The 124,602-nt window shown below is 46.8% G+C and overlaps 1 protein-coding gene across 1 annotated transcript; it reads left to right on the top strand.

Moving 5' to 3' along the window:
• The first annotated feature begins 15,198 nt into the window (after positions 1-15,198).
• On the top strand, positions 15,199-109,610 carry LOC143781258 (uncharacterized). The gene is made up of 2 exons (XM_077267754.1): positions 15,199-16,009; positions 103,809-109,610. Exon 2 carries the CDS (start codon positions 103,817-103,819, stop codon positions 105,965-105,967), a length of 2,151 nt encoding a protein of 716 aa, XP_077123869.1. The 5' UTR covers positions 15,199-16,009; positions 103,809-103,816; the 3' UTR covers positions 105,968-109,610.
• Positions 109,611-124,602: the final 14,992 nt, after the last annotated feature.

The raw sequence follows: 124,602 nt of genomic DNA, 5'->3' as shown, positions 1-124,602 counted from the left end.
TCCACTCTTGCTCCTGCCTCAGTAACCATAACAGTATTGCAGCTGCGTGAAACTCAGTCCCAGGCCTGGCCCGGAAGTGACTCACTCTGCGTATCCATGGTGACGGTCCCGACTCCTGGAGGTGAGTATTCCTGCATAAATGGGCCCCCCCGTCTCGCCAGGGCCCCGGCACTTGCCCGGGTACGCCGGGTGCTGACGCCGGCCCTGGGTGCGCGTCAGAGGCTGTGATGGCATTGAACCCCCTGTAGTCCACGCAAAACTGTGTGGTCCGATCCTTCTTTGGCACGTGACTTACAGGTGAGGCCCACGCGTTCTTTGACCATCGAATCACCCTCAGCTGTAACATCTCATCGATCTCCTGGCGCATAACCTGGTGCACCTCGTCGGAGATCCCTAGTGGGGCATGATTCCTGGTGTCCACCTCGTGGACCGCTAAGAAGACAAAAAAACTAGCACTCGACTATTGTGAAGGTTGATGGTGCAAGTAAACGGGCCCAATGGTCCCATCAATAGTAAACAATCACTGCACTCATCCAGTTCAAAAGAGTTGCTTCAGGTGAATAGTTTATTATAATATAGTGAAGAAGGTGAAACAACAGGCAATTTAGACAAGATAGTGGAACCTGTAGCATCTTCATAGACATAAGTCTCGGCTGACATGAATTCGGTCGGTGCTCAAAACTTAAATATATAATCGTAGAGAAGACAAGAAAGCTAGCACTCGACTATTGTGAAGGTGGAAGGTGCAAGTGAACGGAGCCAATGGTCCCATCAATAGTAAACAATTACTGCACTCATCCAGTTCAAAAGAGTTGCTTCAGGTGAATAGTTTATTAGAAAACAAGATAGTAGAACCTGTAACATCATCATAGACATAAGTCTCGGCTGACATGAATTCGGTCGGTGCTCAAAACTTAAATAGATAATCGTAGAGAAGCCAAAAAAGCTAGCACTCGACTATTGTGAAGGTTGACGGTGCAAGTGAACGGAGCCAAAGGTCCCATCAATAGTAGAGTAAACAATCACTGCACTCATCCAGTTCAAAAGTTACTTCAGTTGAATAGTTTATCAGAGACAAGATAGTAGAACCTGTCGTTTCACCTTTTTCACTATATTCTAATAAACTATTCACCTGAAGCAACTCTTTTGAACTGGATGAGTGCAGTGATTGTTTACTCTACTATTGTGGACCGCTAACACAGTCCTTCGAGGTTGGTTGGAGAACGCAGCCCGGAAGGGTTCCAGCATGGTCTGCAACTGCGACCGCTGAGGTTCGGTTAACAAGGCACTTACCTCCACGTCCTCGATGGACCCACCGTCCTTGGCTTGGGCCAGCATGTCCAGAAGGGGGTCTTCCTCCTCGTCTTCGGGCAGGCTGCAGACCAGTAAGACGTAAGCTTCTTGTTCATGATGAGCCTTCATCACGTTGAGGTGAAAGGCCTTTTGCCTACTCTGAGTGTGCTCAACCGTGACCATGTAGGTGACTGGGTTGAGCTGTTGGTGGACGACTTACGGGCCTTCCCAGGCTGCCTAAAGCTTATCCTTTGGTACGGAGACCAGCACACACACCTTTTGACTCACCTGGTAGGTCCGCTCCTGGGCATTCTGGTCATACCAGTGCTTCTGATCAGCCTGAGCCTGCGCCATGTTGTCATGCACCAACTGCGTCAAGGTCTGCATTTTGTCACGGAAGCGCATGGCATACTCCACTATGGACACTTCCCTCTGGCTCCTCTTTCCAGGATTCCTTTACCAACCCAAGGGGTACCTGGACTTGCCTGTTGTACAGGAGCTCGAAGGGGGAGAACCACGTCGAGGCCAGCGGAACCTCTTGGTAAGCGAATAGCAGGTGTGGGAGGTACTGCTCCCAGTCGCGTCCTTGGGTCTCAACCAGCATGCGCAGCATCTGTTTGAGGGTACCATTGAAGCGTTCACACAAGCCATTGGTCTGTGGGTGATACGCACTCGATACCAGACGCTTCACCTGCATTTTTTCTTACAGAGAGCCTCCATTAGGCGAGACATGAATTGGGTCTCTTGATCGGTAAGCATCTCCCTCGGAACGCCTACCCGTGAAAAGATGGCCAACAGTGCATCCGCCACCTTATCTTCTCTAGTTGAGGACAGAGCCACTGCCTCTGGGTACTGGGTAGCGTAGTCTACCACACTGACATATTGCTTTCCTTACCTGCTGGGGACGGCCAGCAGGCCCACAATGTCCACCGCGATCCTCTGGAAAGGCTCCTCTATCACTGGCAAAGGGATCAGGGGAGCCTTAAGAGTAGGCCCCGCCTTCCCCACTCTTTGACAGGTGATACAGGTGCGGCATTAGTTTGTCACATCTGTCCCCATCTTGGGCCAATAGAAGTGTTGAAACAGCCGGGCCTTAGTTTTGCTGATCCCCAAGTATGCAGCGATCGGGATCTCATGGGCAATCCGCAACAACTCACCCCTGAATTGGTGCGGGATGACCAGCTGTCTTTCCCTCAACCACTCCTTTTGCGATTTTCTGAGTACTGTCTCCCGGTACAACCTCCCTCGTTCCCAGAACATCGTCTCCTTATCAGTCACGGAGGTGGGCGTCTCAGCGAGGTGTCTCAAATTCTCCAGGCTCACATCTGAGTGCAGAGTGGCCTGGAACTCCTGGCTAGGGGAAGACAGAAGCGACATCAGGGTCCCTTCCCCGTGGGAACCCTCTGGGACCTGCTCTGGGTCCATTTCTGGTTCAGTTACGCCTGTGACTGAGGAGGGTCCAGAAGGTAGAACGTTATCTGCATTCTAGGCACTCTGACTGCGGGTGACAGCAGCTACATAGCCTGTCTCCCCGGGGATTTCCACCGACCCATCAGCTGGCGCTGCTATGGGTACTACCTCCCCATCCGCCCCCAACATTTCAGGAGCAGTGGTACTTATGGGGCACTGTCACGATAATGTAAAAATGTCATATTGTGAGCTTAGTTTCAGAAGGCTACTTGGCTTTCCAGACACGCTGTGGGCCATTCCAACCCCCCTCTACTCACTCTGCCTGCTGCCGGTGTGTGTAATTCAAAAACCCTCATTAGAATCACGGAAGTTTTATGGCGTTTAGCTGCAAATACCAGACTCTGTGAAAACTACTCATTCCCTCCTCCCAACCAAATCCAGCCAAAACTGGTATAGCCACTTCCAAACTGCAGGCATTTCTTTGTTCGATTAGAGGAATATATCGGGGCACTGAGCCAGGCTAGGGATATAAGAATTATATATTCCGGATGTCCATCGATAGATCACTCACTGAAAGCGCTAGCAGCTAAACGCAACGAGTACAAAGCGTGGATTTCTTCATAAGCGGCTCAGGTAATGGCTCCGTGTTTACACTTAAAATAATAGCCCCGATGTAGCGCACCTCATGATCCTGGTGTATTTTGTATATGAGATTCATACAGCGAGCTAGGCATAAAATTAGTTTTCACACTGCTAAGACAGGGGTGTCTCTAGCCTCTAAGTGGGGTCACCACAGGGGGAGGGCTTTGGTTTTAGACTAGGAAATAACTTAGTGAGACAGCATTCTTGTAGTGTCTTTTGTCCGGGGTCTAGCTGCTGGTCAGATGCATTATGCATCTGGATATATGGCTGTCCTTCCTCCCCCCAGCACATAGTCAGTCATGAGATCAGTTGCCATAATGAAATGTACGTGTTCTTTTCAAGTTTATTCTCATTTTATTTGTAACTGTAGTGTACACATGATTTTGTTTCATTTATAATATCTTTTTATACTTTGTAAACACTGCCTACCTTTTTTTTGGAGTAACATTTAAAACTACTAGCCTGTCTCTCCATGCTCTAAATGAACTTTCGCGTCCTCTGAAGTGAATTACGCTACTGATTTGGGTTGGCTCCAGACCCATTAATACTTGGTGGCAGCATACTTTGTTCTGTGCGCTTGGGAGGCTTTGTAGCGACAGCGGCGTTGATAATTATTGTTCCCGCTTGAGTGGGAGTAGTTATATTGCCCTCGCTGCAGGGTGCCCAATAGCCTGTACATAGCAGGCAGCCCTTCTGGCGACTAATTACCCTAGGTGCAGTACCCTGACTGACCTGAGAGTAAGAGGGGCGCCAGAGAGCTGCCAGTTCCAAACCGGAACTGGGAAGTGGGATATACAGTACAGAGCAAAAGTTTGGACACACCTTCTCATTTAAAGATTTTTCTGTATTTTCATGACTATGAAAATTGTACATTCACACTGAAGGCATCAAAACTATGAATTAACACATGTGGAATTATATACTTAATTTCAGTTGTTTCACACTTTTTTGTTATGTCTTATATTCTAGGTTCTTCAAAGTAGCCACCTTTTGCTTTGATGACTGCTTTGCACACTCTTGGCATTCTCTTGATGACAGGAGTGGGGAACAAGTAGCTTTACAGGATTTGTCACTGCAGTTTAAAAGCCACACCCTGCTCACACATTAGTATCAAGTTGTACAGTGTCTCTGCCATAGGCTTTGTTTGTGGTATGGGGGGAAAAAGTGGGGTCGAAGCTGCAGTGTGTGTGTCTGGAAAGCCATGTAACCTTCTGAAACTAAACTCACAATATGACATTTTTGGCATTATCGTGACAAGTCTATGTCCTGCTCTCTCCCGCACGTCTCTCTATGTTTGCTCTCTCCCGCATGTCTCTCTATGGCCTGCTCTCTCCCGCACGTCTATATACTGCTCTCTCCTGCATGTCTCTATCTCCTGCTCTCTCCAGCACGTCTCTCTATCTCCTGCTCTCTCCTGAATGTCTCTCTATCTCCTGCATGTCTCTCTCTCCTGCATGTCTCTATCTCCTGCTCTCTCCTCCATTTCTATCTCCTGCTCTTTCCTGTATGTCTCTCTATCTCCTGCTCTCACCTGCATGTCTATGTCCTGCTCTCTCCTGCATGTCTCTCTATCTCCTGTTTTCTCCTGCATGTCTCTCTATCTCCTGCTCTCTCCTGTATGTCTCTCTATCTCCTGCTCTCTCCTGTATGTCTCTCTATCGCCTGCATGTCTCTCTATCTCCTGCTTTCTCCTGAATGTCTCTATCTCCTGCATGTCTCTATCTCCTGCTCTCTCCAGCACGTCTCTCTATCTCCTGCTCTCTCCTGAATGTCTCTCTATCTCCTGCATGTCTCTCTCTCCTGCATGTCTCTATCTCCTGCTCTCTCCTCCATTTCTATCTCCTGCTCTTTCCTGTATGTCTCTCTATCTCCTGCTCTCACCTGCATGTCTATGTTCTGCTCTCTCCTGCATGTCTCTCTATCTCCTGTTTTCTCCTGCATGTCTCTCTATCTCCTGCTCTCTCCTGTATGTCTCTCTATCTCCTGCTCTCTCCTGCATGTCTCTCTCCTGCATGTCTCTATATCCTGCTCTCTCCTGCATGTCTCTCTATGTCCTGCTGCTCTCTCCTGCATGTCTCTCTATCTCCTCTTTTCTCCTGCATGTCTCTCTATCTCCTGCTCTCTCATGCATGTCTCTCTCTCCTGCATATGTCTCTATCTCCTGCTCTCTCCTGCATGTCTCTCTATCTCCTGCTTTCTCTTGAATGTCTCTATCTCCTGCATGTCTCTCTCCTGCATGTCTCTATATCCTGCTCTCTCCTGCATGTCTCTCTATCTCCTGTTTTCTCCTGCATGTCTCTATCTCCTGCTCTCTCCTGCATGTCTCTCTATCTCCTGCTATCTCCTGCATGTCTCTCTCCTGCATGTCTCTATATCCTGCTCTCTCCTGCATGTCTCTCTATGTCCTGCTGCTCTCTCCTGCATGTCTCTCTATCTCCTCTTTTCTCCTGCATGTCTCTCTATCTCCTGCTCTCTCATGCATGTCTCTCTCTCCTGCATATGTCTCTATCTCCTGCTCTCTCCTGCATGTCTCTCTATCTCCTGCTTTCTCCTGAATGTCTCTATCTCCTGCATGTCTCTCTCCTGCTCTCTCCTGCATGTCTCTATATCCTGCTCTCTCCTGCATGTCTCTCTATGTCCTGCTGCTCTCTCCTGCATGTCTCTCTATCTCCTGTTTTCTCCTGCATGTCTCTCTATCTCCTGTTTTCTCCTGCATGTCTCTCTATCTCGTTTTCTCCTGCATGTCTCTCTATCTCCTGCTCTCTCCTGCATGTCTCTCTCTCCTGCATATGTCTCTATCTCCTGCTCTCGCCTCCATTTCTATCTCCTGCTCTTTCCTGCATATCTCTTTATCTCCTGTATGTCTCTCTATCTTCTGCTCTCACCTGCATGTCTATGTCCTGCTCTCTCCTGCATGTCTCTCTATCTCCTGTTTTCTCCTGCATGTCTCTCTCCTGCTCTCTCCTGCATGTCTCTCTATCTCCTGCATGTCTCTATTTCCTGCTCTCTCCTGCATGTCTCTCTATCTCCTGCTCTCTCCTGCATGTCTCTCTCTCTCCTGCATGTCTCTATTTCCTGCTCTCTCCTGCATGTCTCTCTATCTCCTGCTCTCTCCTGCATGTCTCTCTATCTCCTGCTCTCTCCTGCATGTCTCTCTCTCTCCTGCATGTCTCTATTTCCTGCTCTCTCCTACATGTCTCTCTATCTCCTGCTTTCTCCTGAATGTCTCTCTCCAGCATGTCTCTCTCCTGCATGTCTCTCTATTTCCAGCTCTCTCCTCCATGTCTCTCTATCTCCTGCTTTCTCCTGAATGTCTCTCTCCAGCATGTCTCTCTCCTGCATGTCTCTCTATCTCCTGCATGTCTCTCTATTTCCTGCTCTCTCCTACATGTCTATCTCCTGCTTCCTCCTGAATGTCTCTCTCCTGCATGTCTCTCTATTTCCTGCTCTCTCCTCCATGTCTCTCTATCTCCTGCTCTCTCCTGCATGTCTCTATATCCTGCTCTTTCCTGAATGTCTCTCTCTCCTGCATGTCTCTCTCTCTCCTGCTCTCTCCTGCATCTAATATATAATTGCCTAGAATACTACTTCCTGCAATTTGTGCCAACTTCCGTGGCTTTGTCCGGAGCTAATGTCCGGAGCTAATGTCCGGAGCTAATGTCCGGAGATAAGTGACGTCACCAGTGTCCTACACCCAGGCAGAGCACAGTGGCCCCAGGCAGAGCACAGGGGCCCCAGGCAGAACATGGGGCCCCAGGCAGAGCACAGGGGCCCCAGGCAGAGCACAGGGGCCCCAGGCAGCATATGGGGCCCCAGGCAGAGCACAGGGGCCCCAGGCAGCATATGGGGCCCCAGGCAGAGCACAGTGGCCCCAGGCAGAGCACACACCAAATCGGAGGCCGAGGGGCCCCGCCAACCAAATCGGAGGCCGAGGGGCCCCGCCAACCAAATCGGAGGCAGAGGAGCCCCGCCCACCAAATCGAAGGCCGAGCGGCCCCGCCCACCAAAGCGGAGGCCGAGGGGCCCGGCCCCGCCCACCAAAGCGGAGGCCGAGGGGCCCCACCCACCACATCGGAGGCCGAGGGGCCCCGCCCACCAAATCGGAGGCCGAGGGTCCCCGCCCACTAAATCGGAGGCCGAGGGTCCCCGCCCACCAAATCGGAGGCCGAGGGTCCCCGCCCACCAAATTGGAGGCCGAGAGTCCCCGCCCACCAAATCGGAGGCCGAGGGGCCCCGCCCACAAAATCGGAGGCCGAGGGGCCCCGCCTACCAAATCGGAGGCCGAGGGTCCCCGCCCACCAAATCGGAGGCCGAGGGGCCCCGCCCACCAAATCGGAGGCCGAGGGTCCCCGCCCACCAAATCGGAGGCCGGGGGTCCCCGCCCTCCAAATCGAAGGCCGAGGGGCCCCGCCCACCACATCGGAGGCCGAGGGGCCCCGCCCACCAAATCGGAGGCCGAGGGGCCCCGCCCACCAAATCGGAGGCCGAGGGTCCACACCATCCAAATCGGAGGCCGAGGGGCCCCGCCCACCAAATTGGAGGCCGACGGGCCCAACCCACCAAAGCGGAGGCCGAAGGGTCCCGCCCACCAAATCGGAGGCCGAGGGTCCCCGCCCACCAAATCGGAGGCCGAGGGTCCCCGCCCACCAAATCGGAAGCCGAGGGTCCCCGCCCACCAAATTGGAGGCCGAGGGGCCCCGCCCACCAAAGCGGAGGCCGAGGGGCCTGGCCCCGCCCACCAAAGCGGAGGCCGAGGGGCCCCGCCCACCACATCGGAGGCCGAGGGGCCCCGCCCACCAAATCGGAGGCCGAGGGGCCTCGCCCACCAAATCGGAGGCCGAGGGTCCCCGCCCACCAAATCGGAGGCCGAGGGTCCCCGCCCACCAAATCGGAGGCCGAGGGTCCCCACCCACCAAATTGGAGGCCGAGGGTCCCCGCCCACCAAATCGGAGGCCGAGGGTCCCCGCCCACCAAATCGGAGGCCGAGGGGCCCCACCAACCAAATCGGAGGCCGAGGGGCCCCGCCCACCAAATCGGAGGCCGAGGGTCCCCGCCCACCAAATCGGAGGCCGAGGGGCCCCGCCAACCAAATCGGAGGCTGAGGGGCCCCGCCAACCAAATCGGAGACCGAGGAGCCCCGCCCACCAAATTGAAGGCCGAGCGGCCCTGCCCACCAAAGCGGAGGCTGAGGGGCCCGACCCCGCCCACCAAATCGGAGGCCGAGGGGCCCCGCCCACCACATCGGAGGCCGAGGGGCCCCGCCCACCAAATCGGAGGCCGAGGGTCCCCACCCACCAAATCGGAGGCCGAAGGTCCCCACCCACCAAATCGGAGGCCGAAGGTCCCCACCCACCAAATCGGAGGCCGAGGGTCCCCGCCCACCAAATCGGAGGCCGAGGGTCCCAGCCCACCAAATCGGAGGCCGAGGGTCCCCGCCCACCAAATCGGAGGCCGAGGGGCCCCGCCAACCAAATCGGAGGCCGAGGGTCCCTGCCCACCACATCGGAGGCCGATGGGCCCCGCCCACCAAATCGGAGGCCGAGGGTCCCCGCCCACCAAATCGGAGGCCGAGGGTCCCCGCCCACCAAATCGGAGGCTGAGGGTCCCCGCCCACCAAATCGGAGGCCGAGGGTCCACACCAACCAAATCGGAGGCCGAGGGGCCCCGCCCACCAAATCGAAGGCCGAGGGGCCCCGCCCACCAAAGCGGAGGCCGAGGGTCCCCACACACCAAATCGGAGGCAGAGGGACCCCGCCCACCAAATCGGAGGCCGAGGGGCCCCGCCCACCAAAGCGGAGGCCGAGGGTCCCCGACCACCAAATCGGAGGCCGAGGGTCCCCGCCCACCAAATCGGAGGCCGAGGGTCCCCGCCCACCAAATCGGAGGCCGAGGGTCCCCGCCCACCAAATCGGAGGCCGAGAGTCCCCGCCCACCAAATCGGAGGCCGAGGGGCCCCGCCAACCAAATCGGAGGCCGAGGGGCCCCACCAACCAAATCGGAGGCCGAGGAGCCCCGCCCACCAAATCGAAGGCCGAGTGGCCCCGCTCACCAAAGCGGAGGCCGAGGGGCCCGGCCCCACCCACCAAAGCGGAGGCCGAGGGGCCCCGCCCACCACATCGGAGGCCGAGGGGCCCCGCCCACCAAATCGGAGTCCGAGGGTCCCCGCCCACCAAATCGGAGGCCGAGGGTCCCCGCCCACCAAATTGGAGGCCGAGGGTCCCCGCCCACCAAATCGGAGGCCGAGGGTCCCCGCCCACCAAATCGGAGGCCGAGGGGCCCCACCAACCAAATCAGAGGCCGAGTGGCCCCGCCCACCAAATCGGAGGCCGAGGGTCCCTGCCCACCAAATCGGAGGCCGAGGGGCCCCGCCAACCAAATCGGAGGCCGAGGGGCCCCGCCCACCAAATCGGAGGCCGAGGGGCCCCACCCACCAAATCGGAGGCCGAGGGTCCCCGCCCACCAAATCGGAGGATAAGGGGCCCCGCCCACCAAATCGGAGGCCGAGGGGCCCCACCAACCAAATCGGAGGCCGAGGAGCCCCGCCCACCAAATCGAAGGCCGAGCGGCCCTGCCCACCAAAGCGGAGGCAGAGGGACCCCGCCCACCAAATCGGAGGCCGAGGGGCCCCGCCCACCAAAGCGGAGGCCGAGGGTCCCCGCCCACCAAATCGGAGGCCGAGGGTCCCCGCCCACCAAATCGGAGGCTGAGGGTCCCCGCCCACCAAATCAGAGGCCGGTCCCCGCCCACCAAATCGGAGGACGAGGGTCCCCACCCACCAAATCGGAGGACGAGGGGCCCCACCAACCAAATCGGAGGCCGAGGAGCCCCGCCCACCAAAAGTAAGTGCGGCCCCAAAAGTAAGTGCGCCCCCGGGTGCAAAAGTAAGTGCGCCCCCGGGTGCAAAAGTAAGTGCGCCCACGGGTGCAAAAGTAAGTGCGCCCCCGGGTGCAAAAGTAAGTGCGCCCCCGGGTGCAAAAGTAAGTGCGCCCCCGGGTGCAAAAGTAAGTGCGCCCCCGGGTGCAAAAGTAAGTGCGCCCCCGGGTGCAAAAGTAAGTGCGCCTCAGGGTGCAAAAGTAAGTGCGCCCCCGGGTGCAAAAGTAAGCGCGCCCCCGGCCCCGGGTGCAAAAGTAAGCACGCCCCCCAGTCCCGTGTGTGAAAAGTGCTGCTGTAAAGCTGGTAGCGCTGTTCAAGCACCATGTATTTCCTTCAGGAAATGCCCATCTAATATATAATTGCCTAGAATACTACTTCCTGCAATTTGTGCCAACTTCCGTGGCTTTGTCCGGAGCTAATGTCCGGAGCTAATGTCCGGAGCTAATGTCCGGAGATAAGTGACGTCACCAGTGTCCTACACCCAGGCAGAGCACAGGGGCCCCAGGCAGCATATGGGGCCCCAGGCAGAGCACAGTGGCCCCAGGCAGAGCACAGGGGCCCCAGGCAGCATATGGGGCCCCAGGCAGAGCACAGTGGTCCCAGGCAGAGCACAGGGGCCCCAGGCAGCCTATGGGGCCCCAGGCAGAGCACAGTGGCCCCAGGCAGAGCACAGGGGCCCCAGGCAGCATATGGGGCCCCAGGCAGAGCACAGGGGCCCCAGGCAGCATATGGGGCCCCAGGCAGAGCACAGGGGCCCCAGGCAGAACATGGGGCCCCAGGCAGAGCACAGGGGCCACAGGCAGAGCACAGGGGCCCCAGGCAGCATATGGGGCCCCAGGCAGAGCACAGGGGCCCCAGGCAGCATATGGGGCCCCAGGCAGAGCACAGGGGCCCCAGGCAGCATATGGGGCCCCAGGCAGAGCACAGTGGCCCCAGGCAGCATATGGGGCCCAAGGCAGAGCACAGGGGCCCCAGGCAGAACATGGGGCCCCAGGCAGAGCACAGTGGCCCCAGGCAGAACATGGGGCCCCAGGCAGAGCACAGTGGCCCCAGGCAGAGCACAGGGGCCCCAGGCAGAACATGGGGCCCCAGGCAGAGTACAGGGGCCCCAGGCAGAGCACAGGGGCCCCAGGCAGCATATGGGGCCCCAGGCAGAGCACAGGGGCCCCAGGCAGCATATGGGGCCCCAGGCAGAGCACAGGGGCCCCAGGCAGCATATGGGGCCCCAGGCAGAGCACAGTGGTCCCAGGCAGAGCACAGGGGCCCCAGGCAGCTTATGGGGCCCCAGGCAGAGCACAGTGGCCCCAGGCAGAGCATGGGACCCCAGGCAGAGCACAGTGGCCCCAGGCAGAGTACAGGGGCCCCAGGCAGAACATAGGGCCCCAGGCAGAGCACAGGGGCCCCAGGCAGCATATGGGGCCCCAGGCAGAGCACAGGGGCCCCAGGCAGAGCACAGGGGCCCCAGGCAGCCTATGGGGCCCCAGGCAGAGCACAGTGGCCCCAGGCAGAGCACAGTGGCCCCAGGCAGAACATGGGGCCCCAGGCAGAGCACAGGGGCCCCAGGCAGCATATGGGGCCCCAGGCAGAGTACAGGGGCCCCAGGCAGCATATGGGGCCCCAGGCAGAGCACAGGGGCCCCAGGCAGCATATGGGGCCCCAGGCAGAGCACAGTGGCCCCAGGCAGCATATGGGGCCCCAGGCAGAGCACAGGGTCCCCAGGCAGAACATGGGGCCCCAGGCAGAGCACAGTGGCCCCAGGCAGAACATGGGGCCCCAGGCAGAGCACAGTGGCCCCAGGCAGAGCACAGGGGCCCCAGGCAGAACATGGGGCCCCAGGCAGAGCACAGGGGCCCCAGGCAGAGCACAGGGGCCCCAGGCAGCATATGGGGCCCCAGGCAGAGCACAGGGGCCCCAGGCAGCATATGGGGCCCCAGGCAGAGCACAGGGGCCCCAGGCAGAACATGGGGCCCCAGGCAGAGCACAGGGGCCCCAGGCAGAGCACAGGGGCCCCAGGCAGAGCACAGGGGCCCCAGGCAGCATATGGGGCCCCAGGCAGAGCACAGGGGCCCCAGGCAGCATATGGGGCCCCAGGCAGAGCACAGGGGCCCCAGGCAGCATATGGGGCCCCAGGCAGAGCACAGTGGCCCCAGGCAGCATATGGGGCCCCAGGCAGAGCACAGGGGCCCCAGGCAGAACATGGGGCCCCAGGCAGAGCACAGTGGCCCCAGGCAGAACATGGGGCCCCAGGCAGAGCACAGTGGCCCCAGGCAGAACATGGGGCCCCAGGCAGAGCACAGTGGCCCCAGGCAGAGCACAGGGGCCCCAGGCAGAACATGGGGCCCCAGGCAGAGTACAGGGGCCCCAGGCAGAGCACAGGGGCCCCAGGCAGCATATGGGGCCCCAGGCAGAACATAGGGCCCCAGGCAGAGCACAGGGGCCCCAGGCAGCATATGGGGCCCCAGGCAGAGCACAGGGGCCCCAGGCAGAGCACAGGGGCCCCAGGCAGCCTATGGGGCCCCAGGCAGAGCACAGTGGCCCCAGGCAGAGCACAGGGGCCCCAGGCAGCCTATGGGGCCCCAGGCAGAGCACAGTGGCCCCAGGCAGAACATGGGGCCCCAGGCAGAGCACAGGGGCCCCAGGCAGCATATGGGGCCCCAGGCAGAGCACAGCGATATTTTGGACCATTGTGCGGTGTTTCAGACCCCCTGTGTGATGTCTGGGGCCCTGTTCTTAAGTATATTAAAGATTAAAGTAACGTATATTAAAGTATATTATAGATCAAATTTGACACGTTTATGAGCACCATTGAGTGATATACTCAAGAATAACATAATTTTTCAACATTTTATGGTTTCAAACTGTAAACACTCAGAGTTTTTTTTACTTCAACCAGAAAACCTTAACGGTTCATAAAAAACTTGACTGTTCAGGATATGATAAAAGTCATAGTATTCTGAATCTTTAACTTATAAAGATACCTTTACATGGGGTGATTATTGGTTCCAGAGAGGCTTTCGGCCGATAATCGTACACATGGCTGGTGACAGGACAATACAATATAAACGTTCAAAGGTAAACACTGATAACATTAAAATCTAATATATAATTGCCTAGAATACTACTTCCGGCAATTTGTGCCAACTTCCGTGGCTTTGTCCGGAGATAATGTCCGGAGATAAGTGACGTCACCAGCGTCCTACACCCGCTCAGGGTGGACAAGGATATATGCCTTCGTGGTGCGCCGCACTTTTCTGATTGGTTGCCGCCTGCCGCGAGCGACCAATCAGAAATGTGCCGTACTGTCAAGAATTGTCAAGAGCTGGTGAGTGCAGCCATTTTTTGTTCTTTCTTACTATTATTTATTAATTGTATTATTCTTACATTTGAATAAATAAAGTATATATGGATTCTAGACTCCCGATTCTTTAGAATCGGGCTGCCATCTAGTGTCTCTATCTCCTGCTCTCTCCTGCATGTCTCTCTCTCTCCTGCATGTCTCTATTTCCTGCTCTCTCCTGCATGTCTCTCTATCTCCTGCTCTCTCCTGCATGTCTCTATTTCCTGCTCTCTCCTGCATGTCTCTCTATCTCCTGCATGTCTCTCTCTCTCCTGCATGTCTCTATTTCCTGCTCTCTCCTGCATGTCTCTCTATCTCCTGCTTTCTCCTGAATGTCTCTCTCCAGCATGTCTCTCTCCTGCATGTCTCTCTATTTCCTGCTCTCTCCTCCATGTCTCTCTATCTCCTGCTCTCTCCTGCATGTCTCTCTCTCTCCTGCATGTCTCTATTTCCTGCTTTCTCCTGAATGTCTCTCTCCAGCATGTCTCTCTCCTGCATGTCTCTCTATTTCCTGCTCTCTCCTGCATGTCTCTCTATCTCCTGCTCTCTCCTGCATGTCTCTCTGCTGCATGTCTCTCTATCTCATGCTCTCCTTCATGTTTCTCTCTCTCCTGCATGTCTCTCTATCTCCTGCTCTTTCCTGAATGTCTCTCTCTCCTGCATGTCTCTATATCCTGCTCTCTCCTGCATGTCTCTCTCTCTCCTGCATGTCTCTATTTCCTGCTCTCTCCTGTATGTCTCTCTATCTCCTGCTCTCTCCTGCATGTCTCTCTATCTCCTGCTCTCTCCTGCATGTCTCTATTTCCTGCTCTCTCCTGCATGTCTCTCTATCTCCTGCTTTCTCCTGAATGTCTCTCTCCAGCATGTCTCTCTCCTGCATGTCTCTCTATTTCCTGCTCTCTCCTCCATGTCTCTCTATCTCCTGCTCTCTCCTGCATGTCTCTATATCCTGCTCTTTCCTGAATGTCTCTCTCTCCTGCATGTCTCTCTATCTCCTGCTCTCTCCTGCATGTCTCTCTATCTCCTGCTCTCTCCTGCATGTCTCTCTGCTGCATGTCTCTCTATCTCATGCTCTCCTTCATGTTTCTCTCTCTCCTGCATGTCTCTCTATCTCCTGCTCTCTCCTGCATGTCTCTGTGGTCTCTGATGTGTCTATCTCCTGCATGTCTCTCTCCTGCATGTCTCTCTATTTCCTGCTCTCTCCTCCATGTCTCTCTATCTCCTGCTCTCTCCTGCATGTCTCTATATCCTGCTCTTTCCTGAATGTCTCTCTCTCCTGCATGTCTCTCTATCTCCTGCTCTCTCCTGCATGTCTCTCTGCTGCATGTCTCTCTATATCCTGCTCTCTCCTGCATGTCTCTCTGCTGCATGTCTCTCTATCTCATGCTCTCCTTCATGTTTCTCTCTCTCCTGCATGTCTCTCTATCTCCTGCTCTCTCCTGCATGTCTCTCTGCTGCATGTCTCTCTATCTCATGCTCTCCTTCATGTTTCTCTCTCTCCTGCATGTCTCTCTATCTCCTGCTCTCTCCTGCATGTCTCTGTGGTCTCTGATGTGTCTATCTCCTGCATGTCTCTCTGTGCTGTCTCTTTCCTGCATGTCTCTGTCTCCTCCTCCTCTCCCTGCAGATTCTTCCCATCATGCAGTGCAGGGAGGCTGCTGAGCTGCAGGGTGAGTGTTGTCCTACCCAGAGTGCACAGAGACTGCAGACAATGCAGGGAGAGACCGACAGTGAGCAGAGACTGCAGAGACAGACAGTGAGCAGAGACTGCAGAGACAGACAGTGAGCAGAGACTGCAGAGACAGACAGTGAGCAGAGACTGCAGAGGGACAGACAGTGAGCAGAGATTGCAGAGGGACAGACAGTGAGCAGAGACTGCAGAGAGAAACAACGAGAAACAGCAGAAAGAGACTGGTAGTCTGTAGGGATAGACAGCCAATGAGAAGAGACTGCAGGGAGAGACAGTGAACTGAAATTGCAGTGAGAGACAGCTAGTGACCAGAGTGAAAGTATAGAGAAGCAGCCATTGACAAGAGACTGCAGGGAGCATCAGCCAGGAGCCAGAGATTGCATGAAGAGAAAGTGATGAGACACTGCAGGGAGTGACAGCTAGTCACCAGATAATTCTGAGAGAGACAGCTCGTGACCAGAGACTGAAAAGACAGAAAGGTTGGCAACAAGTGACAAAGAGACTGCAGGGAAAGACTGCAAGGAGAAAGAGGCAGCCAGTGATAATAGCCTGCAGGAAGAGACTGTCAGCTAGAGACCACACCCAGCAGGGAGTGACAGGCATCAAGTGACTAGAGAGTACGGGGTAAGTAAGCCACTTTTCAGAGACTGTAGAAAGAGAACAGTCAATGACCAGAAAGTGCAGGGAGAGTCAGGCATCAAGTGAGACAGAGTGCACTGCGAGACAACAGTCACTGCAAAGAGACAGCAGCGGGAAATAAACCGGTGAGTGTGTAACCTCCCTCATCATCCTCCACGCATGTAACTCTCTTCCCATCACTTTTCTATCAATCTCCTATCACTATTGTCTCTCTTTTTTTATCACTTTTGCCTTATTATTCTGCTTCCATCACTACTTCTGTCATTCTCCTTCTATTACTCTCCTCCATCACTATCCTCCCATCATTTTCCTTTCATCACTTTTCTCCCATTGGTCCTACCATCACTTTCCACATATCTTTCTCCTCCCATCACTCTCCTCCAGTCACTCTCATATCACTCCCCTCCCGTCACTCTCCTCCCATCACTCTCCACATATCATTCTCCTCACATCACTCTCCTCCCATCACTCTCCTCATATCAGTCTCCTCCCATCACTCTCCACATTTCATTTTCCTCAAATCACTCTCCTACCACAAGTCTTCTTTCATCACTGTCCAAATAGCATTCTCATCCCATCACTCTCCTCCTATCACTCTCCACATATCAATCTCATCCCATCACTCTCCTTCCGTCACTTTCCTCCGACCAATCTTCTCCCATCGATCTCCAAATATTCTCATCCCTCATTACTCATTCCCTCATTCTCATCCCATTACTCTCCACATAACATTCTCATCCCATCACTCTCCTCCCATCACGCTCGAAATAGCACTCTTCTCCCATCACTCCTTCCATCACTCTCCACATATCAATTTCCTACCACCACTCCTGTCAGTACTCTCCACATATTATTCTCTTCACACCACTCTCTTCCCATCACTCTCCTCCCATCACTCTCCACATATCATTCTCACATCACTCTCTTCCCATCACTCTCTTCCCATCACTCTCTTCCCATCACTCTCCTCCCGTCACTCTCCACATATCATTCTCCTCACATCACTCTCTTCCCATCACTCTCCTCCCATCATTCTCCACATATCATTCTCCTCACATCACTCTCTTCCCATCACTCTCCTCCCGTCACTCTCCTCCCATCACTCTCCACATATCATTCTCCTCACATCACTCTTCCCATCACTCTCCTTCCGTCAATCTCCTCCCGTCACTCTCCTCCCATCACTCTCCTCCCAGCGCTCTCCACATACCATTTTCATCCCATCACTCTACTCCCATCACTCTCCAAATAGCATTCTCATCCCATCACTCTCGTTCCATCACTCTACTTCTGTCACTCTTCTCCCATCACTCCCCAAATAGTATTCTCCTCCCGTCACTCTCCTCATATCAGTCTCCTCCTGTCACTCTCCTTCATTCACTCTCCTCATATCAGTCTCCTCCCATCACTCTCCACATTTCATCTTCCTCAAATCACTCTCCTACCACAAGTCTTCTCCCATCACTCTCCACATATCATTCTCCTCTCATCACTCTTCTCCTGTCACTCTCCACATATCATTCTCCTCTCATCACTCTTCTCCTGTCACTCTCCACATATCATTCTCCTCCCATCACTCTTCTCCTGTCACTCTTCACATACCATTCTTATCCCCTCTCCAAACAGTATTCTCTTCCAATTATTCTCCTCCTGTCACTCTCCACATAACATTCTCCTCCCATCCCTTCTCCCATCACTCTCCAAATAGTATTCTCCTCCCATCACTCTCCAAATAACATTCTCATCCCATCACTCTCCTTCCATCACTTTCCTCCCTTCACTCTTCTTACATCAATCTCCAAATAGCATTCTCATCCCATTACTCTCCTCCCAGCACTCTCCACATACCATTTTCATCCCATCACTCTCCAAATAGCATTCTCATCCCATCACTCTCTTCCCATCACACTCCAAATAGCATTCTACTCCCTCCTGTCACTCTTCTCCCATCACTCCTTCCATCACTCTCCACATAACATTCTCCTCCCATCACTCTCATTCCATCACTGTCTTCATATCATTCTTGTCATGTATAGGACATGGTTCATGTCCTGTTCTCTCAGGGTTAATGTTGTTGGCCTCTCTTTGGATTTGGGAGGGGTATTTATACTCACTCCAGACTAGGATTCCTTGTCAGCTATACTTTCGTTTAGTCTGTGTGTCTGACCCCTTGAGTGTGTGCTCAGTTTGCATTTGCTTGTTTGTTCTGCTGGTTTTCTGACCTTTGGATTCCTTTTCTGACTATCCCTCCTTCTCACCCATTGGTTACCTTGTTATCTCCTGTTTGATCACGTTTAACTACTCTCCAGTGTATATAGTCTCTTCTGCACCCCGGCATCTGGCGGCGCCCTCGACCACCTCCTTCCCTGTCACATGGTTCAGGTTCTGTTTGCTACCCGCTGAGTTCCCTGATGCTCTGCTCTCAGCTCTCCCTGCAGCAGTAATACCCGGGAGTCATGACAATTCTCCTCCCATCACTCTCCTTATATCATTCTGCTCCCATTACTCTCCACATATCATTTTTCTCTCGTCGCTCTCCTCCCATCACTGTCCTCCCGTCACTCTCATCCTATCACTCTCCACAAATTATTCTCCTATCACTCTCCACATATTCTCCTCCCATCACTCTCCATATATTCTCCTCCCATCACTCTCCACAGATCATTCTTCTGCCATCACGCTCCTCTCATCGTTCTCCCACCACTCTCCTCATATCATTCTCCTCCTATCACTGTCCAAATAACATTCTCCACCTATCACTCTTCTCCCATCACTCCTTCCATCACTCTCCACATATTCTCCTCCCATCACTCTCCACAGATCATTCTTCTGCCATCACGCTCCTCTCATTGTTCTCCTCCCACCACTCTCATCATTCTTCTCCCATCACTCTCCACATATCATTCTTCTCCCAACGCTCTCCACATATCATTCTCTTCCCATCACTCTTCACATATCATTCTTTTCACATCACTCTCCTTCTGTCACTCTCCTTCCATCACTCTCCAAATAGTATTCTCCTCCCATCACTCTCCTGTTACTCTTCTCCCATGACTCCTTTCATCACTCTCCGCCTATCAATCACCTCCCACCACTCCTGCCATCACTCTCCACATATTATTCTCCTCCCATCACTCTCCACATAACATTCTCCTCCTATCCCTTCTCCCATCACTCTCCTCCCATCACTCTCCTCGCATCACTCTCCTCATATCATTCTCCGCCCCTCACTCTCTTCATATCACTCTCCTCCCATCACTCTCCTCCCATCACTCTCCTCCCGTCACTCTCCTCCCGTCACTCTCCTCCCGTCATTCTCCTCCCATCACTTTCCAGATATCATTCTCCTCCCATCACTACTTCTGTCATTCTCCTTCTGTTACTATCCTCCATCACTCTCCTCCCTTCATTTTCCTTTTGTCACTCCCATTAGTCCTCCCATCGCTCTCCACATATCTTTCTCCTCCCGTCACTCTCCTCCCATCGCTCACTTCCCATCACTCTCCTCATATCATTCTCTCCACATATTCTCTTCCCGTCAATCTCCTCCCATCACTCTCCACATATCATTTTTCTCCCATCACTCTCCTCCAGTTACTCTCCTCCCATCACTCTCATCTTCTCACTCCACATATCGTTCTCCTGCCATCATGCTCATCTCACTGTTCTCCTCCCATCACTCTCCTCCCATTACTCTCCTCCTGTCACTCTCCTCTCATCACTCTCCTCCCATCACTCTCCACATATCATTTTTCTCCCATCACTCTCCTCCAGTTACTCTCCTCCCATCACTCTCATCTTCTCACTCCACATATCGTTCTCCTGCCATCATGCTCATCTCACTGTTCTCCTCCCATCACTCTCCTCCCATTACTCTCCTCCTGTCACTCTCCTCTCATCACTCTCCTCCCATCACTCTCCACATATCATTTTTCTCCCATCACTCTCCTCCAGTTACTCTCCTCCCATCACTCTCATCTTCTCACTCCACATATCGTTCTCCTGCCATCATGCTCATCTCACTGTTCTCCTCCCATCACTCTCCTCCCATTACTCTCCTCCTGTCACTCTCCTCTCATCACTCTCCTCTCATCACTCTCCACACATCATTCTTCTGCCATCACGCTCCTCTTCTTCTTCTGGGTTCATGGATCCTGTGTCTTTTTGCTGGCAGAGGTTGCCACTGGAGGAGACTGCCTTCGTTCTGAGGTTCAGCAGCAATGGCAGCGGCTGCAGGCTCCTATTGTGCGGACTCTGCGGCAGGCCGGTCCAGCATGAACCCAAAATGCCCTTCTAGACAGGTTTTCTGGGGGTAGGGACGTGTTTTGTATTTAAAGAAGCTTGTACATTGTATTTTAAACTTTGCCTTACTCCTCTGGAGATGAGGAGCAACGAGTGGGACTTGTGATTTCACCAGTCTCTACCGCAGGATTCTATGTGTCTCCAGTCTGTAGAAGGGTTTTTCTGGGCTTTAGCCCTTATAGCAGGACTGTGCACAGTAACCTGCAGTGTCAGGTTGGCGCCGTAATACTGATTAAAATGATACCTTGGTTGATGAAATCTGCCTTCTGGTTGTTTAATCTTTATTTTCAGTTCAGAGTTAATGATAGGCTCGTGCCCCCGGGGCGGCCTGGAGAGGGGTCTTCATAATGCAGACTGCTGACAGGTCGCTGATCCCTCAGTGACCTGCCCCTCAGGTTGCAGAATGAATACCTGTACATACTGAGGAAAAAAAAACCCTTCTGCCGGCCGTTGCCCCTGCGCTGTGTAGTTACTACATGTGGTTGAGCTTTTCCTGAGGAGTATAAAAAAAAAATAATAAAATGGCACCTCCGTGTTTGCGCAGTAGCATCTATCGATGTACATAGCTGTGATCCGATAGGTGCTATTGTGCCGGCGGCGCCATCTTGCTAGAGAAGAAAAAAAGTTCTCCAAGATGACACCACACCCCTGTGCAGTAGCAGCTCATAGTAATCGTATATATTTGTCATGTCGGACGCTGTTCAGACCAGGTCGTTCGACAGACAGCGGTAATTCCGCTTTTGACCACTATGTGCTCAATGGCGTCGGCTAGATTTTATCTAGCTGTTCCGGGGTTAATTTACCTGATCCTCGGATTGGAAGCTGGGTCACGCCCACTGCCTTTAAATAGTTCTCCTGAACATTGGGCGTCGCTGATTATAGCTTCTGTCTTGTGCGTTGTTATCTGGGTCTGGAGTGGTGAGCTAGTAGTTGGAGTATCGTTGCTGGTGGTGTATTTTCCTTTGTCTTATTTACTCCTTCCTATATTTGTATTTATTTTGCCCTGCGCATTTATAGTGTATTCCTGAGTGACTGTGGCGTGGTGTATATTTTCCGTTATGCTTGTCTGTTCTAACTGTGGGTATTGGTGTATGATCTTTTCACTGGGTGGTGGGTGGTGGTTTCAGCCTAGGGTTGAAACAGGAGACAGGGCGAGGGTCGAGGCCTAGACATGCACACCATCAGTGTAAACTCTAGGTAGAGGGTCAGTCAGGATTTCCCTAGTCTGAGGGAAATTGCAGGGGCCCGGGTTATTAGCTCTTGCCCACCTAGTCTCCCCGTGACATTATAATCGGCCTTTAAAACAAAAAAAAAGGGGGTTCCTTTTTTTTGTTTTGTCATGGATCCCATGACTTCCATAACCCACCAGTTGGAGGCGCTGTCCATACAGGTCACTGAGTTGAGGGGGGCAGTGCAGCAACAGGGACTAGCAGTATCTAATGTGCAAGCTGGAGCGACAGGTAGAGTTGCTGAGCCTAAGTTTCCTTTGCCTGAAAAATTTGCTGGGGAACGCAGTAAATTTGTTTCTTTTCGTGAAGCTTGCAAACTATATTTCCGTATGCGCCCGATCTCCTCAGGTAATGAGGCTCAGTGTGTGGCCCTGGTGTTGTCATTGATAAGCGGTGATCCCCAAGCATGGGCGTTTTCTTTGCCATCTGATTCTGCTGCATTTGACTCTGTGGAGAGTTTTTTTTCCTTTCTTGGAAACATTTACGATGAGCCACACAAAATGGCGCTAGCAGAATCTAAGATACGCACTATTCGCCAGGGGGAGCGAGTTGCAGAGGATTACTGTTCTGAATTTTGTCGCTGGGCGATCGATACACAGTGGAATGATCTAGCGCTGCGGAGTCAGCTTATTCATGGGGTTTCTGGAAGGGTTAAAAAAGCCCTTCTGATGTATGAGACTCCTACCTCTCTAGATTCCGCTGAGTCTGGTTGTCCGCATTGATCGCCGTTTGCGTCAGGGGGAGCATGAGACACCGCCTATGGGAGAGGGTTTAGGTTCACGTGTGGTTGCTGCAGGTGAGCCCGCGGAGCCTATGCAAATCGCAGGGGTGTCACATGTGAAGCGTCGAGCCCCTGAGCTCAGGAAGCAGGGAGCCTGTTTTTACTGCGGTAAGACTGGTCATTTTATTAACATCTGTCCTCTACTGTCTAAGAAAGACGCAACGGCGGAAAACTTCTAAGCTCAGAGGGTGTGGAGGAGACCAGTCTGAGCTTATGTATATCCTCCATGGTGGTTTCTCAATGCATGCTCCCTGCTAAGGTTTTTGTTGCTGGCAGTGAGCTGCTAATTACTGTGTTTGTGGATAGTGGTTCAGCCACAAATCTCATTGATGAGGAGTTTGCGCGCACAGCAGGTTTTAGGATTGAAAAACTGCCCCATCCTATCCGCGTGGTCACCATCAATGCTGCTCCTCTCTCACAGGGGGAGATTACTGAATTTGTGGCTGAGGTGAAACTCCACATTGGGGTTCTACATTCCGAGCAGGTTACATGTAAGGTGCTCAGGAATCTTCCTGCTCAGGTGGTTTTGGGTTTTCCATGGTTGTCTATGCACAACCCGGTAATTGACTGGAAAACTCAGGACATAATTCAGTGGAGCGAGTTCTGCCAGGAGAATAGCCTGGCCACATGTGTGTCTGCTGTGACTTCAAGCGTTCCGGAGTCACTTCTGTATTTTGTGGATGTTTTCTCTGAGAAGGGTTGTTCAGAGTTGCCACCACATCATCCCTATGACTGTACTATCAGGTTTAAACCAGGGGCCATACTGCCTAAAGCTAGGATGTTTAACATCTCCGGTCCGGAGAGACAAGCGTTAAAGGATTACATTGCTGAAAGTTTGAGCAAAGGGCACATCAGGCCTTCATCCTCGCCAGTGGCAGCAGGGTTCTTCTTCGTGAAGAAGAAAGATGGCGGATTATTCCCGTGTTTGGATTTCAGGGAATTGAACCAGATTACGATTCGTGATCCATACCCTATGCCACTAATACCAGATTTGTTCAACCAGGTGTCAGGTGCTAAGTGGTTTACCAAGCTTGACCTCAGGGGGGCGTACAACCTCATAAGAGTCCGTCAAGGTGATGAGTGGAAGACGGCTTTTAATACCCCTGAGGGTCATTTTTGAAAATTTGGTGATGCCGTTTGGGTTGATTAACGCACCTGCAGTGTTCCAACATTTCATCAATGATGTGTTCTCGCATGTTTTGGGGAAATTCGTTATCGTGTACCTAGATGACATTCGCATATATTCTTGCGACCGTGATACTCAATTAGATCATGTCAGGCAGGTGTTACAGCTTCTCAGAGAGAATAAGCTGTATGCTAAACTTGAGAAATGTGTATTTTCTGTTCAAGAGTTGCCTTTCTTGGGTTATATTGTGTCTGCTTCTGGGTTTAAAATGGACGCCGCTAAGGTGCAGGCGGTACTGCATTGGGAACGTCCTGATAACCTGAAAGCACTTCAGCGGTTCCTTGGGTTTTCTAACTACTATAGGAAATTTATCAAGGATTTTTCCATCATTGCTAAACCGCTAACTGACATGACTAAAAAGGGTACCAATTTCTCCGTTTGGCCTGAGGCTGCTGTGCGCGCATTTGAATTTCTTAAGAACAGTTTTGTTTCGGCCCCCATTCTTGTGCAGCCAGACGTGTCAAAGCCTTTTGTTGTGGAGGTCCATGCATCTGAAGTTGGTGTGGGGGCGGTGCTGTCACAAGACTCATCTTTGAGTGATTTGCGTCCATGCGCCTATTTCTCCAAGAAACTGTCGTCCGCTGAACGTAACTACGATATCGGCAACAGGGAGTTGTTGGCAATTAAGTTGGCCTTTGAGGAATGGCAACACTTCTTGGAGGGGTCGGTACATTAGTTAACTGTTATTACCGATCATAAGAATCTGCTGTATTTGGAGTCTGCCAAGCGTCTGTCCCCCAGGCAGGCTCGCTGGGCATTGTTTTTCACGCGGTTCAATTTTGTTGTCACTTATAGACCGGGGTCTAAAAACACTAAGGCAGATGCTCTGTCCAGGTGTTTTCCGGGGGGAGAACCTCGGGAGGATCCAGTACCCATCCTCCAAAAGGGTGTTGTGGTTTCGGCTCTCACTACCGAGGTTGAGGCTGAGATTGCCGAGGCTCAGGAGGAGGTACCATCTGAGCTTCCCATCAACAAATCTTTTGTACCGCTTCATCTCCGCTTAAAGGTTTTGGCGGAGCATCATGATGCTGTCCTGGCTGGCCACCCAGGGGTTAGAGGTACCTTGGAGTTGGTGTCACGTCGGTTTTGATGGCCCAAGATCCGACAGGACGTGGTCTCATACGTGTCAGCTGGTACCACGTGCGCTAGGGCTAAGACGCCCCGCTCCCGTCCTGTTGGCACACTACTTCCTCTTGAGGTACCTAGTAAGCCATGGACGGAAATCTCCATGGATTTCATCACTGATTTGCCCTCCTCAGCTGGGAACACGGTCATCTTGGTGATTGTTGATCGGTTTTCAAAAATGTCGCACTTTGTGTCTTTGCCTTTGTTGCCTAACGCTAAGACTCTGGCTCAGGTATTTGTGCAGGAGGTGGTCAGACTTCATGGGGTTCTGTCTGACATCGTGTCTGATAAGGGGTCTCAGTTTGTGGCAAAATTTTGGAAAGCATTTTGCTCACAGCTGGGGATCAAGTTGTCTCATTCTTCGGCGTTTCATCCTCAGTCAAATGGTCAGACTGAGCGTATGAACCAAAATTTGGAACAGTACTTACGCTGCTTTGTCTCTGATAACCAGGAGGAGTGGTCTACCTTTCTTCCTTTGGCTGAGTTTGCCATCAATAATCACCGCCAGGAGTCATCTGGGGAGTCTCCATTTTTTTGTGTTTACGGGCTACATCCTCAATTTTGTACTTTGAGTTAGAGGGGCTCTTCCGGCGTTCCGAAGGAGGACCAGTTAGGAGCACAATTGTCATCAGTCTGGAGGAGAGTTAAACAGTGCCTGTTGAGTGTGGGTGCTAGGTACAAACGTGTGGCTGACAGTAGGCGTGTGCCAGGTCCGGACCTGAGTGTGGATGACTGGGTGTGGTTATCCACAAAAAACATAAGACTCAAAATACCATCCCTTAAATTGGGTCCACGGTTTATTGGTCCATTTAGGGTCACCGCCGTCATTAACCCAGTAGCGTACCGATTGGAGCTTCCTACGGTGTATAAGATACACAACGTGTTCCACAGGTCTCTTTTAAAGAAGGTGGTGGGTTCTGTGGACGCGGCGCCTATGCCACCTCCAGTCTTGGTGGATGGTAATTTGGAATTTGAAGTCTCCAAGGTGGTTGACTCTCGTGTAGTGCGCCGCACTTTACAGTACTTGGTACACTGGCGTGGTTATGGGCCTGAGGAGAGGTCCTGGGTACCAGCCTCGCACATTCATGCGGATCGGCTGGTCAGGTTTTTTCACCGTTGCCATCCGGACAAGCCGGGTCCTATAAGCCGCGAGGGCCCTGGGGTCCCTCGTAGAAGGCGGGGTACTGTCATGTCGGACGCTGTTCAGACCAGGTCGTTCGACAGACAGCGGTAATTCCGCTTTTGACCACTATGTGCTCATTGGCGTCTGCTAGATTTTATCTAGCTGGTCCGGGGTTAATTTACCTTATGCTCGGATTGGAAGCTGGGCCATGCCTATTGCCTTTAAATAGTTCTCCTGAACATTGGGCGTCGCCGATTATAGCTTCTGTCTTGTGCGTTGTTATCTCGGTCTGGAGTGGTGAGCAAGTAGTTGGAGTATCGTTGCTGGTGGTGTATTTCCCTTTGTCTTATTTACTCCTTCCTATATTTGTATTTATTTTGCCCTGCGCATTTATAGTGTATTCCTGAGTGACTGCGGCGTGGTGTATATTTTCCGTTATCCTTGTCCTAACTGTGGGTATTGGTGTATGATCTTTTCACTGGGTGGTGGTTTCAGCCTAGGGTTGAAACAGGAGACAGGGCGAGGGTCGAGGCCTAGACATTCACACCTTCAGTGTAAACTCTAGGTAGAGGGTCAGTCAGGATTTCCCTAGTCTGAGGGAAATTGCAGGGGCCCGGGTTATTAGCTCTTGCCCACCTAGTCTCCCCGTGACAATATTATTAACATATGATAAACTCAAAACTGAAAATGTAGATTAAAAAACAACCAGAAGACGGATTTCATCACCAGGTATCAGTGTAATCAGTATAACGGCACCGACCTGACACTGCCTGTAGTCACTGAGCACAATCCTGATTACAGGTATCAGTGTAATCAGTATAACTGTACTGACCTGACACTGTCTGTAGTCACTGAGCACAATCCTCATCACAGGTATCACTGTAATCAGTATAACGGCATCGACCTAACACTGTCTGTAGTCACTGAGCACAATCCTCATCACAGGTATCAGTGTAATCAGTATAACGGTACCGACCTGACACTGTCTGTAGTCACTGAGCACAATCCTCATCACAGGTATCACTGTAATCAGTATAACGGCGCCGACCTGACACTGTAGTCACTGAGCACAATCCTGATCACAGGTTCCCTTTACTGATCCTGACCGTAACTGATCCTGACCGTAATTCCTTGCCTGAATCTCCTTCAGCAGCGGAATCGTTTAGTGGAGACTTATAGCTCTGAATTCCGTAGGTGGGCAACCGATACCAAATTGAATGACCCGGCTCTTAGGAGCCAATTTTGTCAAGGTCTTACTTACCAACGTTAAAAGATGCTTTGGCAGTGTATGAAACTCCGGAGTCATTGGAGGCTGCCATTTCATTAGCTATTCGGGTGGATAGACTCCTGCGGGATTGATAGGTAAGACCACCTTCTCCTGAGCCCTCTTTCTGGGACAATACCCCTGTGTTGGGGGGACGGTCTGGGGATGAACCTATACTTGTGGAGTTAGAGGAACCCATGCAGTTGGATACGTCTGCGCTGTATGTCTCTCCCGACATTCGCAAGAAAAATACTTTTTTTTTGTCGGAGGAAGGGACATTTTATTGGGGCCTGTCCTTTGATTAGCAAACAAAAATAGACTCTATTAACCCTTGGGAGCATGGATAAATAAGGGATATGTTCTTCAACCTGTAATTCTCGGTTTGTCCTGACAGCAGAGGTGGTGCTAGAGAGCAGGACTGAGAGAATTTCTGTGTTTGTAGACAGTGAAGCTGGAGTCAGTATGGTGGATGCTGAGTTTGCTAGAACTCATGGGTTTGCTCTACCTTAGCTAAGCACTTTCCTCTTTACGCCATCGACTCAGCACCACTAACCATTATGAGGTAATTTCTTGTTATGTCCTGGAGGGTCTCCACACTCCTATTGTTCTTGGGTTACCCTGGTTGGTGAAACATAATCCGATAGTGGATTGGCAATTCAGAGAGATTGTGGAGTGGGGAGATTACTGCCGTGATAACTGCTTAAACATTTCCCTGTCTGCAGTATCTACGCGGACCTCACCAGCCTTTTTGTCTGACTTTGAGAAGGTATTTTACTAGAAGATGTGTCAGGATTTGCCCCCTCATCGGGCATATGACTGTCTTAGGCTAGGTTCACATTGCGTTAGGGCAATCCGTTTAGCGCTAGCGCTAGCGGATTGCGCTAACGCAATGTTTATTTAGGGGCCGCGTTCAGGAATTGCGTTAACGTCCCCGCTCTCGCAGATCCCCGATCTGCGAGAGCGGGGAACGGACCTCGGGCGCGCCGCGGACGCTGCAAGCAGCGTCCGAGGCGCGTCACAGAAGAACGGCACATCACTAGCGCGAGCCGAAAAAGGCACGCGCTAGTGATGCGCTGCAGGCGAAATTTACATTGCTGTCAATGGGTGCGCTAACGCACCCGTTGCACGGCGTTAATTGTGACATTTTCGCCGTGCAACGCTGTCCGTTAGCGATCACCCACTAACGCAATGTGAACCTAGCCTTATTAACCTGACTCCTGGAGCTAAACTACCCAAGTCCAGACTGTACAATCTGTCCAGTCCTGAGAGACAAGCCATGAAGATTTTATTGCTGAGAGTCTTGAGAAGGCACATATCAGACCTTAATCTTCGTCCGTGGTGGCATGGTTCTTTTTCGTGAAGAAGAAAGATGGTGGTCTCCGTCTCTGTTTAGATTTCCGGGAATTGAATCAAATTACTATCCGATATCCATATCCTCTTCCTCTGATTCCAGATTTATTCAACCAGGTGGTGGGAGGTAAGGTATTCTCCAAGTTGGATTTAAGAGGGGCCTATAACCTGGTTAGAATCAGGGAAAGGGATGAATGGCGTTCAATACCCCTGAGGGACATTTCGAGAGTCTGGTTATGCCTTTCGGTCTGACCAATGCATCGGCGGTGTTCCAGCATTTCATAAATTATATTTTCCATCATTTGGTGGGCAGGTTTGTGGTGGTCTGTCTGGATTACAATTTGGTTTACTCACCGGATTTTGAGACACATCAGGGGCATGTGATACAGGTGCTGCAGATATTAAGGGATAACAAGCTTTATGCCAAACCAGAGAAATGTGTCTTCCAGGAGGTGCAGTTTTTGTGATACCTGTTGTCATTTTTGGGTTTTTGGATCGATCAGGAGAAGCGTCGAGCTGTACTTGACTGGGACCATCCGAGAATGTGAAGCCATTATACCATTTTCTGTGTTTCAGTCATTTTTACCAGAAGTTTGTTCAAAATTACTCGGTAATGGTGAAACCTGTTACTGACAAAACAAGGAAGGGGTCTGATTTTTCTTAATGGTCGGATGCGGCTCAACAGGCTTTTTCCTCCTTAAAGAGTTGTTTTGCCACGGCCTCTATACTCAGTCAACCTGTGCTGTCCTTGATTGGGACTGTCCCGAGAACCTGAAGGTCCTACGTTTCCTGGGCTTTACTAATTTTTACCGGAAATTCATCAGGAATAATTCAGTAATTGTGAAACCCTTTACTGACATGACAAAAAAAGTCTGATTTTTCTAAATGGTTGGATGCTGCTCAGCAGGCTTTTTTCTCTCTAAAGAACTGTTTCACCACGTCTCCTTTACTCAGTCAACCTGAAATTTTGCAGGCCTTTGTTGTGTAGGTTGATGCGTCAGAAGGGGGGTTGGGGCTGTGTTGTCTCAGGGTCCGTCCCCTAGTAAATGGCATCTGTGAGGAAACGGGATGTCGATGGGCGCCCAATTCTGCTAGCCGAAACCACATGGACCAGGGATCTTCCCGCCTAACGCCTGCTCTCCCGTTAAACGTGGGCATAACGATACTCAGGCAACACAAGGTTAGGGTAAAACAGTGTGGCAATACTTTATTGAACCTCAACACACAATAGCAAACAGAACAGTCCCAGCAATTACCCCCAAGATGGTGCACATTACAGGGTCCCACGCTTCCGCTGATTCGCCGGGATAATGGTAGATGTTACGTCAGAGTTCCCAGAGTCGCTATTCCACCTGTGATACACAGAGAAGACATATCGACAAGCTTAGGGAGATGACCGAGAGCAGTCCATAGAGTCCGTACAAGGTCCAAAGCCAGTTGACACAATGTCAGAGCTCCCTGGGTCGCTATTCCACCTGTGATACACACACAGAGAAGAGGTAATGACAAGCATAGGGAGATGACTAAGAACTGTCCATAGAGTCCATCCAAGGTCCAAAGCCAGTTAACACGGGAGTCACCACCTGGCTTATCCGACCATCTCCATTGAACCAGGCAACCAGTGGGTCCCAAACCTGGCTTTCTCCAAACATATCCATGGTTCAGAAATGGTCACTGGATCAGATTGTCTTTCCAACCGGAGCCTAAAACCATTAGGTTGTTTCCTATGGAATCATAGATCTGTGTCCCTCGTGATGGTGCCATGATGAATTGGCTGCAGTCCTGTATCTCGTCCATTGGGTGGCTTGCAGAATGTCCGGCTGGTAGCTCTGTGTGATGAGATCTGCTCTCTGAGTCTATTTATACCCGAGGCATGAAAGCTAATTTTAGAATTACCCAGTGTCCTTCAGTCCCCTTCACAGCCTTTCCCTATCTACCTTTAAAGTCAGCAAACTGGTTATAGAATAGAATACACAATTAGCATATCAGCACACAGTAAGCAAAGATAAACACACACTATGTGCAAGTCACTATTACAGACTTACACAGTATGTTAAATAGTATATTAGTTTGCAAGTCTGTCTGTGACCCACCAGACATAAGCACTTAAATCCACAAACCAATATACAGATAAAAAGTAAATTCTTCTTGGCTTGCAAAAACTTAGTCGTCTGGATAGTTAAGATACAATCTGATTTCTTTACAGCATCTGTGCACCTTCTTTTCCAAAACATTATCCTCGGCAGAGAGAAATTATGACGTGGGTAATAGGGAACTTTTGGCAACTAAATTGGTGTTTGAGGAATGGCGACATTGGTTGGAGGGGGCTATCCATCCTATTACTGTTATCACGGACCACAAGAACCTGTCATATCTTCAATTCGCTGGTCCCAGTTCTTTACTAGATTCAATTTTGTGGTCACTTTCCTTCCAGGAGTTAAAAACACCAAGGCGGATGCTTTGTCCTGGAGCTTCCCTGGTGGTGGTGACCATGAGGACCCTACCCCAATTTTGCAGAAGGGGGTGGTCGTCTCGGCCTTATACTCTGACCTGGAGGGTGAGGTGTTAGATGCTAAGGGGGACGCCCCTGACTCCTGCCCTTCGGGAATGTTATTTGTACCATTTGATTTGCACCGTAAAGTAATTAGGGAACAACATAACTCTGTGCTTGCTGGTCATCCAGGGGGTGAGACAACCGCAGACCTCCTTTCTCGTTGTTTTTGGTGGCCGGGGTTACATTGGGATGGGTTGAACAGATGTCTGCTTACAGTGTTTGCGTGCATTCTAAAGTATTGCATACCTGTCCGTCTGGAACTCTTCTTCCGCTACCTATTCATAGTAGGACATGGACACACTTGTCCATGGATTTTTATTACTGACTTACCGGTGTCTGCAGGCAAGACTGCGGTTCTGGTGGTTGTGGATAGGTTCAGTAAAATGGTGCATTTCATCGCTTTACCGGCACTTCCGAAAGCCAAGACTCTTGCTCCAGTGTTTATAAATGAGATCGTGATGCTTCATGAGATTCCCTCTGATGTGGTGTCAGATCAGGGGACCCAATTTGTTTCTAAGCTCTGGAAAGCGTTCTGTACTCGACTGGGGATGCAGCTGTCCTTTTCCTCTGCTTTCCATCCTCAGTCGACCAGGAATATTAAGTTGAAGCTTTTCGTCTTGAGTTATCCCAAACTCTTAAAATTCACAATGTGTTCCACAGGTCTCTTGCTCAAGAAGTATGTTGAATCTCTTGAGTCCTCTCCCCTGCCGTCCTGCCCAATCATTGTTGATCGTGTTTTGGAGTTCCAGATTTCAAGGATTGTTGATTCTTGTCCTCCCAGTCGTTCCCTGCAGTACTTGGTGCACTGGAGGGATTATGTTACCGAAGAGTGGATGTGGGTTTCAGCATTAGAGGTGAATGCCCCTAGACTGGTTCATTCATTCCATGCCTCTCATCCTGAGAAACTGGGTCCTGAGTGTCCGGAGGACACTGATAGAAGGAGGGGGTACTGTCATGGGTATGTCTGTTGTAACAGACAGCCATCCTGAATTTGGCTTGATTTTTGTATCTCTGTTGTGGAGCGATATCCTTCTCCCTTTAGGATCCAACGGTTACCTCCACCTCCTGCTGCTAATTAGACACCTGTACTGAAGGCTTATATTCATTCCGTGTCTGCAGCATGGTGCTGGTGTTAGCTCTTGCATGTCTCTGTCTAGCTGGATGTACTAACAGTCAGTTCCCTTTCAGAGGACTCTTGGAAGATTGCTGACATGACATCTCAGTTGTCTTCTCAAGCTGTGTTCCCCTCGTTCGTTTATCCTCTCTATCTTTAATTGTAGTGGGGACTGACCAGTGCTAACTTCATCCTCTCCCTAACCAGGGCCTATCGTTAGGGTCAGGCAGGGATTAGGTTCCTGCTCGTCGATAGGTGAAAAAACTATATAGGGACGTTTAGGGCAGTCAGGGTAATTTTAGATCTGGCCAGGGGTCTACACTCCCTACTTCCCTAGTGTTTTGGCTTCCCTCTCCATTTCTCCTTTGTTATGCACTTATCCGTCACCCAGCTTGACACCACCACTCTCCTCCCATCACTCTCCTCCTGTCAATCTCCTCATATCACTCTCCTCCTATCACTCTCCAAATAACATTCTCTGCTTATTACTCTGCTACCATCATTCCTCCCATCATTCTCCTAACATCATTCTCCTCCCATCACTTTCCACATATCATTCTACCCAGTCATTCTGCATATATCATTTTCCTACCATCACTCTCCACATATCATTCGCCTCCTGTTATGGACTGACCTGAGTTAGAGTAGTGATATTGCAACCCCTAGGGGTGGCACCAGCAGGAATCGTAGTCAGGATAAAGCCAGAAGTCGGTACACGGAGCAGCAGTAGAATCTTGAAGCTAAGCAGCAGGTGGAAAGAAGGTAAACTAAAGGCTGGGGGCTCAATAATCTCGCAATGAAGGAAGTGCAGTGCCAGATTAAAGTAGGGTGTTCAATCAGGAGATCAGGTTGAGCCAATCAGAAACTCGGGGTGGAGACAAACAGGAACTCAGGGTGCAGACAATCAGGAATAACAATAACACAGGTACTAGTATCTGGTTTAGCAAGGAACTGTCCATCGAGCTGAATAGCTCAGAGGGAAGAGCTGCCGACTGGTGCACAAGAGCTGCTGGGTTCGAGTCCTGACACCTCTCATCACTGTTCACATATCAATCTTCTCCCATCATTCTCCACATATCAATCTTCTCCCTTCACTCTCCTCCCATCACTCTGCACATATCATTCTCCTCCTATCACTCTCCATATAACATTCTCCGCCTATCACTCTGCTCCCATCACTCCTCCCACCACCCTCCACATATAATTCTCCTCCCATCACTCTCTAAAAAAAATTATTCTCCTATCGTTCCTCCCATCATTCTCCACATAGCGTTCTCCTCATATCATTCTCCTCCTATCCACTCTCCATATAACATTCTCCGCCTATCGCTTCTCCCATCATTCTCCACATATCATTCTCCTCCTATCACTCTCCACATAGCATTCTTCTCCCATCATTCTCCTCCTATCCACTCTCCATATAACATACTCTGCTCCCATCACTCCTCCCATCACTCTACATACTGTATCATTCTCCTCCCTGTTGTGAATTCTGCTCTTGGGTTCCCTCCGGTGGTTGTTGGTAGTAATGCTACCTGGGCAGGTGTCCCTGCTGATTGCAGCTCAGATATTTAGGTGTGCGGGATTCATTAGCCCTTGCCAGTTGTCCATTGTTCTTGGAGGTTTTGCATCTCTGTCTGGTTCCTCCTGCCCTGCTGCCAAATCAGCAAAGATAAGTGTCTGGTTTTGTTTCTGCAGCACACATGCTGTGTGCTTCACAATTCAGTGCTATTCAATGTTTTTTCTTGTCCAGCTTAGACTGTGTTTGGATATTTCAGTCTAGTTGGATTCTCAGGAGATGCAGATATACATTCCATGTCTTTAGTTAGATGGTGGAATTTTTGTATTATCTGCTGTGGATATTTTTAGGGTTTTAATACTGACCGCTTAGTATTCTGTCCTATCCTTTCCTATTTAGCTAGCGTGGCCTCTTTTGCTAAATCCTGATTTCTGCCTGCATGTGTCTTTCCTCTAATACTCACAGTCAATATTTGTGGAGGGCTGCCTATCCTTTGGGGTTCTGCTCTGAGGCAAGATAGAATTCCCATTTCCATCTATAGGGGTATTTAGTCCTCCGGCTGTGTCGAGGTGTCTAGGATGTGTTAGGTACATCCCACGGCTACTTCTAGTTGCGGTGACAGTTTAGGGTTTGCGGTCAGTACAGGTTCCACCTACTCCTGAGAAAGTCTCATGCGGCTCCAAGGTCACCGGATCATAACACCTCCCATCACTCTCCACATTTCATTTCCCTCGCATCACACTCCTCTCATCTTTCTCCTCCCACCACTCTTCTCCCGTCACTCTCTTCCCAGTCACTCTTCTCCTGTCACTCTTCTCCAATCACTGTCTTCCGATTATTTTCTTCCCATCACTCTCCCCATGTCTCTCCACCCATCATTCTCCTCCCATCAGTCTTCACCTATCACTCTCCTCAAATTACTCCCAAAAACATCTCTCCATCCTTCACTTTCCTACCATTCTTTATACTACGAGCAGTGAGATTATGGACCTCTCAACCCCATGATATTAAAGTGGTTGATTCACTAATAAAATATGAGGAGGCCTGGACACACTCCTCCGATCACTATACTCCAGTATCTCTCCTCCCTTCACTTTTCTCCTGTCACTCTCCTCCAGTCACTCTCCTCCAGTCACTCCTCTTGTTGCACTCCTCCCGTCAATATTCTCTAACTTGCCACCCTTCACTCTCCTCCCATCACTCTCCTCTCCTTCTGTCACTTTTCTCCACTTAGTCTTCTCCTATTACTTTCTTCTCTTCACTTTTTTCCTCTCTTCCCCGCTCAGTCTTATATCACTCTACTCTTGTCACTGTTCTATTACTCTCCTCCTCTCGCTCTTCTCCTATCACTCTTCTCATTTCACTTTCCTCTTTTCACTCTCCTCCCCTCACTTTCCTATTGTCACCCTTTTTCACTCACTCTTCTATCACTTTGCTCTCATCACTTTTCTCCTCTCACCCTTCTATCATTATACTGTCTTCACTGTTCATGTCTCACTTTTCTCCTCTCCTGTAACTCTTCTCCTCTCACTCTCCTCCCATCACTATCCTCCCATTATTCCTCTTCCATCACCCTCCTCCCGTTATTTTCCTCCCCTCACTCCTCCCATCATTCTCCACCCATTATTCTCCTCACATCGGTCTTCACTCTCATCTAATTACTTCCAAAAACATTACTCCCCTACCATCACTCTCCTTCCTTCACTTTCCTCCCATTCTTTATAATACGAGCAGTGAGATTATGGACCTCTCAACCCGATGATGTTAAAGTGGTTGATTCACTAATAAAATATGAGGAGGCCTGGACACACTCCTCCGATCACTATACTCCAGTATCTCTCCTCCCTTCACTTTTCTCCTGTCACTCTCCTCCAGTCACTCTCCTCCAGTCACTCTCCTCCAGTCACTCTCCTCCAGTCACTCCTCTTGTTGCACTCCTCCCGTCAATATTCTCTAACTTGCCACCCTTCACTCTCCTCCCATCACTCTCCTCTCCTTCTGTCACTTTTCTCCACTTAGTCTTCTCCTATTACTTTCTTCTCTTCACTTTTTTCATCTCTTCCCCGCTCAGTCTTATATCACTCTACTCTTGTCACTGTTCTATTACTCTCCTCCTCTCGCTCTTCTCCTATCACTCTTCTCATTTCACTTTCCTCTTTTCACTCTCCTCCCCTCACTTTCCTCTTGTCACCCTTCTTCACTCACTCTTCTATCACTTTGCTCCCATCACTTTTCTCCTCTCACCCTTCTATCATTATACTGTCTTCACTGTTCATGTCTCACTTTTCTCCTCTCCTGTAACTCTTCTCCTCTCACTCTCCTCCCATCACTATCCTCCCATTATTCCTCTTCCATCACCCTCCTCCCGTTATTTTCCTCCCCTCACTCCACCCATCATTCTCCTCCCATCGGTCTTCACTCTCATCTAATTACTTCCAAAAACATTACTCCCCTACCATCACTCTCCTTCCTTCACTTTCCTCCCATTCTTTATAATACGAGCAGTGAGATTATGGACCTCTCAACCCGATGATGTTAAAGTGGTTGATTCACTAATAAAGTAGAAGGACACAGAACTCCTATCACTATACTCCAATATCTCTCCTCCCATTCTCCTCCCTTCACCTTCCTCCCGTGACTCTTTTCCAGTCTGTCATGGGGATACCGTAACAGAGCGGGACCAGAAGATTGCAGCATTCGGTTTCATGAATTCGTGCACTGGATAGAAGTGCTTCAACATCTTATTAAACAGTGTCGTTTTTTTCCTTGCTGGCAGTGCAAGAATCTAAGCTTCAGTTAAAGCTCCTGGAGCTTTCCTACCTGGATTATCTCAGCTGTTCTGTGTTGGACACTCCCTTCTGCTATATATGCTCTCCTCTGGCACTTAGAAATTGCCAGTGTTTTTATTGCCTGGTTCTGGAGTTGGAGGTGTAATTCATGATGGGAGATGGCATTTTGAGATTTGTTCAGGAGATTATTACTTATTGTTTTGTTTGTGTGCTCATCCTCTCTAATTTGGTTTCTCCTTCTTTTACACCACTGTGTTCCACTCTGTGGTTTGGTGTTTGGATTTTGTGTTATTTATATTTTCATTTATCCCTGTCTGTCTTCCCTTGTTCGTCTGGTTAATGTTATCCTATATACTACGGCTTCTCACCTCCCTGCGTTGATATAAGAGCATAGCAAAGCACGTTAACATGGTGTCTCTGCCTTCAGGAGTAATCCAAGGGACAGGGATAGACTAGGGTGCCCCTTAATTCTAGGGATCTGGCTAGCTCCCACAGTCCCAAGGCATTGCATACAATGGGTATGGAAAGTATTCAGACCCCTTTACATTTTTCACTCTTTGTTTCATTGCGGCCATTTGGTAAATTCAATAAAGTTCATTTTTTCTCATTAATGTACACTCTGCACCCCATCTTGACTAAAAAAAAACAGAAATAAAGACATTTTTGCAAATTAATTAAAAAGGGAAAACTGAAATCTCACATGGCCATAAATCTTCAGACCCTTTGCACAGTATTGAGTAGAAGCACCCTTTTGAGCTAGTACAGCCATGAGTCTTCTTGGGAATGATGCCACAAGTTTTTCACCCCTGGATTTGGGGATCCTCGGCCATTCTTCCTTGCAGATCCTCTCCAGTTCTGTCAGGTTGGATGGTGAACGTTGGTGGATGCCATTTTCAGGTCTCTCCAGAGATGCTCCATTGGGTTTAGGTCATGGTCCTGGCTGGGTCGGTCAAGAATGGTCACAGAGTTGTTCTGAAGCCACTCCTTAGTTATTTTAGCTGTGTGCTTAGGGTCATTGTCTTGTTGGAAGGTGAACCTTCGGCCAAGTCTGAGGTCCAGAGCACTCTGGAAGATGTTTTCATCCAGGATATCTCTGTACTTGGACGCATTCATGTTTCCTTCAATGACAACCAGTCATCCTGTCCCTGCAGCTGAAAAACACCCCATAGCATGATGCTGCCACCACCATGCTTCACTGTTGGGATTGTATTTGCAGGTGATGAGCAGTGCCTGGTTTTCTCCACACATACCTCTTAGGCCTCTTTCACACTTGCGTCGTTTGGCATCCGTCGCAATCCGTCGTTTTGGGAAAAAGACGGATCCTGCAAATGTGCCCGCAGGATGCGTTTTTTTCCCCATAGACTTGTATTAGTGACGGATCGCGACGGATGGCCGCACGTCGCTTCCGTCGTGCAACGGATCCGTCGTGTTTTGGTGGACCGTCGGCACGAAAAACGTTCAAGTGAACTTTTTTTGTCCATCGCGTTCTCCATTTTCTACCACGCATTCGCGGCTGAAACTCCGCCCCCTCCTCCCTGGACTTCAGAATGGGCAGCGGATGCATTGAAAGACTGCATCCGCTGCCCACGTCGTGCACAAATTTCACAACGTGCGTCAGTACGTTGGCGCGACGCATAGTGACGGACCCGTACCGACGCAAGTGTGAAAGAGGCCTTAGAATTATCACCACAAAGGTCTATCTTCATCTCATCAGACCAGGGAATCTTATTTCTCATAGACTGGGAGTCCTTCATGTGTTTTTTAGCAAACTCTATGCGGCTTTCATACACTGTGTGCAGAATTATTCGGCAAGTTGTATTTTGATTACATGATCCTTTTTATCCATGTTGTCCTACTCCAAGCTGTTCAGGCTTGAGAGCCAACTACCAATTAAGTAAATCAGGTGATGTGCATCTCTGTAATGAGGAGGGGTGTTGTCTAATGACATCAACACCCTATATAAGGTGTGCTTAATTATTAGGCAACTCCCTTTCCTTTGGCAAAATGGGTCAGAAGAGAGATGTGACGGGCTCTGAAAAGTCCAAAATTGTGAGATGTCTTGCAGAGGGAAGCAGCAGTGTTGAAATTGCCAAACTTTTGGAGCGCGATCACCGAACAATCAAGTGTTTCATGGCAAATAGCCAACAGGGTCGCAAGAAGCGTGTTGGGCAAAAAAGGCGCAAAATAACTGCCCATGAATTGAGGAAAATCAAGCGTGAAGCTGCCAAGATGCCATTTGCCACCAGTGTTGCCATATTTCAGAACTGCAACCTTACTGGAGTAACAAAAAGCACAAGGTGTGCGATACTCAGGGACATGGCCAAGGTAAGGAAGGATGAAAAACGACCACCTCTGAACAAGAAACATAAGATAAAACGTCAAGACTGGGGCAAGAAATATCTTAAGACTGACTTTTCAAAGGTTTTATGGACTGATGAGATGAGAGTGACTCTTGATGGGCCAGATGGATGGGCCAGAGGCTGGATCAGTAAAGGGCAGAGAGCTCCACTCCGACTCAGACGCCAGCAAGCTGGAGGTGGGGGACTGGTATGGGCTGGGATCATCAAAGATGAACTTGTGGGACCTTTTCGGGTTGAGGATGGAGTGAAGCTCAACTCCCAGACCTTCTGTCAGTTTCTGGAAGACAACTTCTTCAAGCAGTGGTACAGGAAGAAGTCGGTATCGTTCTAGAAAAACATGATTTTCATGCAGGACAATGCTCCATCACAGGCCTCCAAGTACTCCACAGCGTGGCTGGCCAGTAAAGATCTCAAAGAAGAAAAAATAATGACATGGCCCATTGTTCCCCTGATCTGAACCCCATAGAGAACCTGTGGTCCCTCATAAAATGTGAGATCTACAGGGAGGGAAACAGTCCTCCTCTCAGAGCAGTGTCTGGAGGCTGTGGTGGCTGCTGCACGCAATGTTGGTCATAAACAGATCAAGCAGCTGACAGAATCTATGGATGGAGGCTGCTGAGTGTCATCATAAAGAATGGTGGCTATATCGGTCACTAATTTTTTGGGGTTTTGTTTTTGCATGTCAGAAATGTTTATTTCTAAATTTTGTGCAGTTGTATTAGTTTACCTGGTGAAAATAAACAAGTGAGATGGGAATATATTTGGTTTTTATTAAGTTGCCTAATAATTCTGCACAGTAAGGCTATGTTCACACTTTGCGTTTTTTGCTGCGGATCCGCAGCGGATTCGCCGCTGCCGATCCGCAGCAGTTTTCCATGCAGGGTACAGTACATTGTTACCCTATGGAAAACAAAAACAGCTGTGCCCACTTTGCGGAAAATCCCTTTAAAAACCGCGCGGATTTGCTGCGGAAAAAAAGAAGGAGCATGTCACTTCTTTCTGCGGATTCCGCAGCGGTTTTCAACATGCACCAATAGGAAAGTGCTGTTGAAAACCCGCAGAGGAATCTGCAGAAGAAACCGCAGGAAAATCCGCAGGGAAAACCGCAGCGGTTTTTCAATGCGGTTTTTCCAAATCTGCTGTGGAAAAATCCGCCGCAAAATCTGCAAAGTGTGAACATGCCCTAATAGTTACCTGCACAAACAGATATCCACCTAAGATAGCCAAATCTAAAAAAAAACCCACTCCAACTTCCAAAAATATTAAGCTTTGATATTTACGAGTCTTTTGGGTTGATTGAGAACATAGTTGTTGATCAATAATAAAAATAATCCTCTAAAATACAACTTGCCTAATAATTCTGCACACTGTATGTCTTGCACTGAGGAGAGGCTTCTGTCTGGCCACTCTGCCATAAAGTGTCAGGACTCTGAACATTTTTTACTACCTTTTGTGCATTACTGCCCTTTTCCAAGATGGCATCTTTGGTCTCATGGGCACTGTGTCTTCCTGCTATAAAACTCCACCCCAGCCTTCAGTCTGTGCTAGAGTATTCTGCCTTGCATCCAGCTCCTGACCTCTGGTGACTCCCAGGCTATATACCTGCTCCTGTGAACCTGTGTTGGAGATCCTGCTACTCTGCTCTGAGTTCCTGCTGCATACACAGGTTTCCAGTAATCCTCCTTCATCTGCTGCTCGTGTTTACTTCCATCTGCATTTGCTGGACATGTAAGCTGTTGCTGCTCTGCAAAAACCTGAGACTATTACCCAGGCCTCCCTGGTTGAGCTAAGATATGATTTGAACTGCCTTATAAGCATATCTGTGTTTTGGACTAAGACAAGGACTTATTCGTGTCAAGTATCCTCAAGAATAACTGTGCTTCATAGACTTTCTGCGTGATTGCATTTTCCTCTGAAGTTTCCTATAAACTGCTGAGCTGCATTTGATATTTGCACCAAGTGTTGTGGACTTGAGTTTCTCCCTGCACCTGTTTGAATCACCGTGTGATAATATAGACTTTACCACTTATAAAACCGTGTCCTGTAGTTGTCTTGTTCCACGCAAAGAGTCTCCTGAGTTATCCCCTATAATTATTACATAAAGGTCTGACTGGTGGAGGCTGCAGTGATAGTTGACTTTGTGGAAGTTTCTCCCATCTCCCTACTGCATCTCTGGAGCTCAGCCACAGTGTTCTTGGGGTTCTCCTTTACCTCACTCACCAAGACTCTTCTCCCACGATTGCTCAGTTTGGCTGGACGGCCAGGTCTAGGAAGACTTCTGGTGGTCCCAAACTTCTTCCATGTAAGGATTGTGGAGACCACTTTGCGCTTAGGAACCTTGAGTACTGCAGAAATTCTGTTGTAACCTTGGCCAGATCTGTGCTTTGCCACAATTCTGTCTCTGAGTTCCTTTGACCTCATGATTCTCATTTGGTCTGACATGCACTGTGAGCTGTGAGGTCTTATATTGTTAGCACCACGCCGGGTCACTGCTCTGAAAGGCAGGGTCGGCGGCGTGACTCTTCTCTCCCCCATGCTGCAGACGGTTCTTTCCTTCCGCATGCTCAGCATGCTTCCAGCCGTTCCTTTAGCCATGTCCTTAGCTCTCGCGCTTGGGCACTCCCACCTTCTTAAAGGGCCAGCATGTGCACTTGCTATTTTCTTCCCAGCCAATGGCTATGAAACACTATGCATATATTGCTTCCTCCCCACTGGGGAGGTGCCTGAGCAACTTTCCTGTTTCATTCTATATTCTGTAAGGTTGCATACCAGTGCAAGTCCTGTCTGCTGTACACTAAGTACAAATCCTGCCTGTGGTACTCCAAGTACAAATCCCGCTTGTTGCACTCTGAAGCAAATCCTGCCTGCTGCACTCTGAAGCAAATCCTGCCTGCTGCACTCTGAAGCAAATCCTGCCTGCTGCACTCTGAAGCAAATCCTGCCTGCTGCACTCTGAAGCAAATCCTGCCTGCTGCACTCTGAAGCAAATCCTGCCTGCTGCACTCTGAAGCAAATCCTGCCTGCTGCACTCTGAAGCAAATCCTGCCTGCTGCACTCTGAAGCAAATCCTGCCTGCTGCACTCTGAAGCAAATCCTGCCTGCTGCACTCTGAAGCAAATCCTGCCTGCTGCACTCTGAAGCAAATCCTGCCTGCTGCACTCTGAAGCAAATCCTGCCTGCTGCACTCTGAAGCAAATCCTGCCTGCTGCACTCTGAAGCAAATCCTGCCTGCTGCACTCTGAAGCAAATCCTGCCTGCTGCACTCTGAAGCAAATCCTGCCTGCTGCACTCTGAAGCAAATCCTGCCTGCTGCACTCTGAAGCAAATCCTGCCTGCTGCACTCTGAAGCAAATCCTGCCTGCTGCACTCTGATACAAAGTTGGTTAGCTGCACTCTGATACAAGCTCTGCCTGCTGCTCCATCCAGTCTGTCCTTCAGGTCCAGCTGCTGTGCGACTGTTGGTCTGTCCTGGAGTGGCACCTGGCGTTCATCGGGAGGCAAGTCTAACCTCACCATCAGAGGCTCTAGTGAATACTCAGGTGATTGCTTAGTCACGCCCCTCCAGGCTTTCCACGGTCTGTGGCACAGTGGTTCCACAAACCACGACCGTGACTTATATAGACAGGTGTGCGCCTTTCCAAATCAAGTCCTATCAGTGTAATTACACACAGCTGGACTCCAATGAAGGAGTAGAACCATCTCAAGGAGGATCACAAGGAAATGGACAGCATGGGACTTACATATGAGTGTCTGAGCAAAGGGTCTCAATACTTATGATCATGTGATGTTTCAGTTTTTCTTTTTTAATTTGCAAAAATTTCTACATTTCTGTTTTTTTCAGTCAAGATGGGGGGCAGAGTGTACATTAATGAGAAAAAAGTGAACTTTGTTTCATTGCAGCCATTTGGTAAATTCAAAAAAGAGTGAAAAATTTAAAGGGGTCTGAATGCTTTCCATACCCACTGTATCATTGTCACTCTCCTCCAGTTAATTCCTTCTTGCCACTCTCCTTCCATCACTCTTCTATCACTCCTCCTGTCACTATTCTCTAACTCTCCTACCATTCTGTCACTCTTCTATCACTCCTCCTATCACTCTCCTTCCATCACTCTTCTATCACTCCTCCTGTCACTATTCTCTAACTCTCCTACCATTCTGTCACTCTTCTATCACTCCTCCTATCACTCTCCTACCATCACTCTTCTATCACTCCTCCTGTCACTATTCTCTAACTCTCCTACCATTCTGTCACTCTTCTATCACTCCTCCTATCACTCTCCTTCCATCACTCTTCTATCACTCCTCCTGTCACTATTCTCTAACTCTCCTACCATTCTGTCACTCTTCTATCACTCCTCCTATCACTCTCCTTCCATCACTCTTCTATCACTCCTCCTGTCACTATTCTCTAACTCTCCTACCATTCTGTCACTCTTCTCTCAACCCTCCTCTGTCTCTCTCCTCCTGTCACTCTTCACCCCCTCGCTCCTCTTCCATCACTCTCCTCTCTGTGTCACTTCTCTCCTCCCACTCACATTTCGTAACTCCCCTCCTGTGACTCTCCTGACGTCACTCTTCTCTGTGTCTCTCCTGACGTCACTCTTCTCTGTGTCTCTCCTGACGTCACTCTTCAGCCCTCACTCCACTCTCGTCACTATTGTCCCCTCTCTTCGGCCATGGTCACACGTTCAGTATCCGGTCAGTATTTCCCATCAGAATGTTTTAGTCAAAACCAGAATTGGGTGAAAAATGCAGAAGTGGTGATGTGTTTCTATTATACTTTTCTTATGATTGTTCCATTCCTGATTTTGGCTTTCAAATACTGATGTAAAATACTGACCAAATACTGAATATGTGAACATGGCCTTCTCCTCTCACTCTCCTCCCAACACTCTTCTTCTACCCTCACTCATCTCCTTACTCTCCTCCCGTTACTCTTCTCCTATCACTCTCTTCCCATCAGTATCAGTATCCCATCAGTTTCCTTCCGTTACTCGCTTACCATCTCTCTCCTCTCATTCTGTCACTCTTCTCTCACTTTTTTCCACCACTCTTCTCCTCACTCTTCTCTGTGTCTCTCCTCCCATCACTTTCCTCTCATTGTGTCACTCTTCTTCTCCCACTCTCCTTTCATAACTCTTCTCCTGTGACTCTCCTTCAGTCACTCTTCTCTGTCTCTCTCCTCCCTTCACTTTTCTCCTTTCACTGTTATCCTCGCGCACTCTTCTCTCGCTCTCCTACCCAGTTCCGGCTACAGGTTTTTGAGGGCCCCGGGTGAAAGAGTCTCAGTGGCCCCTTTAGCACAGACCATGATTCATGATGCACAGCAGAGAAGTCTAGGTATAGTCCAATGCCAGATTTCACTTCTTACATGAGTGATAGCTATGGTAAATTCTATAGTACCATACAGCAGAGGGGCTTTATAGAAGTCAACCCCTTATATGCCAATTAAGCGAGATCAATGCGCGAGCCTTGCATTGCATCACCCGAAACGTCCTGTCCAAAGAACGGGCGGCTGTGCAGGGTGAAGTGATGTGAGGCTCTCGCACGTGGAACTCCGAGACCAACCTAATATATAGTAATGATTGGTCACTTAGTCACTTACTGGTCTGTTGTGGATTCTGTTTGTGGGCTCCCTCTGGTGGCTACTGGTGGTACTGGTTTACTTCTGTCTTTTATCTCCAGTGCACCTGTTCCCATCAGGAAATGGGAGTCTCCTATATAGTCTGGCTTCTCAGTCATTTACTTGCCGGCTATCAATGTTACCAGAGCTCCTCTGTTACTTGTTACCTGCTCCAAGTCTGCTGATTCAGATAAGTTGGATCATCTGTACTTTTGTGAAAGTTTTGTCCAGCGTTCATTTGGATCATTTGTACCTTTTGTCCAGCGTGCATTTATATGAATCTTGCTGCTGGAAGCTCTAGCGAACTGAAATGACCACTCCGGTGTCATGAGTTGATACCGGAGTTTAAAGTCATTTCAGGATGGTATTTTGTAGGGTTTTGAGTTGACCGCGAAGTCCACTTTTGTATTTTCTGCTATCTAGTCAGTGGGCCTCTCTTTGCTGAACCTGTATTCATACTACGTATGTGTTTTCTTCTTAACTAATCGTCATTATATGTTGGGGGCTACTATCACTTTGGGGTTTTCTCTGGAGGCAAGCCAAGTCTGTGTTTCCTCTACTAGGGGTAGCTAGATCTCCGGCTGGTGCGAGACGTCTAGGGATAAAACGCAGGCACGTTCCCCGGCTATTGGTAGTTGTGCTTGAGGTTCAGCATCGCGGTCAGCTTAGATTCCATCTTCCTAGAGCTAGTCCTGTTTTTGCCTATGTCCCTGCCATTGGGAACCATGACACTGGTCCACGTGTGTGTTCTGGAAAATAAGTCCTGATAGTGGCGTTTCTGCACTGTGTCACTCTTGGAGTAGGTGACCTGTAGATCCTGTGCCTTAGCAGATGGCTAACTCTGGTGAGCTAAGGTCCACAGGTCTCAGGGTATCAGTACCTGTCATATTAGAGGCAAATCAACATTATAGAATCCTTTTGTGTTTTCATTGGCTGTAAGCCATAAGCATCTACATTAACAGAAATAAACACGTGAAATAGATCACTCGGTGTGTAATGACTCTATAGTATGGAATTTCATTTTTTGTATTGAGAAACTGAAATAAATTTACTTTGATGATCTTCTAATTTTGTGAGCAGCACCTGTATTCATACAACTTGATGAATAGGCAGCATTTTATTTGTTTAGTATAATACACCTCATAGTCCTCCATATATTATAATGTTCACCACAGTCCTCCATATAGTGTAATACGCTCCTCAGTCCTCCATATAGTATAATACACTGCTCAGTCCTCCATATAGTATAATACACTGCTCAGTCCTCCATATAGTATAATACACTGCTCAGTCCTCCATATAGTATAATACACTGCTCAGTCCTCCATATAGTATAATACACTCCTCATAGTCCTCCATATATTAAAATACACTGCTCAGTACTCCATATAGTATAATACACTCTTCATAGTCCTCCATATAGTATAATGCACCACCATAGTCATCCATGTAGTACAATTCACTTCCCATTATATAATGCACCCCATAGTTCTTCATATAGTATAATGTATTCCCCATAGTCCTCAATACAATATAATGCAGCCCACATATAGTATAATGATACCACCTCACAGAGTATAATGCAGCCTCCCATAGACTATAATACAGCCCCTGCATATATAATATGTGGTAGCCCCCTCATAAAGTATAATGCAGCCTCCCATAGAATGTAATACAGCACCCCATAGAATGTAATACAGCCTCCTCATAGAATATAATACAGAACCCCATAGAATGTAATACAGCCCTCCATAGAATGTAATACTGCCCCCCATAGAATGTAATACAGCCCCCTATAGAATATAATACAGCCCCCCATAGAATATAATACAGCACAGCACCCCATAGAATGTAATACAGCCCCTCATATAATGTAATGTAATACAGCCCCCATAGAATGTAATGTAATACAGCCCCCCATAGAATATAATACAGCCCCCATAGAATATACAGCAGCACAGCCCCCCGTAGAATATAATACAGCCCCCCATAGAATGTAATGTAATACAGCCCCCATATAATGTAATGTAATACAGCCCACCATAGAATGTAATGTAATACAGCCCCCCCCATAAAATATAATACAACCTCCCATAGAATATAATACAACCCCCCATAGAATATAATGTAGCCCCCCCCAAGAATGGCCCCACAATCCAGTTATCACTCATTGATAGATTTGAAAAAAAATAAATAAATACTCTCCTCACCTCTCTCGTGCCCCGCGCTGCTCCTTGCTCGGCTCCGGTCTCAGCAGCTGCAGTCTGCCCGCCCGGCACACAGCAGGTACGCGATGATATGACGTCATCGTGCACCCGCAGAGTCAGAGGCAGAGCGGGGAATGATGGGAGAGGGGGCGTCATCTGACGCTCTCTCCTCCATCATTGCATTCAACTGGGTATAGTTGAATGTTGTGGCGCTGGCAAGGGGGTGAGTCGGCGCTGGCAGATGGGGTGAGTCGGTGCTGGCGGGGGGGTGAGTCGGTGCTGGAGGGGAGTGAGTCGCCTGTATCCCAGACAGCGTGAGTGGGCCCCCCCGTCTCGCCAGGGCCCTGGCACTTGCCTGGGTGCACCAGATGCTGACTCCGACCCTGCTCCTACCACTCCTGCAATGCAAGGACTTCTCATTATGTCCAGGAAACTTCAAAGAAAGTCTATTATGCCCAGAGAGAGAGAGACAGGAAAAGGTAATTAGGATCCAAGTGGATCAAAAGAAGATCTCACATCATTTACAATAGACCGCAGACGTTTCCGAGAGACAATATGGAATATCGGAATTTCTATCCATCCGATATTAATGCGAAGTATATTGTCGGCCCCGGGATAACTAGGCAATCATACACATATTTTCTCACAATCATAACCCCCACCAAAAGGCCATAAAGCCATAAGGGCCATATAATCACCAGGAGCGCAGCCATGTTTGGTCTCTAAGCGCAGCTAAAACCTCGATAGAAAAGATGACATCAGCCTTGGCCTTCTGTGCTCATGCTATGAGGAGTTATTACACAAATTGCGATTATAAACAGCAATAGCACAAAAAGAGGAAAAAATCCTCCAAAAATAAGTCCCTTTTTGTGCTATTGCTGTTTAGAGTTAGGACTCACAAGCGTACCTCCCAACTTTCGAGGAAGGGAAAGAGGGACAAAGTCAGCGGAGCGCAGTGCGCCGTGGCAAATTTTAGGCCACACCTCTGACCACATCCATTTCACAGCTAGTCACGCCCCAACCACACCCATTTAGCACTTCTGATCACAATTTTTCGTAAACAATAATTATAAACAAAAAAAAATATGGCCACACATGACGCTCCATACTGTATAATGGCCACACATGACGCTCCATACTGTATAATGGCCACACATGACGCTCCATACTGTATAATGGCCACACATGACGCTCCATACTGTATAATGGCCACACATGATGCTGCATACAGTGTACTGGCCCCACGTGATGCTCCATACAGTATAATGGGCCAACATGATGCTGCATACTGTATAATGGCCACACATGATGCTCCATACTGTATAATGGCTCCACATGATGCTCCATACTGTATATCGGCCACACAGTGCTCCATACTGTATAATGGCCACACAGTGCTCCATACTGTATAATGGCCACACATGATGCTCCTTACTGTATAATGGCCACATGATGCTCCATACTGTATAATGGCTACACATGATGCTCCATACTGTATAATGGCCACATTATGCTCCATACTGTATAATGGCCACACATGATGCTCCATACTGTATAATGGCTCCACATGATGCCCCATGCTGTATAATGGCCACACATGATGCTCCATACTGTATAATGGCCATTGGCCACATTATGCTCCATACTGTATAATAGCCCCACATGATGCTTCGTACTGTATAATGGCCACACATGATGCTGCATACTGTATAATGGCCACACATGATGCTCCATACTGTATAATGGCCACACATGATGCTCCTTACTGTATAATGGCTACACATGATGCTCCATACTGTATAATGGCCACACAGTGCCCCATACTGTATAATGGCCACACATAATGCTCCATACTGTATAATGGCCACATTATGCTCCATACTGTATAATGGCCCCAAATGATGCTGCGTACAGTGTACTGGCCCCACGTGATGCTCCATACAGTATAATGGGCCCACATGATGCTGCATACTGTATAATGGCCACACATGATGCTCCATACTGTATAATGGCTCCACATGATGCTCCATACTGTATATTGGCCACATAGTGCTCCATACTGTATAATGGCCACACAGTGCTCCATACTGTATAATGGCCACACATGATGCTCCATACTGTATAATGGCCACATGATGCTCCATACTGTATAATGGCCACATTATGCTCCATACAGTATAATGGCCACACATGATGCTCCATACTGTATAATGGCCATTGGCCACATTATGCTCCATACTGTATAATAGCCCCACATGATGCTTCGTACTGTATAATGGCCACACATGATGCTGCATACTGTATAATGGCCACACATGATGCTCCATACTGTATAATGGCCACACATGATGCTCCTTACTGTATAATGGCTCCACATGATGCTCCATACTGTATAATGGCCACACAGTGCCCCATACTGTATAATGGCCACACATAATGCTCCATACTGTATAATGGCCACATTATGCTCCATACTGTATAATGGCCCCAAATGATGCTGCGTACAGTGTACTGGCCCCACGTGATGCTCCATACAGTATAATGGGCCCACATGATGCTGCATACTGTATAATGGCCACACATGATGCTCCATACTGTATAATGGCTCCACATGATGCTCCATACTGTATATTGGCCACATAGTGCTCCATACTGTATAATGGCCACACAGTGCTCCATACTGTATAATGGCCACACATGATGCTCCATACTGTATAATGGCCACATGATGCTCCATACTGTATAATGGCCACATTATGCTCCATACAGTATAATGGCCACACATGATGCTCCATACTGTATATTGGCCACACAGTGCCCGATACTGTATAATGGCCACACATGATGCTCCATACTGTATAATGGCTCCACATGATGCTCCATACTGTATATTGGCCACACAGTGTTCCATACTGTATAATGGCCACACATGCTCCATACTGTATAATGGCCACACATGCTCCATACTGTATAATGGTCACACATGATGCCCCATACTGTATAATGGCCACATGATGCTCCATAGTGTATAATGGCCACACATGATACTCAATACTGTATAATGGCTACACAGTGCTCCATACTGTATAATGACCACAAAGTACTTCATACTGTATAATGGCCACACAGTGATTCATACTGTATAATGGCCACACATGATGCTCAATACTGTATCATGGCCACACAGTGCTCCATACTGTATAATGGCCACACATGATGCTCAATACTGTATAATGGTCATACATGATGCTTCATACTGTATAATGGCCACAAATGATGCTCAATACTGTAGAATGGCCACACATGATGCTCCGTACTTTATAATGGTCACACATGATGATCCATACTGTATAATGGCCACACATGATGCACAATACTGTATAATGGCCACACAGTGCCATATACTGTATAATGGCCACACATGATGCCCCATACTGTGTAATGGCCACATGATGCTCCATACTGTATAATGGCCACACATGATGCTCCATACTGTATAATGGCCACACATGATGCCCCATACTGAATAATGGCTCCACATGATGCTCCATACTGTATATTGGCCACACAGTGTTCCATACTGTATAATGGCCACACATGATGCTCCATACTGTATATTGGCCACACAGTGTTCCATACTGTATAATGACCACACATGATGCTCCATACTGTATAATGGCCACATGATGCTCCATACTGTATAATGGCCACACATGATGCTCCATACTGTATATTGGCCACACAGTGTTCCATACTGTATAATGACCACACATGATGCTCCATACTGTATAATGGCCACATGATGCTCCATACTGTATAATGGCCACACATGATACTCAATACTGTATAATGGCTACACAGTGCTCCATACTGTATAATGACCACAAAGAACTTCATACTGTATAATCGCCCCACGTGATGCACAATACTGTATAATGGCCACATAGTGCTCCATACTGTATAATGGCCACACAGTGATTCATAATGTATAATGGCCACACATGATGCTCAATACTGTATCATGGCCACACAGTGCTCCATACTGTATAATGGCCACACATGATGCTCAATACTGTATAATGGTCACACATGATGCTTCATACTGTATAATGGCCAAACATGATGCTCCATACTGTATAATGGCCACATTATGCTCCATACTGTATAATGGCCACACATGATGCTCCATACTGTATAATGGCTCCACATGATGCCCCATGCTGTATAATGGCCACACATGATGATCCATACTGTATAATGGCCATTGGCCACATTATGCTCCATACTGTATAATAGCCCCACATGATGCTTCGTACTGTATAATGGCCACACATGATGCTGCATACTGTATAATGGCCACACATGATGCTCCATACTGTATAATGGCCACACATGATGCTCCTTACTGTATAATGGCTCCACATGATGCTCCATACTGTATAATGGCCACACAGTGCCCCATACTGTATAATGGCCACACATAATGCTCCATACTGTATAATGGCCACATTATGCTCCATACTGTATAATGGCCCCAAATGATGCTGCGTACAGTGTACTGGCCCCACGTGATGCTCCATACAGTATAATGGGCCCACATGATGCTGCATACTGTATAATGGCCACACATGATGCTCCATACTGTATAATGGCTCCACATGATGCTCCATACTGTATATTGGCCACATAGTGCTCCATACTGTATAATGGCCACACAGTGCTCCATACTGTATAATGGCCACACATGATGCTCCATACTGTATAATGGCCACATGATGCTCCATACTGTATAATGGCCACATTATGCTCCATACTGTATAATGGCCACATTATGCTCCATACTGTATATTGGCCACACAGTGCCCAATACTGTATAATGGCCACACATGATGCTCCATACTGTATAATGGCTCCACATAATGCTCCATACTGTATATTGGCCACACAGTGTTCCATACTGTATAATGGTCACACATAATGCTCCATACTGTATAATGGCCACACATGATGCTCCATACTGTGTAATGGCCACACATGATGCCCCATACTGTATAATGGCAACATGATGCTCCATAGTGTATAATGGCCACACATGATACTCAATACTGTATAATGGCTACACAGTGCTCCATACTGTATAATGACCACAAAGTACTTCATACTGTATAATGGCCACACAGTGATTCAAACAGTATAATGGCCACACATGATGCTCAATACTGTATCATGGCTGTTGTGAAATTGGATTCTGGGCTCCCCCGGTGGCCACTTGTGGAATTTAACTTGTGTGCATCATCCCCTCTGTTCACCTGCTCCTATCAGGATGTGGGAGTCGCTATATAACCTTGCTCCTCTGTCAGTTTCATGCCGGTCAACAATGTAATCAGTAGCCTTTCTGTGCATGTTCCTGCTACTAGACAACTCCCAGCTAAGTTGGACTTTTGTCCTTGTGTGTTTTTGCATTTTGTTCCTGTTCACAGCTGCTGTTTCGTTACTGTGTCTGGAAAGCTCTTGTGAGCGGAAATTGCCACTCTGGTGTTATGAGTTAATGCTAGAGTCTTAAAGTAATTTCTGGATGGTGTTTTGATAGGGTTTTCTGCTGACCATGAAAGTGCCCTTTCTGTCTTCATGCTATCTAGCAAGCGGACCTCGATTTTGCTAAACCTATTTTCATACTACGTTTGTCATTTCATCTTAAATCACCGCCGATATATGTGGGGGCCTCTGTCTGCCTTTTGGGAAAATTTCTCTAGAGGTGAGCCAGGACTGTCTTTTCCTCTGCTAGGATTAGGTAGTTCTCCGGCTGGCGCTGGGCATCTAGGGATAAAAAAACGTAGGCATGCTACCCGGCCACTTCTAGTTGTGCGGCAGGTTTAGTTCATGGTCAGTATAGTTTCCATCTTCCAAGAGCTAGTTCTCATATATGCTGGGCTATGTTCTCTCGCCATTGAGAATCATGACAGTTTGACCGGCCCAAAAAAGGGTTAAATTACTGGCTGAGAAAGGAGAGAAAAAAGAAGTCTGCTACAATTTTTTTTTTTTTTTTTTCCCTCTAGTTCTGAGTGTGCTCTTAATTGAATCACTTGCTAGTCTGCCTATACTGCAGCCTTCCTCTCTTCCTCTCCTTCTAATCCTTGAATGGCTCTGTGTTCACCTGTTTCAAATGGATCTTCAGAGTGTAGCTACAGGTTTGAATAATCTCGCCACAAAGGTACAAAATTTGCAAGATTTTGTTGTTCATGCACCTATGTCTGAGCCTAGAATTCCTTTGCCTGAATTCTTCTCGGGGAATAGATCTCACTTTCAAAATTTTAAAAATAATTGCAAATTGTTTTTGTCCCTGAAGTCTCGCTCTGCCGGAGACCCTGCACAGCAGGTCAGGATTGTAATTTCCTTGCTCCGGGGCGACCCTCAAGACTGGGCTTTTGCATTGGCACCAGGGGATCCTGCGTTGCTCAATGTGGATGCGTTTTTTCTGGCCTTGGGGTTGCTTTATGAGGAACCTCATTTAGAGCTTCAGGCGGAAAAGGCCTTGATGTCCTTGTCTCAGGGGCAAGATGAAGCTGAAATATACTGCCAAAAATTCCGCAAATGGTCTGTGCTTACTCAGTGGAATGAGTGCGCCCTGGCGGCGATTTTCAGAGAAGGTCTCTCTGATGCCATTAAGGATGTTATGGTGGGGTTCCCTGTGCCTGCGAGTCTGAATGAGTCCATGACGATGGCTATTCAGATCGATAGGCGTCTGCGGGAGCGCAAACCTGTGCACCATTTGGCGGTGTCTACTGAGAAAACGCCAGAAAATATGCAATGTGATAGAATTCTGTCCAGAAGCGAGCGGCAGAATTTTAGACGAAAAAATGGGTTGTGCTTCTATTGTGGTGATTCAACTCATGTTATATCAGCATGCTTTAAGCGTACTAAGAAGCCTGACAAGTCTGTTTCAATTAGCACTTTACAGTCTAAGTTTATTCTATCTGTGACCCTGATTTGTTCTTTGTCATCTATTACCGCGGACGCCTATGTCGACTCTGGCGCTGCTTTGAGTCTTATGGATTGGTCCTTTGCCAAACGCTGTGGGTATGATTTGGAGCCATTGGAGGCTCCGATACCTCTGAAAGGGATTGACTCCACCCCATTGGCTAGTAATAAACCACAATACTGGACACAAGTGACTATGCGTGTTAATCCGGATCACCAGGAGGTTATTCGCTTTCTGGTGCTGTATAATCTACATGATGTTTTGGTGCTGGGATTGCCATGGCTGCAATCTCATAACCCAGTCCTCGACTGGAGAGCGATGTCTGTGTTAAGCTGGGGATGTAAAGGAACTCATGGGGACGTACCTTTGGTTTCCATTTCATCATCTATTCCCTCTGAGATTCCTGAATTCTTGTCTGACTTTCGTGACGTTTTTGAAGAACCCAAGGTTGGTTCACTACCTCCGCACCGGGAGTGCGATTGTGCCATAGACTTGATTCCGGGTAGTAAATACCCTAAGGGTCGTTTATTTAATCTGTCTGTGCCTGAACACGCTGCTATGCGAGAATATATAAAGGAGTCCTTGGAAAAGGGACATATTCGTCCTTCGTCATCTCCCTTAGGAGCCGGTTTTTTCTTTGTGTCTAAGAAAGACGGCTCTTTGAGGCCGTGTATTGATTATCGACTTTTGAATAAAATCACGGTTAAATATCAATATCCGTTACCACTGCTTACTGATTTGTTTGCTCGTATAAAGGGGGCCAAGTGGTTCTCTAAGATTGATCTCCGTGGGGCGTATAATTTGGTGCGAATCAAGCAGGGGGATGAGTGGAAAACCGCATTTAATACGCCCGAGGGCCATTTTGAGTATTTGGTGATGCCTTTTGGTCTTTCAAATGCCCCTTCAGTCTTCCAGTCCTTTATGCATGACATTTTCCGCGATTATTTGGATAAATTTATGATTGTGTATCTGGATGATATTCTGATTTTTTCGGATGACTGGGACTCTCATGTCCAGCAGGTCAGGAGGGTTTTTCAGGTTTTGCGGTCTAATTCCTTGTGTGTGAAGGGTTCTAAGTGCGTTTTTGGGGTTCAAAAGATTTCCTTTTTGGGATATATTTTTTCCCCCTCTTCCATCGAGATGGATCCTGTCAAGGTTCAGGCTGTTTGTGATTGGACACAACCCTCTTCTCTTAAGAGTCTTCAGAAATTTTTGGGCTTTGCTAACTTTTATCGTCGATTTATTGCTGGTTTTTCTGATGTTGTAAAACCATTGACTGATTTGACTAAGAAGGGTGCTGATGTTGCTGATTGGTCCCCTGCTGCTGTGGAGGCCTTTCGGGAGCTCAAGCGCCGCTTTTCTTCCGCCCCAGTGTTGCGTCAGCCTGATGTTGCTCTTCCTTTTCAGGTTGAGGTCGACGCTTCTGAAATCGGAGCTGGGGCGGTGTTGTCGCAGAGAAGTTCCGACTGCTCCGTGATGAGACCTTGTGCTTTTTTTTCCCGTAAATTTTCGCCCGCCGAGCGGAATTATGATATTGGGAATCGGGAGCTTTTGGCCATGAAGTGGGCTTTTGAGGAGTGGCGTCACTGGCTTGAGGGGGCCAGACATCAGGTGGTGGTATTGACTGACCACAAAAATTTAATTTACCTTGAGTCTGCCAGGCGCCTGAATCCTAGACAAGCGCGCTGGTCGTTGTTTTTCTCTCGGTTTAATTTTGTGGTGTCTTACCTACCGGGTTCTAAGAATGTTAAGGCGGATGCCCTTTCTAGGAGTTTTGAGCCTGACTCCCCTGGTAATTCTGAGCCCACAGGTATCCTTAAAGATGGAGTGATATTGTCTGCCGTTTCTCCAGACCTGCGGCGGGCCTTGCAGGAGTTTCAGGCGGATAGACCTGATCGTTGCCCACCTGGTAGACTGTTTGTTCCTGATGATTGGACCAGTAGAGTCATCTCTGAGGTTCATTCTTCTGCGTTGGCAGGTCATCCTGGAATCTTTGGTACCAGGGATTTGGTGGCAAGGTCCTTCTGGTGGCCTTCCCTGTCACGAGATGTGCGAGGCTTTGTGCAGTCTTGTGACGTTTGTGCTCGGGCCAAGCCTTGTTGTTCTCGGGCTAGTGGATTGTTGTTACCCTTGCCTATCCCGAAGAGGCCTTGGACGCACATCTCGATGGATTTTATTTCGGATCTGCCTGTTTCTCAGAAGATGTCTGTCATCTGGGTGGTGTGTGACCGTTTCTCTAAGATGGTCCATCTGGTTCCCTTGCCTAAGTTGCCTTCTTCTTCCGAGTTGGTTCCTCTGTTTTTTCAAAATGTTGTTCGTTTGCATGGTATTCCGGAGAATATCGTTTCTGACAGAGGGACCCAATTCGTGTCTAGATTTTGGCGGGCATTCTGTGCTAGGATGGGCATAGATTTGTCTTTTTCGTCTGCTTTCCATCCTCAGACTAATGGCCAGACCGAGCGGACTAATCAGACCTTGGAGACATATTTGAGGTGTTTTGTGTCTGCGGATCAGGATGATTGGGTTGCTTTTTTGCCTTTGGCGGAGTTCGCCCTCAATAATCGGGCCAGCTCTGCCACCTTGGTGTCCCCGTTTTTCTGTAATTCGGGGTTTCATCCTCGATTTTCCTCCGGTCAAGTGGAATCTTCGGATTGTCCTGGAGTGGATGCTGTGGTGGAGAGGTTGCATCAGATTTGGGGGCAGGTGGTGGACAATTTGAAGTTGTCCCAGGAGAAGACTCAGCTTTTTGCCAACCGCCGTCGTCGTGTTGGTCCTCGGCTTTGTGTTGGGGACTTGGTGTGGTTGTCTTCTCGTTTTGTCCCTATGAGGGTTTCTTCTCCTAAGTTTAAGCCTCGGTTCATTGGCCCGTACAAGATATTGGAGATTCTTAACCCTGTGTCCTTCCGTTTGGACCTCCCTGCATCCTTTTCGATTCATAATGTTTTTCATCGGTCATTGTTGCGCAGGTATGAGGTACCAGCTGTGCCTTCCGTTGAGCCTCCTGCTCCGGTGTTGGTTGAGGGTGAGTTGGAGTACGTTGTGGAAAAGATCTTGGACTCTCGTGTTTCCAGACGGAAACTCCAGTATCTGGTCAAATGGAAGGGATACGGTCAGGAGGATAATTCTTGGGTCACTGCCTCTGATGTTCATGCCTCCGATCTTGTCCGTGCCTTTCATAGGGCTCATCCTGATCGCCCTGGTGGTTCTGGTGAGGGTTCGGTGCCCCCTCCTTGAGGGGGGGGTACTGTTGTGAAATTGGATTCTGGGCTCCCCCGGTGGCCACTTGTGGAATTTAACTTGTGTGCATCATCCCCTCTGTTCACCTGCTCCTATCAGGATGTGGGAGTCGCTATATAACCTTGCTCCTCTGTCAGTTTCATGCCGGTCAACAATGTAATCAGTAGCCTTTCTGTGCATGTTCCTGCTACTAGACAACTCCCAGCTAAGTTGGACTTTTGTCCTTGTGTGTTTTTGCATTTTGTTCCTGTTCACAGCTGCTGTTTCGTTACTGTGTCTGGAAAGCTCTTGTGAGCGGAAATTGCCACTCTGGTGTTATGAGTTAATGCTAGAGTCTTAAAGTAATTTCTGGATGGTGTTTTGATAGGGTTTTCTGCTGACCATGAAAGTGCCCTTTCTGTCTTCATGCTATCTAGCAAGCGGACCTCGATTTTGCTAAACCTATTTTCATACTACGTTTGTCATTTCATCTTAAATCACCGCCAATATATGTGGGGGCCTCTGTCTGCCTTTTGGGAAAATTTCTCTAGAGGTGAGCCAGGACTGTCTTTTCCTCTGCTAGGATTAGGTAGTTCTCCGGCTGGCGCTGGGCATCTAGGGATAAAAAAACGTAGGCATGCTACCCGGCCACTTCTAGTTGTGCGGCAGGTTTAGTTCATGGTCAGTATAGTTTCCATCTTCCAAGAGCTAGTTCTCATATATGCTGGGCTATGTTCTCTCGCCATTGAGAATCATGACACATGGCCACACAGTGCTCCATACTGTATAATGGCCACACATGATGCTTCATACTGTATAATGGCCACAAATGATGCTCAATACTGTATAATGGTCACACATGATGCTCCGTACTGTATAATGGTCACACATGATGCTCCATACTGTATAATGGCCACACATGATGCTCAATACTATATAATGGCCACACAGTGCCCCATACTGTATAATGTCCACACATGATGCTCCATACTGAATAATGGCTCCACATGATGCTCCATACTGTATATTGGCCACACAGTGTTCCATACTGTATAATGGCCACACATGATGCTCCATACTGTATAATGACCGCACATGATGCTCCATAATGTATAATGGCCGCACATGATGCTCCATACTGTATATTGGCCGCACATGATGCCCCATACTGAATAATGGCTCCACATGATGCTCCATACTGTATATTGGCCACACAGTGTTCCATACTGTATAATGGCCACACATGATGCTCCATACTGTATAATGGCCACACATGATGCTCCATACTGAATAATGGCTCCACATGATGCTCCATACTGTATATTGGCCACACAGTGTTCCATACTGTATAATGGCCACACATGATGCTCCATACTGTATAATGGTCACACATGATGCTCCATCCTGTATAATGACCACACATGATGCTCCATACTGTATAATGGCCACATGATGCTCCATACTGTATAATGGCCACACATGATATTCAATACTGTATAATGGATACACAGTGCTCCATACTGTATAATGACCACAAAGTACTTCATACTGTATAATCGCCCCACGTGATGCACAATACTGTATAATGGCCACATAGTGCTCCATACTGTATAATGGCCACACATGATGCTCAATACTGTATCATGGCCACACAGTGCTCCATACTGTATAATGGCCACACATGATGCTCAATACTGTATCATGGCCACACAGTGCTCCATACTGTATAATGGCCACACATGATGCTCAATACTGTATAATGGTCACACATGATGCTTCATACTGTATAATGGCCACACATGATGCTCAATACTGTATAATGGCCACACATGATGCTCCATACTGTATAATGGTCACACATGATACTTCATACTGTATAATGGCCACACATGATGCTCAATACTGTATAATGGCCACACATGATGCTCCGTACTGTATAATGGTCACACATGATGCTCCATACTGTATAATGGCCACACATGATGCTCAATACTGTATAATGGCCACACATGATGCTCCGTACTGTATAATGGTCACACATGATGCTCCATACTGTATAATGGCCACAAATGATGCTCAATACTGTATAATGACCACACAGTGCCCCATACTGTATAATGGCCACACATGATGCTCCATACTGAATAATGGCTCCACATGATGCTCCATACAGTATATTGGCCACACAGTGTTCCACACTGTATAATGGCCACACATGATGCTCCATACTGTATAATGGTCACACATGATGCTCCATACTGTATAATGGCCACACATGATGCCCCATACTGTGTAATGGCCACATGATGCTCCATACTGTATATTGGCCACACATGATGCTCCATACTGTATAATGGCCACACATGATGCCCCATACTGTATAATGGCCACATGATGCTCCATACTGTATAATGGCCACACATGATACTCAAAACTGTATAATGGCTACACAGTGCTCCATACTGTATAATGGCCACAAAGTACTTCATACTGTATAATCGTCCCACATGATGCACAATACTGTATAATGGCCACATAGTGCTCCATACTGTATAATGACCACACATGATTCTGCCTACAGTATAATGGCCACACATGATGCTGCATACTGTATAAGCGACCTGCTGCAGCTTGCAGTGTGTATATAGACGGACCTGCTGCAGGTTTTTGGAGGGGATGTGTCCCTGTTCTGGGGGTCTGTGATGCTCTGGGGGGTCTGTGATGCTCTGGGGGTCTGTGATGCTCTGGGGGGTATGTGGTCATCTGTGGGGTATGTGGTCCTCTGGGGGTCTGTGATGCTCTGGGGTTCTGTGATGCTCTGGGGGGTATGTGGTCCTCTGGGGGTCTGTGATGCTCTGGGAGTCTGTGATGCCCAGGTTGTAGCCCCAGGCTGCTGGCTGATGTCGATGAGCATGGCAGATAAGAAGTGCCGCTTATTGCTAGATATATTGGTAAATGGAGACAGTAGGTCTGCTGCAGCACCAGGGTAATTACGGTAATGCAGGAGCAGAGGCAGCAGAGGAGTGTGTGAGCCCAGGCACACTGGCACACGGACACTGCCATCTGAGCAGTAAAGTTCCTGGTGTGCTCTCGGCCAGGGAGTGGTGAGCTGTCAGCTGTGATGGAGCGCAGACAGTGCACTTAACTTTCCGGCAGCAGCGTGTGCTGAGTGCAGGAGCCTCCCCTCTCGCCTCCCTTGTAACTTACCCTCCTCATCCTCCCTCTGTTCTCTACCATCGAGGAAATAAATCAGGGAGGAAGCGGAGAGAGGGAGACTGGAGTGGAGATCTCTTCCCAAAGTGTCTCTGGTGGCGGCTGATCAGACCTGGCTGCGAGAGTAGCTGTGCTCAGCCTCTGCACGGTCACTGCCTGGAGTTTATTCTTCGCTGCTTCCATCCCATCCCTGCCTAATACAAGGGGGCGTGTCGGCTGCTTCTGCTGTGTGCGGGACTGCGGGGCACAGCCTCAGAATCGGGACAGTCCCGCAGTATGAGGGACGGTTGGGAGCTATGCTCACGAGCGTGAGGACCCGTGTCGGGGGTTACGAGCTTATGTATTTAGGCCAAAATATTAACTAATACCTCACATTTTTATATGTGTTTTTGCACTTTTTTTCAGGGTGCAGTTGGGCCCATTTTGTCTTGTACACTGTGGTGCCTGTTCACATGGGGTGCATTTTGATAGCACTGGGCAGCCCCCCTGAGCTAATAGAAGGTCTAAAACGTCAGAAAATGATGGAAACACTGCTGAAATGACCCAGGGACATCATGGGGATCGCCCATTCCTGACTCCTAGGTCACAGCTGGAAGCAATGCTGTCAGAGATTCACACCATTTTTCTCGGTGCACCAAAAAACAGACAAAAACGAAAACAAAATGGGTTTTGCTGGGAAATATGTCACGGTCCATCCTTTGCAGGTAATGAGTTGCCTGTAAGGCCAAATATTTCACCCCAGACCGAAAATGTCCTCCCCCACTTGGGCTATGTTCAGACGCAGTGTTTTTGATGCGTTTTTCCACTTTAACATTGCTTCCAACCACTACAAATGCATCACTGGGAAATGTCATTGTAACCTGTAACCCCCCTAGCTGGCCATGTGGTGTGTGACACGTAAGGAGACCCATCTTGTTTCATGTACGAAGGAGCGACTCTTAAATTCACAGGGCCTATTTGTACTGGTGCATCAGGCGGCATTAATCTTCTTAAAGGGCCATTATTAAACAGGGGGTCTCCTATGCTGTTATTGCCTATGCAGTGAGTGGCTGCCAAGAATTACAACGCACCCCAATACCCCTTTCACGAGAGGTACAGGAAGGCTTCCTGATAAAATATTGCATTGAATGCAAGGCCTGCCCTGCTACCCAGTCATATGCACCCCGAGAAGCCTTGGAACCCACATACTGGATGGCCACAGGACAATACACTTCACATTCTTCACTTGGTCCTGCCATACTGTTTCCTTATGCATTGAATGCAAGGGCCGCCTTCACCCAAATTTGCACACACCCCAATCCCTCCTTGCAAGAAACATGGAGGAGGGGCTCATAAAAAAACTGTCCCATTACAAAGGAGCGGGTCTCCTAGACTCGTAATGCCCATACATTCCCCCAGAAGAAGGCTTTTTTACTGCCGAAACGTGCGTAGGGACAGGTTGGCTGCACAGCATACTCACGGCATTTACTTTAACTCACATAAATGTTCACTGCATTTTATTTTCACATTTCTATTTTTTTATAGTTTCCTCACTGTCATATTTTTCATTGTTCTAATCACTTTCTTGAGGGATTTTCTGATTTGTTACCCTGTGGCGCCACCTTCTGGCCAGCGTTGGTATTTGCCGTATTTTATATTCTGTAAATCTTTTGTCATTCAATACAATGCTGCATTTTTATGATGAGTTTTTAGTAATTGTGTTCATGGTACACCTTTTAGTTTTTTTTAATTCAGCACAAAATAGTGTTTCCTGTTTAGAGCTAGGGTAACACACAGCAAAAAGGTGAATGGAAGCCAGAAAAGCGCACTTTGTAGGCCAAAGATACATGAAGTGTGTCACGGACATACCACACTGTAAAATATGTGGCCTGTGTTTTTATTTTGGCCCAAAAAATAGTGTGTAGAAATTATGTCAAAGACAGCAAACACAGTGGAATGTGGCCCTGAAATGCAACAATTTGTAGGTCACAGATACATCTAGCATTTGACTGAGATACCAGACTCTTCAATATGTGGCCTGTATATTTATATTTTACCTCTAAACAGTGCTTAGAGCTAGGGTAACACACTGCAAATAAAGGAGCATGGAAGCCTCAGAAGCACACTTTGCAGCCCACAGATAGATGAGGCATGTCACGGAACTACCACACTGTAATGTATGTTGTTGTTTTTTTACCAAGATAGTGTATAGACCTAGGGTATTAGACAGACCAAAAACTGGAATGTATGCATGAAAACCAACTATTTTTAGACCACACATAGAAAGGGGCATCGGACGGAGATAACAGACTGTTTCAATATGTCTGATGTATTTTTAAAAATTTTTAAAACCACAAAATACTGTATAGACCAAGGGTATCAGACCAAAAACTGGAATGTATGGCTGAAAAGCCAAGATTTGAAGACCACAGATAGACCAGGCGTCTGACTGAGATAACAGACTTTCAATATGTGGCCTGCATTTTGTAAAAAAATTTGAAACAAAAAATTCTGTATACAGCAAAGGTAGCAGACTAAAAAAGGCAATGTATGCCTGCAAAGCAAGGATTTGGACACCACAGATACACCGTGCATCTGACGGAGATAACAGACTGATCAAAATGTGGTCTTGTTTTTTTTTGGGACCACCAAAATTGTGTCAATAAGTAGGCTATGACACTAAAATAAAACATTTGGAGTAATAAAATTGTACAATATTTAGCACAATGATATGCGATGCGTGTGGTGTAGAAATCACAGTGCTAAATATAAGAACTGTAGCTAAATATTTTTTTGCCAGCTAAAGATTTTTTGGTCACCAAAATGTTGTCCAAAAATGTAAGACACTCCAAAAAAAACTATATTACCCCAAAAAAGGCCAGACTTTTATGTCCACTCACATCTGATAACTGGGACAAAAACAACCGTTTTAAATTGTTCGATTTTAATGGTCTTGTATTAACATTACCTGGCTGTAGTCTGCAGTGTGACCAAGCAAATAAATGTTGTAAAAAATGGGGCTCTGGATTGCTTTGTACTAAAATTTGCAGGTATAAGGTGCCCCCCAAAAAATCCTGGCCACAGATACACGCAGCTAGGTATATATAAAATACGCAGCAGACAGTAATGGAGCCTTTTGATGTATGCAGGGAGATCTATAGACTCACATACAGTGCCTGCAGGCCTTGCACTGATGTGGATATGTGCACATACTGTAGACTCCCCTGCCTACCTAGCACAATGATCTATATACCCCCGAAATAGCTAAAAAGTACTGTTGGTTTATCAGGATTTGTGGATTGAGCACTAGTAGACTCACACTAATAAAAGAACTAATCTGACCCTATCTCAGCAGTGGCTCTCCCTACACTAACTGAGTTCGGAGCAGAATGAGCCAAGCAGGGCGGCGTCAGATCTCGTATAGACCTGATGCCGCTGTGCGGCCAGTCAATCACTGTAATACCACAACAAAGATGGCTGCAGTATTACAGTACATGGCAGACAATCCCTGCATGTTCATTGGCGCTGTAAAGAATCGCCAAAATTGCAGGGCAGAGACAAAAGCTCCTGCCTAATAATTCCGAAAATGCTCGGTGCTCGCAGAGTACACCGAGCACATTGATGCTCAGGCAAGTACACCGAGCATAATGATACTCGGGCAAGTACAGAGTAGTGGTGAGCACTTTCGCTCATCAGTGATCACTAGCGGTGGATTATGAGACGTGGAGGAAGGCCTCATTAAAAGCTAAGTAAACAATTGCTGATAAACAGCAAAAAGGTCAAAAATTAAATCTAGTATAGCAAATACCTTAATTCATTTATTGATGAAAATGATAAAAAACGTACAAATTTTATTATTCCTCGGTTAAAACCATGACACAACTACAACAGATAAACACATATAACACATAACCGTGCTCTCTACTATGACCCTGCGATGGGGCTTCTATGTCACGCACTACCTGACAGCGGAGGTTGGCACCCTAAACATAAAAACGAGACTGGCGCCCCCGCTCGTCGGCGGCTGACCCTAGTACTCCTGCATATGGCCCTAGATAAAGTGCTTCAGGCTCACTCTCACATGTAACCGACAAGAAGATAATAGAACAAATAGAGGAGCTGATTAAATATATATATTGCACATATGGGGCTCCTTGTTGCAGGGTGAGAGACACGGACTAAGACAATAAGTGAAAAATCAAAAGAAAAATGTGCTCGTGCTCAAAAAAGAAAACTTCTCACTCAACCTGACCCCTATTGATATCAATCCTGCCTGACTGTGGGGGTTGGCACCCTACTGTGCAGCGGATATGGCGCCCCCACTCACCGACGGCTCGCCCTAGAATTGCCCTAATGATAATGGGCTAATAGGAAATGCCATCAAACTGTGCCTGATACACCGCAGGCAAGACAGAAACTCAACAATTCAAAAACCGTGACCCTCAGCCGAGGACTTCACAGCAAAAATAACGATTATATGGGTAGGGAATGAGAAACGATACTTATCAAAAGTAGATAGACTAAACGCCTCTACGCGTTTCACCAAAGCGGATCGTCAGGAGGCCATGATGTATAGATGCTACATGGAATTAAGCCCAGATTCCTTATATACATGTACAAATCTACAGGGACGGCGTGTATGGGCGGTACCACGCCCCCCACTCCCCAAACACTAGAGCCTGCGATGCCACCGCCATATTGTTATAGTTAACCTCGGATAGTAGCACATTGTTAAAAAGTGCCATGCTACATGATTCTTCTGCTTATAGAGCACTTCATTGGTGTCAGTGTGATAATACCGCTAATGTGTGTGTGCGTCACCGCGTCTGTACCCACCTAGTGACAACACGCTGGGTAACCTCGGCGTCCACGTTAGCTATGCTTCGTGCGACTGCGCTTGTCTAAGGCTGCTCAAACCCTAGAGCTCCATGTTGAGCGCCATACTGCCGTAGTCAAAATTATGGCTGCCCGATGTGCTACCACGCATGTCCAGACATCCGGACAGTAGAGCCAGACCTACGGGCGCCATCTTGTTGTAGCCAATACTCCAGCGTGGATGAATCATAACACTGCTACACACCATTGCCTGTTGAGCGCCTATGGCAGAGTGAGGTGATCCAGCGAACATGTACTGCAATGCGTTAGGGGTGCTCAGCATATAGCAGCACCAAAAATCAGATATTGTGATATTGTTTCAGACCGAAAGTCCGAAACCTAGTCCGGGTTATAACTGGTCCCAGATGGTTATGAAATGTTATCGGTGATAAACCCATATAAACAAATAGGCTCTTAATGTCTACATCTAATCAATATAAAGTTAATCCCTACACGTATATTCTGTTATATATTAGTACACAATGATATAAAAATGCCCACGGCATTGATTCAACAGATATAAACAGTAAATACTGTATTTTCCCATAAAAGGAAAGGAAATGGGGTGGCCAGCTACAAATATCGTATTACGTGCCCTTAGGGCGCCTAGACAGGGACTGTCATCAGGAAAATTATAATCATGATTCTATGAATTACAGGAAGCAAGCGTAGGAGACATATTCATTAATGCCCCGAGGGGCTAAACAATTGATACGATGAATCCAGGCACACTCCTTCTGTAAAAGAAGTCTATCAAAATCACCACCCCTTGGGTTTGGTGTATACATTTCAATAATGCTAAAGAATAAATCATTCACATTACCACTGTGTGATTCATTTATGTGCCTGGCCAATGGTGTATCACGCTTATGCTTAATGTCGCCAATATGTTCTCTGTTATGGTTCTCAATGGCAAGAGAACATAGCCCAGCAAACATAAGAACTAGCTCTTGGAAGGATGAAAACTAAACTGACCATGAACTAAACCTGCCGCACAACTAACAGTAGCCGGGTAGCGTAGCCTGCATTTTATCCCTAGACGCCCAGCGCCGGCCGGAGGACTAACTAATCCTGGCAGAGGAAAATATAGTCCTGGCTCACCTCTAGAGAAATTTCCCCGAAAGGCAGACAGAGGCCCCCACAAATATTGGCGGTGATTTTAGATGAAATGACAAACGTAGTATGAAAATAGGTTTAGCAAAATTGAGGTCCGCTTACTAGATAGCAGGAAGACAGAAAGGACACTTTCATGGTCAGCTGAAAACCCTATCAAAACACCATCCTGAAATTACTTTAAGACTCTAGTATTAACTCATAACATCAGAGTGGCAATTTCAGATCACAAGAGCTTTCCAGACACAGAAACGAACTACAGCTGTGAACTGGAACAAAATGCAAAAACAAACAAGGACTAAAGTCCAACTTAGCTGGGAGTTGTCTAGAAGCAGGAACATGCACAGAAAGGCTTCTGATTACAATGTTGACCGGCATGGAAGTGACAGAGGAGCAAGGCTAAATAGCGACTCCCACATCCTGATGGAAACAGGTGAACAGAGAGGATGATGCACACCAGTTCAATTCCACCAGTGGCCACCGGGGGAGCCCAAAATCCAATTTCACAACAGTACCCCCCCCTCAAGGAGGGGGCACCGAACCCTCACCAGAACCACCAGGGCGATCAGGATGAGCCCTATGAAAGGCACGGACCAAATCAGAGGCATGAACATCAGAGGCAGTCACCCAAGAATTATCCTCCTGACCGTATCCCTTCCATTTGACCAGATACTGGAGTTTCCGTCTGGAAACACGGGAGTCCAAGATTTTTTCCACAACGTACTCCAACTCGCCCTCAACCAACACCGGAGCAGGAGGCTCAACGGAAGGCACAACCGGTACCTCATACCTGCGCAATAATGACCGATGAAAAACATTATGAATAGAAAAAGATGCAGGGAGGTCCAAACGGAAGGACACAGGGTTAAGAATCTCCAATATCTTGTACGGGCCGATGAACCGAGGCTTAAACTTGGGAGAAGAAACCCTCATAGGGACAAAACGAGAAGACAACCACACCAAGTCCCCAACACAAAGCCGAGGACCAACCCGACGCCGGCGGTTGGCAAAAAGCTGAGTCTTCTCCTGGGACAACTTCAAATTGTCCACTACCTGCCCCCAAATCTGATGCAACCTCTCCACCACAGCATCCACTCCAGGACAATCCGAAGATTCCACCTGACCAGAAGAAAATCGAGGATGAAACCCCGAATTACAGAAAAAGGGAGACACCAAGGTGGCAGAGCTGGCCCGATTATTGAGGGCAAACTCCGCTAAAGGCAAAAAAGCAACCCAATCATCCTGATCTGCAGACACAAAACACCTCAAATATGTCTCCAAGGTCTGATTCGTCCGCTCGGTCTGGCCATTAGTCTGAGGATGGAAAGCAGACGAGAAAGACAAATCTATGCCCATCCTAGCACAGAATGCTCGCCAAAATCTAGACACGAATTGGGTACCTCTGTCAGAAACGATATTCTCCGGAATACCATGCAAACGGACCACATTTTGAAAAAACAGAGGAACCAACTCGGAAGAAGAAGGCAACTTAGGCAGGGGAACCAAATGGACCATCTTAGAGAAACGATCACACACCACCCAGATGACAGACATCTTCTGAGAAACAGGAAGATCCGAAATAAAATCCATCGAGATGTGCGTCCAGGGCCTCTTCGGGATAGGCAAGGGCAACAACAATCCACTAGCCCGAGAACAACAAGGCTTGGCCCGAGCACAAACGTCACAAGACTGCACGAAGCCTCGCACATCTCGAGACAGGGAAGGCCACCAGAAGGACCTTGCCACCAAATCCCTGGTACCAAAGATTCCAGGATGACCTGCCAACGCAGAAGAATGAACCGCAGAAATGACTTTACTGGTCCAATCATCAGGAACAAACAGTCTACCAGGTGGGCAACGATCAGGTCTATCCGCCTGAAACTCCTGCAAGGCCCGCCGCAGGTCTGGAGAAACGGCAGACAATATCACTCCATCCTTAAGGATACCTGTAGGTTCAGAATTACCAGGGGAGTCAGGCTCAAAACTCCTAGAAAGGGCATCCGCCTTAACATTCTTAGAACCCGGCAGGTAGGACACCACAAAATTAAACCGAGAGAAAAACAACGACCAGCGCGCCTGTCTAGGATTCAGGCGTCTGGCGGACTCAAGATAAATTAGATTTTTGTGGTCAGTCAATACCACCACCTGATGTCTAGCCCCCTCAAGCCAATGACGCCACTCCTCAAAAGCCCACTTCATGGCCAAAAGCTCCCGATTCCCAACATCATAATTCCGCTCGGCGGGCGAAAATTTACGCGAGAAAAAAGCACAAGGTCTCATCACGGAGCAATCGGAACTTCTCTGCGACAAAACCGCCCCAGCTCCGATTTCAGAAGCGTCGACCTCAACCTGAAAAGGAAGAGCAACATCAGGCTGACGCAACACAGGGGCGGAAGAAAAGCGTCGCTTAAGCTCCCGAAAGGCCTCCACAGCAGCAGGGGACCAATCAGCAACATCAGCACCCTTCTTAGTCAAATCAGTCAATGGTTTAACAACATCAGAAAAACCAGCAATAAATCGACGATAAAAGTTAGCAAAGCCCAAAAATTTCTGAAGACTCTTAAGAGAAGAGGGTTGCGTCCAATCACAAATAGCCTGAACCTTGACAGGATCCATCTCGATGGAAGAGGGGGAAAAAATATATCCCAAAAAGGAAATCTTTTGAACCCCAAAAACGCACTTAGAACCCTTCACACACAAGGAATTAGACCGCAAAACCTGAAAAACCCTCCTGACCTGCTGGACATGAGAGTCCCAGTCATCCGAAAAAATCAAAATATCATCCAGATACACAATCATAAATTTATCCAAATAATCACGGAAAATGTCATGCATAAAGGACTGAAAGACTGAAGGGGCATTTGAAAGACCAAAAGGCATCACCAAATACTCAAAGTGGCCCTCGGGCGTATTAAATGCGGTTTTCCACTCATCCCCCTGCCTAATTCGCACCAAATTATACGCCCCACGGAGATCTATCTTAGAGAACCACTTGGCCCCCTTTATGCGAGCAAACAAATCAGTCAGCAGTGGCAACGGATATTGATATTTAACCGTGATTTTATTCAAAAGCCGATAATCAATGCACGGCCTCAAAGAGCCATCTTTCTTAGCCACAAAGAAAAAACCGGCTCCTAAGGGAGATGACGAAGGACGAATATGTCCCTTTTCCAAGGACTCCTTTATATATTCTCGCATAGCCGCATGTTCAGGCACAGACAGATTAAATAAACGACCCTTAGGGTATTTACTACCCGGAATCAAATCTATGGCACAATCACACTCCCGGTGCGGAGGTAATGAACCAAGCTTAGGTTCTTCAAAAACGTCACGATATTCAGTCAAGAATTCAGGAATCTCAGAGGGAATAGATGATGAAATGGAAACCACAGGTACGTCCCCATGCGTCCCCTTACATCCCCAGCTTAACACAGACATAGCTTTCCAGTCAAGGACTGGGTTATGAGATTGCAGCCATGGCAATCCAAGCACCAACACATCATGTAGGTTATACAGCACAAGAAAGCGAATAATCTCCTGGTGATCCGGATTAATCCGCATAGTTACTTGTGTCCAGTATTGTGGTTTATTGCTAGCCAATGGGGTGGAGTCAATCCCCTTCAGGGGTATAGGAGTTTCAAGAGGCTCCAAATCATACCCACAGCGTTTGGCAAAGGACCAATCCATAAGACTCAAAGCGGCGCCAGAGTCGACATAGGCATCCGCGGTAATAGATGATAAAGAACAAATCAGGGTCACAGATAGAATAAACTTAGACTGTAAAGTGCCAATTGAAACAGACTTATCAAGCTTCTTAGTACGCTTAGAGCATGCTGATATAACATGAGTTGAATCACCGCAATAGAAGCACAACCCATTTTTTCGTCTAAAATTCTGCCGTTCACTTCTGGACAGAATTCTATCACATTGCATATTCTCTGGCGTCTTCTCAGTAGACACCGCCAAATGGTGCACAGGTTTGCGCTCCCACAGACGCCTATCGATCTGGATAGCCATTGTCATGGACTCATTCAGACCCGCAGGCACAGGGAACCCCACCATAACATCCTTAATGGCATCAGAGAGACCCTCTCTGAAATTCGCCGCCAGGGCGCACTCATTCCACTGAGTAAGCACAGCCCATTTACGGAATTTCTGGCAGTATATTTCAGCTTCGTCTTGCCCCTGAGATAGGGACATCAAGGCCTTTTCCGCCTGAAGTTCTAACTGAGGTTCCTCATAAAGCAACCCCAAGGCCAGAAAAAACGCATCCACATTGAGCAACGCAGGATCCCCTGGAGCCAATGCAAAAGCCCAATCCTGAGGGTCGCCCCGGAGCAAGGAAATCACAATCCTGACCTGCTGAGCAGGATCTCCAGCAGAGCGAGATTTCAGGGACAAAAACAACTTGCAATTATTTTTGAAATTTTGAAAGCAAGATCTATTCCCGGAGAAAAATTCAGGCAAAGGAATTCTAGGTTCAGATATAGGAACATGAACAACAAAATCTTGTAAATTTTGAACTTTCGTGGTGAGATTATTCAAACCTGCAGCTAAACTCTGAATATCCATTTTAAACAGGTGAACACAGAGCCATTCCAGGATTAGAAGGAGAGAGAGAGAGAAAGGCTGCAATATAGGCAGACTTGCAAGAGATTCAATTACAAGCACACTCAGAACTGAAGGAAAAAAAAAAAAAAAAAAAAACTTCAGCAGACTTCTCTTTTCTCTCCTTTCTCTGTCAATTAATTTAACCCTTTGTGGCCGGTCAAACTGTTATGGTTCTCAATGGCAAGAGAACATAGCCCAGCAAACATAAGAACTAGCTCTTGGAAGGATGAAAACTAAACTGACCATGAACTAAACCTGCCGCACAACTAACAGTAGCCGGGTAGCGTAGCCTGCATTTTATCCCTAGACGCCCAGCGCCGGCCGGAGGACTAACTAATCCTGGCAGAGGAAAATATAGTCCTGGCTCACCTCTAGAGAAATTTCCCCGAAAGGCAGACAGAGGCCCCCACAAATATTGGCGGTGATTTTAGATGAAATGACAAACGTAGTATGAAAATAGGTTTAGCAAAATTGAGGTCCGCTTACTAGATAGCAGGAAGACAGAAAGGACACTTTCATGGTCAGCTGAAAACCCTATCAAAACACCATCCTGAAATTACTTTAAGACTCTAGTATTAACTCATAACATCAGAGTGGCAATTTCAGATCACAAGAGCTTTCCAGACACAGAAACGAACTACAGCTGTGAACTGGAACAAAATGCAAAAACAAACAAGGACTAAAGTCCAACTTAGCTGGGAGTTGTCTAGAAGCAGGAACATGCACAGAAAGGCTTCTGATTACAATGTTGACCGGCATGGAAGTGACAGAGGAGCAAGGCTAAATAGCGACTCCCACATCCTGATGGAAACAGGTGAACAGAGAGGATGATGCACACCAGTTCAATTCCACCAGTGGCCACCGGGGGAGCCCAAAATCCAATTTCACAACAGTTCTCCCACGCGCCTCCTAAACTCTCTCCGCGTCTTACCAACATAGTCTTTGGGACAATTACAGGTGGCCAAGTATATTACCCCACTGGTTTTACAATTAACAAAATCCCGAATGTAATATTTCAAACCAGTGACGGAACTTGTGATAAATTTTCCGGGCCTCATATACCTACAATTTACACAGCCCCCACATTTGAAAAAACCACAAGTTTTACGGTCCAACCATGTGCCGCCCGATGTAGATCTCTTGAAGTGGCTGTGCACCAAATTATCCCTCAAGGATCTCCCCTTTCTGTATGTTATTGTTGGTCTAGGGCCTATGTGGTCCTTTAGGTCAGGATCGGACGTCAGAATATCCCAGTATTTCGATAGCACCTTCACAACCCTTTCATTTTGACTATCGAATGTACCTATAATTCTTGTCACTGCAGGGTCATTCAAAGTCAATCTAGATCGTGGCCGTAGCAGAGTGCTTCTATCCTGTGAGAATGCATGCTTGTAGGAAGCCTCAATGACTCCCCTCGGATACCCCTTATCGCTAAACCTCTTCTTCATGTCCACTGATTGTTTGATATAGGTGTCCACCTCTGAGCAGTTTCTTCTCAGCCTCGTAAACTGTCCCTTAGGTATACCGCGTTTAAGGGCTCGTGGGTGGTGGCTATCCCATCTCAATAAGCTGTTTGTGCTTGTAGGTTTCCGGTAAATCTGAGTTGTAAGGCTACCATCATCTTTCTTCTGAATCAATAAGTCCAAGAATGGTAAGACTTTATCATTGATTTCAAAAGTGAACTTCATGCCTATGTCATTTGTATTAAGTTCTTGGATGAAATCAATGAACTCTTGTTTGGTCCCTTGCCAAATGACAAAGACATCATCGATAAATCTATACCAGATGCCAACCAATTTGTGCCACCATTTGTGGTCATCAGTAAAGATAATAGTTTCCTCCCACCAGCCCAGGAACAAATTTGCATACGACGGGGCGCAGGGACACCCCATCGCAGTGCCCCTGAGCTGGTGGAAGTACTTCCTGTCAAACAAAAAGAAATTCTTTGTGAGAACAAATTGCAGAAGATCCAATATAAATTGGTTGTGAGCCCCGCATTGGACTGCCCTTGAGCTCAAAAATTTACCCACTGCTTGGAGGCCTAGATGGTGTGGAATGTTGCTATACAAAGCCTCCACATCTATTGAGGCCAAGAAGAAACCACCACTGAGTTGAACACCTTCTAATTTCAACAACAGATCAGAGGTATCCCTGATGTAAGAGGGGAGAGTCAATACAAACGGACGAAGCACCTCATCAATGTATATACCACAGTTTTGAATTAATGAGTCCGATCCTGATACTATTGGGCGACCCTTTAAAGGTTCAAGACCTTTATGCACCTTAGGGATGGTATAGAAAGTGGCAATGAGGGGATATGCTGGCAGAAGGAATTCATGCTCATTTTTAGATATCAACCTGTTTGTTCTGGCTGTTTCCAGTAAATCTGTTAGTTCACTTTTATATTGAGCTGAAGGATCAGATTTAAGAGTCTTATAAGTAGTGGAATCTCTCAAGATGGTATAGCACATTTTCAAATAGATGGTTTCTGTCATAATTATTAAATTTCCCCCTTTGTCAGAGGGCTTAATTATTAGTTTGTTATTTTTTGTGAGATTTGTCAATGCCACTTGTTCACCTTTTGTTAAATTTAGTTCCCCAGACCTTGGGGGAATTTTCTTCAAATCTCTTTCTACCATCATTAAAAAGATATCCACATTAGAGACATCCCCCTGTGGTGGCATTTTTTTGCTCTTATTTTTTAAAGAGGTGAAGGGGCCATGACCGTTATTGGGGGTATTCTCATCCAGTAAGCTGACTAGCGCTGAGAATCCATCCATATCATCCTCACTAAGCCCCAGCCTCTCAAGTTCTGTCTGGTTGTTATGTGCAAAGAACTTCTTCCACTTCAGCTTCCTACAGAACAGGTTGATATCCTTGACCCAACCAAAACTGTCAAAACGGTTGACCGGAACAAAATTCAGCCCCTTTTTAAGTAAGCTGAAATCATCCCTCGTCAGAGTATACTCAGACAAATTGATGATCTGCCCCTGATTTAAACCTACTTGGGTCTCAGGTAATAACCTGTGGAGGCACTCCTCTCTAAAAAAGAAGAGGAGGAAGAAGTAGGCAAGGACCCCATACTCGATGGACCATTTGTTGTAGTAGGTCCCCTGCTTATATTTTGTGATTGTCCCGTCCTTTGGAATCCTCTGTGGTGGTTTTTTCCCCTGCCCCTCCATCTTTGCCTGTAATGTCTGTTACCCCTAGAAGAGGGTCCTGCTTGTACACGTTCGGTATCAGAATTGTCTATGTCAGAGGAGGAAATATCAGAGACACTATTCTGACTGAAACTATAGGCCTGATTTTCATTAAAGGCCCTCAGATCCCTCTGGAATTGTGACTGTTTTCGTTCTTTAATAAATGATTGATATTTCTCCACTGAAGTTTGCAACAGCCCTTCACGTCTGTTAAACTCCGGATCTGCTTTAAGTCGTAAAATGTTATCTATTGACTTATTTAGCTGTTTAGTCGATAAGTCAAAGAGTTTTCTTTCCTCCTCAAGCAGCAAGTGCATGAACCTAATAGATGACTCTATAGATTCCTTGACCCACTTGTTCAATAAATCAGGGGAAGCAGTTCTGGGGGATGGATTCAAGTTAATCCTTAACCCACTGGGTACTACTCTGTTCTTAATGTAGTTTTCAAGGGCCTTGATTTCCCACCAAGACTTGATATGTTCTTTGTAGTCACCGTACAGGTCCCCAAACTGTGATTTTAATGACTGATTTGTTGTAACTGACCCTGGTTGTGTGCAGAAAGCCTGATTGGCATCCTCAATCCAAGCATCCGTATTCAATGGGCCCGAAAGAAAGCTTGCCATCCCCACAAAAATCAAAAAACTCAGTAAACAATTGCTGATAAACAGCAAAAAGGTCAAAAATTAAATCTAGTATAGCAAATACCTTAATTCATTTATTGATGAAAATGATAAAAAACTTACAAATTTTATTATATGCCGTGGGCATTTTTATATCATTGTGTACTAATATATAACAGAATATACGTGTAGGGATTAACTTTATATTGATTAGATGTAGACATTAAGAGCCTATTTGTTTATATGGGTTTATCACCGATAACATTTCATAACCATCTGGGACCAGTTATAACCCGGACTAGGTTTCGGACTTTCGGTCTGAAACAATATCACAATATCTGATTTTTGGTGCTGCTATATGCTGAGCACCCCTAACGCATTGCAGTACATGTTCGCTGGATCACCTCACTCTGCCATAGGCGCTCAACAGGCAATGGTGTGTAGCAGTGTTATGATTCATCCACGCTGGAGTATTGGCTACAACAAGATGGCGCCCGTAGGTCTGGCTCTACTGTCCGGATGTCTGGACATGCGTGGTAGCACATCGGGCAGCCATAATTTTGACTACGGCAGTATGGCGCTCAACATGGAGCTCTAGGGTTTGAGCAGCCTTAGACAAGCGCAGTCGCACGAAGCATAGCTAACGTGGACGCCGAGGTTACCCAGCGTGTTGTCACTAGGTGGGTACAGACGCGGTGACGCACACACACATTAGCGGTATTATCACACTGACACCAATGAAGTGCTCTATAAGCAGAAGAATCATGTAGCATGGCACTTTTTAACAATGTGCTACTATCCGAGGTTAACTATAACAATATGGCGGTGGCATCGCAGGCTCTAGTGTTTGGGGAGTGGGGGGCGTGGTACCGCCCATACACGCCGTCCCTGTAGATTTGTACATGTATATAAGGAATCTGGGCTTAATTCCATGTAGCATCTATACATCATGGCCTCCTGACGATCCGCTTTGGTGAAACGCGTAGAGGCGTTTAGTCTATCTACTTTTGATAAGTATCGTTTCTCATTCCCTACCCATATAATCGTTATTTTTGCTGTGAAGTCCTCGGCTGAGGGTCACGGTTTTTGAATTGTTGAGTTTCTGTCTTGCCTGCGGTGTATCAGGCACAGTTTGATGGCATTTCCTATTAGCCCATTATCATTAGGGCAATTCTAGGGCGAGCCGTCGGTGAGTGGGGGCGCCATATCCGCTGCACAGTAGGGTGCCAACCCCCACAGTCAGGCAGGATTGATATCAATAGGGGTCAGGTTGAGTGAGAAGTTTTCTTTTTTGAGCACGAGCACATTTTTCTTTTGATTTTTCACTTATTGTCTTAGTCCGTGTCTCTCACCCTGCAACAAGGAGCCCCATATGTGCAATATATATATTTAATCAGCTCCTCTATTTGTTCTATTATCTTCTTGTCGGTTACATGTGAGAGTGAGCCTGAAGCACTTTATCTAGGGCCATATGCAGGAGTACTAGGGTCAGCCGCCGACGAGCGGGGGCGCCAGTCTCGTTTTTATGTTTAGGGTGCCAACCTCCGCTGTCAGGTAGTGCGTGACATAGAAGCCCCATCGCAGGGTCATAGTAGAGAGCACGGTTATGTGTTATATGTGTTTATCTGTTGTAGTTGTGTCATGGTTTTAACCGAGGAATAATAAAATTTGTAAGTTTTTTATCATTTTCATCAATAAATGAATTAAGGTATTTGCTATACTAGATACTCATTAAAAGCTAGGCAAAATGTAAAGGAATGTGTCTCCTAGACTTGTAATGCCCATACATGAAGTGCATGGGCTGACAAACATTTCCCCATGGGTGGTGTCACGTTGATGTATAAAATGTAGTAGGATTTTTCATTTTCCCTGTTAGCACGCACGCTGTGGGCTCTGACCCCCCTTCTCTCTTTGCTTCTGCTGCTGTGTGTGTGTGAATCCTAAACCTCTCATTCCCTCTCCCCACAAGATTTTTTACAACCTCTGTAGCTGCAATAGACAATTCTCCCATCTAGTACCAGCTGAAACTGATCTAGTCTTTCTCAAAAGACATGAGGTTCTTTGTTCTATTATAGTAAGAAATTGGGCCACCGATTCGGGCTAGAAAAATACGGGTACATATTGCGAATTCCCATCGGTAGATCTGTCAATCACTGTAAGCACTAGCAGCTAGACACAGCGAGTACAGAGTGCGGATTTCTCCTGAAATGTATGGACCAACTAGTCCGAGTGCGGTATCATTAGAAAGCAAATTTTAATATAAGATGAATGATGGGGGTGCTGTGACTCTGCCATGTTCTGAAGCCAAGATATGAGAATTATAAGTATTGCTGGTACAATCTGTAACTTTGAGGAGAAGGGAGGGTGAAGGTAAACCAGCCCCTTTAGTGATGTCACAAGCCTGCAGGTATAAGTGACTGCACTTAAACCAGCCTTCAGTCTTGCCTGGGATTTCACTACAGAAAGACCTCCTGATGCACTGGGATATTTGGGGTCTGCCTACCAGCCTGGTTAGCTGAAATGACTTAAGCAAAATGTGAGTTTTATCATTCTTTAATCCCTGTTTATTTTATAATTGCTGTACATACTTTGTCTCATATTGTAACATCTTTATATGCCTTTTATAAACACTGCCTAATCTTTTATGGAGTAAAGTATATAAATTACTAGCTTTGTTCTCTTGCTCTAAAACGTACCCTAAGTCTTCTGAAGTTAATTATGCTACTAAATTGGGTTGGCTCTGAACCCCTCTCTGTGAGAAATCTAAGCTGGGGGCGGCGAAGTGTGTTCTGGGCTAGGCAGGTGAACTGGCAGCAATGGAATGGGGTTACTTAAGCTATTGTCTGGCTGCAGCCTGAGGATTTATAATTCCCTCGCTGCAGCTTACCTGCTAGCCAGTCCACAGTGAAGCGGCCCGTCCGGCTACTAATTATCCCAGGTGTAGTCCCCTGACTGACCTGAGGGTAAGGGGGGCACCAGAGAGCTGCAAGTTTCGAAGCGGAACTGGAAAGCAGGATATACATAAATCCCTGCAGTTCGTGGTATATTGTAGCAGCAGTGGGATAACTAAAATAAGTCCCTGCGGTAAATTGATAGGTCAATAGCCTTGTTGTGTTTTCATCACATTGTAGCAGTGGAGGGATAACTAAGATAAGCCCCCTGCACATGTGATAGCCGTGTGCTGGCCAAAGGTCCCCCAAGATCTGTGACCCATTGGTGTCGGCACGGTGGGAATCGTGACGGTGCATTTTTAAAAATATTTTATGGGCATCATAGACACCCTTGCCAAAAATTGGACTGGCTGAAGCAGCACATAGCACGTTAACCCTGGTGATCTAGTGGCAGAGAATGAGGAGACATTGATGAAGGCCTCATTAAAAACTAGGCCCAATGTAAAGGAGCATGTCTCCTAGACTTGTAATGCCCATACACGAAGTGCATGGGCTGACAAACATTTCCCCATTGGGGGTACATTTTTTAAAATTATTTTATGGGCATCATAGAAACCCTTGGCAAAAAATGAGTGACTTTTGCATCACAGAATCCGTTCACCCTGGTGTTCGTATATTTGTGGAGGATGAGAATAACATACCTCCCAACTTTTTAAGATGGGAAAGAGGGACAAAGTTTGCGGCGCGCAACGCGCGCCGTGGCAAATTTTAGGCCACGCCTCTGACCACACCCATTCATAATTAGCCACACCCATATCCACGTCCCAACCACACCCATTTAGCACTGCTGATACCACTGTTTCATATACAATAATTATAAACAAAAAAAATATTGCCACACAGTGCTCCATACCGTATAATGACCACACATGATGCTCCATACTGTATAATGACCGCACATGATGCTCCATACCGTATAATGACCGCACATGATGCTCCATACTGTATAATGACCACACATGATGCTCCATACCGTATAATGACCGCACATGATGCTCCATACCGTATAATGACCGTACATGATGCTCCATACTGTATAATGACCGCACATGATGCTCCATACCGTATAATGACCGTACATGATGCTCCATACCGTATAATGACCGCACATGATGCTCCATACCGTATAATGGCCACACATGATGCTCCATACCGTATAATGACCGCACATGATGCTCCATACCATATAATGACCGCACATGATGCTCCATACCGTATAATGGCCACACATGATGCTCCATACTGTATAATGGCCACACATGATGCTCCATACCGTATAATGGCCACACATGATGCTCCATACCATATAATGACCGCACATGATGCTCCATACCGTATAATGGCCACACATGATGCTCCATACCGTATAATGACCGCACATGATGCTCCATACCATATAATGACCGCACATGATGCTCCATACCGTATAATGGCCACACATGATGCTCCATACCGTATAATGGCCACACATGATGCTCCATACCGTATAATGGCCACACATGATGCTCCATACCGTATAATGGCCACACATGATGCTCCATACCGTATAATGACCGCACATGATGCTCCATACCGTATAATGACCGCACATGATGCTCCATACCATATAATGACCACACATGATGCTCCATACTGTATAATGACCGTACATGATGCTCCATACCGTATAATGACCACACATGATGCTCCATACCGTATAATGACCGCACATGATGCTCCATACCGTATAATGACCGCACATGATGCTCCATACCATATAATGACCGCACATGATGCTCCATACCGTATAATGGCCACACATGATGCTCCATACCGTATAATGGCCACACATGATGCTCCATACCGTATAATCACCGCACATGATGCTCCATACCGTATAATGACCATACATGATGCTCCATACCGTATAATGACCGCACATGATGCTCCATACCATATAATGACCGCACATGATGCTCCATACCGTATAATGACCGCACATGATGCTCCATACCGTATAATGGCCACACATGATGCTCCATACCGTATAATGACTGCACATGATGCTCCATACCGTATAATGACTGCACATGATGCTCCATACTGTATAATGGCCACACATGATGCCCCATACTGTATAATGACTGCACATGATGCCCCATTCTGTATAATGGCTGCACATGATGCTCCATACTGTATATTGGCTGCACATGATGCTCCATACTGTATAATGACCTCACATGATGCTCCATACTGTATATTGGCTGCACATGATGCTCCATACTGTATAATGACCGCACATGATGCTCCATACTGTATAATGGCCACACATGATGCCCCATACTGTATCATGACCGCACATCATGCTTCATAATGTATAATGGCCACACATGATGCTCCATACTGTATACTGGCTGCACATGATACTCCATACTGTATAATGACCGCACATGATGCTCCATACTGTATAATGGCCACACATGATGCTCCATACTGTATAATGGCCACACATGATGCCCCATACTGTATAATGACCGCACATGATGCTCCATAATGTATAATGGCCACATATGATGCTCCATACTGTATAATGACCCCACATGATGCTCCATACTGTATATTGGCTGCACATGATGCTCCATACTGTACAATGGCCGCACATGATGCTCCATACTGTATAATGACCGCACATGATGCTCCATACTGTATACTGGCTGCACATGATACTCCATACTGTATAATGACCGCACATGATGCTCCATACTGTATAATGGCCACACATGATGCTCCATACTGTATAATGGCCACACATGATGCCCCATACTGTATAATGACTGCACATGATGCTCCATACTGTATAATGGCCACACATGATGCTCCATACTGTATAATGACCTCACATGATGCTCCATACTGTATATTGGCTGCACATGATGCTCCATACTGTATAATGACCGCACATGATGCTCCATACTGTATAATGACCGCACATGATGCTCCATACTGTATAATGGCCACACATGATGCTCCATACTGTATAATGGCCACACATGATGCTCCATACTGTATATTGGCTGCACATGATGCTCCATACTGTATAATGGCCGCACATGATGCTCCATACTGTATAATGGCCGCACATGATGCTCCATACTGTATATTGGCCGCACATGATACTTCGTACCATATAATGGCCACACAGCTACTCCTACACACGCGGCTGCGCTCCGTACACTTTGCACACGGCTCCGCTCCGTACACACGGCTCCGCTCCAGACACCTCGTACACACACTGCTCCGCTCCAGACACCTCGCGCACACACACGGCTCCGCTCCGCACACCTCGCGCACACACACACGGCTCCGCTCCGCACACCTCGTACACACACGGCTCCGCTCCGCACACCTCGTACACACACGGCTCCGCTCCGCACACCTCGTACACACACGGCTCCGCTCCGCACACCTCGTACACACACGGCTCCGCTCCGCACACCTCGTATACACTCGGCTCCGCACACCTCGTATACACACGGCTCCGCTCCGCACACCTCGTACACACACGGCTCCGCTCCGTACACCTCGTACACACACGGCTCCGCTCCGCACACCTCGTGCACACACGGCTCCGCTCCGCACACCTTGTACACACACGGCTCCGCTCCGCACACCTCGTACACACACGGCTCCGCTCCGTACACCTCGCACACACACGGCTCCGCTCCGCACACCTCGTGCACACACGGCTCCGCTCCGCACACCTCGCGCACACACGGCTCCGCTCCGCACACCTCGTACACACACGGCTCCGCTCCGTACACCTCGTACACACACGGCTCCGCTCCGTACACCTCGTACACACACGGCTCCGCTCCGCACACCTCGTACACACACGGCTCCGCTCCGTACACCTCGTACACACACGGCTCCGCTCCGCACACCTCGTACACACACGGCTCCGCTCCGCACACCTCGTACACACACGGCTCCGCTCCGCACACCTCGTACACACACGGCTGTGCTCCGCACACCTCGTACACACACGGCTCCGCTCCGCACACCTCGTACACACACGGCTCCGCTCCGTACACCTCGTACACACACGGCTCCGCTCCGCACACCTCGTACACACTCGGCTCCGCTCCGTACACCTCGTACACACACGGCTCCGCTCCGCACACCTCGCACACACACGGCTCCGCTCCGCACACCTCGTACACACACAGCTCCGCTCCGCACACCTCGTACACACACGGCTCCGCTCCGCACACCTCGCACACACACGGCTCTGCTACATCCACACTGTACACCTCCTGACCCCATACAAGGCATTACTTACCTCCTGCAGGACCATGTGGCAAGGTGGCAGCAACCAGCAAGTCCTGCAATCCACGGAGGTCCCGATCTGCCGATCATGTGACCGCTGACTCCTCCCCTCCTGTGACCTCATCACAGGTCCTGTGCGCAGAAAGCAGGCAGCCATACAGAAGGGTAAGGGCCCGGGGCATGGCTTAACTATACAAGGGGGCGTGTCGGTCCTGCTGTCTGCGCCGCGGGATTAGAGCGCCCCGTGCGGGAGTGCGGGGCAGAGGCTGAAAACCGGGACAATCCCGCACAATGAGGGACGGTTGGGAGCTATGGAATAAGGAGGAGGCTAACAACAAACAGACCAAATCTGGAAGCGTATACCCATGTGTGGTTGTGAAGAGGTGCATGAGAATACACCTCCCCAAAAGAGAGAATGTATTTGAGGTTATGTTTCACTGTTTTCACTTGGTGGTGTTCAGAAGTCTTGCCCAATCCAGCCCTTGTTCATTTTCATCAGTGTCAGCCTGTCAGCATTTTCAGTTGACAGGCGGATTCGCTTATCTGTTATAATTCCACCAGCACTAAAAACCCTCTCTGAGAGAACGCTAGCAGCAGGGCAGGCCAGGACCTCCAAGGTGTAGAGAGCCAGTTCATGCCACGCGTCCAGCTTGGATACCCAATAATTAAAAGGTTCCTCTGCCTGAGCTGCATTGCACTTCTGTCTCTCTCGCTTGGACTCCTTGGTTGTACAACAAACTCTGACGTCTGCTGCCAGCGTTCTCACATGGGAATATTTTAAGTAATTCCGCTACAAGGGCCCTCTGGTACTGCAACATTTTAGTACACCTCTCTGCCTCAGGAACAAGAGATTGAAAGTTCTCCTTGTAGCGTGGGTCTAGAAGTGTCACCAACCAGTAATGAGTGTCACCCAAAATTTTTATAATGCGAGGGTCACGTGAAATGCAGTGCAACATAAAGTCAGCCATGCGTGCCAGACTGCTAACAGGCAAGACTTCCGTATCCTCACCAACAGGACGACTGACAATGCTGTCCTCCTCATCCTCCTCCTCCTCCCTGTCCTCAGGCCATCGCCGCTGAACAGACGGTATGACAGCTGTGCTTGTAGTACCGTCTATAGCGCATGAAAGTAGCTCCTTTTCCTCCTCCTCATCCTCGTTGTCTACCAGTCCACGTTGGGACGACATGAGGCTGGGCTGAGTGTAATCACCCTGTATGGTTCCTTGCTCCATGTCCTCGTGCTCTGTCTGTAATGCATCCTCTTTAATTGTGAGCAGAGAGGCTTTCAGAATGCAGAGAAGCAGGATGGTGACACTAATTATGGCGTCATCGCCGCTCACCATCTTGGTGCAGTCCTCAAAGTTTTGTAGGATGGTACATGTGTCTGACATCTATGTCCACTCCTGAGGTCTTATGTGTGGAGTCTGAACTCAATATCGACGGCCTTGTTGATGTTGGTAGTCAACAACTGCCCTCTTCTGCTCACAAATCCTTTCCAACATACAGTTAAGTCCATATATATTTGGACAGAGACAACATTTTTCTAATTTTGGTTATAGACATTACCACAATGAATTTTAAACAAAACAATTCAGATGCAGTTGAAGTTCAGACTTCCAGCTTTCATTTGAGGTATCCACATTAAAATTGGATGAAGGGTTTAGGAGTTTCAGCTCCTTAACATGTGCCACCCTGTTTTTAAAGGGACCAAAAGTAATTGGACAGATGAAATAATTTTAAATAAAATGCTCATTTTTAGTACTTGGTTGAAAACCCTTTGTTGGCAATGACTGCCTGAAGTCTTGAACTCATGGACATCACCAGACGCTGTGTTTCCTCCTTTTTGATGCTCTGCCAGGCCTTCACTGCGGTGGTTTTCAGTTGCTGGTTGTTTGTGGGCCTTTCTGTCTGAAGTTTAGTCTTTAACAAGTGAAATGCTGCTCAATTGGGTTGAGATCAGGTGACTGACTTGGCCATTCAAGAATATTCCACTTCTTTGCTTTAATAAACTCCTGGGTTGCTTTGGCTTTATGTTTTGGGTCATTGTCATCTGTAGGATGAAATGACGACCAATCAGTTTGGCTGCATTTGGCTGGATCTGAGCACACAGTATGGCGGCTCTGAAGACCTCAGAATTCATTCCTGTGTCACATCATCCATAAACACTAGTGACCCAGTGCCACTGGCAGCCATGCATGCCCAAGCCATCACACTGCCTCCGCCGTGTTTTACAGATGATGTGGTAGGCTTTGGATCATGAGCTGCACCACGCCTTCGCCATACTTTTCTCTTTCCATCATTCTGGTAGAGGTTGATCTTGGTTTCATCTGTCCACAGAATGTTCTTCCTGAACTGTGCTGGCTTTTTTAGATGTTTTTAGCCTTTTTCTTCTTGATGCTTATGAGTGGCTGCACCGTGCAGTGAACCCTCTGTAGTTACTTTCATGCAGTCTTCTCTTTATGGTAGATTTGGATATTGATACGCCGACCTCCTGGAGAGTGTTGTTCACTTGGTTGGCTGTTGTGAAGGGGTTTCTCTTCACCATGGAGATTATTCTGCGATCATCCACCGCTGTTGTCTTCTGTGGGTGTCCAGGTCTTTTTGCATTGATGAGTTCACCAGTGCTTTCTTTCTTTCTCATGATTTACCAAATTGTAGATTTTGCCACTCCTAATATTGTAGCAATTTCTCGGATGGGTTTTTCTGTTTTTGCAGCTTAAGGCTGCGTGTCCATGCTCAGGATGGCCGGCGGTATCGCCGCAGCGGCGAAGCCGCTCGGCGCTAAGCCCCGCCCCCTTTCTGGGACGCGATCATGCCGGATGTGTACTGTACACATCCGGGATCATCGCACCCCTTGCCATAGGGCCCTGTGATATTACCTGCGGCGACGCAGCACGGAAGGTAGCAAGGTAGCACGGACATGCTGCGATCTGAAAAGACGCGCAGCATGTCCGGAGTCGCAGGGCCGCCGCGTGCGGGTTTCCACGCATAGTGGACACGGGATTTCACAAAATCCCCTCCACTATGCTGGAACATCTGGACGCTGCGTGTTTGACGCTGCAGCGTCAATCACGCAGCGTTTACTTACCGTGGACACTCACCCTAAGGATGGCTTGTTTCACCTGCATGGAGAGCTCCTTTACCGCATGTTTACTTCACAGCAAAACCTTCCAAATGCAGCACCACACCTCAAATCACCTCCAGGCCTTTTATCTGCTTAATTGAGAATGACATAACAAAGGGATTGCCCACACCTGCCCATGAAATAGCCTCGGAGTCAATTGTCCAATTACTTTTGGTCCCTTTGAAAACAGGGTGGCACATGTTAAGGAGCTGAAACTCCTAAACCCTTCATCCAATTTTAATGTGGATCCCCTCAAATGAAAGCTGAAAGTCTGAACTTCAACTGCTCACTCCTCCTGTACCAGTTATGACTTGTATTGTTTAACCCCTTCGTGCCATGCGCCGTACTAGTACGGCGCCCCGATCACCGCGGTCTCACGCTGAGCGCCGCGGTGATCGGGTGTGGGTGTCAGACACCCCGCAGCACTGCCCACGATCGGCGCTGTCGCCGATCGCGGGCATTTAACCCCTCTGATGCCGCTGTCAATAGTGACAGCGGCATAGAGGGGGATCGCGCAGGGACGGGGGCTCCCTGCGCTCTCCCACCGGAGCAGCGCGATGAGATCGCGCTGCTCCGGTGACCTGGAAGGAGTCCCCGGATCCAAGATGGCCGCGGGACTTTTTCCAGGTCATAAGATGACCCTGCTTGCCGGCGTCTGCTGAGAATTCCTCATAGCAGGCGCCGGCAAGCCTCTGCCCTTGCCTGTCACATCGGTGATCTGACAGAGTGCTGTGCACTCTGCGATCAAAAAAGCGATCAAAAAATGTCATGTACCCGAAAATGGTACCAATAAAAACGTCAACTCGTCCCGCAAAAAACAAGATCTCACATGACTCTGTGGACCAAAATATGGAAAAATTATAGCTCTCAAAATGTGGTGATGCAAAAACTATTTTTGCAATAAAAAGCGTCTTTTAGTGTGTGACGGCTGCCAACCATAAAAATCCGCCCAAAAAAACGCTATATAAGTAAATCAAATCCCCCTTCATCACCCCCTTAGTTAGGAAAAATAATAAAATTTTAAAAAATATATTTATTTCCATTTTCCCGTTAGGCTACTTTCACACTAGCGTCGGTACAGGGCCGTCGCGCTGCGTCGGCCCGACATACCGACGCATACTGTGCAAGCGCCGCACAACGGGGGCAGCGGATGCTGTTTTTCCACGCATCCGCTGCCCCATTGTGAGGTGCGGGGAGGTGGGGGCGGAGTTCCAGCCGCGCATGCGCGGTCGGAAATGGTGGACCGTCGGCACAAAAAAAGTTACATGTAACGTTTTTTGCTGCCGGCGGTCCGCCACAACACGACGCAACCATCGCACGACGCTTGCGACGTGTGTCAATACGTCGCTAATGTTAGTCTATGGGGAAAAAACGCATCCTGCAGATGACTTTGCAGGATGCGTTTTTTCGCCAAAACGACGCATTGCGACGTATGCAAAAAAACACTAGTGTGAAAGTAGCGCTAGGGTTAGGACTAGGGTTAGGGCTAGGGTTAGGGTTGGGGTTAGGGTCTCAGTTAGAATTGGGGAGTTTTCACTGTTTCGGCACATCAGGGGCTCTCCAAACGCGACATGGCGTCCTATCTCAACGCGTTTGCGTTAAAAACGCATGCGTTTTTATAGAAAAAAAACAGAACACACACTGAAAAGTCACCCACCTCCATCAAGGTGATAAAGGGATCCAAACCCTAACCCTACCCCTAAACTCAACCCTAACCGTTTAATGAACATTTTCTGACAGTCATAGTGCCACGTATTTCAGTGCCACGTATTTCAGTGCCACGTATTTCAGTGCCACGTATTTCAGTGCCACGATATTTCAGTGAAATATGTGGCACTGAAATATCGTGGCATTTACGTGAAATACGTGGCACTTAAATACGTGGCACTGAAATACGTGGCACTGAAATACGTGGCACTTAAATACGTGGCACTTATATACACTGGGGCAAAAAAGTATTTGGTCAGTCAGCAATAGTGCAAGTTCCACCACTTAAAAAGATGAGAGGCGTCTGTAATTTACATCATAGGTAGACCTCAACTATGGGAGACAAACTGAGAAAAAAAAATCCAGAAAATCACATTGTCTGTTTTTTTATCATTTTATTTGCATATTATGGTGGAAAATAAGTATTTGGTCAGAAACAAACAATGAAGATTTCTGGCTCTCACAGACCTGTAACTTCTTCTTTAAGAGTCTCCTCTTTCCTCCACTCATCACCTGTAGTAATGGCTCCTGTTTAAACTTGTTATCAGTATAAAAAGACACCTGTGCACACCCTCAAACAGTCTGACTCCAAACTCCACTATGGTGAAGACCAAAGAGCTGTCAAAGGACACCAGAAACAAAATTGTAGCCCTGCACCAGGCTGGGAAGACTGAATCTGCAATAGCCAACCAGCTTGGAGTGAAGAAATCAACAGTGGGAGCAATAATTAGAAAATGGAAGACATTCAAGACCACTGATAATCTCCCTCGATCTGGGGCTCCACGCAAAATCCCACCCCGTGGGGTCAGAATGATCACAAGAACGGTGAGCAAAAATCCCAGAACCACGCGGGGGGACCTAGTGAATGAACTGCAGAGAGCTGGGACCAATGTAACAAGGCTTACCATAAGTAACACACTACGCCACCATGGACTCAGATCCTGCAGTGCCAGACGTGTCCCACTGCTTAAGCCAGTACATGTCTGGGCCCGTCTGAAGTTCGCTAGAGAGCATTTGGATGATCCAGAGGAGTTTTGGGAGAATGTCCTATGGTCTGATGAAACCAAACTGGAACTGTTTGGTAGAAACACAACTTGTCGTGTTTGGAGGAAAAAGAATACTGAGTTGCATCCATCAAACACCATACCTACTGTAAAGCATGGTGGTGGAAACATCATGCTTTGGGGCTGTTTCTCTGCAAAGAGGCCAGGACGACTGATCCGGGTACATGAAAGAATGAATGGGGCCATGTATCGTGAGATTTTGAGTGCAAACCTCCTTCCATCAGCAAGGGCATTGAAGATGAAACGTGGCTGGGTCTTTCAACATGACAATGATCCAAAGCACACCGCCAGGGCAACGAAGGAGTGGCTTCGTAAGAAGCATTTCAAGGTCCTGGAGTGGCCTAGCCAGTCTCCAGATCTCAACCCTATAGAAAACCTTTGGAGGGAGTTGAAAGTCCGTGTTGCCAAGCGAAAAGCCAAAAACATCACTGCTCTAGAGGAGATCTGCATGGAGGAATGGGCCAACATACCAACAACAGTGTGTGGCAACCTTGTGAAGACTTACAGAAAACGTTTGACCTCTGTCATTGCCAACAAAGGATATATTACAAAGTATTGAGATGAAATTTTGTTTCTGACCAAATACCGTATATACTCGAGTATAAGCCGACCCGAGTATAAGCCGACCCCCCTAATTTTGCCACAAAAAACTGGGAAAACTTATTGACTCGAGTATAAGCCTAGGGTGGAAAATGCAGCAGCTACCGGTGAATTTCAAAAATAAAAATAGATGCTTCATACCGTTCATTATGGCCCCATAGCTGTGCCATATAGTGCTCTGCACCATTATTGCCCCATAGCTGTGCCATATAGTGCTCTGCACTGTTCATTATTGCCCCATAGCTGTGCCATATAGTGCTCTGCACCATTATTGCCCCATAGCTGTGCCATATAGTGCTCCGCACCGTCCATTATTGCCCCATAGCTGTGCCATACAGTGCTCTGCACCATTATTGCCCCATAGCTGTGCCATATAGTGCTCTGCACCGTCCATTATTGCCCCATAGCTGTGCCATACAGTGCTCTGCACCATTATTGCCCCATAGCTGTGCCATACAGTGCTCTGCACCATTATTGCCCCATAGCTGTGCCATACAGTGCTCTGCACCATTATTGCCCCATAGCTGTGCCATATAGTGCTCTGCACCATTATTGCCCCATAGCTGTGCCATATAGTGCTCTGCACCATTATTGCCCCATAGCTGTGCCATACAGTGCTCTGCACCATTATTGCCCCATAGCTGTGCCATACAGTGCTCTGCACCATTGCCCCATAGCTGTGCCATATAGTGCTCTGCACCGTTCATTATTGCCCCATAGCTGTGCCATATAGTGCTCTGCACCATTATTGCCCCATAGCTGTGCCATACAGTGCTCTGCACCATTGCCCCATAGCTGTGCCATATAGTGCTCTGCACCGTCCATTATTGCCCCATAGCTGTGCCATATAGTGCTCTGCACCATTATTGCCCCATAGCTGTGCCATATAGTGCTCTGCACCATTATTGCCCCATAGCTGTGCCATATAGTGCTCTGCACCGTCCATTATTGCCCCATAGCTGTGCCATATAGTGCTCTGCACCGTCCATTATTGCCCCATAGCTGTGCTGCTGCTGCTGCAATAAAAATAATAAAACACATACTCACCTGTCTTGCTTGCAGCTCCTCGGCGTCCCGTCCCGGCGTCTCTCCGCACTGACTGATCAGGCAGAGGGCGGCGCGCACACTATATGCGTCATCGCGCCCTCTGACCTGCACAGTCAGTGCGGAGAGACGCCGGGAAGATGGAGACAGCGCCCGGCGTGTGGAACGCGGACAGGTGAATATGACATACTTACCTGCTCCCGGCGTCCCGCTCCTTCCCCCGGACAGCTGGTCTTCGGTGCCGCAGCCTCTTCCTCTGTCAGCGGTCACCGGCACCGCTGATTAGAGAAATGAATTATGCGGCTCCGCCCCTATGGGAGGTGGAGCAGCCTATTCATTTCTCTAATGAGCGGTCCCACGTGACTGCTGAACAGGGGAAGAGGCTGCGGCACCGAAGACCGTGGGACGGGCAGGGGGAGCGCCAGGATCGCCGGGACTAGGTAAGTATGCCTCAGTGCCCTCTCCCCCTCACCCGCCGACCGTGACTCGAGTATAAGCCGAGGGGGCACTTTCAGCCCAAAAATTTGGGCTGAAAATCTCGGCTTATACTCGAGTATATACGGTACTTATTTTCCACCATAAAATGCAAATAAAATGATTAAAAAAACAGACAATGTGATTTTCTGGATTTTTTTTTCTCAGTTTGTCTCCCATAGTTGAGGTCTACCTATGATGTAAATTACAGACGCCTCTCATCTTTTTAAGTGGTGGAACTTGCACTATTGCTGACTGACTAAATACTTTTTTGCCCCACTGTACGTGGCACTTATATACGTGGCCACTGAAATATCGTGGCACTTATATACGTATATACGTATATAAACGTATTTCAGTGCCACGTATTTCAGTGCCACGTATTTCAGGTTAGGGTTAGGGGTAGGGTTAGGGTTTTTTGTTTTTTTCTTGTTTTCTTGTGTTTTTCTATAAAAACGCATGCGTCTAAAAAACGCATGCGTTTTACCGCATTTACATGCGTTTTTTCACACATGCGTTTTTAAAAAAAACGCATGGAGATAAAAACGCAAGTGTGAAACCAGCCTTACCCTTGGGAAAATAAAAACATGGGGGCTAAAATATAATTTTCGTGGAAAAAAATATATTTTTTATTTTCGCGGCTCTGCGTTATAAACTGTAGTGAAACACTTGTTGGTTCAAAGTTCTCACAACACATCTAGATAAGTTCCGTGGGGGGTCTAGTTTCCAATATGGGGTCACTTGTGGGGGGGTTTGTACTGTTTGGGTACATCAGGGGCTCTGCAAATGCAACATGACACCTGCAGACCAATCCATCTAAGTCTGCATTTCAAACGGCGCTCCTTCCCTTCCGAGCTCTGCCGTGCGCCCAAACAGTGGTTCCCCCCCATATATGGGGTATCAGCGTACTCAGGACAAATTGGACAATAACATTTGTTGTCCAATTTCTCCTGTTACCCTTGGGAAAATAAAAATGTGGGGGCTAAAATATAATTTTCGTGGAAAAAAAAATATTTTTTATTTTCACGGCTCTGCGTGATAAACTGTAGTGAAACACTTGTTGGTTCAAAGTTCTCACAACACATCTAGATAAGTTCCGTGGGGGGTCTAGTTTCCAATATGGGGTCACTTGTGGGGGGTTTCTACTGTTTAGGTACATCAGGGGCTCTGCAAATGCAACATGACACCTGCAGACCAATCCATCTAAGTCTGCATTTCAAACGGCGCTCCTTCCCTTCCGAGCTCTGCCGTGCGCCCAAACAGTGGTTCCCCCCAATGTATGGGGTATCAGCGTACTCAGGACAAATTGGACAATAACTTTTGTGGTCCAATTTCTCCTGTTACCCTTGGGGGGAAAAAAATTGCGGGCTAAAACATCATTTTGTGGAAAGAAAAAATGATTTTTTAATTTTCAAAGCGCTACATTCTAAACTTTAGTGAAACAACTGGGGGTTAAAAGTGCTCACCACACATCTAAATAAGTTCCTTAGGGGGTCTTCTTTCCAAAATGGTGTCACTTGTGGGGGTTTCCACTGTTTAGGCACGTCAGGGGCTCTCCAAACACGACATGGGTTCCGGTCTCAATTCCAGCCAATTTTGCATTGAAAAGTCAAATGGCGCTCCTTCCCTTCCGAGCTCTGCCATGCGCCCAAACAGTGGTTTATCCCCATATATGAAGTATCAGCGCACTCAGGACAAATTGCACAACTTTTGGGGTCCAATTTATCCTGCTACCCTTGGGAAAATAAAAAATTTGGGGCAAAAAGATCATTTTTTGTGAAAATTAATATGAATTTTTTTTTTACGGCTCTACATTATAAACTTCTGTGAAGCACTTGGAGGTTCAAAGTGCTCACCACACATCTAGATTAGTTCCTTAGAGGGTCTACTTTCCAAAATGGTGTCACTTCTGGGGGTTTCCACTGTTTAGGCACGTCAGGGGCTCTCCAAACACGACATGGGTTCCGATCTCAATTCCAGCCAATTTTGCATTGAAAAGTCAAATGGCGCTCCTTCCCTTCCGAGCTCTGCCATGCGCCCAAACAGTGGTTTATCCCCATATATGAAGTATCAGCGTACTCAGGACAAATTGCACAACAACTTTTGGGGTCCAATTTATCCTGCTACCCTTGGTAAAATAAAAAATTTGGGGCAAAAAGATCATTTTTTGTGAAAATTAATATTAATTTTTTTTACGGCTCTACATTATAAACTTCTGTGAAGCACTTGGAGGTTCAAAGTGCTCACCACACATCTAGATTAGTTCCTTAGAGGGTCTACTTTCCAAAATGGTGTCACTTGTGGGGGTTTCCACTGTTTAGGCACGTCAGGGGCTCTCCAAACACGACATGGGTTCCGATCTCAATTCCAGCCAATTTTGCATTGAAAAGTCAAATGGCGCTCCTTCCCTTCCGAGCTCTGCCATGTGCCCAATCAATGGTTTACCCCAACATGTGAGGTATCGGCGTACTCAGGACAAATTGTACAACGACTTTTTTGGTCCAATTTCTCCTGTTACCCTTGGTAAAATAAAACAAATTGGATCTGAAGTAAAAATTTTGTGAATAAAAAGTTAAATGTTCAATTTTTTTTAAACATTCCAAAAATTCCTGTTAAGCACCTGAAGGGTTAATAAACTTTTTGAATGTGGTTTAGAGTACCTTGAGGGGTGCAGTTTTTAGAATGGTGTCACTTTTCGACATTTTCTGTCATATAGACCCCTCAAAGTCACTTCAAGTGTGAGGTGGTCCGTAAAAAAAATGGTTTTGCAAATTTTGTTGCAAAAATGAGAAATCGCTGGTCAACTTTTAACCCTTATAACTCCCTAACAAAAAAAAACTATGTTTCCAAAATTGTGCTGATGTAAAGCAGACATGTGGGAAATGTTGTTTATTAACTATATTATGTGATATGACTCTCTAATTTAAGGGCATAAAAACGAAAAATTTGAAAATTGCTAAATTTTCATAATTTTCGACAAATTTCTGTTTTTTTCACAAATAAATGCAAGTCATATCGAAGAAGTTTTACCACTATCATAAAGTACAATATGTCACGAGAAAACAATCTCAGAATCACCAGGATCCGTTGAAGCGTTTCAGAGTTATGACCTCATAAAGTGACAGTGGTCAGAATTGTAAAAATTGGCCGTGTCACTTAGGTGAAAACAGGCTTTGGGGTGAAGGGGTTAAGATTATTGTACTTGTTTTTATTATGTATACCCCTCCTCACATGTAAAGCGCCATGGAATAAATGGCGCTATAACAATAAATAACAATAATCTGAATTGTTTTGTTTAAAATTAATTGTGATAATTGTTGTGAATTCTGTTTTCGAGCTCCCTCCTGTGGTTATGAATGGTACTTCGGTGAGTTCGGTTCATGGACTCCCTCTGGTGGCTGTGAGTGGAGCTGCTGGTTCTGAGATTCCTTCTCCAGCTGATCTCGTTCAGGCCTTGGCTGGCTGCTCTATTTAACTCCACTCAGAGCTTTACTTGATGCCAGCTGTCAATGTCCTAGTACTGGTTCAGTTCTCTTGGATCTTTCAGATGACCTGTCTATTTCAGCAAAAGCTAAGTCCCTGCTAGCTTATTTGTTACCACTGTGTTTTTGTCCAGCTTGCTATTGTGATTTAATCTTGTTAGCTGGAAGCTCTGGGATGCAGAGTGACACCACCGCGCCGTGAGTCGGTGCGGTGGTTTCTTTTGCACACTCTGCGTGGTTTTTTGTTAGTTTTTTTATGCTGACCGCAAAGATACCTTTTCTATCCTCAGTCTATTTAGTAAAGTCTGGCCTCGTTTGCTGAAACCTATTTCATTCCTGTGTTTGTGACTTCCATCTTAACTCACAGTCAATATATGTGGGGGCTGCTTATTTCTTTGGGGAATTTCTCTGAGGCAAGGTAGGCTGTATTTTCTATCTTTAGGGGTAGTTAGCTCTTAGGCTGTGAAGAGGCGTCTAGGCAGAGTCAGGAACGCTCCACGGCTATTTCTAGTTGTTGTGATAGGATTAGGGGTTGCGGTCAGCAGAGCTCCCACTTCCCAGAGCTCGTCCCGTATTGCTAGTTTGCTCATCTGGTCATTTCTAGTGCTCCTAACCACCAGCCAAACATAACAGGTAATGTCTGTAACGAAAATTACAAAAATGTTGTCTCTGTCCAAATATATATGGACTTAACTGTATGCAGTGAAGCGTTCCAATGCTTGGGGACATCACACACCAGTCGGTTGAGCCAGAAGCTTCAAACGCTGCTGAAGCACGACAAGGGCAGCTGAAGCTGTAGCTGACTTTCTAAAATGGGCAGACAGATGGCGTACTTTCACTAGCAGATCCGGCAGCTCCGAGTAGATTTAAGAAAGCGTGAACCACGAGGTTAAGCACATGGGCCAGGCAAGGTACATGTGTTAGCTCACCTTGCCCCAGAGCCGCCACCAGGTTACAGCCATTGTCACACACTATCATGCCTGGCTGTAGGTTCAGCGATGTCCTCCAAATATCTGACTGCTCTTTCAGCGCTGTCAACAACTCTTCAGCATTGTGCAGTTTGTCACCTAAGCAGATTAGCTTCAGCACAGCCTGATGCCGCTTGGCTGAGGTAGTGCTTCCAGCTTCTGACTGATGTGTTGATTTCAGAGATGGAGGCTGAAGAGGAGGAGGTGCAGGAGCTGTAGACTGTGGGGGCAACCCTGATTGACGTAGGGCCCGCAATCCTCGGCTTGGGGAGGATGTGTTCCATCCCAAGGTCCAACTGGATCCCGGCTTCCACTATGTTAACCTAGTGTGCCATCAGTGAGATGTACCGTGCCTGCCCACAAGCACTTGTCCACGTGTCCGTGGTTAGATGGACTTTTCCAGTATCCTCAGCGTGGGGAGGATTTGTTCCATCCCAAGGTCCGACTGGGTCCCGGCTTCCACTATGTTAACCTAGTGTGCCGTCAGTGAGATGTACCGTCCCTGCCCACAAGCACTTGTCCACGTGTCCGTGGTTAGGTGGACTTTTCCAGTAATAGCATTGTTGAGGGCATGGGTAATGTTGTGGGACACATGCTGGTGTAATGCCGATACGGCACACCGGGAGAAATAGTGGTGACTGGGGACCGAGTGCCTTCGGACGGCTGCCGCCATCAGATTGCGGAAAGCTTCCGTCTCAAAGAGCCTAAAAGACCACATTTCGAGTGCAAGCAGACGAGAAATGTTCGAATTTAGTACTGTGGCCTGTGGGGCGTTGGCTGTGTATTTCCGCTTGCATTCCAATGACTGGGGTATAGACAACTGATGACTGCACTGGGACAAGGACGTGGATGGGCTTGATGATGGTGCTGGCTGGCAGTGGGCAACAACAGGTGCAGGGCCTGAGGCATATTTACAGGCACGGTGAACTGGGGATTGGCATCTATGCAAAACAGTGGAAGAAGCAGTGGTGTCACCTGCAGATAGTGTTCCTGGAGTTTGGCCCACAAAGTCTGGTGCTTTGCTGCCATGTGCCTAATCATGCTGGTGGTGTTCAGGCTGGTAGTTTTGCTACTCCTGATTATTGGCCATGGCAGGTGCTGCAAATGGCCTGTTTGGGGTTATCGGCAAAGTATTTAAAAAATAACCAGACTCGGGAAGATCTAACAGTTGGAATGGCTACTTCCCTCATGTTGGTGTTACGGGGAACGAATGCACGTCATCTGTCTGTGGCCACCACACTTCTTCTTGCCTGTTGGGATGATATGCCTCCTTCCCCATGTGTGCTGCTGTCCTCGCTCTGCATGTCCTCCTGCCAGGTTGGGTCAGTCACTATGTCATCCACCACCTCATCTTCCGCATCCGCACCCCTCTCCTCCTCCTGACTTTCTGGCAATTGTGCCTCATCATCGTCCACCTCTTGGGACACTTTCCCACCATCGCCTTCATGCGACTGTGGCTGTTCAAATCTTTGGGCATCGCTACATGCAATCTCATCTGGCCCCACTTCAAGTTGACCGGCCGAGAGTCCGGAATCTTTAAAAGGAAAACTGAACAGCACTTCGGAGTTGCCAAGTGTGGGATCAGTTGTCTCAGGGCACACGGCATGGTGGGAGGAAGGAGGATCAGGGTGAGTAATATCCGGTCGACACTCAAAGCTACTCAGACTTGACCGTGTAGAAGACATGGTGGTGGTGGCTAAGTGACTGGAAGCATTGTCCACTATCCAACCATCAACCTTTTGACACTGCTCTGGATTCAATAGTGGTGTGCTGCGGTCTCTTAGAAACTGGGACAGGAAGGTCGAGCGAGAAGATGTGGGTCTTTGTTGTGGCCCACTTTCAGCTTGGCAACGGCCTCGTCCTCTGCATGCACCATCAGCATCACATCCACTTCCCCGTCCCTTGCCCCTTGCCTTGCCCATTTTAAATGGACTACTAAAATATTTGAAAAGCTCAATACAAATGGATTTATTTGGTGAAAACTTATATGTGATCATTATGCCTGAAAAGCAAGTATTTGGAGACCACAGATACAGTTCTTTTTATCGTTTTCTCATGTTTTAACATAGGGTGAGTTAGGGCAGTGAGGGATTGCCTACGGTGAATGGGGGCGCCAATATCGCATACTTGGGGTGCCAACCTCCATAGTAAGGCAGGTTACAGATTAGGCCTATCATAGGGTATGCGCTAGACCTTGGTCAAATCATTTTTGGCTATTTTTTTGCCAAGAGTACAACTGGGAAGGTGTTTTTTAGAAATTTAGAAATAAAATTATTTTAAAGGAAATTCATGTTCACTATATTGTTTAAATTCTCGCTCATAGATTCAAATTTAAGTGGAGACCACAGATACACCAAGCGTCTGACGGAGATAACAGACAGTTAAAATATGTTTTTGGGTTTTTGAAAAATATTTTTTAACAAAAAAAATGAGTAGACCAATTGCAGGGCGGAGACCCGAGCTCCCACCGAATAATCCCGGAAATACTCGGTGCTTGCCGAGTACACCGAGCATAGTGATAATCGGGTAAGTACCGAGTAGTGGCGAGCACGTTCGCTCATCCCTACTAGGCTGTTAACCTGGATGCTGTGCTTTGCCATAGTGTGAACAGCGCCACATACAAGTCTTTATTGTGCATTAATATACCAAGCAACCACCAAATCCATGAATTGGTAGGTTGTGAGCAGCTGCCTAACCGGTATTCTTGCACCTGTGTTATTGCCATCTTAACTATATTGGTCCACTGCATCCTGCTAGTGCATTTTGTGGAGGCCTGGGCAGGTAAGGATCTCTGCCTTTTTTACTGTATTTTTGGAGGATTTTCAAGTCCTCTTTTTGTGCTATTGCTGTAAATTGGGATTCCCTAAAATTATGAATGGCTGAGTCCGGCCCACAACTGGGACCTTGTGAGGTCATAGTAGAGGGGTGTATGGGTGGGACTCAGCGTCTGATAAAAGATCGATCCCAATTATGATCAGTGTTCGTACAAGAGCGTTACATGTCATGTATGTAGGGACCCCGTCCTGACGGCTAAATCGCAGCACTCTCCTTTCGATAACTGAATCGTCTCTGCGATCGGTGTAGTAAGTTCTTCTGTTAATCCCTTTTATTTTATGTAACTGTTTATGCTGTATTGTTTTGTCCCCTTGTAAAATCTTTTATATGCTTTTCATAAAAACTGCCTCCCTTTGGATTAAATATAAAATGTAATAGTTCTGTTCCTTCTGTTCTGTAACTTACGCCTCGAAGCCATACGCTACCTAACAGTGTCTGTCATTTATCATCCCCACCACTCACACCAATTTGTAATGAACCAGGGTTTTTCGGGGGCCCCTGGTTCTTTCTGAAGGGGATTTATCTGTATTCCACTTCCCAGTTCTGGTTTGGAACTTGCAGCTCCCTGGCGCTCCCCTTACCCTCAGGTCCGACCGGGTACTGCACCTAGGGTAATTAGTCGCCAGAAAGGCTGCCTTACTTTGTAGTGGCTTATGGGCACACTGCAGCGAGGGCGATATACAGTGCCTTGCAAAAGTATTCAGTCCCCTGGAACTTTTCAACCTTTTCCCACATATCATGCTTCAAACATAAAGATACCAAATGTAAAGTTTTGGTGAAGAATCAACAACAAGTGGAACACAATTGTGAAGTTGAACAAAATTTATTGGTTATTTTAAATTTTTGTGGCAATTCAAAAACTGAACAGTGGGGGGTGCAATATTATTCGGCCCCTGTAACTTAATACTTTGTTGCGCCACCTTTTGCTGCGATTACAAGTCTCTTGGGGTTTGTCTCTATCAGTTTTGTACATCGAGAGACTGAAATTCTCGCCCATTCTTCCTTGGCAAACAGCTCGAGCTCAGTGAGGTTTGATGGAGATCGTTTGTGAACAGCAGTTTTCAGTTCTTTCCACAGATTCTCGATTGGATTGAGGTCTGGACTGTGACTTGGCCATTCTAACACCTGGACACGTTTATTTGTGAACCATTCCATTGTAGATTTTGCTTTATGTTTGGGATCATTGTCTTGTTGGAAGGCAAATCTCCGTCCCAGTCTCAGGTCTTTTGCAGACTCCAACAGGATTTCTTCAAGAATGGTCCTGTATTTGGCTCCATCCATCTTCCCATCAATTTTAACCATCTTCCCTGTCCGTGCTGAAGAAAAGCAGGCCCAAACCCGGATGCTGCCACCACCATGTTTGACAGTGGGGATGGTGTGTTCAGGGTGATGAGCTGTGTTGAATTTACGCCAAACATATCGTTTGGCATTGTTGCCAAAAAGTTCCATTTTGGTTTCATCTGACCAGAGCACCTTCTTCCACATGTTTGGTGTCTCCCAGGTGGCTTGTTGCAAACTTTAAATGACACTTTTTATGGATATCTTTGAGAAATGGCTTTCTTCTTGCCACTCTTCCATAAAGGCCAGATTTGTGCAGTGTACGACTGATTGGTGTCCTATGGACAGACTGTCCCACCTCAGCTGTAGATCTCTGCAGTTCATCAACAGTGATCATGGGCCTCTTGGCTGCATCTCTGATCAGTCTTCTCCTTGTTTGAGATGAAAGTTTAGAGGGACGGCCGGGTCTTGTTAGATTTGTAGTGGTATGATGCTTGTTTCATTTCAATATGATCGCTTGCACAGTGCTCCTTGGGATGTTTAAAGTTTTGGAAATCATTTTGTATCCAAATCTGGCTTTAAACTTCTCCACAACAGTATCACGGACCTGCCTGTTGTGTTCCTTGGTCTTCATGATGCTCTCTGTGCTTCAAACAGAACCCTGAGACTATCACAGAGCAGGTGCATTTATACGGAGACTTGATCACACACCGGTGGATTCTATTTATCATCATTAGTCATTTAGGACAACATTGGATCATTCAGAGATCCACAATGAACTTCTGGAGGGAGTTTGCTGCACTGAAAGTAAAGGGGACAAAAAATATGGCACGCCCCACTTTTCAGTTTTTTAATTTCCACAAAAAATTAAAATAAACAATATATTTCGTTCAGCTTCACAATTGTGTTCCACTTATTGTTGATTCTTCATCAAAAATTTACATTTGGTATCTTTATGTTTGAAACATGATATGTGGGAAAAGGTTGAAAAGTTCCAGGGAGCCGAATACTTTCACAAGGCACTGTAACTATTCCCACTGAAGCGGGAACAATAATTATCAACGCCGCCATTCGCTACAAAGCCTCCCAAACGCACAGGACAAATCCCGCTGCCACCAGCTTTGATTTATTAATCATTAATGGGACCGGAGCCAACCCAGATTAGTAGCATAATTCACTTCAGAGTACGTGACCATTCGTTATAGAGCAAGGAGAGTCAAAGCTAGTAATTTTATATATTTTACTCCAAAAAAGGTAGGCAGTGTTTACAGTGTATAGAAGGGTATTATAAAGAAGACAAGTAGCATATGTACAGTACAATTACAAATATAAAAGGGGATTAAAGTTGAAAAAGCACTTACATTTCGTTCAGATCATTTCATCTCCTGGCTGCCCATGTGCTCAGGAGACACATCAAGATGCATCACACATCTGTATAGCAGCTAGACCCCGGACAAAAGACCGTGAAGACGCTGCTTCACTCACTAATTTCCCAGCCTAAAACCAAGGCACTCCCCCTGTGGTGACCTCACTCTGGGGCTGAATCCTCCCCTTCCTTAGAGTCATGACAAATCATTTTTAGATATAGCTCGCTGTATGAACTTCGTATACGGATGACACAATGATCAGGAGATGCACCACGTCGGGGGGATTCTTTTAAGTGTAAGCACAGCATAGCTAAATGAGTCACTTGTGGAGAAAACCCCTACTTGCACTTGTTGGGTTTAGCTCCTAGCGATTTCAGGGTGTTATAGATCTCTCGATGGACATCCGGAATATATAATCCTTATATCTCTAGCAGTGATCAGTGCCAATATATATAACCTTAAACGAACAACAGAATCCTATGCTTTCTGTACCAGTTTTAGCCAGTATCAGGTGGAAGGGGGAATGAGGAGTGTAGGGAGACCTGTCTGTCGCAGCATAGAGCCATATAAATTCTTGAGGGAGGGGGAAGAAGTATAGAATTACACACACAGGCAAAGGGAGAAAGAGTGGCTTAGAATTCCAGCCTTGTGATAGCAGGCAGAGGAAACTGCAGCTGAGAGCTTTGTATGTGTAAGTGAAGTTATCAGTACTTTCCTATTTCCTGGCAGTGTCCATTCAACCGAAGGAGATTAGTGGTGGCAGCAAGTAGTCTGGGTTTGTCAGAGTTAGCCGTGATCGTACTGGAGTGTGTACACATATTCCATGTGTTGGAATCTGGAGGTGTATATGCCGTACGCTCACGGGTAATTTTCTGACAGCTGGTCTAGTGGTGTGAACAGGCTGCGGCCTTCTTCGTTGATCATTGGCCAATCGTGTAATTGTCCGGATGATAGGGAGCAGCAGAGAGCTGTTCTCTTCAAAGGTCACAGTGGTTGGTTCTCGTGACCTTCCCAGCCTGTGATATCAGGGATTGGTGGGATAAAGAAAGTTCTGACAAATATCCGTATCCCTGACACTCTCATTCATTCTCCTCCCTTCATTCTCCTCCAATCATTCTCCTCCTGTCACTCTCCTCCAATCACTCTTCTCCCATCACTCTCCTATCACTCCTCCCTTCACTCTTCACCCCTCACTCTCCTCTCATCACTTTTCTCTTCCTCTCACTCTTCTCTTATCATTCTCCTCTCCTCACAGTTCTCACTCTCCTTCTATCACTGTCCTTTTTTTCTCTATTACTCTCCTCCCGTCACTCTTCACCTTTCACTCTCCTCCCATCACTCTTGACCTGTCACTCTTCTCCAGTTAATATCCTATCGTCACTCTTCTTCTCTTACTCTTCTATCACTTTCCTCTCTTCTCTCAGTCTTCTCCTATCACTCTTCTCTTATTACTTTCCTTTCATCACACTCCTGTCATTCTGTCACTCTTTTCCTCCCACTCTTTTCTCGTCACTTTTCTCCTGTGGCTCTTCTACCGTAACGTTTCTCTGTATCTATCGTCTTGTCACTCTTCTCCTGTCACTTTTTTCTTCTCCTTTCACTCTTCTCTTATCACTCTCCTCCCATCACTATTCTCCTCTTACTCTCCTCTTGTCACACTTCTCTCTTACTATCACTGTCCTCTCATCTATTTTTTGTTTTACTCTCCTCCCGTCACTCTTCTCCTCTCACTCCCCTCCCGTCACTCTCTTCCTGTCACTCTCCTCTTTTCACTCTTCTCCTGTATCTATCACTTTCCTCACTTCACTTTTCTCCTCTCACTCTTCTCTCAGTCTTCTATCACTCTTCTCTCCAAACTCTCCTCATACCACTCTTTTCTTCTCAATCTACTCTCGTCACTCTTTTCCTCTCACTCTTATCCCATCACTCTTCTCTTTTCCTCTCACTCTCCTTTTGTCACTCTTTTCTTTCTCAATCCTCCTGTCACTCTTCATCCCTTTCTCTCCTCTCATCACTTTTCTCATCTTCTCACTCTTCTCATAACTCTTCTCTCCTCACAGTTCTCTCACTCTCCACCTATGACTGTCAGTTCATCTTTTTTTTCCTCTCATGCTCCTCCCGTCACTCTTCTCTGCTCACTCTCCTCCTGTCACTCTCTTCCCGTCACTTTTCTCCTCTCACTCTCCTCCTGTCACTATCTTCCCATCACTCTTTTCCTGTCACTATTCTCTCACTCTCCTCTCGTCACTCTTCTCCTATAACTCTTCTATCACTTTCTTCTCTTCACTTTTCTTCTCTCAGTCTTCTATCACTCTTCTCTTCAAGCTCTCCTCCTTCCACTCTTCTCTCTCTACTCCCGTCACTCTTCTCCTACCGTCACTTTTCTCCTCTCACTGTTCTCTCACGCTCCTCTCGCCACTCTTCTCCTCTCACTCTTCTCCCATTTCTCTCCTCTTGCCACTTTTCTCCTCCTACTCTTGTATTACTCTTTTCTTATTACTTTCCTGTCATGACTCTTCTCCTCTCACTCTACTCTCATTTCTCTTCTTCTCCTGTCACTTTTCTCCTCTTGTCACTTTTCTCCTCACTGTTCTCTCACTCTTCTGATCTCCTCTCACTCTTCTCCTTTCACGTTCCTCCCCTAACTCTCCTCTAGTCACTCTTTTCCTTTCACTCTTCTCTTATCACTTTCCTCTCATCATTCTTCTGTCACTCTCCTCTTCCCATCACTCACTTCTCATCGTTCTCCTCCTATCACCACGGCTGTGGAGTTGGAGTCCATTTTGGTGGAGTCGGTATAAAATGGAGCAACTCCTATCATGTATAACACGTTGGGTGCAGTAGTACAGTGCAGGATCTGCTGTAAATCTTTCCATAGAATTTGATAAAGTCGTGAAATGTCCTATAAATGTCTGTTGTGTTCCTGATCTAAGGATTTCGGCTGTTAGTGGAGATTAATCTGTGCTGCACTTTATGTCCATGCTTAGTAGTGACCGGTGCTGTGCAGTGTTATACCCCAGAGCTGCACTCTGTGCACATGCTCAGTAGTAACCGATGCTATGCAGTATTATACCCCAGAGCTGCACTTTATGCACATGCTCAGTAGTGACCAGTGCTGTGCAGTACTATACCCCAGAGCTGCACTTTATGCACATGCTCAGTAGTGACCGATGCTGTGCAGTATTATACCCCAGAGCTGCACTTTATGTCCATGCTCAGTAGTGACTGGTGCTGTGCAGTATTACACCCCAGAGCTGCACTTTAAGCACATGCTCAGTAGTGACCGATGCTGTGCAGTATTATACCCCAGAGCTGCACTCTGTGCACATGCTCAGTAGTGACCGATGCTATGCAGTATTATACCCCAGAGCTGCACGTTATGTCCATGCTCAGTAGTGACCAGTGCTGTGCAGTATTATACCCCAGAGCTGCACTTTATGCACATGCTCAGTAGTGACCGATGCTATGCAGTATTATACCCCAGAGCTGCACTTTATGCACATGCTCAGTAGTGACCAATGCTGTGCAGTATTATACCCCAGAGCTGCACTCTGTACACATGCTCAGTAATGACCGATGCTGTGCAGTATTATACCCCAGAGCTGCACTCTGTGCACATGCTCAGTAGTGACCGATGCTGTGCAGTATTATACCACAGAGCTGCACGTTATGTCCATGCTCAGTAGTGACCAGTGCTGTGCAGTATTATACCCCAGAGCTGCTATTTATGATCATGCTCAGTAGTGACCGGTGCTGTGCAGTATTATACCCCAGAGCTGCACTCTGTGCACATGCTCAGTAGTGACCAATGCTGTGCAGTATTATACCACAGAGCTGCACTTTATGATCATGTTCAGTAGTGACCGGGGCTGTGCAGTATTATACCCCAGAGCTGCACTCTGTGCACATGCTCAGTAGTGACCGGTTCTGTGCTTTATTATATGCCAGAGCTGCACTTTATGCACATGCACAGTGGTGACCAGTGCTGTGCATTATTATAGCCCAGAGCTGCCCTTTATGCACATGCTCAGTAGTGTCCAGTGCTGTGCAGTATTATACCTCAGAGCTGCACTCTGTGCACATGCTCAGTAGTGACCGGTGCTGTGGAGTTGGAGGGAAATTGAGCAGTCAGATTCAGAGGTTTGGCTTACCTCCTCCACAGCTCTGCCTATCGCTCCTCCTATCAGTTTCCTCGTATCATTTTCTTTCTTTTGCTCTCTTATCAGTTTCCTATCATCACTCTATCACTCTCCTATTACTCCTCATTGCTTTTCTGGTTGTTCTTGGGCACATTCATGGAGCGTGGTACTAACATTACCCTGATAATACAGCTGAGATACATGACATCAGTACTGTGATTTCAGCTCTTGCTTTCTCTCATCTCCTTCTTTAGAGTCCCACATGATGGAGATGGATGGAGACCCCTCATTTCTGAGTGGATTTGCATACAAAATGTTATCAAACAATGCTGATCACATGGAGGTGAAAGTAGAGCTTGACGTGAATTGTAAAGAAGAGGTTCCCTGGGCCGATGACGAGCGTCAGAGCACAGCTCCTGTAGAACTGAATGCACCATTTTACTGCCTGGTGTGTGGGAAAGTTTTTGGACAGAGGCACAATCTCATCAAGCATCAGCGTATCCATACTGGAGAGCGTCCGTACTGTTGTGGCCAGTGCGGGAAGAGCTTCATCCAAAAACAGCACCTGACCAAACACCAGAGGCTGCACACTGGAGAGCGGCCATATGTCTGCCTGGTTTGTGGCCGCAGCTTTAGTCTAAAACATAACCTAACAACCCATGGGAGAATTCACACAGGAGAGAAACCGTATCCCTGTACCGAATGTGGCAAGAGCTTCAGCCGCCGGGAAAATCTACGGGCTCATCAGAGATGCCATGTAAAAAAAGCAACTGGTGGCAAAATGATCCAGTCAAAAGAGCAGGTGAATCCAGTCAGTCCATCCTGCCAGCTGTTGGCCATAGTCACAATACCCAAAGCGCAAGCAAACCCTGGGAAGAATCCCCCTGTTAAGATCTCCAGCAGTGGGCGGACAGTGAATCCCAGACCCTTCATATGTCCTCAATGTGGAAAGCGATTCTTCAACAAACAAACTTTCATCAATCACTACAGGATTCACACTGGTCAGAGGCCACACACCTGCCCTGAGTGTGGGCGCAGTTTCATTCAAAAACAGCACCTGACAAAGCACATCCGCACACACACAGGGGAGAAGCCCTACACCTGCAGCGAGTGTGGCAGGAGCTTCAGTATGAAGCACAATCTGTGCACACACATGAAGACTCACACTGGAGAGAAACCGTACAGCTGCTCTGGCTGTGGAAAGAAATTCACACGGAGGAGCACCTACCAAGCACATCTAAGAATTCACTGCAAATCCAAACCAGAAGAAAGTCCCTCAGGAGCGTTCCACTCTGTGGAGGATATGATATTTACACCTAAAGGAGTGTACATTGTGGAGGTGCTGGAGCAACATATGATGGAGCAGATGATCCTGCACCCACCAGAGACACCCATTACCTGTGGCCAGTGTGGGAAGGACTGTAGTCATATTGGTGAGATACCTGTTTGCTCTACTGACTGTGGAACAAGCTTTAACCAAACTGGCATCCTAACCGTGCACCCAGACGATCCTGCAGGCAAGGTGACCACTACAACTTCAGAAGAGGAGAAACCACAGACATCAGGAGGCCTGCATAGCAATGACGAACCCCATGCTGGGGATGCACACTTCTCCTGTCACTGGTGTGGGCAGATATTTGGCCAGAGAGAAGATCTTGAGCAACATGAGCCTCTTCACAGTGGTGAGAAAATACACACTTGTGACCAGTGTGGGAAAACTTTTTTTCAGAAGAACCTGTTGGTGAAGCATGAGACGACACATGCTGGAGACAGATTATCCTTATGTAATCCTCCAAGTAAGAGCCTCAGACGTCCACTGCCCACAGTCCAACAACTGTCAGCCACAGCCAACAAGCCTTTCTCATGCACCAAGTGTGAGAAACGTTTCAGCCACCAGGAGACTCTGATCTTGCATCAGAGAAGCCACCAGAGACATTCCATCCCCATGACTGTAGCACCAGATCAGAAGTGCTTGGGAAGTAGCCTAAAACGCGAACACAGTGAAGGTCAGGGACGAGCATTCCCATGTTCTGTCTGTAGCAAGTCCTTCAACCAAAAACATACCCTCATTAACCATCTGAGGATCCACTCAGGTGAAAGGCCATACCCCTGCCCCACTTGTGGCAAGAGCTTCATTCAGAAGCAGCACCTCACAAAGCATGTACGTCTCCACACGGGCGAGAGACCGTACTCCTGCCAGGAGTGCGGGAGGAGCTTCAGTCTAAAACACAACCTGACCACCCACCAGCGGATTCACACCGGAGAGCGCCCTTACGCCTGCAACCAGTGCGGCAAGAGGTTCAACCGCAGGGGCATTTTACTCAGTCATGGAAGGATCCACCTCCAAGAGGCAGCACAGTCTTCACAAAATTCAGAGGACCTTACCCTGCCGCCAGACAAAAACACAATGTAATGGAGCGCTGGACATCATGTGGCAGGTAAGGCGTGGCAGGGCAGTCATGAATGGTGGGAAGACTCCTCACATCATCATGAGCAGATGTCAGATCTGCAATGGATGACGTCCAATGTTTTCAGAAACGTGTTGATAATTCACAGGTGAACTAGATACAAGATCAAGGATTAAGGACTCAGAAGGCCCTCATAGTTCCCAGAAACTGCTGCAGAACATCTTGGCATAGGCTATGTAGAGAATCACAGTCACGTCAGACATCATTACAGCCTAGAGTGTGGACATCATCAAGGATGTATGAACTGTTCCCTGAGTGTCCACAATGTTCTCAGACATCTCCTTGGCTGTGTAGTAAGTCATGGGGACTTTACGAAGTTGGTGGGCCATGAAAAGACCTCTGGGTTGCTGTATTGTAGCATATGCTCATTTCCACATTTCTCATATCTACAGCATCTCCAGACGTCTCCGGTATGAGTTCAATGTTGAGGTGGAGTTAACCTTCGTGATGATAGCATGGACATTATTGGACGTCTGAGAGTCCTTGTTATGTGTCGTACTCGCCGGACTATTGTATTAATAAAAATCATATGAATCTGAAACTCACCTATAATCTTAATACTATCAACTACACAGATCTCACTCTGAGCGGTGATAAAAAGGACGGGAATTATAATCGCTGATATTAAATCCTACAACCACTTCTGTTACTATTGACGTCTGGGTCATGGGATAAAAATGATCGGAGTCAGACCAAATTGCAGCGAGACAGGCACAATCATTAAGAAGTCTGTAATAATGCAAGAGATCGAAAACATCCCGGCCGGACTGTACCGAGGGCCGGTCAGATAGGTGACAATGTGGAGAAACACGAGACTAGATGACAATTACCAGACAGGATCGACTCCAAATCCAATGGTCTAATTTACCTTTGCACAACATATCGTCCCAATTCACACAGACCATAACGTACAGATACATTCCAAGTTGTATGAAGACAGACACTGGAGAGTGTAGCACTGACTTATGGATAAAGTGTAGCACTGAGGCCCCCTCAGGGGCTTCGTCCTGTCCCCCAGTCTCTGTATTACTAAGGACCATGCGGGACAGGCCACTTGGTTGTTAAATACAGAGGCCCCTTTCAGTGCGGCCTAGGAAGTGCCGGAATGGTGACCATGCTGCGGTGGAGAATTCTGTCAGCAGTCATTACAGACACAACTGACATGACTCCTTCCTTGTTAAATATGCTTATTTCGCACATTTATTTAATCAGGACTCTTTACCAGGTGCGTTACTCTTAAAGAAAAATGTCATGATATTTTCATAAAAAATGTAGTTGTTTATTTGATTGTCCACAAAAACCACATTGCAGCAAAACATAAAATAGGTGAAGTAGTTACAAAGAGATTGTCCATTTGTCCATATCAAAGTTTGTTCCCCATCTTTCATAAGATTCTGAATAGTAAAAGGCGTCTGTCCCTGTCATGAAGAATGGTAGAAGTCTTCATAAGCACAGCTACCAGCTGTTCATTTCTTCTGTGTGGAGTCTGTAGAGAATGAAGGTGACAGCTCCCCATGACTGCCCCCCACATGATTATATATGTCCCATAGAACACGTGTTCTCTCTATATGGTGTTAACTTTTACTCAGAGCTAAGTATACAGAAATAGCTAATTCAATGTCAGCCAAACCTTCCACAAGGCTCAGTACAGAATTGAGTATAATAATAATTCAATTAATAATTAATAGTTAACATTCCTATATAAATTGCAACAACTTTCGTTATACAGTCATAGCTGAAAGTGTTGACACCCTTGAAATTGTTCCAGAAAATGAACTGTTTCTCCCACAAAATTATTGTAGTTACACATGTTTTGTTATACACATCGTTATTTCCTTTGTTTTGGAACAACGCAAAAAAAAAAAAAACTGAGAGAAAAAGGTAAATTGTGCATAATTTCACACATACAGTAACTTAAAAAATGGTCCAGACAAAATTGTTGGCACCCACAGCTTTGGAATAAATAAGTGCAATCAATTGCTTCCTGTAACCATCCACAAGCTTCTTACTTCTATACCAGAAAAGATCTGTGAACAAATTAAACCGCATGTGTGTATGTACTTGGATAAAAAAATATAGAGAGAGTGCTCTCAGTATGAGAGACAAAATAGGAATCTTGTGGGTGTGATGCCTTTTAATGGCTAACAAAATATAGTGAATGATGTTACAAAGCAAGCTTTCGAGATGGCTTGCGTCTCTTCATCGGGCCGGTATAACAAAATATTTGAAGAAACTCAATTATATACAGTAATGAGCACAGGCAAGGTGTGATACATGGACATTTAAATAAACACTGAGCTTAAAGAGACAATCCTTAATTAGGTAAGGTTAGACAAGTGGTGTGAAAGTTTCATGGACCCCATATGCATGTGAGATCAAAGGGCTGGAGGTGCCATCATTGTTTTTGGAGGAAATTGTTCAGATTTGGTAGTGGACCATAAATCCTCCTGACAAATTGAGTCCTGTGTGAACAGAATCAAACATGTTAATGAATTTGTATTTCCAGACCCTGCGATGTCTCTGTGATTTGAAGTTGCCTTTCAAAATTACAACTTTCATATTGTCTATGTTGTGTCCTGCACCACAGAAATGTTTGGCCACAGGTAAATGGGTTTTTTGTCTGTAATTGTATGACGATGAGACCTCATCCTTGCTCTCAGCCTCTGTCCTGTTTCTCCAACATAGAGGCCCGCCACAGGACTTGGATAGGAATACAATAATTAACCAGAGTCAGCATGGGTTTGTAGCAAACAAGTCATACCAGACTAATCTAATTTCCTTCTATGATGGAATCACTGACTGGGTGGATCAGGGAAATGAGGTACATATAGAATATCTCAACTTCAGCAAAGCATTTGATAAAGTATCTCATACTATCCTTATTGAAAAAATGACCAGGTATGGGATTGACAAGGCTACGGTTAGGTGGATTCATAACTGGCTCAGAGATCGTATTCATAGAGTTTTAATGATTGTACATCCAATTGGAAAAAAGTGTTTCAAGTGGGGACCACAAAGCTCTGTCCTGGCCCCAGTGTTAGGCCATGTTCACACTTTGCGGTTTTTACCGCGGAACCGCGGCGATTTTGATCCTGCGGGTCCGCAGCAGTTTCCATAGCGTTTCCATTTACATGTAAACCCTATGGAAACCGCAAACCGCTGTGCACATGCTGCGGGAAAAACCGCGCAGAAACGCAGCGGTTTAAAACCCGCAGCATGTCACTTCTTTGTGCAGAATCGCTGCGATTCTGCACCCATAGGAATGAATTGAACCGCTTACTTCCCGCATGGGGCTGTGCCCACGTTGCGGGAAGTAAGCGGCTAATGTGCGGGTGGTACCCGGGGTGGAGGAGAGGAGACTCTCCTCCAGGCCCTGGGAACCATATTTGGGGTAAAAAAAAAGAATAAGAATAAAAAATCATGTTATACTCACCTCTCAGCGCTGCACGCGGCCGGCCGGTCAGAGTTGCTGTGCGAACAGGACCTGCGGTGACGTCGCGGTCACATGACCGTGACGTCACGAAGGTCCTTCTCGCACATCATCTTTGGAACCGGACCGCCGGGTGCAGCGCCGAGGAGATCCGGACATCAGAGGGTGAGTATAACCAATTTTTATTATTTTTAACATTACTATTGATGCTGCATATTGCTGCAATAGTATAGGAGTAATCCCGCAGCGGAAACCGCGGAACAAACCGCGATAAATCTGCAGGGATAACCGCAGCAGTTTTGCCCTGCAGATTTATCAAATCCGCTGCGGGAGAACCCGCAGAGGGACGCCGCAAAGTGTGAACATGGCCTTACAAGTAAGGTACCACAAGGCTTTGTCCTGGCCCCAGTGTTGTTCAACATTTTAGTAAATGATCTAGATAAGGAAACTGAAGGTAAACTAATCAAATTTGCAGACAATGCCAAGCTAGGAGGGATAACTAACAATAGAGAAGACAGAGAAAGGATTCAGAAGGATCTAGATAAGCTTGAACAATGGGCAGCGACTAATAGTATGAAGGAGAAAATGGCTAATGAAATCAATTATAAAACCTTATATAAGTCAGTTCAGATATGGTGTAGCAAAATGGAGTCTATTTCCTGATCAGCAGCACACTGGAAGGAACTTATGGAATGTGAAGAAGTCAGTCACTGGACATTGGACACTGGACTGAATACCATATATAGAAGTGAAGTTGGAATGAACCAATCAGAGTGACACTAACTATTCAGAAGTTGTGCAACCCCCACATTTCCTGTTTCTACTATCTTCCTTTGTTCAGAGAATAAAGCAGTTGTGTGTAAGTCTTTGCTGAGAGAGGAATGTGTATCTGTCTCTGTGTATCCGATACATTCTTGGCCTCTAAGCGCGCACTCAGCTTATATTTGGTCAGGTACAAGCAATCATATAGATCTCACTTTAAGAGATCACCCTCACAATAGAATGGTATTTAGCAAAGAAATGCAAGATTCTACATCTGGGCAAGAAAAACGAAAATTACATCTATAGAACGGGATGAATCGAACTAAGCAACAGCATGTGTGAAAAGACTTGGATATACTAATAGATCACAGACTGCACATAAGTAAACTGTGTGATGCAGCAGCAAAAAAGGCAAACACAGCTCTAGGATGTATTAAGAGAAGCATAGAGTCTAGATCATGTGAAGTAATTCTCCCCCTCTACTCCTCCTCGGTCAGGCCTCATCTGGAATACTGGGTTCAATTCTGAGCACCACAGTGTAAAAAAGACATTGAAAAACTGGACCAAGTTCAGAAAAGAGCGACCAGGATGGTGAGCGGACTGCAAAGTATGTCCTATGAGGAACGGTTAAAGGATCTGGGAATGTTTAGCTACAAACAAGAAGGCTACAAAGAGACTTAATAGCTGTCTACAAATATCTGGAGGGCTGTCACAGTGTAGAAGGATCATCATTATTCTCATTTACACATTGAAACACGAGAAGCAATGGAATGAAACTGAAAGGGAGAAGATAAAGATTAGATATTAGAAAAACTTTTTGACAGTGAGGGTGATCAATGAGAGGAACAGGCGGCCACGAGAGGTGGTGAGTTCTCCTTCAATGGTAGTCTTCAAACAGTGGCTGAGCAGACATCTGTCTGAGATGGTTTAGTGAATCCTGCATTGAGCAGGGGGTTGGACGCTATGACCCTGGAGGTTCCTTCCAATTCTAGGATTCTATACACCTCTCACCTGGAATTTTAGACGACTCTTCATACAAAACTGCTCTTGGTCTCATATGTAAATTCATCTTCTCCCAACAGCAATTTTAAGACCTCTCCACAGGTGAGCAATGGGATTTAGATCCAGACTCATGCCTGCCACTTCAGAACTTTACAGCACTTTGTTTTCATTAATTTCTGGGGGCTTCTTGAAGAATGTTTGGGGTCATTGTCCTTCTGGAAGACCCATGACCTAGGACACAAATCCAGCATTCTAACTCCAGGCACTGCATTGCGATCCCTAATCCTTTGGTCATCTTCAGATTTCATTATGCCCTGCACACAGTCAAGGCCACCAGTGCCAGAGGCAGCAAAACTTCAAAACTTTTTTGACCTGCCTCCATATTTGACTGTAGGTACTGTGTTTTCTTTGTAGGCCTCCTTCCGTTTTCAGTAAACTGTAGAATGATGTGCTTTACCAAAAAGCACTATATTGGTCTCATTTGTCCGCAAGATGATTTCCTAGAAGGATTTTGGCTTAGTCACACACATTTTGGCAAACTGCAATCTAGCTTTTTTATGTCTCTGTGTCTGCAGAGGAGTCCTCCGGGCTGTCCTGGTTTCATTTCATTCACATGTGGACGGATAGTTCGCGCTGACACTGATGCACCCTGAGCCTGCAGGACAGCTTGAATTTCTTAGGACCTTGATTGAGGCTGTTTATCCACCATCTGGACTATTCTGCGTTGCAAGCTTTCATAAATTTTTCCCTGCTGTCCACGTCCAGGGAGATTAGCTCCAGTACCATGGATTGTAAACTTCTTGATTATGTCGTGTACTGTGGACAAAGGAACAAGATCTCTGGAGATGGACTTGTAACCTTGAGACTTGATATTGTGGTTCTCAAGTTCTCAGACAGTTGTCCTCTACTCTTTTTGTTCTCCATGCTCAGTGTGGCACACGCAATGCAAAAATTGAGTCAATTTCTTCCGTTTTTATCTGGTTTCAGGTGTGTTTCTCATATTGTTCACACCTGCTACTTCCCACAGGTGAGTGTGAACAAGCATCACATGCTGGAAACAAATTTGTTTACCCATAATTTTGGAAAGGTGCAAACAATTCTGCCCATTTTGGGGGGTTTTGTGTGAAATTATGTCCAATTTGCCTTTGTTTTTTTCTTTGTGTTTTTCCAATACAGACAAAGGAAAAAAACCTATGTATAATATAACATGAGGAATTGTAATAATGTTCTGGGAGAAATACTTCATTTTCTGGAACAATTTCAAGGGCGCCAACACTTACGGCCATGACTGTATATGAAATTAAATGCAGGCGCAACTTGTAGGAATCTGTGGGATGAACAAGCGGCCCCATAATAAACCGACTGAGTCTTTCTGATGCTGTCAACAAATAAATCAGCTGCGTTCAACACCTCAATGAGACACATGGAGACGTCACTTCTGTGTCGCAGCCGTAGAGGAGTGTTCAGACCAGTTCAGAGGCGTGGATCATAACTTCAAGGTGTTTAGATAGAGAAGCCGGGTGGCTTTATCTTCTATAGACATGGACTCCCTCACCCTCAGGCCTAAATGTCAGACATTATACAGTGAGGCCTTACAGGTTTTTTGCCGTGAATTAGACGGAGCTACTCCGGAACGCAATACTTTCCCCCATGTGAAGAGTTAATGTTGGGGTCTTGCAGAATGGCGGCCTCTCTGGGATCGGTGGTCTCTGCACAGGGATTGGGAGATTTAAACACCGAGTCCATTTGGCTTTATGCAATGATGAAGGATGCGGCTCTGAAACGCGTTTGTGACTCTTGTAAGATGTATTCTGAGTTTTACGCATTTGAGCGAGGCCCGGTCCTCCTGCTGGATCTTATCTGAGTATCCCATGCTTGAGACCGACCTGCAGGATGTGGCATATAGCAGTGCTCACATTACGTGGACTATAATACTGGTTGTTCCCCGGCCGCCACCTAACATCCAGGTCACGTAGAGTAGGATGTACAGGTGGTCTGCTTACACCCCTGGGACCTGTATGCCCCTATCACCAGGGGGAAGGTTCCCTTAGTGTCAGAGGTTTATCACACGCTGTAACCACTATTGTGAAAAGTTCTGCAACTTTACGATTCTTCGCCAATTTCAGGTCCTCTTCTGGCTGTCTGTGAATGGGACCATCCTTGTCCATATCCAGGGTCCCGATCAGGACTTGTGATGGTGGATCAATGCAAACCATCTGCTATGAGCAAAACTCCTCAACAGCAATCTCCACAGGCTGAGAGAGCTAACCTGCACAGATACATTGTAGCAAAACCCTCAGCTGTGTGACAAATGAAGCTCTCACAGCTTAATAACCATAATCCTCCCCCAAGCGTAGTCCCGACACCATATGCATTGTGTGATGAGGACTGGAGGCTGCAGTCCGTATCACACTGATGTTACTGCAGGAGGTCACTAAGGGTTGTGGTGGTGTGAAGATGGCCACCAGGATGCGCTCAGCTCCACGGCATGAGGCCGTGATTCCTCTAAAATCCAGTGTCTACAGATCTTCAGAGGGCACCGGCCATCAGAGGGCGCAAGACACACGGGTCTGTTCTGCTGGGCGGTAGGTGACTATGAAGATGAACTGAGAGAGCAGCAACCGTTGTGCCCAACTTTGCCTGGTGGATGGAAAATACCTTACAGAAGTATAATGCACCCACATAGGCAGTCTCTATAGTATAATGCACCCTCATAAGCAGCCTCTATAGTATAATGCACCCCTATAGGCAGACTATATAGTATAATGCACCCCCATAGTCTCCATATAGTATAATACGCCCCCATAAGCAGCCTCTATAGTATAATGCACCCCATAGGCAGTCTATAGTATAATGCACCCTCCATATGCAGCCTCTATAGTATAATGCACATAGGCAGACTCTATATAGTATTATGCACCCCCATAGTCTCTATATAGTATAATGAGCCCCCATAAGCAGCTTCTAGTATAATGCACACCCCATATGCAGCCTCTATAGTATAATGCACCCCCATAGTCTCTATATAGTATAATGCGCCCCATAAGCAGCCTCTATAGTATAATGCATCCCCATAGGCAGACTATATAGTATAAGGCACCGCCAAAGGCAGACTCAATAGTATAATGCACCCCATAGTCAGACTCTATAATATGATGCACCTCCATAGTCAGAATAAAGAGTATAATGCATCCCCATAGGCAGACTATATAGTATAAGGCACCCCCAAAGGCAGACTCAATAGTATAATGCACCCCCCATAGTCAGACTATATAGTATGATGCACCTCCATAGTCAGAATAAAGAGTATAATGCACCCTTCATAGGCAGACTCCATATAGTATAATGCACCACCATAGGCAAACTCTATATAATATAAGGCACCCCCATAGGCAGACTCTATAATATAATGCACCCCATTGTTAGACTCTATATAGTATAATGCACTCCCATAGTCAGACTATATAGTATGATGCATCCCCATAGGCAGACTCTATAGTATCATGCACTCCCATAGTCAGACTCTATATAGTATAATGCACCCCCATAGGCAGTCTCTATAGTATAATGCACCCCCCATAAGCAGCCTCTATAGTATAATGCACCCCCATAGGCAGTCTCTATAGTATAATGCACCCCCATAGGCAGCCTCTATAGTATAATGCACCCCCATAGGCAGACTCTATATAGTATAATGCACCCCCATAGGCAGTCTCTATAGTATAATGCACCCCCATAGGCAGCCTCTATAGTATAATGCACCCCCATAGGCAGACTCTATATAGTATAATGCATCCCCATAGGCTGACTCTATAGTATAATGCACCCCCATAGTCAGACTATATAGTATAATGCACCCTTCATAGGCAGACTCCATATAGTATAATGCACCCCCATAGGCAAACTATATAGTATAATGCACCCCCCATAGGTAGTATCACAGAAATATCCAATAAAAGTGCCCAGAAAAATACCAATTCACCGACTAAAGCACTAAATTGCCAAATAAATCAAATACACAATAAAACGTAACATTTACTAATAATATAGATAAAAAACAACATACACAACCTAAAAACGTCTTTTGTTTGGCTGGAGAAAAGATACAGGGTGCACTCAGTCCCTAATACGCAAGCTATCTGTGCCCTACCTTGCCGCGGAGGTTGGCACCCTATATAACCTGCGCAATGGCGCCCCCGCTCAACGTAGGCTATCCCTGACTCACCCTGGAAAAGTCTCAAGTGTAGAAATAGAAAGACAAACAGCAGACCATACAAATCAGACAAACATCGTCAAATTGACTAATGTGCTATATAAATAAAGCACAAAAAATAGAGTGCAAATTAGTGGGCTCTTCCTATTAACAATAGCGCACACTCAATTAATCATTGCACATAATCCCATATAGCCTATAATTCCCTTGCGGGAATATACTCTGCACCTAAAAATCACTCTGCCTGCCTGCGGGGGTTGGCACCCTATAGTCCTGTTCAAATGGCGCCCCCGCTCCCGTTGTCAGGCCCTAATGCGCCCTAGCAGTGCTAAATAGCAAAGATAAATACATATACATTAATTTAAGACAGAGCGTGCAGGTTAGAATGACGATTATACATATGTATACATTAAGTATGTTCATCTCGACGCGTTTCCCCGAGATCGGTTCATCAGGAGACATACTCAAATAATGACCACTTATCTGAATGAAGGGTAAGGAGTTAAATCAATTAGGAGAAGTGTGCCCGATGCTGCGGTGGGGAATAGAATCCGTCCTAAAACCACAGGTTCCAATCAGCCTTGCAAATGATATATCCGCTATGCTTCATTTATCTTCACACTAACCTCCTCGTGGTGCCGGTCAGCGCATTGTGACCCACGCCGGGTCCATCTACTTCCGGGTCTACAATGAAATCCTGCCTCATATCACATGACATATTGCGGTCTACAACTCCTCTATGCGCAGGCGCCGATGTACGGCTCACCTTACGCAGGCGCTTCACCGCTATGGAACCCTTGAGCCACAAGTGCGTTCCTCCATGCACATGCGCAAAACACCGGTTCGCACTGCGCAGAGGATTTAACCGCTGCACCTTATACTAGATGTATTAGAACGGCACCTGCAACGGCTACTAGGTTACCAGGTGCGCAGGCGCTTGTAACGCCATTTCCTTAGAGTTGGGAACATTTAGCCTTCTTTTTATTATTTTTTACAATGCGCTGTAGTAAACCCCTACATTTTGATCTACCTCACCCCATAAATTAGACCGTGCACATAACAAATAAAAACCTGATAACAATAATACTAAATGATAATGACCAACCCCTCTTTTGGGACAATGGGTCTAAAAGGATAAACTTCCATAAGGGATTCTCAAAAAAGGGTCGCAGGTGAGAAAACATTACACAAAGCAACCAAATTGTAATTGATCATTCAGGCCTTGTGGTTTCACACTCTTCATGCGAAATATCCATTTCGCTTCTTTTTGCAAGATTGGACGATCCCAATCTCCACCTCTAACTGGTGGTGTAACCACTTCTATCACTGAAAAACTACAACACTTCAAGTCACCTCCATGTACCCCCCTAACATGATTAGAAATAGGGGTGTCCCGTCCATTTCGTATGTCTCCTATGTTTTCACCTATCCATCTACGCAGCTCACGTTTCGTTTTGCCCACATTATCCATAGGGCAGCTGCACTGAAAAAGGTAAACCACCCCTTCTGTCTTGCAGTTGGCAAAATGCCTCATATCATAGACCTTTCCTGTGCAAGAACCTACAAAGGTACAGCTCCTGGAGACATATATGCAACATTTACATTTTCCACATCTAAAGGTACCGTTTTGTCTTTTATCCAACCAGGTGGGAGACTTTTTCTGAGGGAAGAAGGCACTGTGGACCAGTTGATCACGAATCGATCTCCCTCTTCTATATGTGATAGATGGAAAATCAGGAATTATATCACATAAATCAGGGTCCATCTTTAGGATACCCCAATGTTTTTGAATCACATTCTTTACCCTATATGATTGGTTATCAAAGGTACCTATGATTCTAAGATCATTTCCATCCTCTTCTCTCGTTTTTTTAACAAGTAATGAGGCTCACTCCTTAGTACTTGAATGTTTAAAGGCCTCATTTAGGACCCCCAATGGGTATCCCCTATCCACAAATTTATCTCTTAGATCTCCCGCCTGTTGAAAAAAGCCAGAATCAGTTGAACAATTTCTTCTCATACGTAGATATTGACCCCTCGGTATACCCCTCCTCAAGCTTAGAGGGTGATGACTCTCCCAACGTAACAAATTATTAGTGGCCGTGGGTTTATAAAAAGTTTCAGTAACAATCCGACCTGTGCTGCTCCTAGAAATTTTCAAATCCAAAAAATTAATAGATTCATATTGAAATTCATAGGTAAGCCTAAGGCCAATTTCATTGTTGTTTAGTTCATTCACAAATTTAGAGAACGACGACACATCACCTGACCAAAGTATCAGCACATCATCTATGTACCGACCCCAAAATAATATTTGTTGTTTCCACCAATAGGCGTCGTCCTCCCCAAAAACTGATTGGTCCTCCCACCAGCCCAGGAATAGATTCGCATACGTGGGAGCACAAGGGCTCCCCATAGCTGTACCCCTGAGCTGGTGGAAGAACCTACCCCCAAATTAAAAAAAGTTATGCTTGAGTACAAATTCAAGTAATCCAACAATGCACTGATTATGTCGGGACAAATGTATGCCCCTTGATGTTAGGAAAAAACTAGCCGCCTGCAGGCCCTTATCATGTGGAATGTTACTGTAAAGCGCCTCTACATCAATGGAGGCAAAACATACGTCATCACCCAAAACAATATCCTCAAGCTTGAGAAGAAGGTCCGAAGAGTCCCTAACGTAAGAAGGTAATGAAAGAACAAAAGGTCTTAATACACAGGCAATGTACACACTCGTATTCTGAGTGATCGAGTCGATCCCGGCCACTATTGGGTGATCTTTTAGCGGGCTCAGACCTTTATGCACCTTTGGCAGCGAATAAAAAACAGCAACACTGGAAACTTAGGAAACATAAAGTCATGCTCATTCTTTGATATTAACCCAGCATTTTTTGCCTCAGTCAATAATATTTTCAGATCATCCATAAACTCATCAGTGCGGTCCTTTTTAAGTGGTTTATACGTGGATACATCTTTAAGGATATTTTCACACATCACCTGATATTGGTTACGATCTAAAATAACCAGATTGCCCCCTTTGCCCCCATAGGCAGACTCAATAGTATAATGCACCCCCATAGTCAGACTATATAATATAATGCACTTCCATTGTCAGACTCTATATAGTATAATGCACCCCCATAGTCAGACTCTATATAGTATGATGCATGCCCATAGTCAGACTCTATATAGTATGATGCATCCCCATAGGCAGACTCTATATAGTATCATGCACCCTCCATAGTCAGACTCTATATAGTATGATGCATCCCCATAGTCAGACTATATAATATAATGCACTTCCATTGTCAGACTCTATATAGTATAATGCACCCCCATAGTCAGACTATATAATATAATGCACTTCCATTGTCAGACTCTATATAGTATAATGCACCCCCATAGTCAGACTCTATATAGTATGACGCATGCCCATAGTCAGACTCTATATAGTATGATGCATCCCCATAGGCAGACTCTATATAGTATCATGCACCCTCCATAGTCAGACTCTATATAGTATAATGCACCCCCATAGTCAGACTCTATATAGTATAATGCACCCCCATAGTCAGACTCTATATAGTATGATGCATCCCCATAGTCAGACTCTATATAGTATGATGCATCCCCATAGGCAGACTCTATATAGTATCATGCACCCTCCATAGTCAGACTCTATATAGTATAATGCACCCCATAGGCAGACTCTATAGTATAATGTACCCCCATAGGCAGTCTCTATGGTATAATGCACCCCTATAGACAGTCTCTATAGTATCATGCACCTCCCATAGTCAGACTCTATATAGTATAAAGCATCCCCATAGGCAGACTCTGTACAGTATCATGTACCCTCATACATGGGCGTACCCAGGATCAAAACTAGGGGGGCAAGCCATGGTCGTTCAAGTTGTAAAATTTTGAACAAAAAAGATGAATGAAATTAAAATTTTAAGAAAATTTTATGTAACTATAGCAGTGCTTTATTAGTTATTACAATTATTTGCTTGCAAAATTTTTTAGATTTTTATTCTAATTACATGTCTTATACTAATATCATTTTTCTTGGGTTTGAAGAAAACTTGTTCAAAACTTTTGTTTCAATTCAGTCCTGATTTTCCTTGAAGAATTTCCGATGGACGCTCATCAAACGCAGCCCAGTCTGTCCTCTCCCATTGTAATTCTGAGCCAGGTCTTTACCCTTTGAAGAGTACTGAAAGATCGTTCAACAGCAGCTGAGGTGGATGGGAAAGCACTTCAAATGTTGCAGGGAATAAATATTAGCCTCCTCCAAAAGTGCAGCCACTTCAATGTACTTTAATTTGTCTTCTGCTAATCCTTCCTTTTCCACAGATTATACCACAAATCTAATTCTGCAGAGATATCACCCAACCCATAAAACTCCATGAAAGACTTTGAATTTTTTTCAAAATCTTTTGAAGCCAATTTTAGCATATAAGAAGGATGTAGATAAGATAAGGCAAAAGCAGGTGTGTTTTCGTGTGAGAATCTAAAGGCCCCGTCTCACTAAGCGATTTACCAACGATCACGACCAGCGATACGACCTGGCCGTGATCGTTGGTAAGTCGCTGTGTGGTCGCTGGGGAGCTGTCACACAGACCGCTCTCCCCAGCGACCAACGATCAGGGGAACGACTTCGGCATCGTTGAAACTGTCTTCAACGATGCCGAAGTCCCCCTGCAGCACCCGGGTAACCAGGGTAAACATCGGGTTACTAAGCGCAGGGCCGCGCTTAGTAACCCGATGTTTACCCTGGTTACCAAAAAAAACAAACACTACATACTCGCCTTTCGGTGTCCAGGTCCCTTGCCGTCTGCTTCCTGCTCTGACTGAGATCCGGCCGTACAGCGAGAGCAGAGCGCAGCGGTGACGTCACTGCTGTGCTCTCACTTCTCACTGTACGGCCGGCAGTCAGTGAGAGCAGGAAGCAGACGGCAAGGGACCTGACGGACATCAGAAGGCGAGTATGTACTGTTTGTTTTTTTGTACATTTACGCTGGTAACCAGGGTAAACATCGGGTTACTAAGCGCGGCCCTGCGCTTAGTAACCCGATGTTTACCCTGGTTACCAGTGAAGACATCGCTGGATCGGTGTCACACACACCGATTCAGCGATGTCAGCGGGGCCTCAACGACCAAAAAAAGGTCCAGACCATTCCGACACGACCAGCGATCTCGCAGCAGGGGCCTGATCGCTGGTACGTGTCACACATAGCGAGATCGCTATGGAGGTCGCTGTTGCGTCACAAAACTAGTGACTCAGCAGCGATCTCGCTAGCGATCTCGCTATGTGAGACGGGGCCTTAACATTCAAAGATAAAGTTAGGGAGTCAAGATAAGGGAGGATCAACGACCGTCTCCAGTATTCAATCGCAGTCTCAGATGGTGGATTACTTCTGTGTATTTGCTTTTGAGCAATTCGTGGTACTGATAACTCAACCCCGACTTTCTCCGCGATATCATATGATTTTTTAAGCAATTCATCTGAAAAATGCTCAATTTCTTGTCGATCCTTGATGGCATCAAGGATTTGGGCAATGTTTCCTCACCATAATCAAATCCATATTTTTACCTTGTAGAACGTTCACAACTGGTTCCAAAATCGCAGAGTATTTTGCAATCATAACTAAACCTACGATAAAAATTGGTTCAGTAACTGCACAGTGCAATTGATAGGCAGATTTTCTGGGAGCATCATTTCCTTCGACCAAGAGATGTTCTAGTACATTGACGAGCTCATGGAAGCTTTCTGAAAATTTTCTTATTCTCTTGTATTTCTGGTACTGGTCTGACAGAGTCTTGATAGATTGGGAACCAAATTCCTGCCGGCTGGCGACTCACGAAAGAAGGATGTGTTTCTTATTTCTGGTAGTTTTCTGGCATCATTGACCACAAGATCTAGTTTGTGGCTTGAGCAATGGAAAAATAAAGATTTACTGTACTTTTCCTTCAGAATGGCATGCAGACCACCTTCTTTTCCATCCATCGTAGAACAACCGTCAAATCCGAATCCAACACAATTCTCTGTGGAAAGATTCTGATCAACAAAAAAACTCTCAATTGCGCTAGCGATTGCAGGGGCATCTTGAGATTTCAGCTCAACATAGCCTACAAATTCCTCTCTGATTTTGTCTTGACTCTCATCATAAAACCGCAATCCGATAGAAAGCTGTTCTTTTCCAGCAATATCTGCTGTTTCATCAGCCATTACAGCGTAAGCTTTTGCTTGTTTCCAATATTCGATAATTCTTCCTTTGACAACTTCACCACATAATCTTATAATCTCATTTTGAATTTTTGATAAAGTATATACTGCATTGTTTCGACATGTCTCTAAGTGACTCTTCAGCTTCTCATCACCACAGTCAATTCTCAAATTTAAAAGGTCAAAGAAAACTCCCTCATCTCCTTCCTTTCCTCTAAGCGGCAAATCATGAGTTCCACAAAATGTGATACAAGAAATAATTGATGACAATATTTGTTTTTTCCATCATCCTCTGGTGACCACTTTGCAACTGGACGTCAACTGGAACATTTGCATCAGCTGTTGACATTTTGTGGCAGTGACTGCCGACGTGCTTTCTACAATCTTCATGTATACTTGGCTCAGTGGTTAGCACAGCAGCCTTGCAGTGCTGGAGTCCTGGGTTCTAGTCCCACTCAGGACAACATCTGCAAAGAGTTTGTATGTTCTCTCCGTGTTTGCGTGGGTTTCCTCCGGGTTCTCCGGTTTCCTCCCACATTCCAAAGACATACTGATAGGGAATTTAGATTGTGAGCCCCATCGGGGACAGCGATGATAATGTGTGCAAACTCTAAAGGGCCGCGGAATATGTTAGCGCTATATAAAAATAAAGGTTATTATTAAACCTCATGTATGGCCTTAGCATGAATGACCCCAAACCTCCTTTAACTGTACCAATAAGAGGAGGAAACAACACAGTGCAAACAAAGAGCACCTTTCACGTGACTTGAGGACACCAACTAAGGAGTGTATTGATCTCACCAGCAGCGGGTACATTTTCTTTTCAAATGCCTGGCATCAGAACCAAAATCATAATTTGATGGTGGAACCCAGGGATTTGTAAGCAATTCCTTTTTTTTTTCTGGTGGTAACTTAAGGGCGTAACCAACATAACGTCCAATGTCATTTTCATGGTAGCCATCGTATTCTTCAATTGTTTTATAGGTCCCAGTCTCAGGGACAGCTAGGTGTACAGGTGAAGAATTACTACACCATTGCTCCATAATCGACTCCGACTCCGATGGTTCGGTCAGTTTAGTTCCATCCTCATCACCATCATTGCTTCCACTTCCACTACTGTCGTCTTGATCATTTTTCTGTTTGGGAGGTTTTCTGACTGAAAATCATAGAAATTAACATAGTACAGTTTGTAGGTGAAATATCTTTCATACATACGCAGATAGCGGATTTACACCTTTATCGACTACCATGGAACTTAACCCCCCTATTTACAAAGAAAGACTCAGCATTCTCAAATACAACATTGGCGAGGTTTTCCTGGAACGTAACCCTTGTGAATGTTGAGGGATTCCTGTACAGATAACATAGACGTCTTCTAGCCCTGAACTCAAAACCTTCACATTTTGAGATGTTACGTTATTTTACAATGGGTGCGATTTTAGTATAAAATTAAGTAAAGTTGGCCAATGTATGTTTTTATATATATATATATATATATATATATATATATATATATATATTATAGACCAGCGATGAGCGAGTGGCGTAATAGTCACACACTTTTTAATACTCGCATATTCGTCGGAATAGCGAGTACAATGTAAGTCAATGAGTGATTGGCTCCGCCCGCACACATCCGGCCATAAACTGATCTTTCCGGGACAGGGCGGAGCGGGGGCTTCTTCACATTTCTCCTATATAGAGCCTAACATTCTGCCCCCACTGATGTGCCAGCTCACGTCATGTAGTGAAAGGAGCTGTCAGTCTGCGTCCGATCAATAATGATTGACGCATCAATCACGAGCACCAGCGTTACTCGCCGTGTAATGAGTATCGCGAATACCCTACTATTCGGGCGATGACACTCGCTCATCACTATTAGAGACCTATTGGAAAACATATGGCAGAGAAGACCTTCGGCACTCAAAAATAAGTCCACAATAGTTATGGCTTTTGCAGGATAATATTTTATTATTCACACCATTCAGCCGGTATATAGACAGACAGAAAAGATCCAACGTTTCGGCAAACTTATGCCTTTGTCAAGGAAGTCTATAACATTAGAAAAATCATAATCAATACAAGTAATCAATTATTAAACATAAAAAATGTTTAAAAAAAGAAGAAAATAGTCCCCAGGACATGTGACTGAATGAAAGTAATGGTGTGAAAAAAGAAAAGGAGAGGGAAGGAAAAAATTCAGGTATTTTAAATGACAGAAAGTGGGTCCAATGTCTAATCAAACTCACTAGAGCCACCGGTGAAAGCATCTAAAGGTGTAGATTACATCTAAGTTCAGTAAGTATATAACCCATGTATCATTAGAAGGTGAATAAAGAGATCGTATCAACTTCAAAAGGAACGAAAGGAAAAAGAAAAAGGGAAAAAAAACCCATAATATAGTGTTAAATAGGATCGAAGCACCTAGCAGAGAGAATCCACAGAGAAGATGAGAGCACTGAGTACCTGTATAGGCTAATCTTTAATTCATAAAGTGCACCACTAGCCAGACGGCTAGATATTTAAGATGAGGCTACAAGGAAAAAACCGGATGTAACATACGTCCTACAGGGCTACCAGCCTGAGTGTAACATCTAGGTCCTAATGTGCCTAAACATGGCATACCTGTGATCGGTGACCGGCGTGTATCCGATGGTGACAGGAGGCAATGTGCACGCTCTAGCCAGAGAACCGGATCTAAATAGCGCAAAAATATGACGTTGTTTCCGGTATGCAATAGGCCACTAGCTATGGAGGAGATGGAGGCACAAAGCGAAAGTACGCGCATGCGCAGTCTGCGTGACGGGACGCCGAGACTAAACAAAGAAACAAAGAAAAGATACACAAATCCGCCCACCTAACGTCAACCATGGGCGGTGCCTGCGCAGTATGGAAACGCAGCGAAATGAGGTATCTATGTGTGTACACCGCACAGAGAGGCAAT

Source organism: Ranitomeya variabilis, chromosome 6 (assembly GCF_051348905.1).
Source record: "Ranitomeya variabilis isolate aRanVar5 chromosome 6, aRanVar5.hap1, whole genome shotgun sequence".
NCBI lineage: Eukaryota > Metazoa > Chordata > Amphibia > Anura > Dendrobatidae > Ranitomeya > Ranitomeya variabilis.
This window is presented reverse-complemented; position numbering and strand designations above follow the sequence as displayed.

Bases quoted from the DNA above. Each gene is read 5' to 3' on its own strand.
- LOC143781258 (XM_077267754.1), top strand. From the start codon at position 103,817: ATGATGGAGATGGATGGAGACCCCTCATTTCTGAGTGGATTTGCATAC.